The 144,179-nt window shown below is 38.9% G+C and overlaps 3 protein-coding genes, 1 long non-coding RNA gene and 3 pseudogenes across 4 annotated transcripts; 6 read left to right on the forward strand and 1 right to left on the reverse strand.

Moving 5' to 3' along the window:
* Window positions 1–24,780: 24,780 nt before the first annotated feature.
* Window positions 24,781–29,768, reverse strand: LOC145161341 (uncharacterized). Its single transcript, XR_013738477.1, has 5 exons — window positions 29,396–29,768; window positions 28,282–28,613; window positions 28,090–28,181; window positions 27,579–27,964; window positions 24,781–27,460 (listed from the first exon to the last, which is right to left on the reverse strand). It is a non-coding gene; the product is annotated as an uncharacterized LOC145161341 (long non-coding RNA).
* On the forward strand, window positions 24,908–28,076 carry LOC145161340 (receptor kinase-like protein Xa21). The gene is made up of 2 exons (XM_079080848.1): window positions 24,908–27,527; window positions 27,615–28,076. The coding sequence occupies exons 1-2, from the start codon at window positions 24,908–24,910 to the stop codon at window positions 27,977–27,979; spliced, it is 2,985 nt and encodes a 994-aa protein (XP_078936974.1). The 3' UTR covers window positions 27,980–28,076.
* A 2,064-nt stretch (window positions 29,769–31,832) lies between the features above and the next one.
* Window positions 31,833–34,368, forward strand: LOC145158624 (general transcription and DNA repair factor IIH subunit TFB4-like; annotated as a pseudogene).
* A 701-nt stretch (window positions 34,369–35,069) lies between these two features.
* Window positions 35,070–38,143, forward strand: LOC145158625 (receptor kinase-like protein Xa21 pseudogene; annotated as a pseudogene).
* A 9,026-nt stretch (window positions 38,144–47,169) lies between these two features.
* LOC145157091 (uncharacterized) lies at window positions 47,170–53,109 on the forward strand. The gene is made up of 3 exons (XM_079076227.1): window positions 47,170–48,663; window positions 51,482–52,607; window positions 52,690–53,109. Exons 1-3 carry the CDS (start codon window positions 47,170–47,172, stop codon window positions 53,037–53,039), a joined length of 2,970 nt encoding a protein of 989 aa, XP_078932353.1. The 3' UTR covers window positions 53,040–53,109.
* Window positions 53,110–56,190: 3,081 nt separating this feature from the next.
* On the forward strand, window positions 56,191–57,168 carry LOC145158626 (uncharacterized). Its single transcript, XM_079077495.1, has one exon. It carries the CDS (start codon window positions 56,191–56,193, stop codon window positions 57,166–57,168), a length of 978 nt encoding a protein of 325 aa, XP_078933621.1.
* Window positions 57,169–72,243: 15,075 nt separating this feature from the next.
* LOC145158628 (uncharacterized) lies at window positions 72,244–106,692 on the forward strand (annotated as a pseudogene).
* The last annotated feature ends 37,487 nt before the right edge of the window (window positions 106,693–144,179 follow it).

Here is a 144,179-nt window from a genome sequence, read left to right on the forward strand (position 1 = left end):
TGATGGGAGTTAGCCATTAGGTGAATACGTCACGTTACATGTGATCAGGGTTGGATAATCTCAGAGTGCTAGATTTGGCCCTACTGCGTAGCTCTTGTCTGAGTCTAACCGTTGTGGGGACGAGTCTTTTACTCGAAGGATTATCTGAGCCTCATCACATGTGATAGTATTCAGGTGATGGCTAATTGGCATTACAAGGAGGCCTTCAGCAGCTGAGGACTGGTTTGGGTCAGAGATTTCCCTAGGGTAAGCCTAAGATGGTATTAGCAGAGATCAGTAGTAGTAGTGACTTGGTGGAGTCAAGGCAATTCTTGAGGAAGGTACGGATAGATGTGGAAGGTAGTACGGGCCCGTACTACTGAAAGCAGAGGATCCGTACTTGAATGAAGGAAGGCCGAGGCGAGACCAGGAAACCTGTAGTAGTAGCGATCCCTCGAGATATATCAGGGTTTCTGACGTTTGAATTGATGTGTTTTTCAGAATGGTGGTTTTACGCCCTAGACCAGCAGGCGGCAGTTCAGGTGCTGGCGAGGGATCAGGATCAGGCTTGGGGGCCGAGCATTTGGATGAGTAGACGAGAGAGTTTTTCTCTTCGGAGATTACTCGTATCTTACTTGAGCAGACTCCTGTGATCTTTGGTTCGATCAAGGAGGGTATTTTTGGAGCTGATGGATGAGAGGTTGGGTACATTCCGTGCTGAGGTGGCGGCCATGATGGGGTCGCGCACACTCACTTTCAGGGAGTTTAGAGCTTGTGGAGCTCCTGACTATCACGGGGCACGGGACCCCATTGCGAGTACTAGATGGTTGGCAGATGTCGCCAACGCATTTCGCACCAGCAGATGTCCCGAGGGGGACAAGGTCAGACTAGCATCCTGTCTTCTGAAGGACAGGGCACGAGATTGGTGGGAGGAGATTGGACATGTCATTGGGGATGACGCAGCTCTTGATGCGATGACTTGGGCTGATTTTACTACCAGGTTCAGAGCCGAGTTTGCACCGGTTATTGAGGTGCAACAGTTAGCCAGGGAGTTTCAGGATTTTACTCAGACTATAGAGACAGTGGCGGAGATTACCGCCAAGTTCAGGGAGAGAGCTCTTCTTGTTCCTCAGTATGCAGCTGGCGAGGAAATGAAGAAGGCTCGTTATCATGAGATGTTGTGGAGTGATATCCGCCAGTTTGTGAGCCGGTCCATCTGTAAAACATTGGATGACATGATTGCTAGGGCGAGAGAGAGAGAGAGAGAGAGAGAGAGAGAGAGATTGATTTAGAGATGGAGAAGAAGAGGAAGCCAGAGGCGGTACCTGGCACTGGGAGTTCGGGAAAAAATCCCAAGGTATCAGATCATAGATCTAGAGGACAGCAGGGCCACAGTCAGTGTGGCAAGTGTGGGAGATTGCACGATGGGGTGTGCAAAGCAGGGAGTCCCGGTTGCTACAAGTGTGGTCGGACCGGGCATATGAGCAGAGATTGTATAGCTACTACCACCACCACTACAGCATCTGATCTGATTTGCTTCCATTGCAATCAGAGGGGACATAAAAAGTCCCAGTGTCCGACTTTGTCAGCAGCAGGGAAGGTGGTAGCACCTGCCCCTGCAACATTGAGGATTACAGACGACCGTCAGGGCCGAAGTGAGGCGCCAGTGGCAAAGAGTAGAGCTTTTCAGATGACGACAGAGGAGGCGCGAGCGACTCCTGATGTGGTGACGAGTATGTATCTTCCTTTCATCTCTGTATTTGTTATGAATTGTTTCTTATGGTTATGTGTTTTATATAGGGTCGTTCTTAGTGAACGGCATTTCAGCTACAGTCTTGTTTGATTCGGGGGCTACCCGATCATTTGTTTCGCTTGCGCTTAGCAAGAGGTTTAGCAGAGCTTTGGGGGAGCTGGATTGTCCACTTGAGGTCGAGATAGCTGATGACAGGACCGTCAGGATCGCGAGAGTGCATAAGGGGTGTTCGCTTCGGTTATTTGATGAGCAGTTTTCGGTAGACCTGGTTCCTATTCCTCTGCGAGGGAACAAGGTTATAGTAGGCATGGATTGGCTGAGCCCCAATGGGGCAGTGATCGATTGTGAACTACAATTAGTGAGGGTTCGCACTCCCAGTGGGGGAGAATTGGTGATTCAGGGCGAGAGGCCGCAGCGCGGACCGATTCTTTGTTCAGCAGAGAGAGCAAGGCGCTACTTCCAACAGGGTTGCGCGGGGTTCGTCGCCTATGTTTTAGATGCCCGGGAGAAGGGAAAGGCGACAGTTGACAATGTACCGGTAGTACGAGACTACCCAGACCTATTCCCAGAGGATTTGCCTGGGATACCTCCGGAGAGACAGGTTGAGTTCAGGATTGATCTGGTTCCTGGTGCGGCTCCGATAAGGCACCATATCGGTTGGCTCCTCCAGAGATGCAGGAGTTGTCTACGCAGCTGCAGGAGCTGCTAGACAAGGGTTTTATCAGGCCGAACAGTTCACCTTGGGGAGCCCCGATCCTATTTGTGAAGAAGAAGGACGGGTCGCACCGTATGTGCATAGACAACCGGGAGTTGAATAAGGTGACGGTGAAGAATCGTTACCCACTTCCGAGGATAGACGATCTATTTGATCAGCTTCAGGGAGCGTCTTGGTTCTCAAAGATTGATTTGCGCTCTGGGTATCATCAGATGCGGGTCAGAGGTGAGGATGTGCAGAAGACTGCTTTTAGGACCCGCTATGGTCATTATGAGTTTGTGGTGATGCCATTTAGGCTCAACAATGCTCCGACCGCGTTCATGGATCTCATGAATCGCGTATGCATACCGATGTTGGATCGGTCTGTGATAGTGTTTATCAACGACATCTTGGTCTATTCCAAGACTCGGGAGCAACACGAGGAGCACCTAAGGGAGGTGCTAGAGACCTTGAGGAGGGAGAGACTTTTCGCGAAGTTCTCCAAGTGTGAGTTCTGGTTGCGCGAAGTGCAGTTACTTGGGCACCTCGTCAACCAGAAGGGTATACTGGTAGATCCAGCCAAGATAGAGGCCGTGATGCAGTGGGAGGTCCCGAGGTCTTCATCTGAGATTCGGAGCTTCCTAGGTTTGGCAGGGTACTATCGGAGATTCATTCAGGATTTCTCCAAGATAGCAGTTCCGCTCACTCGACTGACTAGGAAGTCGGTAGTGTTTCGCTGGGGGCCTGAGCAGCAGGCAACATTTGAGACCCTCAGACAGCGATTGTGTGAGGCACCGATTCTTACCCTGCCAGAGGGAGTGGATGACTTTGTAGTCTACTGTGATGCTTCGATCACAGGGATGGGAGCAGTGTTGATGCAGCGAGGGCATGTGATAGCTTATGCCTCTAGACAGTTGAAGCCTCACGAGACGAACTATCCGACACACGATTTAGAGCTGGGGGCAGTGGTGTTTGCCCTCAAGATTTGGAGACATTACCTATATGGGGTCCGTTGTACCATTTACACGGATCACAAAAGTTTGAGGTACCTCATGGATCAGCCAAATTTGAACATGAGGCAGCGCAGATGGTTAGACGTGGTAAAGGATTATGATTGTGAGATCCTTTATCATCCAGGTAAGGCTAATGTAGTGGCCGACGCCCTGAGCCGCAAGGCAGTTGCAGCCCCGATCAGGGATATTTGTTTGAGGATGACTGTGATTACTCCCTTGTTGGAGCAAATTAAAGAAGCACAGGTTGAGGGCCTGAAGGAGGAGAGGCAGAAGTGTGAGAGGATTGTAGGCCAAGTGGCTTCCTTTGATTATGACAGTCGAGGATTGTTGACCCTTCATGGGAGAGTATGGGTGTCGTACTGGGGCGGAGTACGGCAAGTGTTGATGGACGAGGCTCATAAGTCTCGTTTCTCCATCCATCCAAGGTCGACGAAGATGTATAGAGATCTTTGACCCGATTATTGGTGGCCCTGCATGAAGTGGGACGTAGCCTGGTACATGGAGAGATGCCTGACCTGCAGGAATGTCAAGGCGGAGCACCAGAGGCCTCACGACAAGATGCATCCATTAGACATTCCCGTGTGGAAATGGGAGGATATCACTATGGATTTCATCACTAAGCTTCACATGACCGCACGTGGAGTTGATGCGATTTGGGTTGTGATGGATCGGCTGACCAAGAGTGCGCATTTCATACCGATCCAGGAGAGTATATCGGCTGAGAAGCTAGTCGATATTTATGTGCACGAGGTAGTAGCACGGCATGGAGTGCCTGTATCAGTAGTATCAGATCGAGACGTCCGGTTCACTTCTAGGTTTTGGAAGCGGTTTCATGACGAGATGGGGATTCGTCTTCATTTTAGCACCGCTTTGAACCCTCAGACGGACGGGAAGAGCGAGAGGACGATTTAGACTCTCGAGGACATGCTTCGGGTATGTGTCCTAGATTTCAGTGGTAGTTGGGATATGTATCTTCCACTAGCGGAATTTTCGTATAACAATAGTTACCACGCTAGTATTGACCCCCCTCCTTTCGAGATGCTCTACGGGAGGAAGTGTAGGACCCCAATTTGTTGGGGCGAGGTCGGTCAGCGAGTCACCGGGAGCACCGAGGTGGTGCTCAAGACCACATAGTTGATCCAGCAGGTTCGTAGCAGGCTGCAGACTGCGTAGAGTCGGAAAAAGAGTTACGCCGACAGGAGGCGTTCGTACTTGGAGTTTCATGTGGGCGATATGGTCCTCCTGAAGGTATCACCTTGGAAGGGTGTTATTAGGTTTCGGAAGAGGGGCAAGCTGGGCCCCAGGTTCATTGGTCCTTTTAGGGTTTTGGCCCGGGTGGGTCGGGTTGCTTATCGGTTGGATCTTCCGGCAGAGCTTAGCCAGACCCACAACACTTTCCATGTTTCTCAGTTGAGGAAGTGTTTGGTGGACGAGTCAGCAGTTGTACCCTTGGAGGATATTCAGGTTGATAGCAGCCTGAATTATATCGAGAGACCAGTTACGATCTTAGATCGGAAGATGAAGACCTTGAGGAACAAGGTGGTTCAGTTAGTGAAGGTGCAGTGGCAGCACCGAAAGGGATCAGAGTGGACGTGGGAGACCGAGGGGGAGATGAGGGAGCATTATCCAGAGTTATTTTCAGATTCAGCAGCAGCAGACTTCGAGGATGAAGTCTAAGATAAGTGGGGGAGAGTTGTAACGCCCCATTTCTGGTATGTAATTTAAATAAAGTATTTTCATTTATTAAGGGGTATTCGACGAGTCTGTAGCCCGACTCGTCGAGTAGAGACGGGATGATCACGCGATTTAAGTTGGCTACTCGGCGAGTCCATATGCTGGGACTCGGCGAGTCTGCCTGTCTGGATGAAGCCCTAATTTCAAGGGTTTGCACCCTATTTAAACACATTTATGCGCCCCAAACCAGCCTCCATCACCCTTAGAGCGTCCTTTACCAAACCCTAGCCTCCCTTTAAGCTTTGTGGAGTATTTCTCATCTTGTGAAGGATTTTTGGTGCATTTTGAAGTTAGAAGAAGAAGAGAGAAGAGAGGTTCTCAAGAGGAGCAAAGGAGATCTGAGTTTCTTGTGTCATTCCAGCCTCCATTAAGGTATAAAGCTCGAATTTTGGCTTGTCATCATATAGATCTTCTTAAAAGCTTGCTCGTGTTGCTTCTTTTTCCATTTTCTAGTCATTGAGGTTGTTTTATGGGAAGTTAAGATGAATGTGTTTCATATCTAAGCATTTCTGGACTCCTTGAGCTCAAGGTTACCACCTTTCTTGATGACCAGCTGACGAGTCTTCCACCCAGAAATTGACATCCACCGGAAGTGCTTTGTGTATACAGTTTACATCCAGCATGATCCGCATCTATGAATGCTTGAAGGCTGCAGTCATTCCCTGCGGGATACCAGAGGCCGAGAGCCTTGCTGCCCTTTAAGTATCTGAGAATTTATTTAACTGCGGTCATGTGAGATACTTTCGGATCGGCTTGGTATCTTGTGCATATGCCTGTTGCGAAGACGATGTCTGGTCGGCTTGCGGTGAGGTACATCAATGAGCCAATCATTCCTTGATAAGTTTTGTGGTCTACTGATTTGTCGGAAGGATCTACAGAAATCTTATACCCGAAGGCCATAGGAACCTTGGCTGAGGAACAGTTGTCCATTGAGTATTTCTTCAGCAGTTCAGAGGTGTATTTTTCCTGATGGATGAATATTCCTTGCAGAACTTTTTTTACTTGAAGTCCTAGAAAGAAATCAATCTCTCTATTCATGCTCATTATGAATTTTTTGGTCATGAGCTTTGCGAAATCATCCACCATCCTCTGATCTGTTGATCCAAAGATAATATCATCCACATATATTTGTACAAGCATAAGGTGATTACCGTTTGCTTTTCTAAATAAAGAGGGATCAATCACTCCTCTTTTGTATCCGGACGAGACAAGAAATTCTGAGAGTGTCTCGTACCAAGCTCTTGGATCTTGCTTTAGACCATAAACCGCTTTCTCAAGCTTGTAGCAGTGATCCGGGAATTCAAGACTTTTGAAGCCTGGAGGTTGTTGAAGATAAACCTCCTCTTTCAATTCACCATTTAGGAAGGCACTCTTTACATCCATTTGATGTACCTTAATGTTCTTGTGAGCTGCATATGCTAAGAAGATGCGTATGGCTTCCATTCTAGCTACATGGGCGTATGTTTCATCATAATCCACACCTTCAAGTTGACTATACTCCTTAGCGACTAGTCTCGCTTTGTTTCTGACGACCGCACCGGATTCATCCAATTTATTCTTGTATACCCATCTTGTACCAACAACAGTGTGACCTTTTGGCTTTGGAACGAGTTGCCACACTTTGTTTCTTTCAAATTCTGCCAGTTCATCTTGCATTGCGTATATCCAATCAGGTTCCAATAAGGCTTTTTTAATGGTTCGGGGCTCGACCGAGGACATGAACAATGCATAGTTACAGTGGTCAGTTAAATTTTTTGAGGATCGAGTTTGGATACCTGCGGATGGGTTTCCGATGATTTGGCCAGGTGGGTGATCCTTTGTCCATACATGAAGACGAGGTTGCAGATGATCAGCGATTGTGGTGGAGGGAATGTCTTCTATATCAGAGGATTCTTCGGTTCGGGACTGTAGTTCCCCCTGGACTTGACTACAGCCTACAGAATTGTCTTGAACTAAGGGAGTTGAATCAACATTTTCTTGAGCAGTTGAGAGAGGTTCCCCCTGGATTGCGGATGGGAGTTCCCCTTGAACCTGAGATGGTTCCCCCTGGATTGTTGAGAGAGTGATAACCCATGGATCGGTTCTTGTGTCAACGGTCTCAATGTTGTCATCGTCTGAGTCTGAGGATACATTCGAAGGTGGAGATCCTCTGCGGAGAGGGACCATAGCTACTTCCTCAAGAACTGGTACTTCGATGGTTGTCACTTGATCCGGAGTTGAGCATTCTCCTTCAATTGGAAGAGTGGAAGTATTGAGTGACACTTTATCAGATAGAGTAGGACCAGAAACTTTGGCATGTTGTTGTTGAGCTTCCAGAGACACAAGAACTTCGGATAGTTGAGTTGTCTCTACTGGGTCAAAAAGATCATCATAGTTTATTTCAACTATGTTAAGAGGACCCGAAGAGGATGGGATATCACTTTCCAAGATTGCTTTAGTTTCATTTGTTGGAGCAGTGTTGCGGACGTAATAGTCGTTGAATTTGACATCGAAGCTTTCGACTATTAGTCTTGTGCGTCTAATGAGAACCCTATATGCTACCTTATTTGTTGAGTAGCCAAGAAAAATGCCTTCATCAGATTTCAGAGCGAACTTGTTAAGATGATCCTTGTTGTTGATCACAAAACATCTACACCCAAAGATGTGGAAGAAACAGACATTCGGCTTGCGGTTGTTAAGGCCCTCTTATGGAGTTTTGCTGAGACGCTTGCACACAATGCTTCGGTTTTGAACAAAGCTTGTTGTGGCCACTGCTTTGGCCCAGAAGTAAAGAGGAAGGTTTGCGAAGTTGAGCATAGATATGGCTGCTTCCACCAAAGTTCAATTTCTTCGCTGTACTACTCCATTCTGTTGCGGTGTCTAAGGAGCTGAGAAATTGTGACTGATACCCTTTGAAACCAAGAAACTGTTCAGGAGATGATTAGTGAACTCGGTTCTATTATCACTTCGGATGTGTCGTACTGGTAATTTGATCTGCAGTTCAATCTCCTTGATGAAATTGATCAGAACCTGCGGTATTTCAGACTTGAATCTCAAAAAGACCCATGTGAAACGAGTGTAGTCGTCCACTATAACCAGTATGTATTTCTTGTGATGGAGATTGGCTACGGTAGATGGACCACAGAGATCAATATGTAAGAGCTCAAGAGGTTTAGAGATTGAATAATCAATCACTATAGGATGACTTGCTTTGGATTGTTTGCCAAATTCACAGGCAAAGCACAAAGTATCATTGTTGAATTTGAGAATTGGTAGACCTCGGACGAGTTCTCCGGTGACCAGGTTGTTGATATATCTAAAGTTAAGATGAGCTAGCTTGTGGTGCCATAGCCAGCTGACCTCGTATACTACTTTTGACAGAAAGCACAGCTGCGGTTTTCCAATTACCAGAGAGACGTCCAAGGGATACATGGTCCCTTCAGACTTAGATTTGATCAAGCATGTGCTTCTATCACTCGTCATTATGTAGCAGTAATCATTGTCAAATTCAACCATATGACCTGCTTTACATAGTTGGCCTACACTGATGAGATTGTGTTTGAGACCTTCCACATAAGCAACCTTTTCTATAGAGAAATTCCATGTAGTAAGAACACCATAACCTCGGATTATCCCATTCGCGTTGTTGCCGAAGGTGACATTTCCAGCGTTGCAGATTGGCCTGAAATCCCAAAGGTATTGACCTTCCGGTCATGTGCAAGGAGCAGGCATTGTCAATTAACCATTCTTCTTGTTGTTCCTCCTTGCACATTGCCTGGAATTTAAACGGTTATTTTGGGCACCCAAACTAGTTTGGAGCCCAGAGCCACATGTGGATTTTTCATAGATGCATGAACTGAGGTTGTAGGGACAAATTTCGTGTGAACTTTAAATCCTAGACCTGGGTACTTGTGAGCTTTTGGATTGTTATGAGATTTTGAAAAGTTACGAGGTCCATGAAAAGTGCGAGGTTTTTGAAAAGTATGGGAATTTTGACAAGTACAAGTTTTTTGAAAAGCGGGATTCTTTTGAAAAGAACGAGGTGGGGCTCGAGATCACCCCTTTTGATGAAATCTAGATGAAGATTTTTTAGCATTTGTCCTGACATTATTTTTGGTCAGTGGTCTGAAAGGTGTGGGATTAGTCTTGGGACCAGTCAGAGGATGAGACCTGACATTTGCGTTTTTTTCTTTTGAAACAGTGTGCCTTGAAGATGTGTGTGCACGTGTAAATCTCTTAGGATATGATTTTGCAAAAGGTTGATATGACTTGAAAAGTGTTGGTGTTGGCAAAATCCCCTTCCATTTTAGGTCGTCTAAGGAATAGATTATAAAACCATTGCTTCGAAAAGACTTTACTTGCTTTTGCATTTTGTCAGGAATCTTTGAAAAGGTTTGAGGAACTATACAATCCTTTTTGCTTGGTTTCTTGTATGTCATGATTTTAGAAAGATAGTTTGGGAAAACAGACTTTTCTGGACTCTTGGGATTTGACATTTTGACTTGCCTTTTGTTTTTTGAAAAGGTTTTCAATTTTTTATCACGAGTTTGAAATTCTTCTTTGAAAGCCTTTTTTGCAAGAGTTTTTGGAGAACCGCAGTCAGTGAGATTCAACTGCGGTTTCTTAGAGTCCTTAGATTGTTTTTGAAAACGAGGGATTGATTCATCTAAACTAGACGATTCAGGGTTCTTGGAACATTGACCATACTCGAAATTCTCTATAGGCAACTCATGATGGATTGGCTGAATGGTCACAGAACTCTTAACTGTGGTCTGCGGTAAGGACAATTGAACTACCTCATAGTAAGATTGAGTAGTGGGACATTTGATGAGAGGCAGTTGGTCAGACTGCGGTTCCGGACTGCAGTGAGAGGAACTGCGATCCGAAGGCAGAGATGGAAAGTTTATGAGGTCTTCAGGACCTTCCATAAGAATTTCTTCATCAAAAGCCTGAGAGTCGGGATTAATTGTGCCATTGATATGAGTTTGATCACTTGAGTGACCCGAAAATTCAGGAAGAATTTCCTCAATAACACAATTATTGCTCAGATCATGAAGGCGACTGAAGTGAGTTATGATGTCCTCGGGAAAGGTTTTGTCATTGACTGGGTAATGGAACTCTCGGTCCAGAGGGACATAGGGATGGTCTTTGCTAAATCGGGGTGATTTGTCCTTTGCGGTATTGTACCCATTGGACCAACCCCAATTGTATGTGTTATCTACGGTTCCATTGTTCACGAGATTCTCAATAGCTTCACTTTCATTAAACAATTTTTCTATTAAAAGATTTAAGCATACAATTTCAGTTTAAGCTAAATTTCTTTGATTCAAGGCAATTTCTGACTGCGTTTCACATAGCATTCTAGCATCCTTTTCTAACACTAGATCCTTCTCTAACATAGCTACTTTGAGCCTCTTGTCCTCCAGTCGTCCTCTTACATGAAACATCTCTTGGGATGCTATATTCTTCTCATCTAGGGCTTTTTTATAGTCCGTAAGGATGGCAACACATGTGTCATTAAGGTTGTCTATGAATGGTTGACAATCATGCATGCTATAATTAAGAGTTTGGATCATAAGTTTTACCTGCTCAACGATGCTCAGATTTCCATCCTTAGCCATGTAGCAGTAGTTCTTTTCAAGCTTGGTTGACCCATCCTCATCCGCAGTTGCCATCATGCAGATCATGCCTTTTCCCTTGATGTTGTTGTCTTCATCCTCATCTCTGGATGACCACACTTGATGGTCTCTCTTGACTTGGGCTACGTATGCCCTTGCTTTCTCTATTTCCTCCATTTCTTGAGGCATTCTTAGGTAGAATGCTCTGTCTTTTACCACATTGGCTTTGCAATCTTTGGCAAAATGATTCTCCTTGTTACACTTGTGACAAATTATGACATCAGATTTGTCTTCAGTGGAGGTACTAGAGTTACTTGTTTTTACTGGTTGCGGTGCCTCTTTGGATTGAGTATTTTGAGGTTGCGGTAAGGGGTGTGAGCTTTTGGGATAACGAGAGTGATTATTTTGAGGATTGAAGTTGCGGTTGAAGGGAGTTTTAGTGCATTGCTGATTTTTGCGGAAAGATGAGGGTGGTAGTCGATTGAATTGTTGGCTAACTAGAGCAATGGCATTATGAAATTATTCATCATCATCATACTCTGAATCAGATTCGTATGAATGTAGAGGGTTGTTATACGCAGGAGAGTAAGATTGAGTATGCAGTGCTTGTGTTATAAGAGCGAGTGGTCTTCCGAAGTCAGCACATTCCTTGAGTACGGTTGATTCTTGAGCTTGCAATTCACCATAGAGCTTATACAGAGATAAGGAGTGAATTTTTCTGTTTCCTTGGACTATCATCTTAGCAGTAGTCCAATGTCTACCCAAACCATTGAGAAACTGGAGATTTGTCTCACGGTTGCTTTAGACGGTGCCCGCATTTGACAATTTTGTGACAATCAGATTGAACCTTATGAAGGAGTCTTCCAAACTTTCACCAGCATGAGCTTTGAAGTTGTTGAATTCATTGAGTGCAATTGTGAGCTTCTTATCTTGAGCTTGTTCTGTACCTTCGTACAAGTTCTTGAGAACATCCCAGATATCTTTGGCTGGCTTGCAATTTATGATGATGTCGAAGTTGTCAGGAGCAACTCCACAGGATATCTCATAAAAAGCAACAACATCGTTTTCCATTTTATCAAGATCATCTTTGGTGGGACGATTCATGGCTGGTTGACCACCTCCTCCTAGTCTGACTTGAGCACCGTCAGTTTGAGCTGGAGTAAGAACAGGGACATGAGGTCCTTCCTCTACGGATCTCCATACATCTCTTCCAAGTCTTCTTATACATCTTTCCATTCTTTGTGACCAGTGATGATACTCGTTTGCCACTAGTATTGGAGCTCTATTCGAACCACCAACACTGTTGGAAACATTGAGAGATAATGCTTGTTCCATATTTCCTTGTTTTGAAAAGATTTGTTTTTTTTTTGTTTTTTTTAAGAAATGAGCTTCAATGGTATAGAAGGCCTTTTAAAATCAGAGTTTTGTTTAAAAAGCAACCACTTTGGTTCTAATACCAATTGTTGAGAGAAAAACTTGAGGAACACACTTGAACAAACGTTAGTACAAGTAATATTGCGGAATAAAGTTTAACTCAAAGGATCATAAAGCTCAACAATAATAAGTAAGAGTTAGAAAGTTAGATTGTTAAGTAGTTAGGTGCGTAAATATAAGGAAATATAAATGACAACAAGTATTATATCAAGTATACACTTAAGTTGATTCGTAACAGGAATTGCAATCAATCCAAGTTAGTAAGTGAGATCAAACTTAGTGATGAAGTCAAGAATGACTTGCTCCGAAGAGAGGTTGCGATTAGTTAAGTTTAGAAGATATATGAAGATGAGAGAGTAAGAAGTGAGTAAGATGAGATGTGAGATTCAAGATGCGTATTTTTCATTCAGAAAGAGAACTCTATTTATAGAGTCTCGAAGATTACAAGTTCTATCTGTTCTACCGTGGCCATGCAAGGCACACCGGACAAAAGAAAGTATTCTAATAAAACAGATAAAAAAACTAAAACTAAGAACTGATGACGATGGCTGCGGTTGCGGTACTTCACTGCGGATGAGATTGATTTCGGATCGGAGTCAGTTGCGGTTTGATCAAGTTTAAGAGGGTCACTTTTATGTTCCAACAAAGTGGTTACTACAATTTGCTTATTAGAGATAATTATATTATGTAGGCGGAATCTAGACTGTTCGTGGGGGTGTTAGATCTACTTGCTTACTTCCGAGGTGAGTCTTCTCAGTATACTTACCTGAGTGGTAATACCGAGTAACCGGAGGGTCCTATTAAGTTATCTACCGGAGGGTCCTATGTGCTTATTTTGAGTTATGTGATATTATTCATTTTGTCTTTGTGATATATGTTATATTATTTTGTGCCTTACTGAGATAGGACCGGAGGGTCTAACCCGAGCAGTGAGACCGGAGGGTCCTCACTGAAATACAGGACCGGAGGGTCCAACCCGAGCTGCGAGACAAGAGGGTCCTCACTGAGACACATGACCGGAGGGTCCACACCGAGCCGTGAGACCGGAGGGTCCTCACCGAGACGCATGACCGGAGGGTCCATGACAAGCTATAGTCATGAGAGGCTTATTATTTGTATATGTGGTATTTTGGGGAACTCACTAATCTTCGTGCTTACCGTGTTGAGTGTTATGTGTTTCAGGTACTTCTCAGGATCGTGGGAAGGCACTGGCTTGATTGTACACATCTGTTCGAGACTATGTTTGAGGATTCTGGGATACTGTGATTTATTTTGTGGATTTGTGTTTGATATTCGAGACAATTGTGGTTTTTGAGAAATATGACATGAGTTTTTATGTGTTTTAAAAATGAAAATTTTGTTTGAAATGTTAGAGCATTACAAGTTGGTATCAGAGCCTTGGTTTGAGGGATTCAGATGTACTCTCGGGTACGTTCGGACTCAAACTGAGGATTTGAGAAAAAATTTCTAAAAAGAAATGATTTTTCTAAAATGAGTAAGAGTTTCAAAGAGAAAACGATACGGAGCAGTGAGTACAATCAGTCGGAGCCCGAACGGTGATTTCCCAAAATACTATTATTTGTTTATATTATCAGATGTTTATGATATATTAGAGCTGCATGCTAGAGAATAGGTTAGGTACTTCAGATATTAGGGCTAGAGTTTCCTTATTCATGATGCCTTAGCCTAGGGTATGCTATTAATTGATTTTATCTGCTATTTGCTCTGTATATGTACTGAGTAGGGAGAAACATAACATGAATCTTTAGAGAGAGTTTGAGTAATCTAGGAGAGATACCTAGATGAGCATTGAGGAATCTACTGCGAGAGTAGTTGAGATCCGTGAGGAATAGAGTATTGTGAATTAGGATCCTGAGAGGAGGACTTGAGACGACTACAGGTTGGTGTAGAAGGTAGTATTGGGCCCGTACTACTGAAAACACCGGATCTATATGCGACCCAAGTAAGAATCTTAGGATGCTAAGGAGCATGTATAAGTGGGTAATTGAGTGAGTATGTGTATTGAGCTAGTCTCTGATGATTTTTTGATTATGTTTCAGAGACACTATGGTGATTACCCGCAAGAACCCCGGGGGCAATAGTGCTAGTGACGAGGAGATCCACATGATCATTCATGAGGAGGTGGCCGCAGCTATCCGAGAGGCCATACCAGAGATGTTTGGGTCTATTAAGACCATGTTGATTGAGACATTCGATAAGCAATACGCTGCTGTTACAGAGGCTGCTGCTACTGCAGGCACCGCGACCATAGCTGCAGCTAGGCCACAGAGAGGTGACTCATTGTTGTTTCGTGAGTTCAGCAACACGAAGCCACCAGAGTTTGATGGGACACAAGATCCGATCACTGTCATGAGATGGATCTCCGACATTGAGGGGTGTTTTTATATGTGTTCATGTCCAGAGCATCTGAGAGTCCGGTTCACGCTGAACCAGCTTCGCTTGGGAGCGAAGGACTGGTGGAAGTTTGTGACGACTGATTTTACCCCTTCATATCATGATGTAGTGACTTGGGAGAGGTTCACCAAGTTGTTCCGAGATGAGTATTTTCCCAAGGTGGAGAGGGAACATTTGGCACAGGAGTTTCTGTCTCTTAAGGAGAAGACAGAGTCAGTGACTAAGATTACGAGGATATTCCATGAGAGGGCGATGTTTTACCCTGAGCACGTGTCCACTGAGCAGGCACGTGTGAGTCGGTATTTAAGCATCTTGAGGAGGGACATTCAGGAGTTTGTGGTGAACTCATCTTATCGGACATTGGCTGAGTTGCAGACCAATGCCATGAGGAGAGAGATTAAGCTGGAGATTTAGACCATGGAGGAGGGAGAGCAGCAGGGGAGAGATAGGAGACCGGTACAGTTGCAGCCAGCGGCCAAGCGGGCTAAGCCCGCTGATTCGAGAGCTGGAGGCCAGAAGGTCCGCACTTGTTGCAAGTGCGGCATGAGCCACGAGGGGTCTTGTCGAGAAGGGATTTTCTACAAATACAGCAAGGAGGGGCATATGGCGAGGGACTATCCCAAGGGATTTTCTCTTTGCTTTCACTGCAACCAGATGGGCCATCGGAAGGCCGAGTGTCCCCAGCTCACTCAGGGATCAGCCTAGGCTGCTGCTCCTGCTGCTTTACGTGTTACTGATGGCCATGCGGGGAAGGCCGAGTCTCTGAAGGCTCATGGGAGAGCATTTCAGCTGACCGCAGAGGAGGTCCGTGCCGCGCCTGATGTTGTTGTTGGTACGTATCTCCTTATTTATATTATTTTGAGATTTGTTGTGCTTATATTGTGCTATATATAGGTATTTTTCTTGTGAGTTTTGTGCCTGCTTTGGTGTTATTTGACTCGGGTTCAAGTCGATCTTTTGCGTCTCTGTCATTTAGTCGTCACATTAGTGTCAGACGCGAGGCATTGAGTCGGCCACTGAGGGTTTCTATAGCCGACGAGCATGCGGTTTTTTCCACCGATGTATTCCGGGGATGTGTATTGGAGATTTTTGGTGTTGAGTTCCCAATAGATCTGGTGTCGATAGCGATGGGTGATGTCTGTGTCATAGTGGGCATGGACTGGTTGAGCCGGTTTGGAGTTGTAATCGACTGTGAGCGACAGATAGTGACCATACGAGACCCTAGTGGGGGAGTACTTACCGTATATGGCGAGGGGACCAGATCTGGGTCAGCTTTCTGCTCTGCCGCCAGGGCGAGGCAGAGTTTACAATAGGGATGTATGGGATATTTAGCATCTGTGACGGATACGAGAGTTGCCACTGAGAGGTCGAGTTCTATTTCCGAGGTTCCGGTTGTGTGTGAGTTTCTGGATTTTTTCCTCGAGGAGTTACCGGGTGTTCCTCCCGAGAGGCAGGTGGAGTTCCGGATCGATTTGGTTTCGGGTGCGGTGCTTACTGCCAAGGCACCTTATCGCTTTGCGCCATCCGAGATGCAGGAGTTATCTTTGCAGCTCCAGGAGCTGCTGGGAAAGGGTTTTATTAGATTGAGTAGTTCACTGTGGGGAGCGCCGATCCTTTTTGTCAAGCAGAAGGATGGTTCACACCAGATGTGTATCGATTACCGGGAGTTAAACAAGCTGTCAGTCAAGAACCGTTATCCACTACCGAGGATCGACGATTTATTCGATCAGTTGCAGGGGGCGTCTTTGTTTTCCAAGATTGATTTGAGATCTGGGTATCATCAGATGAGAGTTTGCGAGGAGGATATCTAGAAGACAACCTTTAGGACTCATTATGGGCACTACGAGTTTGTGGTGATGCCTTTCGGACTCACCAATGCACCAACAACGTTTATGGATCTCATGAACCGGGTGTTCAGGCCCATGTTGGATCGGTCGGTGATCATGTTCATCGACAATATTCTAGTATACTCGAGGTCCAGAGAGCAGCATGAGGAACATCTTCGGGAGATTCTTGGAGTATTGAGGACGGAGAGGCTTTACGCCAAATTCTCCAAGTGTGATTTCTGGTTACGAGAGGTCCAGTTCTTAGAACACCTCGTTAATCAGAATGGGATTTTGGTCGACCCAGCCAAGATCGAGACAGTTATGCGATGGGAGGTGCCGAGGTCCCCATCTGAGATCATGAGTTTTCTTGGCCTGACAGGCTACTACCGGAGATTTATCAGAGATTTCTCCAAAATTGTTGTTCCTCTTACCAGATTGACCAGGAAGGGTGTTACTTTTTCCTGGGGGCCCAAGCAGCAGGCCTCATTCGATACTCTTTGCCAGAGATAGTGCGAAGCTCCAGTGTTAGCCCTTCCCGAGGGAGTAGAGGACCTCGTAGTTTACTGTGATGCATCTATCAGGGACGTGTGTGGTGTTGATGTAAAGGGGGCACGTGATAGCATATGCATCGAGACAGTTGAAGCCTCACGAGACGAGGTATCCCACCCATGATTTGGAGTTGGGGGCGGTGGTGTTCGCCCTCAAGATATGGTACCACTATCTTTATGGTGTCTGGTGTACCATATATACAGACCATAAGAGCCTGAAATACCTTATGGATCAACCCAACCTGAATATGAGACAGAGGATGTGGTTGGATGTAGTGAAAGACTACGACTGTGAGATCTTGTATCACCCTGGCAAGGCTAATGTGGTAGCCGATACCCTGAGTCGTAGAGTAGTGAGTGCTCTGATCCGAGACGTATGCATGAGGATGATAGTGATGTCTCCAGTCTTAGATACCATCTGTGAGGCCCAGGTGGTGGCAGTGAGGCCAGAGAACCGTAATAGAGAGCGGGTGATCGGGAAAATTTCTGAGTTTATGACGGATAGTCGGGGGCTTATGACTTTCCGTGGGCGGATTTGGGTGCCTTATATAGGCGGAGCTCGACGTATTTTGATGGAGGAGGCCCATCGGTCGAGATTCTCGATCCATCCGGGGGCCACCAAGATGTATTTGGATTTGAAGAGGGATTATTGGTGGCCCTGCATGAAGAGAGATGCGACATGGGTAGTTGAGAGATGCTTGACCTGTCGTCAGGTTAAGGCGGAGCACCAGCATCCACATGGCCTGTTGCAGCTTCTAGAGATTCCCCAGTGGAAGTGGGAACAGATTTCCATGGATTTTATCACCAAATTACCGAGGACTACGTGAGGTGTCGACGCGATATGGGTGATTGTAGACCGGTTGACAAAGAGTGCTCACTTCCAGGCTATCAGTGAGATCTCTTCTGCAGAGAGGTGGCAGCACGACATGGAGTGCCGACACCGATAGTGTCAGATCGAGATGTGCGTTTTACTTCCAGGTTCTGGAAGAAATTTCATGAGGAGTTAGGTACCCGGTTGCACTTCAGTACCACATATCACCCACAAACCGACGGACAGAGCGAGTGTACGATTCAGACGCTCGAGGACATGCTACGCGCATGTGTTATGGACTTCGGTGGAAGTTGGGACACTTAATTGCCCTTGGTTGAGTTTTCATACAACAACAACCACCATTCCAGTATAGGTATGCCTCCTTTTGAGCTCTTATATTGGAGAAGGTGTCGGACTCCGATCTGTTGGGGATAGGTAGGGCAGAGAGTGATGGGGGGAACTGAGATAGTGCTCAAGACGACAGAGTAGATCCAGTAGGTTAGACAGAGATTACTGACGGCCGAGAGTCGTCAGAAGAGTTACGCTGACCAGCACCGTTCATAGCTAGAGTTTTAGGTCAGAGATTTTTTCCTCCTGAAGGTATCCCCATGGAAAGGGGTAATCCGATTAAGGAAATGGGGCAAGTTGGGCCCTATATACATTGGTCCTTTCAGGGTGATTGCACGAGTAGGTAAGGTAGCTTATAGATTGGAGCTTCCTGCAGAGTTGAGCCAGATTCACACAACCTTCCATGTGTCCTAGCTGAAGAAGTGTGTAGCCGACGAGACGACAGTGGTTCCTTTAGAGGACATTCAGGTTGATGAAAGCCTAAACTACATTGAGAGGCTGATAGCGATCTTGGATAGGAAGGTGAAGGTCTTAAGGAACAAAGAGGTGCCCATGGTTCAGGTTCAGTGGCAACATCGGAATGGATCTGAGTGGACTTGGGAGCCGGAGTCCGAGATATGGGAGCAGTACCCAGAGTTGTTTCCAAAGGATGACTTCGAGGGTGAAGTCTGATTCTAATGGGGGAGAATTGTAACATCCTGACTCCCAGGTATAATATTTAATTAATTTATTTTCACATTTTCAGAGCAACTCGATGAGTTGGATTCCCTAACTCGCCGAGTAGAGGAGTTAATTGGCCGCGTGATTTTAGAGTCTACTCGACAAGTTGGAGGGCCTCAACTCGACGAGTAGGTGTTGAGTGAGGAAACCCGAGTTTTTAGAGTTTGTGTCCTATTTAAAGGACCTTAATCCCTCATTTTCGCCACCCTTTTCACCCTAATACCTTGTGAGAAACCCTAATCGTGTATTTTTGCTTGTGAGAGAGAGAGAGAGAGAGAGAGAGAGAGAGATAGGAGCTAACTTTGGGTTTTCTAGTGCATATTTGGAAGAGGATTGAAGAGCATCAAGCCTTGGAACGAGAAGAGGCTTTTGGATCAAGTGTTTCTCTATGCTAGCTTCAGTTTGGAGGTAAAAAGCTACCACCTTGCGCAATTCTTTTGATAGATCTCCTTCTCGAGAGTTTTAGGGCTTTTCCCCCTTATCTTGTAGTTCTTGAGTTGCTGGAGCTTGTCATGGAGTTGAGACTCCAGATCTGGACAAAAGGAGGTCCCATGAGCCCAAAGATCCAAGCTTTATCAAGCTTTGGGCAAGTCTCCATGCATGAAACCCTTTATGGAGCTTGTTTTGGCATTTTGAGCCCTAGATGCCATGCATGAACATAAAGCTTGTAGCTTTATGTGATAACTGAGCCTTAGAAGGTTAGATCCAGAGTATTAGATGTCATTTCTACCTAAAAACGTATGAATGAGGAATTGGTCTGAAGGGACTCGACGAGTCGGTGAGTTGACTCGACGAGTCGGTTGTGGTTTTCCCCGATGAGTCTGGACATGTTGTAACTCGACAAGTTGATGAGACAACTCGATGAGTTGAGTTGGACTTTCACAATATTTCTGAGAAAACGAAGGAACTCGACGAGTCGTATAGATGCACTCGACGAGTTTAGTCAACACGGACTGTTGACTGGAGCGTTGACGTTTAGGGTTTGGTCAACTGTGGACTTTAGAGACCATGGAGGGGTAAAATGGTATTTTCACCCTTTTGAGATTTAGTGGAGGAGTTAGCTTAGCATATCAACTGGTTACTGCAATTTTCTTATTAGAGATAATTATATTATGTAGGCGGAGTCTAGACTGTTCGTGGGGATGGTAGATCTACTTGCTTACTTCCGAGGTGAATCTTCTCATTATACTTACCTGCGTGGTAATGCCGAGTGACCGGAGGGTCTTATTGAGTTATCGACCGGAGGTTCCTATGTTCTTATTTTGAGTTATGTGATATTATGCATTTTGTCTTTGTGATATATGCTATATTATTCTGTGCCTTACTGAGATAGGACCGGAGGGTCCAACCCAAGCAGTGAGACTGGAGGGTCGTTACTGAAATACAGGACTGGAGGGTCCAACGCGAGCTGTGAGACCAGAGGTTCCTCACTGAGACACATGACCGAAGGGTCCACATCAAGTCGTGAGATCGGAGGGTCCTTACCGAGACACGTGAACGGAGGGTCCATGTCGAGCTATAGCCATGAGAGGCTTATTATTTGTGTATGTGGTATTTTGGGGAACTCACTAAGCTTCGTGCTTACCGTGTTGTGTATTATGTGTTTCAGGTACTTCTCAGGATCGCGGGAAGGCACCGGCTTGATTGTACACATATGTTCGAGACTATGTTTGAGGATTCTGGGATACTATTATTTATTTTGTGGATTTGTGTTTGACATTCGAGACAATTGTGGTTTTTGAGAAATATGACATGAGCTTTTATGTGTTTTGATAATGAAAATTTTGTTTGAAAATTTAGAGCGTTACAGACACCATCTGGTTCCGCATCTGAAACGACGGTGACTTATATAACCACTCTATGGCTCCCAACAGCCAGTACAGCTCCACAAGCAGCAATCATAACCACAACTCCGCAGATTATCGCAACGCAGCAAACAGAGATCCTTGTCTCGCAACAACAATCCTTCTCACACACTTCAGGCACCGGAACCTAGATCTCTCACACTATTCAGCCACAGCCATAATATCCCTCGATGGTCCACCCACATGCCACCATGACATGGGTGTCTCATGTGTCGCTATTTGTACAACAACCGCCGATCTTCAACCAGCTTGTACAACAGACGCCATGTTTAACCCCTGCACTGTCTCAGCTGTAAGTAACAAGCGTGCACCAGTCAGGGATCCGGCTCTTATGGATCCGGTGTTCAGTTCTTAGTAGCATCTGAATTCAACCCCCTCTAGTCAGCCGCTCAACCGTTCAGCTCGTACACACAACAATACATAGGAGCAAGCTTGTACATGACTCCCCCAACAGGGCAATATGCAATCCAGCACTTTGGATTGTCGCCAAACCTACAGCAGTATCAATCGTACATCTCGCACACCGACATGCATAACCATATGTACGCGAACCCCTACAAAATGCAGCAACACGTGGCTTATGGTGGTATGTCGTACTCATACATGGACACCCCCCTGCGAAGCGCAAGCTCCAATTTCAGCCACGAACTGCTACAGTACGAGATCTCGCACACTGCGATGATACGACCCATGCCAAAGTACGACGACACTATAGAGCCAGACGACCACATCGATAATTATGAATGGAAGATGACATCTCTCAAGATGGATCATCGTTTCAGCTGCACTTATTTCCCCTGCACCTAAACAGGAAATGCAGGCAAGTGGTTCAAGTCTATAAGGTCGGGCAGTATCTCAAGTTTTGAGAAGCTGAAATACCTTTTCTTCAACAACTTGATGCAGTTCAGGAAAGGAAAAGGGGATGCCAACTCCGTAATGGCGTGCAAGCAAAAAGAAGGCGAATCGATCCATAACTATTACGACCGATTCACGCTAGCTACCTTGAATGTCGCAGGACATGAAGAGTTCCCGGTGACAGACGCGTTCGCCCAAGGTCTGCTTCCTGGACCCCTATCGAGGAAGATGCAAGGAACTGTTCCTAGATCCAGGGACGAATGTGACATCCCTAAATTTACGACCAGAAAAGACCGATTTGTTTATGCTTTATTTTGAAAATCAGAGTATCTTTTAAAGAAATATGTTGCGGAATTTGTTCCCAGAAAAACGTGATAAATACGTTATCAAAGCATTTCCGAAGAAACGTATTTTATTCCTTTTAAAACATTGGGATGTCTTCGTTAATATAGAAACATAAGCATAAACATGTCTTACATTCATTTACACTAGTGATCTACATCTCCTTAATCTCACAGTGAAATGTAGCTTCATGTCGACACCTGTGATACAAATAAACTGAGTGGGTCAGGTTGGGAAACCTGGTGAGTACATAGGGATTTCAATCCCACAATGTTATATCATATGTATATTTTAGAACTCACAAGTATACAATTTCACCATGTATAAACAACTCTTACCCCACCCCGTCAGTCCTCTTAACGATACTGTCCATACTCTCGGATCTAAAATTTACCTTTTTACTTAATCCATATCCTCGGATCAAGTATGCCTAATCCATGCTCTCAGATCAATAAATGTGCCCATTCCACACTCTCGGACTAGGGACAATTGACTATGCCTCAATCCATACTCCTGGATTAATAACAAATAACTATGTCCTATCCATACTCTCGGACTAAGGACAATTGTCTTTGTCTAAATCCATACTCCCGGATTAATGACAAATAACTATGTCCTATCCATACTCCCGGACTAAGGACAGATGACCATGCCTAATCCATGCTCCCAGATCAATGACATATTTTAAAGTTCTATTCTCCGTGTATATCTCACTCGTACTCATAAGAAGATACTACCCAATATGCCTCATAATTAATTTAGGTTTACTCTTTATCCTAATTCATCATATATTATCAGGTATGTTCTTTAACACATATTTTAGGCAACATCAAATAATTCGCACATCAACATATATTTAATAATTCAATCAATACTTGTATTAAAATCATGTTCACGAAAGGGACTATGCACTCACTTGTTAAAGTGATGATTCCAAACTCGGGCAGCGCTTCGCTTCTAACGATTCTATTTTCCTTTGACGAAACCTAGTATTATTATCGCTAAATTTTAGTCTAATTTTTATTGCGACTAATTATTAGTCTAGATTCATCATTAACTCAAAGTCTACTTTCATGATCTATCAAGTAAGGAACAACCAGGTAGGATCATATCGGAGGTAGGGTCCGTTTTTGGAAATCTCACTTTAAATACCTCACTAAATCACAGCCTAGACATCATCCCCGTAAGTAGATCAATCAGTATAACGAATTTGAATCACTAATAAATCTTATTTATAGGTTCATAATAACGATATTATATTTAAATATAAGGTATATTTAAAGTGGGGTAGGCGTATCTCACTTACAGCGGGTTTTACTAAAAACCGGGCTCCACTGGAGCAGAGCTTCTGAGCTGAAAAGCTCTTTTTCTCAGAGCCGTCGGGTGCTCCAGGGCTTCCTTCTAATGCTAGGGAGGTTCCCTAGGCTTTAGGATGTTACTCTTGTGGTCAACAGGGCTACTTGAGCAGGGATTACCCCAAGAAGGGTTTGATATGTTTCAGCTGTAACCAGACTGGCCATAAAAAGGCCGACTGTTCGAGGTTGCAGGAAGGGGGAGGAGCAGTGGTGGTGCCTGCACCCGCCACACTGAGGATCATCGATGGCCGTCCTGCTAAGGCGGATGCCCTGAGGGTGAAGAGCTGTGCATTTCAGCTAACTACCGAGGAGGCTCAGGCAGCGCCAGACGTTATGGCTAGTACGTGTCTATTATTCTATGTTCTTATTATTTGTATGAATTATGGACCTTTTTGGTCAATGGTATGTCTGCTCATGTTTTGTTTGATTCGGGTGCTACCCGATCATTCGTGTCACTTGCGCTTAGCAAGAAGTTCTGGGACACGCCGGGAACTTTCGATTCCCTGCTCGTGGTAGAGATTGTAGATGACTGCACTGTGAGTGCTGCGAGGGTATATCAGGATTGCGTCCTGAATGTGTTGGGCAAGAGGTTTCGCGTGGATCTGGTCCCGATACCATTACGAGGGCTGAATATGATTGTCGGGATGGATTGTTTGGGAGCCAACGGGGCCATGATTGATTGTGAGCGTCAGTTGGTTAGGGTTCGAACCCCAAGTGGGGGAGAACTGGTTATTCATGGTGAGAGAGCCTCGCAGGGGCCAACTTTCTGTTCGGATGCAAGGGCTAAGAGATTTTTGCAGCAGAGATGTACGGGATTTCTAGCTTATATCTCCGATACGAGGGTTGATTTTTATAATTTCCATTTTCAACTATAATGTATATAGCCTAGTAGGTGTTCGGCAAAAAGATGTGATTTAAAGATAAGATAATAGTGAAATTTTAAAAATCTTGAAAGTAAATCAAGTTAGGGATTGAAGTTTAAGAACATTATAATGAATATATCCAACAAAACGACGTATTATTGTGAGTTTGAGTACCTAAGCTTATATACCCTTAAGGGTATATTCACTTTTCCATATATATATATATATATATATATATATATATATATATATATATATATATATATATATATATATATATATATATAGGTTTATTTAAGACTATGTTAATTTTGTGAGACATCGAACCTTATCTTATTTACTCATCTTGGAGATAAAAAAAACTAAATGTAAAATAAAACGAAAAATCTAAATTTTTTTAAATATTATTTGTATTAAGATAGATGAGGCTCTAAAGATGATATTTTTAGACTTGAAGCTTTGTATGTACTCTGTCTCAACGATTCATACAATAAATTTTGTACCAATTTTCTTTATTTTTTATTTGATTGGTTCGTCATATAATCATATTTAGACTTTATTATCTCGAAAACAACAAAGCAATGGCTGGAATTATGTTAGCAAACATATTAGTTTGTCTAGGTCAAGGTAAGCGGGAATTTGGTGGATAGCGGTCATTTCATTATTTGCAGGTCACGTAAGTTAACATTCAAAAACTGAGTATAAATTTAAAAGCAAGCACGTTGATCCTTGTACTCTTCAGTTACGTTCCAAAAATGAACTCACATATTGGTTTCCTCTTTTCTTGTCTTGTTATATCTGGTATTACCTCCAGCATCTCTATTTCCGGTGGCGGTAATGAGACCGATTATCAGGCGTTGTTGCAGTTCAAGTCGATGATCACTAATGAAGAAGGTCTAAGCTCATGGAACACTTCCTTTCATTTCTGTGATTGGAGTGGTGTTATATGTGGGAAGCGCCACAGAAGAGTGACTGCTCTACGACTGAAGTCGCAAGGCCTAGAAGGCTCGTTGTCTCCTCACGTAGGGAACCTCAGCTTCCTTCGTCACATCTCTCTCTCAAACAACAGCTTTCAAGGAACCATCCCACATGAGCTCGGTCGTTTAACCAGGCTACGTGCCCTCGATCTTAGCTCTAACAAATTCAACGGAGTCATTCCAACTAACTTGACTCGTTGTTCTAACCTTGAAGAGCTTGAACTTTCTTATAACAAGCTAGTTGGAAGCATACCCAAAGAGATCAGTTTCCTCTCCAAACTTACTCTTATTTCAATCCGCACTAATAATTTAACAGGTGGAATCCCGCCTGCCTTGGGGAATATAACATCAATGGAAGTGTTCTCTGCTGCTGAAAATCCGTTCGGTGGGAGCATTCCAAACACCTTAGGCCGTTGGAAAAGCTTAAGAGGTTTTGGCTGTGGTGGTTGTAATTTATTTGGAACCATCCCTCATTCAATTTATAACCTCTCACGCCTAGCTAATTTTTCCTTGGCTGGGAATGAGCTTATTGGTAGTCTTCCGTCAGCCCTAGGTGCAATGCTACCTCATCTTGTTTTCCTTCAGTTAAGGCATAACAATCTAACTGGACCTCTTCCACCCTCGATATCTAATTGTTCAAAACTGAGAATTCTTGAAGTGGGCGACAACAATTTTAGTGGGAAGTTGACAATCGACTTTGCAAAACTAAAAGATATCTATAAAATATCATTATATAACAACATATTCGGAGGAGAAGCTGATGATATGAAGTTTATTAATACTATGGAAAACTGCAGCAGATTAGAGTCGTTGAATCTTAATACTTGCAAGTTTCAAGGAGTGTTGCCCGCATCGATTGGTAATCTTTCTGATCGATTCCGTTTTCTAAACTTGCATGGAAATCATTTACATGGGCGCCTACCTTCAAGTATAGGTAATCTGGTCGGTTTGACGGCTTTAGATTTATCAAAAAACCAATTCTCAGGGAAAATACCCTCCACCATTGGTAAGCTTCAAAAGCTACAAGACGTTTTTCTATCAGAGAACCAATTTTCAGGGCCGATTCCAGATGTCATCGGAAACTTATCATTGTTGTTTACACTGTATCTAAGTTCCAACAGACTGGAATGGCATATTCCATCAAGCGTTGGAAATTGTCATAATCTATTGGCATTGTACCTTGAAGACAATAATCTCAGCGGCAGAATACCTAGACAACTTCTTCGACTATCATCTCTAGCCCTGGCATTAGATCTTTCTCAAAACAACCTCATTGAGTCACTTCCAACAGAGGTTGGCCAACTCAAGATGTTGACTTCTTTGGATCTCTCTGATAATAATTTATCAGGAAACATTCCTAGTAGCCTTGGTGATTGCATTAGCCTTGTATCCTTGTCTCTCAAAGGCAACTCATTTCAAGGCATTGTACCATCAACATTAAGTTCCATGAGAGGAGTGTCAACACTCGATCTTTCTCAAAATAATTTATCAGGTCAAATTCCTCGATTCTTGGAACGATTAATCTTATTAGAATATGTAGACCTATCCTTTAATGATTTTGAGGGTGAAGTGCCAGTGTTGGGAGTATTCGCCAACACAACTAAATTCTCAGTTTTGGGCAATAGCAGGCTTTGTGGTGGCTTGCCTGAACTTGGGTTGCCCAAATGCAAGGGGACAGGAAAACATAAAAGAAGGTTTCCTTTGTTCGCCATATTCATCCTAATTGCATCCACACTTTTCACCATATTATGTTTTGCATATGTTTGGGGTAAGAAAAGGAAGAGTCAACCATCTCAATCATCGAGGGAGGGACGGTTCATAAAAGTATCATATGGTCAACTTCTAAAGGCTACCAATGGCTTCTCCCAAGCTAATTTGATTGGCGAGGGGGGTTTCAGCTCTGTTTACAAAGGAATCCTTGATGATCATGATGATAGATTTGTTGCAATCAAAGTTCTACATCTTCAAAACCGAGGTGCTCATAAAAGCTTCATAGCAGAGTGTCAAGCATGGCAAAGTATCCGGCACCGCAATCTATTGAAGATAATAACTTCATGTTCAAGTGTTGACTTTCAAGGCAATGATTTCAAAGCTTTGGTATACGAGTTCATGCCCAAGGGAAGTTTACATGGTTGGCTGCATGCAAATGCAAGTAAATCCACACTCAGCCTTCTTCACAGAATAAATATCCTTCTTGATGTTGCATCTGCCCTTGATTATCTTCACAATCACTGTCTACCAGCCATCATTCACTGTGACCTGAAGCCAAGCAACATTCTGTTGGATGATGATATGGTGGCCCATGTTGGAGACTTTGGTTTAGCTCGATTTCTTGGAACAAATTCAAACAAAAACAGTACAAGTGACATTAGAGGAACAATTGGATATGCACCACCAGGTAAAGTTCATGTATGTATTCTCAGATTCTTATATTTATTTATACTGTTACCTTTTTTTTTTTGATGTCATTACTTATAAGTTGCAGAGTATGGTGTTGGGAGTGAGATGACAAGTAGTGGGGATGTCTACAGTTTCGGAATACTATTGTTGGAGGTGATGACAGGGAAGAGGCCAACAGACAACATCTTTATTGAAGGCCTCAACCTTCATAAATTTGCAGACATGGCCTTGCCAGACCATGTGACCGATGTTATTGATGATGACCTTCTGAAATTTCTTCAAGAGGATGCTATTCCTACGATAGCAGATGTAAAGAAAATAGAGGAATGCATGGCTTCAACTGTCAAACTTGGAGTATCATGCTCTGTGGATTCCCCAGCGCAACGGATGAATATCGTAAATGTTGTCCATGAGTTGCAGCATATTCTGGATACACTTCAAAATAGTTGAGGTGTCTTGTTAGTAGATATTTTGGGTGTTAATTGTTAAATATGGATGTATCTGAGTATGTGATGAATCTTGTATAATAAAATGTGAAATAAATGGAATGAAGGTATTACTTTGAAAATATGGTGGTCTTTTGAGGATAAGAATGCATAACCTACAAAATCCTTGATTTGAAGATTATCAGTGCCAATGAAGCTTGTTTTTCCTGCAACCAAGTTATATACAAGTAGGGATCGATCCAACTGTGTGTAAAATAAATCATAATGCAAAATGAAAACTGAAACCCTTATTGCATAACAGCTTACCATTTTTACTTGGAAACTCAAAAGCCACCAACAGATGGCATTGCAGTAGAGCAGTCAGGATAAGCCATGGACATATGTTGTAAAAATGAAGGGATCATGTTTCCTCCATCACCGGTGTTCATGGACAAATTATCATCTTTATCTTTCAATTTAACTTCAATTGGTCCATCTTTCTTGGTTTTTGACACTGTTAGGTGTGGAAGATTTCCCTCAAAATATTAAAGTAATAGAGTCTTCCCTGCTTATATTAGATTTTAGCAAGGGCAAAGCAGTAAGTAACCTTTCAATCTCCACATCACCAATTTTCCTGATTGCAGAACTCTGGCGTTCAACTGAATAAAAGCACAAACTAATATTTGATTATTTTCCTCAAATAATTGAAATAATGTTTAACTTTCTTCTTAAGAGTGGTATACCAAGGTCCACCACTTGTATAGACCTTAAACTACATGTCTACAAGAAGCAAGTCTCTATTCATGTAGAATACAGTTTAATTATGGTTTGGAGATCATAACCACCACAAGCTCTATGTTTCTTTAGAACAAAAGATCACTGACAAAAAAAATGCTGGTACTCTTAACAAAGAATAGACCATGATTACAAGAATCCAGACCAAAAGTTGAAGTTAACAACAAAAATGGCATGATACAAAATGACATGAATAATGGTAATGTAGTAGCTAAAACAAAAATGGCTAACATGGTGTCCTTAAAATACTACAAGCTACTGTCTTCATTGATTCTAATAGGAATTAAAATAACTACATATCAAATTCAAAGGTTGGAGGTTTCAAATTTTGACTGCAGAAAGTCAAAATATGATATCTAATTATGGAAAATCCTCAGGTTCTTGCTAATTAAAGTTTCTACGACGATGAGTAATCCAACAAAATGATACTGTTGACAATCTAATCTAAGCATTCCAGAATCGGTTATACTAAACATAGCAACTTCAAAATCAAAGACGTAAACATTACAAATTTCCATAAACGATGAATTTCCTTGACAGAAATTGGATTGGACCACCAAATTATTACCAATTACGTATGCTTTTTATGTCCTTATACGTTTTCAAAGCACAAAACTACATCGGTACTAAAAGAAATATAACATACCTTATTGGTAAATAGATGCGTTTCCTTCAGAAAGCCCATTTGCATCAACCTCAGGCCGAGTATTAACCACGTCTGAACGCTATATGAATTTATGCCTTTTCGCCTTCGGCTTGGGGGACATCATATAAGCGGAGAAATTGATCACAAAACGGCTCGATTAAATTCCAACACCACAAGTAGAACTTGGTGCCCCTGCTAGAAATCGAACCGCAGTAACATAGAGTGCATCACGTTGCCATTCGACCACCACTGTGAAAACCTCATCAAGTGATAAATCAGATTTTGGTTCATATAAATAGTTAGAATTTTCCTTGTAAGCATTGATTTGAACAAATGATGATACTCATTTGGTTGTTAAGGTGGAAGAGGAAGGACAGAATCCTTATAAATAAGAGCGATAACGGAAATAAAAAAAATTAAAACATGGCTGAAAAAATGGGTGGGGCTGTTGTGTCGATCTGTCTGTCTGACGAAAAAGACAATTGATTATGGATCACTAATTTGTGGGCTACTGGGCTGTATGTTAAAAAAAAGAAAAAGCAAAAATTAGGCTTAGATTAAATATTGTAAAGCTTCTACAATATGTAATAAATAAATTTTATTAGATGTTAACTTGAAAATTTGTCATCACTTATAAAATAAAAATAAAATAAAAATAAAAATAAAAAAAACCATTTATAAAGTTCAGACAATAATAAATATAAAAACGGACTTATGATAAAACTGTATTTATTTATTTATTTATTTATATTTCTTTTAACAACGTGAGGTTTAAATTTGTGTCAAAAACCCTTCCTAGTTCCTATTTCCCTTGCACCCGGTTCCCGAGTTTATCAATAGAAGAGAAAAGAATGCACCCGGTTCCCGAGTTTATCAATAGAAGAGAAAAGAATGCACCCCGTTCCCGAGTTTATCAAAAGAAAAGAAAAGAAGAGAAAAAAAAGTAATGAGAGAAAAGAAGAAAAATTAATAATTTTCTTAATTTTTCCCGAGTTCAACTTAACGAGAGAAAAGAAAGGAAAGGAAAACAAAATTTTCTTTTTGTGTTCCCGAGTTGGAAAGAAGTGGAAGAAAAATTAATAATTTTCTTCTTTCCTCCCAAATCCGAAGGAAAGACAGGAGGGAAAGTGATTCTTCCATTTCCTCTCCACTTCCTTCCACTTCTTTCCTTTAATGAAACTTTTCCTTTAATGAAACTCAGGAACACCAATTTTTTTTATTTTCTTCTAATTTCCATCCATTTCCTTTTAACTCTTGAAGATTTGACATCTCAAGAAACCAATTTGGAGGCGTCATTCCAACATGCTAGATGTTTATCCGTGATACTTTTATGGAGGTAAGTTCCTAAACTCAACAATACAAACCCAACCCAAACTCACTTACTGCCAACCTTTGCTTAAATGCACAAATATTATAATATTGTAATAAAAAACGAAAATAGTAGAAAGTCATGCTATAAAAATTGGTGGTGATAAATAACAGAGCGTGATTACCCTTGAATACTCCTTTGTTCGATTTGAGTACGGACTACGTGAGGTGCATCAAGCCGCAACAATGCCGTCTTTAAACCACTTTGAGTTTCCTCTCCAAAGTTAACGATGTACAGTCAAAGAAAGTATTCTTCTTGTGTGAAAATCCTAGTTATATATAGCATTCTACGTGTTTGATGAAACTCCTCAATGAATATGTACCACTCTCTTTCCCATGATTAGATTCTGCTTAGAAAAAAGAATTGCAAGTTCCTAAATATAGTGAAAAACGATGCAATGTCATCAAGTTTGAAACTCAGTACTGTGGCATATGCTCTTGACAATAGTTCTAAGATGGCGACTCTAACTATGGATGGAGCTGGCATTTTTTTAAGATATATTTTTGTTTTGGTCATAGATTTTGTGCACCCAGACGTTGGCTATGGGAGTGACTTGGAGTGAAACATGTATATCATTTTGTTGATGTATTTGATTAACTAAATCAACTCATCATAGTTTTAGGCTTTTAGCCTTCATTCAAGAACAGTTACAAAAATAACCAATTTTATTTTACTATATGACTAAGTAGTTTGGAGATTATTCAATTGTTTCATTCATAAAATCAGGGTAAAAGGAAAGTCTATACGAGCATGTAATGTGCTGAGAAGACTAACCTACAACAATTTAATGAGCTAAGATGCACACATAATGCATCAAACAGATTTGAGAACAAAGTTTTGAAAATTTTGAGGGACTAACCTTGTAATTCTTGATAATAATTTTCAGTTTGATCAACCAGGAAATCCATCCAGTAATCCTCCCAAACAGAACACCCCTTCAATATAGAACTGTAATCACAAATGATGTAAGCAGTAGTCAGGTAAATGTATATGTCTATAATCATTTTTATATTCTAACTCAATTTCATTATATAGTCATTCATCAATAATCTAATCCATACTTAAATCAAAGATGATGCAAGCTTGCAAATGGTTTTAATAGACACAAATCCGTTGCTTCATTCTCTAAGTTCGGAGCTCAACTGCTACTCCTTTCTCATTCTCCAAGTTCCTAGCTCAAGTAAACACAATCTTTTCATATTAGTCTTTTAATATAATACACTAATCTATTTTTCTTTCAAAAAATAGCAATGTACTTTCTTTTAACCCTCAAAAATATGAAACTCGAACAGCTCATGTGAAACAAAAAATTCATAAATGTTGTCCTCACTACTTCACTTTTTAATTTAATGTAGGTTCTTTTGTTCTTGAACTCAATTATTCTACTAAATCAACTGAATCAAGTCGTGGTGATAACAACTGGCTTCAACTCTTGTGATTACATTTAGATTCTTCATTGATATTGTTGCAAAATGTAGAGGAGGTTGTAGTTAAAAATGAGGAGCTTAATAAGGAAGAGTCGGTTGATGGGATTGGGTCTTCATTGCTTTCAGGGTCTGTTTCAATGGTACTTTGTTGTATCCTTTGATGATTTGCACCATCTTGTGTGTTCATCTTATTTTATGTTGGGTCAAATGCAAGAAATAGCAATGTAGTTTCATTGATTTGGGTGTTATAGCATACTGCTTCCATTTATTTATAGCACGTCATTGTAGCTTTTCCAATGTATAATGTCCTAATAAGAAAAAAGGAAAGTACAATACTACAATGCTATAATTGGGTAGATTTTATTAGTATGATGTAATAATAAGAAAAAATTGAAAGAAGAATGCTATAGTTTGGTATTTTCCTCTGAGTATAATGTCTTAATAAGGAAAATAATGAAAGTAGTAAGTGATAATTGGAAGAGGACATTTTCATTGTACAACATCCTAATAAGAAAAAAAAGTACAGTGTTATAATTAGGTAGGTTTCTCAGAGTATAGTGTCTTAATAAGGAAAAAGAATGAAAATGCAAAAGTGACATGCTATAATTGGGTATATTTCTCAGAGTACAATGTCCTATTAATAGAAAAAACAATGCTATAATTGGGTAAATTTCTCAGAGTATAATGTCCTATTAAGAGAAAAAAAAGTACAGTGCTATAATTGGGTAGACTTCTCATAGTACAAGGTCCTAATAAGAAAAAAATAATAATTACAATGCTATCATTAGGTAGATTTCTCATAAAATAATGTGCTAATAAGAAAAAAATGAAAGTGTAGTGCTATAACTTAGTGGCTTTTTTAGAGTACAATCTTTTATACATTTAAAACTCTACCAAAATATAGCATTGTTCTTTAATTTTTTTTATTACGATATCATAATTCGAAAAATCTACCCTATTATAGCAGTGCAAATGACATTGATATAATTAGGTAGAATTATTTTAGTACAATGTTGTCATAGGAAGACATGAAAATAGGCTGCTATAGTAAACAAATCCAAGAAAGTACGTTGCTATTTCTTTTATTGAACCCTTTTATGTTTAATATATGATGAGATTGTTTAAAATAACAATGATAATTAGACATATAGCCAAAGTACAACTTTGTAACTGGAAAAAATGAAAGTTGGATGCTATAATAAACAATTCAGTAAAGTACGATGCTATTTCTTGCATTTGACCCATTTATGTTTAATATCTGACAAGATTGTCAAAAAATAACAACAGTGATTAGACATACAACGAGTATTTCGTTTTGGATTGCTTCATTCACCACCTTGGTTAATTCTTGTGCATTCATCAATGCTAAATCCATTACCTAAATACTTTATGATATAAAAATTACCTTCCAATTACCAATAAATGATTACATATTTTGTGTTTGCATTGGATCACAAGATGGACCTCGACATTATGTCTCCAAACTTTTTTTTTTCATTTTCATTTTGTCATTATGATTACTCAAAATGATTTTATATATTTCACATATATGTTGCTATTATGAATTCATTTTTTCTGCTCAAAGATCAATGGTGCCTATAGATTCCTGTGTCTGGGGCACAACGACATTCTGCATTCCTGCAACAGGTGGCACATAGATTTATATTTTATAATTGGTGTAGCTTTTTATTGGTATAATAATTAATTGTTTATTATTAATATATGAGTGACAGGCTTCTTATATCACTGGAGGTGTTTATCTAAAGCCGCAACAGCTGGATGGACTGCTCCAATATCTAACAGTATGTGACTTCTATTCCCTCTTCAGTAATAATATTTTCATATGAAAAGAAAAAATTACACTAGTTTTACAGCAATATATAGCTTTATAGTCATTAATAATTTGTTTTGTTTGCATGCAAACAGATTTTGCGACAAATTTGCATTCCCGCAGCTTCTTATAACTCCCAAAGCCTGTTGATGTAGATTTTCGGGCTTTATAAGTTGGTTTTATATATTACTATTATTATGTGATACAAATTAAGTTTTACTATAAGACTTGCCAATACTTTTGCAGATGTTATGGTCACAAAAACACAATCAACAGGGGGTATATTTGTTCTGTTTGTCTGTCTATTTTCTGTAAGAATCACAAGAAATGTTCAATTTGTGGGTGAATGTGCATTTTTAATGTTTATTCTCATTCATTATGAAGTGTAAAAGGTAAGGTTCAATGCCAACAAGTTGTTTTGTTTCTGGTTGTGGTTATAACACTCGGTTATCCAATCCTAAAATAAAGCTATTAAATTCATAACATCATCTCTAATAGAATAACAAAACGTTCATATCTGTAATAAATAACAATAATAATGAAAAAGAAAAACAAGATATAAAGTTAAAGTCTTGGATATAATGGTTCCCTTATCAGCCTCAACTTGTCTAAACGCTTGTTATAAAAAAGTTAAAAATGTTTGGTTGTAAGTATGATCATGATCTCTTTGGTTTGAAGCTTTGTACTTACTCTTTGTCTCTGACAATTCCTACAATAAACATCATAGTATTTAGTTATTTTTTATTGCTCTTAGACTTTCTTATATAAAAAACAAAACACTAATGGATGGAAATATGTTGACAAACATTTCATCATCATCACGAATTATTGCTATATATTATTTGACCAGTAGGACTCTCAATTTATCTTATTCAAGATGATAAGTAATTTGTGGGTAACTTTCATTTTATCATTTTCATGTCACGTATGTTAACATGCAAAACCTGAGTATAAATTTAAAGCCGGCATACTATTATCTTTGTATCCTTCCGACTTTGCTGTTCAAAAAAAATAGAAATAAAACAACTCCTAAGTTTAGTTGCAAAAATGAACCCTCATCATATTGCTTTCCTCTTTTCTAATCTTGTTATATTTCTGATTTTTGCCACCAATTCTGCTTTTGGTGGTGGTAACGAGACCGATTATCAGGCGTTGTTGAAGTTCAAGTCTATGATCAGGAATGAAGAAGCTCTAAGCTCATGGAACTCTTCCTTTCATTTCTGTGATTGGAGTGGTGTTTCATGTGGGAAGCAGAATAAAAAAGTCACTGCTCTATGGTTGGAGTCGCAAGGGCTAGAAGGCCCGTTGTCTCCTTGTATAGGGAACCTCAGCTTCCTTCGTTTGTTTTCTCTAAAAAACAATAGTTTTCAAGGATCGATCCCTCATGAACCGGGTCGTCTATCAAGGCTACAAGGCCTTGATCTTGGCTTTAACAAATTCGATGGATTCATTCCAAGTAACTTGTCCCGTTGTTCTAACATTGAAAAGCTAGCTCGCACTTCATGATAACAAGCTAGTTGGAAGCATACCCAAAGAGATCAGTTTTCTCTCCAAACTTGCTTTTATTAGCCTTCATCATAATAATTTAACAGGTGGAATCCCATCTGACTTGGGGAATATAACATCAATGATCACCTTCTCTGCAGCCGACAATCCATTTGGTGGGCGCATTCCAGGGTCCTTAGGAAATTGGAAAAATTTAATACAATTCTTCTGTGGTGGTTGTAACTTGTATGGAACAATCCCTCATTCCATGTATAACCTCTCACTCTTAACTAATTTTTCTTTGTCTGCTAATCAGCTTACTGGTAGTCTTCACTCAGCCATGGGTGAAATGCTCCCTCACCTTGAGTTCCTTCAGTTACGAAATAACCAACTGACCGGACCTCTTCCACCCTCCATATCTAACTGTTCGAAATTAGGAATTCTTGAATTGATGGACAACAATTTTATGGGGAAGTTGACAATTGACTTTGCAAAACTAAGTGATATTTATAAGATACTCTTGGGTAATAACATATATGGATTTGGAGAAGCTGATGATATGAAGTTCATTGATACTTTGAAAAATTGCAGCAGATTAGAGATTTTGGATCTTTCTAGCTGCAAGTTTCAAGGAGTGTTGCCGACATCAATTGGTAATCTTTCCGATCAACTCGCTTACTTAAATTTAGGAGGAAATCGTTTATATGGAAACCTTCCTTCAGGTATAGCTAATCTAGTTGGCTTGACCACATTATTTGTAGATGAGAACGGTTTAACAGGAAAAATCCCTTCCACCATTGGTAAGCTTCAAAGGCTACAAAATGCTGATCTATCTAAGAACCAATTTTCAGGGCCAATTCCAGATGACATCGGGAACTTATCATTGTTAACTAACCTTTGGCTACACTCCAACAGATTGGAATATATTCCACCAAGTCTGGGAAATTGTCGTCATCTATTGGAGTTGCAGCTTGATGAAAATAAACTCAGCGGTACAATACCTAAACAACTTCTTCAACTTTCATCTCTGACCATTATGTTAAATCTTTCTCAAAACAACTTGTTTGGGTCACTTCCCGCAGAGGTTGGCGACCTCAAGATGTTGACTTCTCTAGATTTGTCTAATAATAATTTATCAGGTAACATTCCTAGTAGCATTAGTGGTTGTGCTAGCCTTGTATTCTTATCCCTCAAAGGTAACTTATTTCAAGGCCAGATACCATCATCATTGAGTTCCATGAGAGGAGTTTCGATACTCGATCTTTCACATAATAATTTATCTGGCCAAATTCCTGAATTCTCAGAACGATTCTCATTTGAATATGTAAACCTATCCTTTAACAATTTTGAGGGTAAAGTACCCGTGATAGGAGTGTTTGCAAATGGAAGTTCATTCTCTGTTTTGGAGAATAGTAGGCTTTGCGGTGGCTTGGCTGAACTTGGGCTGCCCAAATGCAAGGAGATGGGAAAACATAAAAAAAGGCTTCCTTTGTTTGTAATAGTCATTCTTACTACATCCATCATTTTCACTGTATTGTGTTTAGTGTATGTTTTGTGTAAGAAAAGGAAGGGCCAACTGTCTCAATCATCAAGGGACAAACGGTTCATGAAAGTATCGTACGGTCAACTTCTCAAGGCCACCAATGGATTCTCCAAAGACAATTTGATTGGCAAAGGTGGGTTCAGCTCTGTTTACAAAGGAGTCCTTGATGATACAATTGTTGCAGTCAAAGTTCTACATCTTCAAAACCGAGGTGCCCACAGAAGCTTTATAGCAGAGTGTGAAGTGTGGCGGAGTATTCGACACCGGAATCTAGTTAAAATAATAACTTCATGTTCAAGTGTTGACTACCATGGAAATGACTTCAAAGCTTTGGTATACGAGTTTATGCCCAATGGGAGTTTACATGATTGGCTGCATGCAAGTGTAAGTAAATCCAGACTCAGCCTTCTTCAAAGAATAAATATCCTTCTTGATGTCGCATGTGCACTTGATTATCTGCAAAATCATTGCTTGCCAACCATCGTTCACTGTGACCTGAAGCCTAGCAACATTCTACTTGATGATGATATGGTGGCCCATGTTGGAGACTTTGGTTTAGCACGATTTCTTGGAACAAATTCAAACCAAAACAGCACGAGTGGCATTAGAGGAACGATTGGATACGCACCTCCAGGCAAAGTTCACGTATTCCTACATGCCAATATTTACTTGAAGTATATTACCTTTTTCTAAAGTACTTTCTTACAATTAATTTGCAGAGTATGGTGTCGGGAGTGAGATGACAAGTAGTGGGGATGTCTACAGTTTTGGAATACTATTGTTGGAGGTGATAACTGGGAAGAGGCCTACAGCCGACATCTTTAACAAAGGCCTTAGCCTTCATAAGTTTGCACACATGGGCATGCCAGACCATGTAAACGATGTTATTGATGATGAACTTCTGAATTTTCTTCAAGAGGATGCTATTGCTACACAATCTACGTTAGCATATGCAAAGAAAGTAGAGAAATGTATGGCTTTAACTGTCAAGATTGGAGTATCATGCTCCATGGATTCCCCACCACAACGGATGCACATCAAAAATGTTGTTCATGAATTGCAGCATATTTTGGAAATGCTTCAAAATATATGACATGCCATCTTCTCTCCTGTTACTTATGTGAATAGAAATAAAGGACTCTTTCTTAGTTAATTTGTTCATATAGGCACGTTGTAACTGCCATCACAAAATATGACATGTCATCTTCTCTCCTGTTACTTATGCCATTACAAATATTAGTCGTATTTGTTTTTATTAGATCTACACATTTGGTTGCCTTATTGGGTGTTGTGGAAAATGTTGCCTCCAAAATTAGCAAGTGGCAAATAGTTCAAGGGTTATTTCCGTAACTTATCATTTACTATTCATAGTTTGACTATGAATAGTAATCTAATATGAAATTGAAAATGGAATTGGACGGAATGGAGGCGCAGCAATTTTTTGGACGGCATTATTTGTTTTCTTCTTTTCTTCTGTATTCTCCTCTTTGGCTATAAATAGCCAGAGAGACTTAACCCACATATAACCAAACAATCAAATATATATATATATATATATATATATATATATATATATATATATATATATATATAGTAAAACATTACATATATATATATACACTGATACACCACCATATATTTTAGCCCTCTCACTCTATTTGTAATCTCTTTCATAATCCTTGTAAATACTGCAAATTATAGTGAATTGTTTCTCGGCTTCCTCCGCCCGTGGTTTTTTCCCTATTTGGGTTTCCACGTAAATTCCTGTGTCTCTATTCTATTTATTTTATTCGTATTTCGTTGTGATTGTTACGTTTTGATAATTTTTGATCCCATTCCGCATTGAGCTAATATTATTTAAGTCTATTCGGATCCTTCGTATTTCACAACAATTGGTATCAGAGCATCCGGGTTGTAATATTAGCTCATTGGGATCATTTTATCAAGTAATTAATCATGTCTTCGGTAAAATACGATATTCCACTACTGGATCGTAACACACGATTTCCGTTGTGGCAAGTAAAGATGAGAGACATTCTCATTCAGATGGATTTACACAAGGCGCTTTTGGGTTTCAATAAGATGCCCGATACATGGACCGAAGAAGAAAAGGAGATGAAAGATCTGAAGGCTTTATCCCAGATTCGTTTGCACTTGTCAAACGATGTTTTGCAAGATGTTCTAAAAGAAACGTCAGCTGCTTCTTTATGGCTAAAGTTGGAGCAACTGTTGATGACCAAGAGCTTACCAAACAAGTTGCATTTGAAGCAACGGTTGTTCAATCTCAAGATGATTGAAGGAGGTTCTTTAACTGAACATATATCCACATTTAAAGAGTTAGTAAATAACTTAGAGAATATGGATGTTCATTATGAAGATGAAGACTTGGCTTTATTCTTACTGTCGTCGTTGCCAGAATCCTATAGCCATTTTCGTGATACTATTATCTATAGCCGTGACACTTTAGTTTTAGATGAAGTCTATACAGCTTTGGATTCCAAAGAGAAGATGAAGCATATTACTGGTGGTGGTTCAAGTGATGCTAAAGCCGAAGGTTTAAATGCCAGAGGAAGAACAACAGAGAGAAATAGAACTTCTCAATCTTCCAACAGAACCAGATCCAAATCAAAAGGCAAACGAAAGTTTTGCAACTATTGTCACAAGAAGGGACATGTGCTTGAAGAATGCTTCAAGTTGAAGAATAAAGAAAAAGAGAAGACGGCAACAAATGGTAAACAAGCTAGCACTTCGGGTGAAGCCGATGTAGCTGAGGTGGAAGGTATTGGAGAACTTTTGACAGTTTATTCAGATAAACTGGATTCCACTGGTGATTGGATACTCGACTCTGGTTGTACTTTTCATATGTGTCACAACAAAAGTTGGTTTTACACATTTGAAAAGGTTAACCAGGGCTATGTGTTGATGGGTAACAATACTACATGTCCAGTTCTTGGACATGGTTCAGTCAGGATCCGTATGTTTGACGGAGTTATTCGAACCATGGGGGATGTTAGATATGTTTCTGACCTCAGAAGAAACTTGTTATCTCTCAGTTCCTTTGACAAAAAGGGATACGAGTTTGCTGGTAAAGGTGGAGTTCTCAGGGTATTCAAAGACGGTTCCGACAAACTAAGAGCCGAACGAAAAACCTCAGATCTTTACTTTCTTGACGGGCAAACAATTTCGAGTGATGCTGCTATTGTTTCAAAGTCTCTTTCTAATCCAGATCAGTCCCGTCTTTGGCACCTTCGACTCGGCCATATGAGTTTTCAAGGCATGTCAGAATTGAGTCGAAGAGGTTTACTTGGTCAACAAAAGATTGTTGATTTGGATTTCTGTGAAGACTGTGTATATGGCAAGGCAAAACGAGTGAGGTTTGCAAGTGGCATCCATACAACGAAAGGACCACTTGATTATGTTCACTCGGATTTGTGGGGACCGGCTCGAGTTGCTTCAAAAGGTGGAGCTATTTATATGCTCACTATTATTGATGATTTCTCCAGGAAGGTGTGGTCTTTCTTCTTAAAAAATAAAGGAGACGTTTTCTCTACCTTCAGAAATTGGAAAGTTCAGGTTGAAAAGCAATCAGGTCTGGTGGTAAAGTATCTTCGTACGGATAATGGACTTGAGTTTTGCTCAGAAGAGTTTAATGTCTATTGTCAAAAGGAAGGCATTACTCGACATCGCACAGTAGTCCATTCACCTCAACAAAATGGTGTAGCTGAAAGGATGAATCGCACCATTATGGAGAAGGTCCGGTGTATGCTTTCTAATTCCAAATTGCCAAAGTCTTTTTGGGCGGAGGCTGCTTCGACTGCTTGCTATGTTATCAACCGATCACCGTCACGAGCAATCGAGAAGAAAACTCCGTTTGAGTTATGGTCCGGTAAACCTGCAAATTATTCAGATTTAAAACCATTCGGATGTCCAGCGTATGCACGAGTTGACAATGGGAAGCTAGAACCAAGAGCAATCAAATGCGTTTTTCTTGGGTACAATCAAGGTGTAAAGGGTTACAAGTTATGGAGCTTTGATTTGAAGAAAATTATCATCTCAAGAGATGTTACTTTTGATGAGTCTGCTATGATTCAACCAGTTGCTGACTTTTCTAAAAGAACAGATGCATCAGATGTATCATCCGAAGCAAATAAAGAGTATGCTCAAATGGAGGTGGAGCTTCCTACTTCACCTACCACTAATCAGAGTACAAATCAGCATCAAGATTCTTCTTCGTCGGATGAGCATGTTGTTGGTGAAGATTCAACACCTTCACAACCACAAGCTACTACTCCAAGCATTGCAAGAGATAGACCGAGAAGACAGATTATTCCTCCGAAGAGGTATGCTGAATCTGATTTGGTTGCCTATGCTTTTATTGTTGCTGATAATATTGAGTCTACAACGGAGCCTGCAAATTATGACGAGGCTATCAAATCTGAAGACTCAAATGATTGGATGCTCGCTATGCAAAATGAGATGGAATCCTTGCAGCGAAACAGTACTTGGAATTTAGTTCCTATTCCGAAAGGAAAGAGACCAGTTAAATGCAAGTGGGTCTACAAGCTCAAGGAACCTGTCAACCCAAATGATAAACCAAGATACAAAGCTCGGTTAGTAGCTAAAGGCTACAGTCAGATTCCTGGTATTGATTACACTGACATTTATTCCCCAGTTGTCAAACATACTTCCATTCGTGTATTGTTGGGGTTGGTTGCTTCTAACGATTTTGACTTAGAACAACTTGATGTCACTACAGCTTTCCTAAATGGTGAGCTTGAGGAAGAGATTTTTATGCAACAACCTAAAGGTTTTGTAGTTCCTGGAAAGGAGAACTACGTATGCAAGTTGAACAAATCTCTTTATGGCCTCAAGCAGTCTCCTAGACAATGGTACAAGAGGTTCGATTCTTTCATGACCAGTCACAAATTCAGCAGGTGCACCTATGATAGCTGCGTTTATTTCAAGAAAGGTGACAATGGTTCAAAGATCTACTTACTCTTGTACGTGGATGACATGTTGATTGCAGCAAAAGATATGAAGGAGATTCAGAAGTTAAAAGACCAGTTGAAAGCTGAATTTGAAATGAAGGACTTAGGAGCTGCCAAAAAGATTTTAGGTATGGAAATTATTCGTGACAGGAAGTCTAGGATCTTGCATCTTTCTCAGAATTTATATTGAGAAAGTCCTAAGACGCTTCAATATGCACGAAGCAAAGTCTGTCAACACACCTTTTGCAGCTCATTTCAAGCTATCATCCGCTTTGAGTCCTACTAATGAGACTGATATGGCTTACATGGCACGTGTTCCATACTCTAGTGCTGTTGGATCTTTGATGTATGCTATGATCTGCACGCACCCTGATTTGGCTTATGCTGTTAGCATGGTTAGTAGATACATGGCAAACCCGGGGAAAGAACACTGGAAAGCAGTACAGTGGATTTTTCGTTATTTACGTGGTACGTCTTCTATGTGTTTACGTTTTGGTAAATCTAACACTGGGGTGTTCGGATATGTTGATTCAGATTATGGCAAAGATTTGGATAAACGAAGATCAATTACAGGGTATGTGTTTACTCTAAATGGTTGTGATGTTAGTTGGAAAGCCCAGTTACAGTCTACAGTTGCCCTGTCTTCTACCGAGGCAGAGTACATGGCGATTACAGAAGCAGTTAAGGAATATATTTGGTTGAAGGGGTTATTTGGAGAACTCGATGATAGAATAAAGGTGACCACAGTTTTCTGTGACAACCAGAGTGCTATCTTCTTGAGTAAAGATCAAATGTTTCATGACCGAACTAAGCATATTGATATTCGTTATCATTTTGTGCGGGATATCATTGAAAAAGGCGATTGTGTTGTGGACAAGATTCATACAGATTATAATCCCGCTGATATGTTCACTAAAAGTCTTCCTATAGCCAAGTTCAAATTATGTTTGGACATGGTGGGTGTTTCTGATCGCAGTTGAGCCTGAAGGCTCGTAGGTGGAGGAAGTATTATTTATTTTTCGGAAACAATTTTTCTCTATATAATTTTGCAGGTTCTTATGGAAGTTTTAGAGTTTGAAGAGCTATAGGTTTTGACTAATCGTAAAGCATGACTTGCTTAATTTTGATGTCAAGGTGGAGATTGTGGAAAATGTTGCCTCCAAAATTAACAAGTGACAAATAGTTCAGGGGTTATTTCCGTAACTTATCATTTACTATTCATAGTTTGACTATGAATAGTAATCTAATATGAAATTGAAAATGGAATTGGACGGAATGGAGGCGCAACAATTTTTTGGACGGCATTATTTGTTTTCTTCTTTTCTTCTGTATTCTCCTCTTTGGCTATAAATAGCCAGAGAGACTTAACCCACATATAACCAAACAATCAAATATATATATATATATATATATATATATATATATATATATATATATATATATATATATATATATATATACTGATACATCACCATATATTTTAGCCCTCTCACTCTATTTGTAATCTCTTTCATAATCCTTGTAAACACTGCAAATTATAGTGAATTGTTTCTCGGCTTCCTCCGCCCGTGGTTTTTTCCCGATTTGGGTTTCCACGTAAATTCATGTGTCTCTATTCTATTTATTTTATTCGTATTTCGTTGTGATTGTTACGCTTTGATAATTTTTGATCCCATTCCACATTGAGCTAATATTATTTAAGTTTATTCGGATCCTTCGTATTTCACAACAGGTGTAAATGCGATCAATGTTTTATATTTGTAGCCTGTAACTATAATAATATAAAATGTTTGTTATCAATTTGTATTGGCCAAAACAAATATGAAATGTGTGGATGAAATACATTTGGTCGTTTGTGCATGTCAATTCCAAAAAATGAATGCTCAAAGTATCATTCCTCAAGGAGGAGGCTATACCACGATATAGTATTTTCTTATACAGCAGATCATATTTTACATGAGGATTCCTTTTGGAGAGGATGACCATAAGACTTTTATAAAATAAGGGACCATTTAAAAAATTCACGATAAATAAAAGTTGAGGCCTTCATATATATATGAAAAAAAAATTAAAATCTAAAATTGACAGTTTTTGAAAATTGATTGTTAGTCGACGCTAACACACTGTTAGCCTTATGGATTTTTTTGGATGTATTATACCTTGATCTATGGCTCTAACAAACCCTTGATCTGATTATGGAAGGATAAGACAACATGATATTTAGGGCATCCAAAATCCATTGAACTCTATACAGTTCAATGGATTGTCACATCATCCATTAAACATCTATACAATATCACCCACAACCCATTAAACACCTATTCAATCCTAATCACCATTTTATTTTTTCTATTGAACCATTCAATGATCATTCAACTCCTCCATTCAACTATACTCCATGTCATCACCCACACTTCAGTCAACTCTTATTCAATCCTAATCATCACCCTATTCAACTCTTATACTACTTGCATTGTGGATGCTCTTAAAAGGTTACGACTTTCTAGTGGTTTCATTTTGACATGTTATGATGTTAATTGACACTACCTCGCCTTTTTAACTAATTAACTATGTTTTGGACTTTGGGACTAGATTTTCGTATTTTTCGAACATTAAAACCATTTTGAATAAAAATCTAAAGATTTTATAAACCATTTTTTACCAAATCATTTTTTAAACAACTCATGTGAGGGATGTTTCATATTTATTTTGTAACAACCAACTAAAGACATTGTTGTGTTTATAGAAGGACGAAAAAAATAGAATACAATTTTTTTAGGTATTCTTGAAGTCTATACGTAAAGAGGTGGTGTGAAACCAAATTAATAGTATTCAATTCCTTTGTTGAGTCCATTGATTTAGTTATCTACTCGCACTATCCTTATTATATTATTGCTTATTTTTTAGTGGAACATAACTTACATTGTTTAAAGTAAAAATGCTTTAAAAACCAAAAAATAAAATAAATAAATAAATTCTTCTACATTTGAGGTCTGATAGGACATTGAGCATTCCACAAAATGTAGGGTTCAAATAACATAAGGTAAACCCATTACAGGAAAGTTGGTTCAGACCCTTTAAGGACGACTTAAAAGTTCTAAAAAGCTTTACTTTTTAAAGATGATATGTTGCCGTTGTAGGGTAGATAAGTTGTAAAAGTCATAGTTGTTGAGCATGACGACCAGTGGTGTTGCTAAGATCATATAATTTGTTGTATCTAAATTCAAAAAGGGGTGTGGAAACTTGTTGCATGTCTTTTAATGTGAAATGAATACATATTTTGAAATTAAATGCGGAAAGTAGTTCTCTTGTCAAAGCCTTTGTGCTATATTTTCTCATCCTAATGATGGATTAGAACTTAGAAGTTAGAATATTTGTTACTTTCCACTTTCGAAGTCAACTTACAAATCTTGTGGAAATTATCTCTCATGAGGACGTCATTGTGTTGAAAGCTAGTAGAAAAAAGTAAATAAAGTTTATAAAATTCTTTGATTTATATAGAAAAATATCATATTGTTTGGATTTTTTTGAACTCAACCCAAAACGGTTAGCTAGCAAGTTGACTTAATAGCACTTGATACCGATTTAACCAATTATGGTAAAAATATGTTGTTGACAAGTTAACTCATACATGAAATATGTGAAATAATTCATTGGATTAAGACTCTACAATGTTAATAGGATATTATTCTTTTCATACCCCTCTTATATAACTATTATACCCCTCCCTAGCTATAATTTTTTTTTTTATAAAACGTGTTGTGAGTGCAGGGTAAGTAGATAATGAATATGATTACGTTAAGATGATTAGACATAAAAGCCTATACAAATATTATATACAAATCATAGGGTGGAGTACTAATAGCATCTCCAATTGTTATCCTATACCATGACTTATTAACTATTATTATTGTCACCTCATCATTAATCAATTTTAACCTCTATGTAAATGACTTTTCCAATGGTTAACTTCTTCTCATAGATTTTTCTTTAAATTTAACTAATCTATCATTATCTATTTAAAATGTTCTATATAAACCATACATTTAATTTATTATTTTTAAGCACACATCATATTTTAATACAAAATATTCTAATAAATATTTCATTATAAATTTATATTTCATAAATAAAATGTTATTAATTTTTTGATAGAATTAAATAACTAGTCAATAAATAAATAAATTAAAAAATATAATTAAGGAAGAAAATAAAATATGATTACAAGATAAGGGGTTACATGTAGAAAAGGTTAAACTATATTGACCATTAAATATATATTGAATGATCAATAAAAATGATAAAAAAAAAAAACTATGCACTCCAATAACAATAAGTGCTCAATATAGATAAAGAGAAATTAAACTCTAATTGGAGATGATAAATTAATAATAATAAACTCTAAAAAAGCTCTCATTGGAGATGCTAATAAGAACAATCAATGATATTCAAATAATGTTTAGTAATATATTTATTTTAAAGATCTCCATGAGATTTTTAATCATGTATTTTTCGTAATTGAACTTCTTTATATTTTTATATAGAATATTTAACAATTATGTAAATTAAATCAAAATAAGATTTGAGTATAAAATAAAATGTTATTAATCAAAAGAGTCATATGATAATATTGTGTTTTTATGTAATTTGACAAGGTAATTAATGTCACACCAATGTTATTTCTGTTTTGGTCGGGGAGACTCTAGGGATATAAGTAAATAATCAAAGACTTATTGTCGGCTTTGTAAGTCAAGAGAAAAAACGTTTTAAGGTCAAACATAAAAGATAACTGTTAAAGTTATTGCTGTTTAGAAAAAAATAAATAAATAAATAAATAAAATAAAAATAAAAAATGATCGTCCGTGGGTTTGAAAAAATCAATGGCTGGATTTAAGGTTCTCATATGATCGTCTCTGATCTGGAAGTGCTGTTGATTGTCCATTATTGTTTCCTGGTTTTAATTTCAGGTGGCCGTTTTATTTTACTAAAGTTTGAAAAAATCAATGGTTGGATAAATGTCAACAAACATATCATCATTACGGATCATTGCTATTAATAGGGTCTTAAATGTAACAAGTTAAATCAAAAAGCAATATACTATCTTTTGGAATCCTAAGTTTAGTTCCAAAAAATGAACTCAAAGCAACCAATTTCATTATCATCTTTCTCTCGTGTTGATTTCCTCTTTTCTATTCTTGTTATATTTCTGATTACCCCCACCATCTCTACTTCCTATGGCGGGAATGAGACCGATTATCATGCGTTGCTGCATTTAAAGTCCATGATCACCAATGATCCACTAAGCTCATGGAATGATTCCTTCCATTTTTGTGATTGGAGTGGTGTTTCATGTGGGAAGCGCCACAGAAGAGTCACTGCTCTACGAATGATTTCACAAGGCCTAGAAGGCTCGTTGTCTCCACATGTAGGGAACCTCAGCTTCCTTCGTTTGTTTAGTCTCTGGAACAACAGCTTTCAAGGTACAATCCCTTATGAACTGGGTCGTCTATCTAGGCTACGTGTCCTCGATCTTGGCTATAACAAATTCATCGGAGTCATTCCAACTAACTTGTCTGGGTGTTCTAATATGGAAAAGCTTGGACTCCATGATAACAAGCTAGTTGGAAGCATACCAAAAGAGATCAGTTTCCTCTCCAAACTTACTTTTTTTCTATTTGGTAGCAATAACTTAACAGGTAGAATCCCTCCTGTCTTGGGGAATATAACAGCAATGGAAGTGTTCTCTGCAGCCAGAAATCCATTGGGTGGGAGCATTCCAGACACCTTAGGCCATTGGAAAAACTTAACAGAATTTTACGTTTCTGCTTGTAACTTATCTGGAACCATCCCTCATTCCATTTATAACCTCTCACTCCTAACTAATTTCTCCTTTGCTGAGAATCAGCTTACTGGCAGTCTCCCCTCAGCCTTAGGTGAAATGCTCCCTCACCTTGGGTTCTTTCAGTTACGGGATAACCAACTGACCGGACCTCTTCCACCCTCGATATCTAATTCTTCGAAATTAGAAGTTCTTGAAGTGCATGACAACAGTTTTAGTGGGAAGTTGACAATCGACTTTTCAAAACTAAAATATCTCAATTATTTATCCTTAGGTAGAAACAATTATGGATCCGGTGAAGCTAATGATATGAAGTTTCTTGATACTTTGGAAAACTGCAGCAGACTGGAGTTGTTTTATCTTTATGATAGCCAGTTGCAAGGAGTGCTGCCGACATCAATTGGTAATCTTTCTGATCAGCTCTCGTATCTAGATATAGGAGCAAATCATTTATCTGGAAACCTTCCTTCAAGCATAGGTAATCTAGTTGGCTTAACCACTTTAGCTATAGGAGATAATAGATTCATGGGAAAAATCCCCTCCGCCATTGGGAAGCTCCAAAATCTAGAAGCTGATTACCTATATAATAATCAATTTTCACAGCCGATTCCAGATGCCATCGGAAACTTATCATCGTTGACTAAGCTTTGGTTACATTCCAACAGACTGGAACGGCGTATTCCATCAAGCCTGGGAAATTGTCATTATCTATCAGAATTGCGCCTTCATGATAATAAACTCCGCGGTGGAATACCTAGACAACTGCTTCAACTTTCATCTCTAACCATAGTGTTAGGATCGAGACACTTAACACACCACTCTAAACACAAGAACAACAAAGATTTAAGGTGGTTCGGTCTATTTCTGACCTACGTCCACACGAGGGTAACTAGGAGTGTATATATTTTTTCTGTGAAGTTTGTGATGGATCTATCCTTATAAATACAGAGCAATCTCATTTATAGAGATTGAAATTGAGAAAGTATATTAAAAAAGAAAAAAACATCCGGGTCTTCATCCACTACCTCAAAACATGGATGTCCCCTTTTTCTTTCTCCATGTTTTCTGGCTTTCCTTGTTTCCTGCCACTTCTTTTGACTAGCCCAATGGCTTCACACTCAACAATCTCCCACTTGAAGCCACGAAACAATCTTCACCATAGCTTCAACTGTGTATCTGTATTTCTGTAAAAACTTTTGATCTTGACTCCTTCCTAGTTACCCTGGCCTTCTCTTCAATTGACATGAAGGCTAGTTGAAGCTTCCGTTAGCTCCAACACATCAGTCATGGCTAAGTCTGCCACTGACCTGTTCTCTGTCTCCACCGGCTCCCACTGAAATGAACTACCCGATCCTGGAACATCCTGAGAACAAACGACACTCTCCATGTGAAACAGATAATCTGGAGAGACTTTTACAGATGGAATACTGGTTCTCTTAACCCACTGTGTTCTGGGTATTCTAGCTGAAACAAAGCCCATGCTCCCACTGCTATGAATGCCCTTGACTGGTTTTTCTGAACCGTTCCAAACACGTTCAACCTGAATCTGACCTGTGACTCTGGGTTTGCCATCTGCAAAGCAAACCTTCTTCTGTCCACGAGACTCTATGAACCGGATTTTGTTTTTCTTCTGAACTGGGACGGTTACTCCCTCAGATGGTAATCTGACCATATATAATGAACCCCTCTTATGTCCACGAGCTATCACAAGATTTCCTTTGACAACCTTCCACTGCCCATTCTTGAACTTAACCTCGTGCCCCTGTTCATCCGACTGCCCAACAGAAATCAACTGTTTCTTCAGACTTGGAATTACCCGGACATCCTTCAAAGTCCATGGACCAACTGGAGTCTTCAAATCTAAGTCACCTATGCTCGTCACATCAAGAACCTCATCGTTCGCCAGTCTTACCTTACCAAAATCTCCTTCTTTCAGATTTTGCAGTGCTTCACGGCTGTGGGTAGCGTGAAATGAAGCACCCGAATCCATAACCCAGGAATCCACATTGCTCTCCACACTACAGATCAAAACATCATCATCTGAATGGTCTACTGCAGCGTTAACTTCTTTCTTGTCTTTTGGACATTGATTCCTGAAATGTCCAACCTCTTTACAGTTCCAACAAGTCACATCATTTCGAGTCCTCGACTGACTCCTTCTCCTGTTCCCGCTCCCACTACCTCTGTTATTTCTTCTACCTCTGACCGCATTCAATTGTTCACTTGATGATTCCCCGGAATTTCTTCGTCTGACGTCTTCGCCTAGAATTAAATCCCGAATTCCTTCAAAAGTGAGCCCATTCGATCCTGTGGAACTAGTAACGGCTGTAACTGTTCCAGACCAACTGTCAGGTAATGATGATAACAATAGTAAAGCTTGAACTTCATCCTCGAACTTTATTCCCACTGACCCAAGTCTAGATAAAATCGAGTTTAAATTGTTGATGTGCACTGTAACTGAACTTCCTTCCTTCATCCTCGTGTTGACTAGCTCCCGAATCAGGAAGACTTTATTTGCTGCCGACGGCTTCTCGTACATATTAGACAATGCCTCCATGATTCCCTTTGCTGAGGTCTCCTTCAAAATGTTGAAGGCAACATCCTTTGACAACGTCAGTCTAATAAATGCCTTGGCCTTCTTATCCAAAGTCTCCCAGTTTGCCTGTGTCATCGCCTCCGGTTTTTCACTTAAAACTGCGTCCAAGTCTTTCTGCACGAGCAAATCTTCAATTTGCATCTTCCACCAACCAAAATCTTTCCCATCAAACTTCTCAATCTGAAGCTTACTGCTTTCTGCCATTTTCTGAAAGAACAATGACCTATCTTGCAATTTTCTGGAAATTTAGGGGCCAAATTGCAAATTTTCAAATCTGCTACAGTGTTGCTACAGTTTCTGCTGACGTCACCGTTGACGTCGTGCTACAGTGTCTGCTGACGTCACCGCTGACGTTGTGCTACAGTTCCTGCTACAGTGTCGTCTTCTCCGGCGGAACTTCGGTGCTACAATGTCGTCTTCTCCGGCGAGTTCAGGTGCTACAGTGTCGTCTTCTCCGGCGAATTGGTTTTTTTTTCGGTAACTATTCCGGCAAACCTTTGACCGGCGATTTGGACGTCTTCCGGTGGTCAAAAAATTCAGAAAAAAATATTTTCGGAATCTTCGGAACGAGACCTTTCCAACGGTATACACCAAAATCGTTTTTGACGAAAAAAATTTCGACCAAAAAACTGAAAATCACCTTCTGGAGCTAAAACCTTGCTCTGATACCACTTGTTAGGATCGAGACACTTAACACACCACTCTAAACACAAGAACAACAAAGATTTAAGGTGGTTCGGTCTATTTCTGACCTACGTCCACACGAGGGTAACTAGGAGTGTATATATTTTTTCTGTGAAGTTTGTGATGGATCCATCCTTACAAATACAGAGCAATCTCATTTATAGAGATTGAAATTGAGAAAGTATATTAAAAAAGAAAAAAACATTCGGGTCTTCATCCACTACCTCAAAACATGGATGTCCCCTTTTTCTTTCTCCATGTTTTCTGGCTTTCCTTGTTTCCTGCCACTTCTTTTGACTAGCCCAATGGCTTCACACTCAACACATAGCACTAGATCTTTCTCAAAACAACCTGTTTGGTTCGCTTCCAACAGAGGTTGGCGACCTCAAGATGCTGACTTCTTTGGATCTCTCTTATAATAATTTATCAGGTAACATTCCTAGTAGCATTGGTGGTTGCACTAGCCTTGTATTCTTATCTCTCAAAGGCAACCTTTTTCAAGGCAGGGTACCATCGTCATTGAGTTCCATGAGAGGCGTTTCGGGAAAAATTCCTCAATTCTCAGAACGGTTCTCATTTGAATATGTAGACCTATCCTTTAATGATTTTGATGGTGAAGTACCGGTGCTAGGAGTGTTTGCCAATGCAAGTGCATTCTCTGTTTTGGGAAATAGGAGGCTTTGTGGTGGCTTGCCTGAACTTGGGTTGCCCAAATGCAAGGAGACACATGATAAACATAAAAAAAGGTTTCCTTTGTTCGCCGTACTCATTCTAACTGCATCCACACATTTCACCATATTATGTTTTGCATATGTTTGGTGTAAGAAAAGGAAGAGTCAACCATCTCAATCATCGAGGGACGAACGGTTCATGAAAGTATCATATGGTCAACTTCTAAAGGCTACCAATGGCTTCTCCCAAGCCAATTTGATTGGCGAGGGTGGGTTCGGCTCTGTTTATAAAGGAGTCCTTAATGATCATGATGATAGATGTGTTGTTGTCAAAGTTATACATCTTCAAAAGCGGGGTGCTCACAAAAGCTTTATAGCGGAGTGTGAAGCATTAAGGAGTATTCGACACCGGAATCTGTTGAAGATAATAACTTCATGTTCAAGTGTTGACTACCATGGAAATGACTTCAAAGCTCTGGTATACGAGTTCATGCCCAATGGGAGTTTACATGATTGGTTGCATTCAAGTGCAAATACATCCAGACTGAATCTTTTCCAGAGAATAAATATTCTCATTGATGTCGCATCTGCACTTGATTATCTTCACAATCACTGCCAGCCATCCATCCTTCACTGTGACCTGAAGCCTAGCAACATTCTACTTGATGATGATATGGTGGCCCATGTTGGAGACTTTGGTTTAGCTCGATTCCTTGGAACAAATTCAAACCAAAACAGCACAAGTGGCATTAGAGGAACAATTGGATATGCACCTCCAAGTAAAGTTCATGTATTCCCAGGTTCTTATATCTATTTATAGTGTTACCTTTTTTTTTTGATGTCATTGCTTATAAGTTGCAGAGTATGGTGTTGGGAGTGAGATGACAAGTAGTGGGGATGTCTACGGTTTTGGAATACTATTGTTGGAGGTGATGACAGGGAAGAGGCCAACAGACAACATCTTTAACGAAGGCCTTACCCTTCATAAATTTGCATACATGGCCTTGCCAAACCATGTAACCGATGTTATTGATGATGATCTTCTGAAATTTCTTCAAGAGGATGCTATTCCTATTATAGCAGATGTAAAGAAAATAGAGGAATGCCTGGCTTCAACTGTCAAACTTGGAGTATCATGCTCTGTGGATTCCCCAACGCAACGGATGAATATCGGAAATGTTGTCCATGAGTTGGGATACACTTCAAAATAGTTAAGGACTTGAGGTGTCTTGTTAGTCGATATTTTGGGTGTTAATTGTTAAATATGGATGTATTTGAGTATCTGATGAATCTTGTATTTTGTTGAAATAAGTTGTGAAACAAATGGAATGAAGGTATTACTTTGAAAATATGGTGGTCTTTTCAGGAAAATGATGCATAACCTACAAAATCCTTGATATGAAGATTATCAGTGGCAATGAAGCTTTGTTTTCCCTGCCTCCTAGATAAATGAGAGCAGGGATCGATCCAACTGTGTAAATAAATCATACTTCAAAATGAAAACTAAAACCCTTATTGCACAACAATTTACCATTTTTACTTGAAAAGTCAAAACCACCAATAGATGGCATATGGCAAGGGTGTTCAAAACCGGATATCCGAAAATTCGGATATCCGAAATTTCGGATAGTGGATTTTGGTATCCGAATCCGTATCTGAATTTTCAGATATCCGAAATCCGGATATCCGAATTTTCGGATATGGATACAGATACCAAAACCGGATATCCGAAATTCTATCTTTTTGTCATTTTCAAATATCAATTAAACTAAACAATTAATGTTAACTATCTAAGTAGTTTAGTATTGACAAACGAAATGGATTAACCATTTGTACTACGTGATGAAACTCAAAATAAATTGACTAAAAGCTTTTAAAATCAATTAAAAAAACTAACTAACGAACCATTAAGAATAAATTGAAGTTTCTTTTACAGTAATCAAGTTCAATCTTTAAGTTAGAAATCAAAACACTACACATTAGAAAACAATAACACGATATAAATCTAAGCATCGTTTGAGACCACCAAATGTAGTTGTTAAGCCGAGATGAAGATGATCGCATTTAGTATAAGTATTGAGCAATAAAGTATTAACTTTCATTTTCATAAAATAAGAAAAAATAGTTAAATTAAAATCATATTTTTTCGGATACCGGATATCCGAAATATCCGAAAACTTACAAAATCACTATCCGTATCCGAATCCGAAAAACCGGATATCCGAATTTTCGGATAATTTAACAATTGGATATCGGATTTTTCGGATCGGATTTTCGGATTCGGATAATTATGAACAACCCTAGGCATGGCAGTAGAGCAATCAAGATAAGCCATGGACATAAGTTATAAAAATGAAGTGATCATGTTTCCTTCTTCAGCTGTGTTCATGGACAGACAAATCATCATCTTTATCTTTCCATTTAACTTCAATTGGTCCATCTTTCTCAGTTCTTGACACCATTAGGCACAGAAGATTTCCTCAATATATTGGAGTAATAGAGTCTTCCTTTCTTATATTAGAGTTTAGCAAGGGCAAAGCAGTAAGCAACCTTTCAATCTCCACATCACTAATTGTCCTGATTGCAGAACTATGACATTCAACTGAATAATTAAGAGCACAAACCAATATTTGATTATTTTCTTCAAAATATTGAAGTAACGTTCAACTTTCTTCTTAAGAGTGGTATTGGTATACCAAGGTCCATGAATTGTATAGACCTTAAACTACAAGTCTACAAGTAGCAAGTTTTATTCATGTAGAATAGAGTTTAGGGTTTGGAGATCATAACCAGCAGAAGCTCTATGTTTCTTTAGAACAAAAGGTCGCTGACAAAGAAATGCTGGTACTCCTAACAAGGAATAGACCATGACTGTCTACAAGAATCCAGACCAAAAGTTGAAGTTAACAACAAAAATGGCATGATATAAAATGACATGAATAATGGCAATGTAGTAGTAGCAGTTAAAACAAAAAATGGTTAACATGGTGTCCTTAAAATACTACAAGCTACTGTCAAGGAATTAAAATAACTACATATCAAGTTCAAAGGTTAGAGATTTCAAATTTTGGCTGTGGAAAGTCAAAATATGATATCTAATGGAAAAGCCTCAAGTTCATGATAATTAGCGTGTCTATGAGATCCAACAATGAGTAATCCAACAAAATGCCACTGTTGACAATCTAATCTAAGCAATCCAGATTCGGTTAAACTAAACATAGCATCTTCAAAATCAAAGACCTAAACATTACAAATTCCCATAAACAAGGAAGTTCCTTGACCGAAATTGAATTGGACCACCAAATTATTACCAATTAAGTACGTTTTTATGTCCTACGTTTTCAAAGCACAAAACTACATCGGTACTAAAAAAAATACATAACAAAATCAGATACCTTATTGGTAAATAGATGCGTTTCCTTCCGGAAGCCTATTTGCATCAACCTGAGGCCGAGTATTAACCACGTATGCACGTGAGATGAATTTTTGCTTTTTCGCCTTCCGCTTGGGGGCATCATATAAGCGGAGAAATTACTCACAATAAAATTCCAACACCGCAATTAGAACTCGGTGCCCCTGCAAGAAATCAAACCGCAGTAACATAGAGTGCATCACGTTACCATTCAACGTATGGTCAAAGAAAGTATTGTTCTTGTGCGAAAACCCTAACTTGTATATCGCATGCTACCCCGTTTGATAAAAGTCCTCAATGAATATGTACCACTCTCTTTCCCACGATTAGATTCTGCTTAGAAAAAGAATTGCAAGTTCCTAAATATAGTGTAAAACGTTGCAATGTCATCAAGTTTGGGACTCACTGTGGCATATGCTCTTGACAATAATTCTAAGAAGGCGACTCCATTCTTGGTTTGTGTGTTTTGTATGACAGATACAGTTCTATATATATTGAAGGGATGTTCTGTTTGGGAGGATTACTGGATGGATTTCATGGGTGATCTAACTGAATAATTCTAAAGAATTACAAGGTTAGTCCCTCAAATTCATACTCTAAATAATTTTCATTATCTTCATTTATCAATTATCAATCAAATTCATCTAATCTATACTTTAACCACATATGATGTAAGCTTGCTAAGACTATCACGAATACTGAGCACGAGCCGGTTCGTGGTTTACGTGGACCACGACCACGACCGTGCACACCACCTCGGTCGGTCGTGGTATCTCGTGTTCGCGACAACGAAGTGAAACGGCCAATTGTATTGAAGTTGCTTCTTTTGACCGTTGAACGGTCAAAAAAAAAATTTTTTTTTTCAAAAACTTACCTATGTAAATAAAATTCTCACACTTCTACTTATACATTTCATCAAATTTCACTCTCATTCTAAACCAAAAAAAAACATGGAAGATTTGGAAGTGTTAAAATTTTTTGACTCGGATGATGACGGGGAATTCATCTTGACCTTCTTCAATGTTGTACAACACATTCACGATGAAGAAAGTTTGAATGTTGCTCGTACAAGGGCGGTCGTCAATCGTGATCGTCAAGCCGCACATGACTTATTGGTACGTGATTGCTTCGCCGATAACTGTCTTTACAATGAAGATGCATTCGAACGTCGTTTCCGTTTAAATAAGACGATATTTTTACGCATTAGTAACGCTTTAGAAGCTCGTTATTATTTTTTCAAACAAAAACCCGACGCTAGAGGAAGAATGGGTTTTAGTAGTACACCAAAGTGTGCGGCTGCGCTTAGGTATTTGGGATACGGTATAGCATTTGATGTATCTGACGAATACTTAAAAGTATCCGAGAGGACCGCAATTGATTGTGTAGATTGGTTTTGCGCATGTGTATATGAGGTTTTTCATCAACAATATTTGCGTAAACCAACTCCACGTGATATTGAGAGATTATATTCGGCTCATGAAGAGAGGCATGGATTTCCGGGTATGCTTGGCAGTCTAGATTGTACGCATATGGCTTGGGAAAAATGTCCAAATGCATGGCATGGTCAATTCACTCGAGGAGATATAGGTGAACCAAGTATAATCCTAGAAGTTGTCGCATCGCAGGATTTATGGATATTGCATTCTTTTTTTGGAGTTGCGGGGTCTAACAACGACATTAACGTTCTTGGCCAGTCTCCACTTTTTAACGATCTTTGGACCGGCAAAGCACTTGATATGAAGTTCAGGGCGAACGGACATTCGTACAAATACGGTTACTACCTTTGTGATGAGATATACCCGATTTATTCTACAATTATGAAGGCATATTCGGTTCCTCGAAGTGAAAAGGCAAATTTGTTCACAAAGAGACATGAATCAGCGAGGAAGGATATCGAGAGGGCATTTGGAGTCCTCAAGCAGACGTGACATGTAGTGAAATACGCTACACGACTTTGGGACAAGGATAGAATTAAACGAATGGTCTTAGCATGTGTTATAATGCATAATATGATCATTGAAGATCAAGGTCGAGCGATTTACATGTACGATCCGGACGACGTCGTCATCCCACTTGAAGAGTTCGTACCAGGAACGAATGAATTTTTATCACGAGTTGTTGAAATTCATAACGACGAAACGTGTTTCAGTCTTCGAGAAGATGTCGCGAATCATTTGTACGAACTCAATATGAACAAAGATTAGTTTTTTTTTTTTTTAATTATGTTTCTTTGTTAGTTGTTTTAATTAGGTTATTTAAGTAATGTAGTTTGAAGTTGTATTTTTATTTTTAATGTTTTTTTTAAGTTTTTGCATTTTAATTAATGTAATTTGATATTTTAAATTATTGAAAATTAGTATTTAAAAAAATATGATTTTTTATGTATTTTTTATTCTAATTTAATTAAAAAAATGAGGTGGAGTGGTGTGTTTAGTGGTAGGTATCCCATGGTTAGTGGTAGAGAATATGGTAATCAATAATTATATAGCAATGTGTTGATTTCGAGGAGTTAACGGGCATAACAGTGAAACGTGTTTCAGTCTTCGAGAAGATGTTGCAGATCATTTGTACGAACTCAATATGAACGAAGATTAGTTTTTTTTTTTTTAATTATGTTTCTTTGTTAGTTGTTTTAATTAGGTTATTTAAGTAATGTAGTTTGAAGTTGTATTTTTATTTTTAATGTTTTTTTTAAGTTTTTGTATTTTAATTAATGTAATTTGATATTTTAAATTAATGAAAATTATTATTTAAAAAAATATGATTTTTTATGTATTTTTGATTCTAATTTAATTAAAAAAATGAGGTGGAGTGGTGTGTTTAGTGGTAGGTATCCCATGGTTAGTAGTAGGGAATATGGTAATCAATAATTATATAGCAAGGTGTTGATTTCGAGGAGTTAACGGGCATAATTTAGAAGTTGGGGGTTAAAAGTGTAAGTTCCGGTTGGTTTTGTAAGTATTTATGAAGGCAGGAACTAAATGGTAACTTCTAGGACTTCATTTGAAGAAATTTTGGAGGCTAAGGGGCTGTTTGGTAGATTAGGGATCGATTTTGAAAGGAATTATGGAAGCAGAGGTGTAATTGGTAAATTTTGTACCTAAATTGTAATGGATTTTAATGGTGAGGGTTTAAATGGTAAATATGGGATTAAGGTTGAAAAAAAATGATATGTGGAGGGACCATTTCTGCCATTATGGCATTAAGTTTCCTAGGGCACGGGTATATAGCCCTAACCCTAACTAAACCCTCCAGCCGTCACCTCCTTATGTCTCCTACCGGCCGCCACCCTCTCCACCTTCAACTTCCGGCCGCCGCTGCCTAATTGAGTTCCACCACCACCTTATACCCTCCTTCATCCCCGACGCCGATATCATCCGACTCCAACCCATTTCCGATCAGCAAACGACGACATGCAACCCCGAGATGGCCGCCACCCTCACTTCCTCAACCTCCGGCGCGTACCACCATTGTTGTTGAGGTCGCCGCCGCCTCCAAGCCGTTGTCCAGGTCGCGAACCACCGACTGCGCCACCTCAGTGCTGCCGATGATTGGAGGATTGATGAACCGAAGGCTAGACGTCGGGGTAGAAAAGGCTGAAGAGTCGAAGTGATGTTGCTGCCGGCGAAGACGCTCCTGTTGGATTAGTGTCTAAGCCTGTAACCATATTTGGTAAATACTTGACCCGGTTGTGCATGGTCCTTTTGGGTTGCCTTCACCAAAGCAACTTGACTGGAGAAATTAAATAGAGAGAGAGGTTATTATGATTTATTAATATGTTATAAGAATAATATATTAAAGGAGAAATCATATTTGTTTAATTAATATTGGTCAATAATTAATTAAGAATTAATTTTGTGATCAAGTGTAATTAATTAAACTAGAGGGGCTGAATTGTAATTATGTAATAGTTGCAAAATAGGGCAATGGTTATCCTTGTTAAAGGATGGACGAATTCAAGGATAAGGATATCCTTAAAATCGTCCAAGGTCCAAGAGATAAGGGTTTTCAAGGCTTATCTTGTGGTTGCTTGGTGGGCAAGTAACTGGATAAGGATAAGGACTGAAACCCTAATCCCAACCCTATATAAAGACCCCTAAGGCCTTAGGAATTCGTGTACATGCTTCTAAGAAGTCCCAAGGACGATTTCTACCTCTCCCCTTCTCTCTCTATAGCCTCTCCAATTGCTTGTGGTGTTTGTGAGCCATTAGAGGCACTACACTTGTGGTGCTTGCTTTCAAGACTTAGGGTTTGAAGATTTAAGTTGTTATTGCAATATAACAACAAGAGGTATGTGATCTAACCTTATATATGAATTTCGAAAATAGCAAGCTACATTAGGGTTTTATTCATGTGTTCATAATGTTGTCTATCTAATAGTGAAAACATAGATCCAATTCTAGGGTTGCATGCACACATAGGATTGTATGTCTAAAACCCATCAGCTCCTGGCTGCGGTTTCATTGTCACCGAACCGCCAAAGCCACCTGGCGATTCTACTGGGGATCGAACACCGTGAACCTGTGCTGCCCGTTCCGTTGAAGACCAAGATCGTCGCCGCCATTGTCCCATTGTGTCGATGTCGCCACCGTCTTTTCCCCTTCAAGGTCGAAATCCAAGTGTGGGTGTGCATTCTGTTGAGTAGTGTGTGGCTGTGTTTGATCGGAAAACCAAGGAAGCCACCGCCACCACGTGCCACTGCCGGCCACCATTAGGGTGGTTGTGTGTGTGTTGAGCTTAGCTTATCTTAGTGTGTGTGTGTGTTATTTGAGATGTTGCATTGTATGATGTAATCGGTAAAGGAATAATGGAAGAAAACTCAAAAACCACCACCGTGAGGTGGTGGCTGCCGCCTCCTGCCGCCGTGTTGGGTGGCGGTGTGCTTGTTGTGTTTTGATTCGTTGGGATGTTTGGACAAATGGGCCTAACAAACCCTAATTGATCAAAAGACCTAGCAATTGGGCCTATTGGACTATGATTGGGTTGGAAACCCTAACTAGGGTTTAGAAAACCCTAATATTGGACATATGGGTTTTAGACTGTCGGGACTTGCATTTTGGATGACTGGATTGGGATTGTGTATTAAGCCCGGCCACACTACATGATTGACCCAATAGATTGATGGACTTAATGGGTTAAGTGAGAAACACTTAACCCTAATTGTCATTTTATGTGAAACCCTAATTTCACTTGGGCCTTGAGTTGGGCTTTTCCAAAGGGCTTTGGTAATTAGGGTATTAATGGGCCATCCAAGAATAATCATATGGACTGGAATATGTTGATGAGCTTTAAGGTAAGGCCCATATGAGGGTTTGGGCCCAATTTGGAAAATTGGTCCATTGATGGGCCATAATTTGGGCCTTGATGATTATGAGATATTGGGCCATTTGAATGCCAAATGTTTGGACTGGACTAAATGGTTGGGCCTTATGGGAAGACCAAGTAAAGGTTGGGCCCAATTTGGAAAATTGGGCCATGTCTTGGCTTTGATTCCTAGTTTGACTTTTTGGCCTTTGGATTTAGCCTTGGGCATGAATCAAGCCAATATGGGGTAATGTAGCATGTTATTCCAAGAACTTATGGTTAGGTGTTGGGACCCAATTATTAATTGGGTGATGTTTTGATATTGACAGTTCGGGAATCTGTCATCCAGCAACGGGCGTTGTGTCTGTGGGACTTCAGCAGTGTGAGGTGAGTTACCTTCCAGTAGAAGTGGGTCTAAGGCCACAATGTCGGCCCACTAGTAGGATATATTTGTTAGATGATTGTCTTTGTGATAATTGTCTGGTTTGCCACTATCTGATATGCTTGATGTGCTAGGATGCTCTGTTATACATATGTTAGTAGTAGTGGGGGTGAAATAGTCTTCGGATATCGGTTGAAAGATACCGAAGGGGTAGTCAGAACCCATGCATGCCTAGCAGTACGTTATGTTATGTTATTATGTGGTAGTGGTAGGGGTGAAATATGTCACACACCCAAACCAGACGGCGGAAACGTCCCGGGGCTCGTGTGACTAACAATTAAATAGTCATCACAATGAATATACATGAATCATAACACTATCATTACCAACATTACATAATACAACTAGCATTGTTCATATCAAGTACATTGTTAAAATACATAAGTTCAAATTGTTAAAAGTACGATAAGTGATGTTACATAAAACAAAACCATACACACTTGCAAATCTTCCAGCTTAACGATTACCTGAGAATACAAGTTATTTTGAAAACGGTCAACATATAGAATGTTGGTGAGTTCATAAGTATGTTTGAGTAAAAGTCTTTGTATTTTTCATAAAAACCCAGAAAATCCGATATTTTCTGTAAAATGTCTGAAAATGTTATGAAAATCAAGTATAAATGCATGTGTGAATTTCATAGTTATAACTTATAAGAGTGTAGTTTAGATTCATTGTATTGTGAATAAATGATAAATGTATATGAATAATTTCCCCAGAAAATCAGATATTTTCTGTTTTATAACAACGTCTAGATTCTTGTATCGTTAAATAAGTCGTTTTGCATTGACACAATCGAAGAGTTTATCTTCGAAAGGTTACTTTTGGTATTGAATCCCTTAATGAGCCGTTATAACCATGCATGATAATGACTAGGTCGCCCATCTTGATATTTTTCCAAATGCCGGTCTTGCTAAGGATTTTTTTCGCCCTAGACTGGCCTAGTCTAGCTGTAGCGAACAACTAAGGCGTGGGGGTCACCCCGTATAGATCTATACCTAAACTCCCGCTTTCCTACCAGGAAAATCTGATTATAACTACAGGCTACGATTGTACACTCAGACGTGCCAACCGACATGTCTCACTAGATTCTCAACCCCTTTTTGTACTATGTTTAATGTTTACGTATATGTGGTATGTTTTTGTATTCGAAAGGTACATATATAAGTATACGACGTTTAATGATTACACAAAGGTATAGTTACGGCCTACTAACATGTGAAATTTCCATCCCAAGCCCTATTAGCATGTAATTAGACCACAAAGGCCCAATAACATGTAAAAGGGTAATTTAGGCCCAATAGGCATGTAAATGGGCCACAAAAGCCCAATAAATATGTAATCTGTAACTTATGCCCAAATTAATATGTAAGTGGGTCGCAAGACCCAATAAACACGTCATGGAAAACATTGGGCTCAATATACACTTAATTAAGGGCCCAATGGCCAAGTAACGTGAATATTAGGCCCAATAAATAGTTATCGATGTATTTCGTTCATTTGTTTTGTTCCGTTGTTTGTTTTAGCTCAAGGTTTGCTAGATTGATGATAAGAAGCTTTCTTTTTGTAAAAATGACATTTTTGGCCAATAATCCTCCAATTTTTAATTAAGGCCCAAAGTTTTGTAAAAACGACACTTTAGTCCATAATTTATAAAAATTTGTAATTTTGTCCCAAATGTTTGGAATTTCACGGATTTAGCCCAAAAAGTTATATTTTCACATTTAGAACCCTGTTTTGCAGAAAAGTACATTTTCAGCCCCTTGTTTGTAAAAATTTACACTTTCGGCCCAATTTTGGAAAATATTACATTTTTGGTCCAATTTGAAAATAAATGTTATTTTCACCCCTAAATTTGGTATATTTACATTTATGACTCAAAATTTGGCCAAATAACATTTTTAACCCCAAAACTTCATTTTTTTCGCAAATTGGGCCCAAAACCGTGAGGCCCAAAAGTTTTGGCCCATTAAGCTTAAATTTGCATTTTTGGCCCTTTTCAAAGTATGTTTAACATAAAAATACCTTTTTATACATGTAGGACCTGTTTGGCCCTTATAAAAACATAAATGTCACTTTTTGCCCTTATCTTTTGTTTTCTTGACAATTTTGACCTTTAACAAGGTTTTTGTTGAAATCTTTTGTATCTTAAACATGTAATCACTTTTGGCTTGATAATGTGATGTATATAATGTCATAGTTCATAGATCCTTGCTAAATAATACTTAAAATTTCGAGATTTGCTAAGATCTAACATATTTTTACCAAATAAACTAAGAATTCACACAAAACATGTATATAACACATAGATCTACACATTTTACTTGCATTCTCCCCCAAAAATCATATGAAAACCGAAAATAAGGGGGTATGAACTCACCTTTGCTTGATGTTTCGGTTTTTGAAGAAAGAATGGAAGAAGATGTTGTGATTTTTGGCTCTAGTTAGCTCCTTGAAGGGATCTTCGAATTTTGATGAGTTCTAGGGAGCATGATCATGAATTTAAGGTGGTAAGAGGAGTGAATTAATGTAGAAAGAAAATATGTTACTTATATTTATGAGATCTTACCACTTGAATGTAACTTGGAGTGATTTTTGAATGAAAAACCTCCTTGGAATGCTTCTAATTCTCGAAATTCATGATGAAAGAGGAGAGGTGCTCTTGATTGTGTATTTAGAGAGAGTTTTGGTATTATGTGTGTGTGTGTGTGTTTTCCTTGCTTACGGCCGAGAGGGAGAAATGGGGGAGGAAGAGAAGGCCTTGCATGGAGGGTAAAGATTTCATGGGTGTTTGTGATTGCCTAGAAGTATGCTAGACAATTATGAGTTGTCATCACCTCCTAATTCCTTCCTTAATCCTTTTTCCTTTTTTTTTCTTTTTAGCATGGGCCGAGAATTTTGGGCTTAGTATAAATGGAATTGAACTTACTTGGCCCACTCTTGGTTTTGCTCAAGTTCGTGAAGCCCAATAAATAGTTTTCGGCCCATTGGGCCCTTATTGATGGTTCACGGCCTAATAGTATAAAAAGAATGGGTTCTATGGTCCATTAGGGTTAATTGGAGTTGTTATGGCCCATTAAGGCCCATTAGGGTTAGAATGAATCATTCTAGGCCCAAATGGTCCAAAATGTTATAGATTTGTGAATTGGTTCCATTTAGAATCCAAATAGGGTTTCCAAGCCCATAATAATTGAATTGGATGCTTATTGGTCCATTAGGCCCAATAAGGAATCCTTGTCTAATATGGACTCAAACCGGGATTCATAGGGTTTTTAGACTCTTTGGTGAACATGAAAGGTGAATTGAAATGAGGATTGAGTGATATTTACTTAGAGTATATGTTTTACAATAGTTGAATGATTACACGAGAATAGAATTTCCTAGCTAAAATGCTAGTTATGACAAAATAGTCCCCGATTACCGATTGAAAGATACCGAAGGGGAGGTCAGCTCCCGGTTATGGGTTGAAAGATACTGAAGGGGAGGTCAGCTCCCGGTTACCGGTCGGAAGATACCGAAGGGGTAGGTCGGGCACCTAGATATGCCTGACAATATATTTATGTATTCTAAGCTATGTTATTATGTGATAGTGATAGGGGGTGAAACAGTCCCCAGATACCGGTTGAAAGATACCGAAGGGGTATGTCGAACACCTCGGTATGCCTGACAGTATGTGATTGTATGGTATGTGGTATGATGGGGGAACTCACTAATCTTCACGCTTACGGTTTTCAGTTTTGGTTTCAGGTACTTTGTTTTCAAAAGAAAGGAGCCGACGATCGCAACGCATCACACTATGATTTTCCACACATGAGATCTTTAAGATTACACTCTGATATTATTTTATGATAACATGTTTTGATTACTGACACTTTGGTCTTGACATGTGATGTTATTATGAATGTCTTTATACTGTTGATTTTATAATTGATTGGTTTTTCCAAGCCTAAAAAGAATTACTTATTGTTATCTTTTTTTAGTCAAGTGAGTGTTCTATGATTGAAGGAGGTAAAAATTAGACATTTCATATAATTGTGTTATTCATTACATGTTTTTGGGTTTGAAGCTTTGTATGTAAGTTTATAGTAATTCACTAGTTATATTTTATTTGATTGGGTCGTTATATAATACCGCCTCTTAGACTGTTTCTTATCTTCAAAACAGTTTCAAGTCAATGTGTAGAATATATATATATATATATATATATATATATATATATATATATATATATATATATATATATATATAGGAGTAGGATCAAATGAGAACACCTAAAAGGTTGAGAACGCGAGAACAGATCTAGAGCATCCAAATATTCAAATCTACGGCTATTATCAAATGGACCATTTATGTAAATTCTGAAATTATTGGTATTAAAGTGTAACTTTAAAAAGGTGATAAGGGTATGATGGTAATTACAACTTTAACCTGTTCCTATAATTTCTCAGTTAATCTCTCTGTATGCCTAAACCTACGACTTCATCACTTATTCCACCATTTTTGACTTTCATTGCCGCCATCCACGAAGCCACTTTCACAGTCAATGAATGAAAAAGCATCCCCTCTGCCTTCGCGACCATCATCGCCGATGATAGCCTACCCTCCAATAACAATCTCTACTCCTCCATATCTTCTAATCAGTTATGCAGCCAAACCATAATGACATAAATCGGAAGCAATTACCATAATTCATTGTTAAAAGGAGGAAGAAAAGTGATTAATAGTAACACCTTGTCTTCTTATCCTCTCAAATACAATCAATGGCTATCATATGGGAAGTCGTTGTTCCAATTCCTAACCCTAACCAATCACTTCGTTCCTTCTATTTGGCTACCAGGGGCATGTTGATGGTGATGTGATTGTGTTACGACATTATTAGGGTGACGCAAGGATCCAAGGGCAAATCTGGTGATCGAAATTTTTGTTGTGTCCCTTCTGGATCGTTATGCCCTAACCCTCAACACAGAAACAACACAGATACATAGCGCCTTTGTATCTGGGGAATTTTGATTACTGTATGGTACATTTCTGGAACCTTTAAAATTGAATTCATTATTAGCAAAGAAATTTTCGTTAAGTAGTCTGATTATTGTTTCTTTGGTGATTGATTTGTATGACATACAAATAATGTTTCTTATAATCATTTATGATTACTAAGTTATTGTTTTTGTGGTACAATTCCCTTTATGATGCAAGTTTACTGTTGAATGGTTGCTATTTTTGTTTATATGAGCCTTTTGTATTAATCATTGTTATTTTTCTTTTCTACAATGACTAATAACATAGTTTAAATGAGTCTTTTTTTTATTAATTGTTGCTATTTTATATTTGCAAGTGAGCCTTCATATTTAATTATGATTACTTATCATAAGAACCGATACATATTTCAAAGATCATAACTGTGTTTACATGATCATAAGAACTGATACATGACCAAAATTGTGTTTACAACAGACAAATGAAAATTTTATTAAGTTATGATTACTGGATCGTTAATTTTAGTTTATTGTAGTATTTTGTAACTTTCTGTTGCTTTTTTGTAAATTTTACTCGATACATGTATATTCATTTACGAATATAACTACAAGTGTAAGCATTTAGATGTAATATTTATTTTATTCATGTGCATTTTTATAAGATTAGACGCTTACTTTTCATTTATGATTAGAGGTCTATTCTATTCATGTTAATGTAATTTATTTTTTTCCATTTGTGTTGATTTAGTTAATGGTATTGATATTTATTTTGAATTTAAAAATATACACAAAAAATCAAGATCAAAATTTTGAACGCAATGTTGGAGTTCATCAGAATTTTGAATGCGATGTTAGAGTACGAATATGAAAGAAAACACTGCTTAGAGGAAATGATCACCACTTCTTCATTTATTATTAGAATAATAGTAAATTATTGTATTCTATTTTTATTTATTTATTTATGATTATAGGAAAATAGGAAAGTAATATATTGTATTTTTTTTCTTTTTATGTTATTCCTTTATGAAAAAAGGTGTATTTTAATTATTTATGTAATTTGCTTTTTATTTATATATGATTAGAATTTTATTGGTTTTTTTATTTATAAGTTATGTTTAATTCATTTAAAATTAGCACAGTGTTCATATTTGATTATAATAATGGTTGAAATAAATATATACGAACAATTATTAGATTATTAATTTTCAAATTGTTGGTATATTCATGTATCATAAAAAAAAATAAAAAACAATATTGCAAGATAAGGGTTTTCTTAATTTCTAATAAATTAATAAAATAAATCGATGCATTCCTAGTTTTTGGTAACAAAAAATCAATTAACATGATATTTTTGGTAACCGAATTCATAATCCCGAAATTTAGGAATCAATTAATTAGCCTTGACTTTTTCATATTTAATTATAACGTAAAATTTCATTTATACCCTTATATATTTATTGGTTCAGAACTGTTCTCGCGTTCTCAACCTTTTAGGTGTTCTCATTTCATCCTCACCATATATATATATATATATATATATATATATATATATATATATATATATATATATATAATTAAAAAAAATGAAAAGGTGAACAAGTCAAAAGCTAAAGCTTCTTTTGCTACTTCTACGATTAATTCTCCAAAATTGTTCTGCTCATTTAGTTTGAGTGATGGAATTAAAACTATACCTTAGCAAGATAGACAAAAAAACAATTGGTGAAGTTGAAATGACTTTTTCTAGTTTATTGATTGATAGTGGACCAAATTATTCAATTATTCAACTTTATTATAGATTCTTCATCCATAAACAACTTTCATTCCATATTGTTTGTTATTGGCTATCATATTAATCCATTAACTTTTTCAATAGCTCTTTCTATGACACTTACTTATTAACACCTAATATATTTTATAAATATTTACATTTGAGTGCGGTGACTTTTTTTTAAACAATTTTGATATTTTAAACATTAAGCAATTTTAATGCATACCAAAACAGAAAAAGGGTAGTAAATCGAAAATAAAAACGAATATTATCCATATAAATCATATGTGGTTAAATTTATAAAATCACATGTGATTAAATACAATATATATATATATATATATATATATATATATATATATATATATATATATATATATATATATATATATGTGTGTGTGTGTGTGTGATTAAATATATAAAATCAAATATGTTTAAGTACACAAAAAAATTGAATCGATAAATCATATCTGATTAAGTAATATATGATTATATACATATAATCACATTTGATTAAATCACATGTAATTAAATCATATGTAATAATATCATATGTGATTAAATACAAATAATCACATGTGAGTAATTATATGATTTAATCATATACGATTAAATAAATATAATCACATTTGATTTAATCGCATATGATACATATATATCTAATCACATATGATTTCTCGTGTAATTAATCACATGTTATTTAATATATTTAGTTACATATGATTATATACATAGAAAAAACTACTGCCCACCCACCACCCACCACTTACCACTACCCACTACCCACCACCTACCACCACCTACAACCACTATAAACCAACTATCACCCACAACCCTCATCACCTACGACCCACCACCACCACCCGCCACAACTATACCCGCCCACCACCACCACACCCCCACCACCACCAAGCATTGCCACCATACGACCACCACCCACTACCTACAACCAATAAAATTATATGTGATTAAATACATATAATTATATAAATCATGTGTGATTATATGTATTATTTATATGTATTTAATCACATAAATCATATGTGATTAAATACATATAATCACATGTGATTTTATGTATCTAATCATATATGATTTATATAAACAAGATTCGTTAAAACAAATCTTTTCCAAATAAATCATATATGATTAAATACATATAATCACATGTGATTAAACTCAATACCTACCACCACCACCCTCCACCGTCACCCACCACCACCACCTGCCACAACTATACCCACCCACCCCCACCACACCCCCCACCACAACCAAGCATCGCCACCATACGACCACCACCACACCCCCACCACCACCAAGCATCGCCACCATATGTGATTAGATACATATAATCACATGCGATTAAATACAAGAGAAAATTTATTGAATTGAAAGAGAAAAAATAAATATTGCCCAAATAATGATATGTGATTGGATACATATAATCACATATGATTTATGTGGCTAAGATTCTTTTTCGCGTTCTCGATTCAATAATTGTTTTTTCCACTTTAATCATATGTGATTAAATACATTTAATCAGATGTGATTATATGTTTCTAATCACATATGATTTTATTTGGAAAAAACAAATCTTGTCTATTTAAATCATATATGATTAGATACATACAATCATATGTAATTATATACACGATAACAAATATTGAACCAAGAACGCGAAAATAAATCTTTATCCAAATTAATCATATGTGATTAAATACATATAATCACATGTGATTATATGAATCTAATCACATATGATTTATGTGGACATAATTCATTTTTACTTTGTCAATTCAATAGTTGTTCTCATGTATTTTATCACATATGATTATATGTATAATCGTATGTGATTAAGTACATGAGCACAACTATTGAATCGAGAAGGAAAAAATGAATATTGTCCACCTCAAATCATATGTGATTATATACATATAATTACATGTGATTAATTACACAAAAGCAATTATTCAGTCAAAATCGCAAAAATAAATATTGTCTACATAAATCATATCTGATTAAATACATATAATCACATGTGATTATATGTATCCAATATTATATGATTTATGTGGATGAGATTCATTGTCACATTCTCGATTCAATAATTGTTCTTTGTCCACTATAATCATATGTGATAAATACATATAATCATATGTGATTATATGTATCTAATCACATATTATTTATGCAGACAAAAAATAATGATGTCTATATAAATCATATGTGATTAGATACATATAATCACATATGATTATATACACAAGATCAACTACTGAATCGAGAACACAAATATAAATATTGTCCACATATATCATATGTGATTAAATGTATATAATCACATGTGATTATATGTATCTAATCACATAGAATTTATGTGGAAAATATTTATTTTCGCGTTCTCGATTCAATTGTTGTTCTTGTGTGCTTAATTACATGAGATTATATGTATCTAATTAGATATGATTTAGATGGACAATATTAATTTTCACATTCTTGTTCAATAGTTGTTCTTGTACATTTAGTCACATATGATTTCTGTACACAAGATTCATTTTCACGTTTTTGATTAAATAGTTTTTCTTTTTCCACATTAATCATATATGATTAATACATACAATCACATATGATTAAATACATAAGAAAAAATATTGACTCATGAATATTATCAACATAAATCATATGCGATTTGATACATATAATCACATATGATTAAGTACATGAGTACCACTATTGAATTGAGAAACAAATAATGAATCTTGTCCACATAAATCATATGTGATTAAATACATATAATCACATGTGATTGACGCAAGAATAAATATCTTCCACATGAATCATATGTGATTAAATATATATATAATCACATGTGATTAAATACACAAGAACAACAATTGAATCAACAAATGAAAACAAATATTGTCCATGTAAATCATATGTGATTAAATACATATAATCACATGTGATTTAATACACGATGGGTGGTAGTGGGTGGTTGCAAGTGGTGGTGATACTGATGGGTGGTGGTGTGTGGTTGCAAGTGGTGGTGATAGTGATGGTTTATGGTTTTGGTGGGTGGTGGGTGGGTATGGATGGTGGAGGTGGGTGGTACTAGTTGGGCGGTGATAATAGTAGGTGGTGATGGTGGTGGCGGGTGGTGGTTGGTGGTGGTGGTGGGTAGGTGGTAGGTGGTGGTGGTGGCAGGTGGTGGGTAGTGATGGGTGGTGGTTGGTGGTGGTGGGTAGTGATGGGTGGTGGTTGGTGGTGGTTGTGGTGGGGGTGGTGGGTGGTGGTGGTGGGTAGTTATGGGTCGTGGTGGCGGGTGGTGGTGATGGGTGGTAGGTAGTGGTTGTTGGAGGTGGTGATGGGTGGTGGAGGTGGGTGGCGGGTGGTGGTGGTTGGGTGGTGATGGTGGTGGCGGGTGGTGGTGGTGAGTGATGGGTGGTGGTGGTTAGTGATGGGTGGTGGTGGGTGGTGGTTGGTGGTTTTGGGTAGTGATGGGTGGTGGTGGCGGGTGGTGGTGATGGGTGGTAGGTAGTGGTTGTGGGTGGTGGTGGCAGGCGGTGGTGATGGGTGGTGGAGGTGGATGGTGGTGACAGGTGGTGGTGGTTGGGTGGTGAGTGGTCATGATGGTGGCGGGTGGTGGTGGGTAGTGATGGGTTATGGGTGGTGGTTGGTGGTGATGACGGTGGCGGGTGGTGGTTGGTGGTGGGTGGTGGGTGGTGATTAGTGATGGGTGGCGGGTGGTGGTGGGTGGTGATGGGTGGTGGTTGGTGGTGGTGGGTAGTGATGGGTGGTGGTGGCGGGTGGTGGTGGTGGTGGTTGTGGTTGGTGGCGGGTGGCAGGTGGTGGGTAGTGATGGGTGGTGGGTAGTGGTTGGTGGTGGTGTTGATGGGTGGTGGTGGCGTATGGTGGTGATGGGTGGTAGGTAGTGGTTGTGGGTGGTTGTGGCAGGCGGTGGAGGTGGTTGTGGTTGGGTGGTGGGTGGTGATGGTGGTGGTTAGTGATGGGTGGTGGGTGATGATTGGTGGTGGTGGTTAATGATGGGTGGTGGTGGTGGGTGGTGTTGGTTGGGTGGTGAGTGGTGTTAGTTAGTGAGTTTTTTTAATTATTTGTAATTATTTTTTTTATTTATATGAATATTATTTTATAATTTTAATTAAAAAAATTATGTGGTCCAAATTTGTTTTCAAATGTTCGATTGAATGCTCCCATATATATATATATATATATATATATATATATATATATATATATATATATATATATATATATATATATATATATATATATATATATATATATATATAGAGAGAGAGAGAGAGAGAGAGAGAGTAATTGCTATGTGTACTTTTGACTATTTAGGATCCTCAATTTGTCTTGGTCAAAATAAGGGATTTGTGGATGGCTCATTTCCACCATTTACCTGCCACCTACGTTAAAAATAAAAAACTAAGCATAAATTAAAAAACCAGCATGCGATTATCCTTGTAGTCCTAAGTTTATTTCCAATATGAACTCTCATATCGCTTTCCTCTTTTTTTGTCTTGTTCTATCTCTGATTACCTCCACCATCTCTTCTTTCGGTGGCAGTAATGATACTGATTATCAGGCGTTGTTGAAGTTCAAGTCAATGATCACGAATGATCCACATGAAGCTCTAAGCTCATGGAACTCTTCCTTTCATTTCTGTGATTGGATTAATGGTGTTTCATACAGGAAGCGCCACAGAAGAGTGGCTGCTCTACCACTCGAAGCGCATGGCCTAGAAGGCTCGTTGTCTCCACATGTAGGAAACCTCAGCTTCCTTCGTGTGTTTTCTATCTTCAACAACAGCTTTCAAGGAACCATCCCTCAAGAACTCGGTCGTCTATCCAGGCTATTTGTCTTCAGTCTTGGCTTTAACGATTTCAACAGCGTCATTCCAGCTAACTTGTCTCGTTGTTCTAACCTTGAACAGGTTGAACTTGCTTATAACAAGCTAGTTGGAAGCATACCCAAAGAGATTAGTTTCCTCTTAAAACTTACTTTTCTTTCGGTTAATGATAATAACTTAACCGGTGGAATCCCGCCTGTCTTGGGGAATATAACATCAATGATCACGTTCTTTGCTAGAAGCAATCCCTTTGGTGGGAGCATTCCAGACACACTAGGCCATTGGAAAAGCTTAACAGAATTATTCCTTGGTGGTTGCAACTTATATGGAACTGTTCCTCATTCCATTTATAACCTCTCACTCTTAACTGATTTTTCCTTGTCTGATAACAAGCTTATTGGTAGTCTTCCCTCATCCTTAGGTGCAATGCTTCCTCATCTTGGGTACCTTCAGTTACAGAATAACCATCTGACTGGTCCTCTTCCACCCTCGATTTCTAATTGTTCAAAATTAGAAGTTCTTGATATTGCTTCCAACAAGTTTCGCGGAAAGTTGACTATTAACTTTGAAAAACTAAAAGACATCAATTTTATATCATTAGGTGATAATGTCTTTGGGTTGGGAAAAGCTGATGATATGAAGTTTATTGAGTCTTCGAATAACTGCAACAGATTAGATATAGTGGATCTTTCTTATTGTGCTTAATTTTCAAGTAGTGCTTCCCACTGTTAGGATCGAGACACTTAACACACGACTCTAAACACACACACAGCTCACGAAAAACAAGAACACAAGGATGAACATGAGGGATTTAACGTGGTTCGGTCCTTCTCTGACCTACGTCCACCGGTAACTAGGAATTTACATTTCTTGGTGCTAATCTGCACTCTTTCTGTGTTACACTAGATACAAGTTTTACAAATACAGAATAATCTCTTATATAGAGATGGAAATCAGAAGTAGTCAAAAAACACAACTGGGTCTTCATTCAACAATTGTGGCTTCACAACTTCACATTGTTCCTGCCATTTTTGACCAGCTTTTCTGTGGATTCACACTCAACATTTCTGTGGATTCACACTCAACATTTCTGTGGATTCATACTCAACAATCTCCCACTTGAAGCCACGGAACAATCTTCACCTGTGCTTCAACTGTGCATCTGTATTTGATCTTAACTCCTTCCTAGTTACCCTGGCCTTCTCTTCAATTAACCTGAAGGCCAGTTGAAGCTTTCGTTAGCTCCAACGCATCAGTCATGGCTAAGTCTGCCACTGACCTGTTCTCTGTCTCCACCGGCTCCCACTGAAATGAACTGCCCGATCCTGGAACATCCTGAGAACAAACGACACTCTCCATGTGAAGCAGATAATCTGGAGAGACTTTTACAGATGGAATACTGGTTCTCTTAACCCACTGTGTTCTGGGTATTCTAGCTGAAACAAAGCCCATGCTCCCACTGCTATGAATGCCCTTGACTGGTTTTTCTGAACCGTTCCAAACACGTTCAACCTGAATCTGACCTGTGACTTTGGGTTTGCCATCTGCAAAGCAAACCTTCTTCTGTCCACGAGACTCTATGAACCGGATTTTGTTTTTCTTCTGAACTGGGACGGTTACTCCCTCAGACGGTAAACTGACCATATATAATGAACCCCTCTTATGTCCACGAGTTATCACAAGATTTCTTTTGACAACCTTCCACTGCCCATTCCTGAACTTAACCTCGTGTCCCCATTCATCCAACTGCCCAACAGAAATCAACTGTTTCTTCAGACTTGGAATTACCCGGACATCCTTCAAAGTCCATGGACCAACTGGAGTCTTCAAATCTAAGTCACCTATGCTCGTCACATCAAGAACCTCATCGTTCGCCAGTCTTACCTTACCAAAATCCCCTTCTTTCAGATTCCGCAGTGCTTCACGGCTGTGGGTAGCGTGAAATGAAGCACCTGAATCCATAACCCAAGAATCCACATTGCTCTCCACACTACAGATCAAAACATCATCATCTGAATGGTCTACTGCAGCGTTAACTTCTTTCTTGTCTTTTGGACATTGATTCCTGAAATGTCCAACCTCTTTACAGTTCCAACAAGTCACATCATTTCGAGTCCTCGACTGACTCCTTCTCCTGTTCCCGCTCCCACTACCTCTGTTATTTCTTCTACCTCTGACCGCATTCAATTGTTCACTTGATGATTCCCCGGAATTTCTTCGTGTGACGTCTTCGCCTAGAATTAAATCCCGAATTCCCTCAAAAGTGAGCTCTTTCGATCCTGCGAAACTAGTAACGGCTGTAACTGTTCCGGACCAACTGTCAGGTAATGATGATAACAGTAGTAAAGCTTGAACTTCGTCCTCAAATTTTATTCCCACTGACCCAAGTCTGGATAAAATCGAGTTCAAATTGTTGATGTGTACTGTAACTGAACTTCCTTCCCTCATCCTCGTGTTGACTAGTTTCCGAATCAGGAAGACTTTATTTGCTGCCGACGGCTTCTCGTGCATATTAGACAATGCCTCCATGATTCCCTTTGCCGAGGTCTCCTTCAAAATGTTGAAGGCAACATCCTTTGACAAAGTCAGTCTAATAAATGCCTTGGCCTTCTTATCCAAAGTCTCCCAGTTTGCTTGTGTGATCGCCTCCGGATTTTCACCTAAAACTGCGTCCAAGTCTTTCTGTACGAGCAAATCTTCAATTTGCATCTTCCACCAACCAAAATCTTTCCCATCAAACTTCTCAATCTGAAGCTTACTGCTTTCTGCCATTTTCTGAAAGAATAATGGCTAAACTGCAATTTTCTGAAAGTTCAGGGCTAAATTGCAATTTTCTGAAAGTTCAGGGGCTAAACTGCAATTTTTCAAATCTGCTACAGTGTTGCTACAGTGTCGTCTTCTCCGGCGGAAGTCCGGTCTACAGTGTCGTCTTCTCCGGCGGAACTCCGGTCTACAGTGTCGTCTTCTCCGGCCAAACTGGTTTTTTCCGGTCACTATTCCGGCAAACCTTTGACCGGCGATTTGGACGTCTTCCGGTGGTCAAAAAATTCAGAAAAAAATATTTTCGGAATCTTCGGAACGAGACCTTTCCAACGGTATACACTAAAATCGTTTTTGACGAAAAAAAATTTCGACCAAAAAACTGAAAATCACCTTCTGGAGCTAAACCAACGCTCTGATACCACTTGTTAGGATCGAGACACTTAACACACGACTCTAAACACACACACAGCTCACGAAAAACAAGAACACAAGGATGAACATGAGGGATTTAACGTGGTTCGGTCCTTCTCTGACCTACGTCCACCGGTAACTAGGAATTTACATTTCTTGGTGCTAATCTGCACTCTTTCTGTGTTACACTAGATACAAGTTTTACAAATACAGAATAATCTCTTATATAGAGATGGAAATCAGAAGTAGTCAAAAAACACAACTGGGTCTTCATTCAACAATTGTGGCTTCACAACTTCACATTGTTCCTGCCATTTTTGACCAGCTTTTCTGTGGATTCACACTCAACATTTCTGTGGATTCACACTCAACATTTCTGTGGATTCATACTCAACACCCACATCAATTGGTAATCTTTCTGATCAACTCAGTATTCTACATTTAGGAGGAAATCATTTATATGGAAACCTCCCTTCAAGTATAGCTAACCTTGTTGGCTTGACCAGATTAGATTTATCACGAAACCAACTCAGCGGAAAAATCCCTTCCACTGTTTGTAAGCTTCAAAACCTACAAATCACTTATCTAGATAGCAACCAATTTTCAGGGCCGATTCCAGATGACATCGGGAATTTATCATTATTGACCATGCTTTAAGTTCCAACAAATTGGAATGGCATATTCCATCAAGTTTAGGAAATTGTCATCATCTATTGGAGTTGCGACTTTATGATAATAAACTCAATGGACAAATACCTACACAAATTCTTCAGCTTTCATCTCTAACCATAACATTAGATCTTTCTCAAAACAACCTATTTGGGTTATTTCCAATAGAGGTTGGCGAACTCAAGATGTTGACTTCTTTGAATTTATCTAATAATAATTTATCAGGCAACATTCCAAGTAGCCTTGATGGTTGCACAAGCCTTTCATTCTTATCTCTCAAAAGCAACTTATTTCAAGGCACCGTACCACTCTCATTAAGTTCTACGAGAGGAGTTTCGACACTCGATATTTCTCATAATAACTTATCGGGTCCAATTCCTGGATTTTTGGAACGATTTATCTTATTAGAATTTGTAGACCTATCTTTTAATGATTTTGAGGGTGAAGTACCAGTGACAGGTGTGTTTGCAAATGCAAGTAAATTCTCTGTTTTGGGGAATAGCAGGCTTTGTGATGGCTTGGCTCAGCTTGGGTTACCGAAATGCAAGGAGACAGAAAAACATCAAAAAAGGTTTCCTTTGTTCGTCATACTCATTCTGGTTGCATCCACACTTTTCACCATATTATGTTTTGCATATTTTTTATGTAAGAAGAAGATGAGTCAACCGTATCAATCATCAAGAGGAGAACGGTTCATGAAAGTATCATACAATCAACTTCTCAAGGCTACCAATGGCTTCTATGAGGCCAATTTGATTGGAGAGGGAGGGTCCGACTCTGTTTACAAAGGAATCCTTGATCGTGATGATAGATTTGTTGCAGTGAAAGTTCTACATCTTCAAAACTGTGGTGCTCACAGAAGCTTTAAAGCGGAGTGTGAATCATGGCGGATTATTCGACACCGGAATCTGTTGAAGATAATAACTTCATGTTCAAGTGTTGACTTTCAAGGCAATGACTTCAAAGCTTTGATCTAATAGTTCATGCCCAATGGGATCTGTCACACCCCCAAACCGGAACGGCAGAAACGTTCGGGGGTGGATGATGTGACAACTCGAATATTTTTCCGTTACTGATAGCCGATTTCCGTTAATAAAATTTGAATTTTATTGAGTTCCATCAAATTCCTTTGGTTTGGAAAATCATTTATTTATATAATTGAATTTTATATATAAGAGTCGGAACCAAAAATCACGCGAAAAACCCGATTTTCCTTTGAAAAATCGATAGTTTTCGGCCTGAGTGGAGTTCACGGCCGTAAACCCGTTTACGGCTAGTGCCAGGTGGCCCCCACCACCGACCATACCCCCGGCCTATATATACGGGACCCCCACCTTCATTTGAACTTTCTTAGCCGAAAACTCTCTCATTCTCTCTTTCTACCTCTCGACCGTAAACACCAAAACACCCTCTTTTCTTCCGAAAATTATCAAGAATCACTTCTGGAGGTTGTTTTGGAACACCTAAAGCACGTTTTTCATCGAATCCAACATCGTTGTTCTTAAGATTACGGTCGTACACCCTTCCAATCTTCAAATCTTCAAAGACCGTAACCCATTTACGGCCGTACACCATTCAAATCTTTAAAGACCGTAAACCCGTTTACGGTCGTACACCATTCAAACCTTCAAATCTTCAAAGGCCGTAAGCTCGTTTACGACAGTAAACCCTTCAAAGATTCATAAATCCTTCAAGAACACTGTTCACGGCCGTAAACCCTTCAAGGGGCAGTTCACGGCCATAAACCCTTCACGGCTGCAAACTCCTTCACACCGTGAATCTTGGCTGTAAACCCGCTTTTCCGATTCAATCGAGTCTCGGTAACATTCCTAAACTGAAAGCAAGTGTTTTCCCAACACTATAAATAATGGTTTCGCTAATAAAATACATATATGTATTAATTGTATTAGGATCCCGTTGAGTGCCACGTACATCAACTTGAGGGTCTTCATTCCCAGTTTTCGCTGTCCGACTATTCACACAATTAACAGTGAGTTCATACCCCTATGCTTTTATGATTTTAAATGATTTCAGGGGAGAGTACAAGCCAAACACAATTGATTTTGTGCATTTATACCAAAGGATTTCAACACATTTAAAACTGATGCAATTGATACAATCTTACAGTTTCCACATGTTTATAAAATATTTAGATATTTTATCCCTTTTGTAACGTGCTGAGCGTAAGGGACATTTTCAATCTACAGTCGAAATTGCATAGTTTTCAGATCAATACATAAACCAAGTACACATCATACATGCAAACTATAATAGATATAGTTTGGGTTTCCAATACACAGTTTTACGAATTCAGAGATTTACATAACAAAACATATGAATTATGACAGATTTAGTTTATGATATACATTACTACAAGAGTACAACATTTAATAATTATTTAAGTATAATTATTACCTTATACAGTATACACATGGGTTTAAATACAGTAGAATAATACAGAACTACACGTAAACTAGTTAATACAGGATTGTGAGACAACACTTCAGTTGTACCTTTCGGGTTACAGGTTAAATACTATCAAAGTATAACCAGAGTCTCCTGGAGGGAGAGCGTGAGATTTGTGAATAGATTTATTCGGGACTGACAATCCCACACCTGAACTGCAAGCTACAGTTAGGCAGACATGCCTGGGGTGACAAATGTCATTTATCCGACACTTGAAGAACGTCGTAAAGGTCACTAGGTCATATCAAGTATGGTTATACGACTCATAATAGTATAAACTAACCTTATAGCTTACGGGATTTCATTCTTCTTTAGTTTTATTTTATTAATAAAACTAGTTCATAATACAACTGGAGGATTCCATGGATTTCAATTCGTAGTTTCATTTTAAGTAATGAAACTACTATACATATTGGTGGTAACCAGGGTTTTCAAACAAAACACCTTATACATTACTGGTGGTACCAGGTTTTTTTTCATACAAAAGGGTTTTCATTCAAAACAACGTTATACAATACAGCTGGTGGTAACCAGACATATAAACTACTATATTATACACTACTACAGAACACATTGATAAACATATATGTTAGAAAATATTGGATTTTCTTGGGAAGCATACCAACATTTTACAGATTCAATGACAGGATTTTCATTACAAAAACATGCTTATGAACTCACCAGCTTTATGCTGATACTCTTTTCAAAACCGTTTGTATTCTCAGGGAATCAGTAGACAGGTACCTCGGCAGACTTTTGAGAAGACGGAGCATATAGAGTATCGTCTTTATTTTTGCTACTTTTGATGTATATAAGTATGGATCAAACAGATGTAAATACCTTTTTATATATATTCAATGTAATGGTTGTGTTTACCTTGATTACTATGATGCAATTATTGTGATACTACGTATGACGTCATCCACCCCCGAACGTTTCCGTCGTTCCGGTTTGGGGGTGTGACAGATTGGTATCAGAGCTCTTGTTTATAGTGAACTAAGTATACCGAACCTTACATGGTATACAACTATAAACACTAAAGGGGCCGAAGTGCTCTGAAGCTAAAAGTATACTTTAAAAATACACGTATTTTTTTACAAGAAGTATACAAGTATACATACGTACAAGAAGCTATAACATAGTAAGAACTAAATAAAAGTATTTAGGGCAAGTTGGACACTACGGTTAAACCTGGGCAGTTATGTAGTCATATGTGGGACCAATATAACCTGATCAACTATATTTGTCCGAGATATGATCAACATGTGTTTGGGAGTGACTGTGGTGTCGCGACAAGTCTAAAACTCACCAAATCCTATGCAAATGAAAACACATAGTTAAAATACTATAGGAGTATTTTATGGTACTATAACACTGCACAAAGTCATCACTACTAGTATAAATCCTTATAACGAAAGACCTGCAGTTCCTTGTTAATGTTAGTAGCTATCATTATAGGTCTTTATTATCATTGTAGGTTTAAGATATATCTTGCTCAAAAATATTCGAATCATGATCATATAGGAGGCTTATCGTCATTTTCCCCTTGTATCTTTTTAGAGAAAAGATGCCTCCCAGAAAGAGATCCAACAGGAAGAACAATGACCCTTCACCGCCACCACCTCCTCAGTTCGATCATGCATTGTCCCAGGCAGCAGTTACGGTCGCTGTGGCTGCTGCAATATCACAGATAAATACGGGTGGCTCTGGCGGATCAGGAGGTGGACCCGATCCCCGTAATCTTGAAGGTGGTCAAGGACACCCGGAGGAGTGTTCCTACAAAGATTTCATGAATGCGAAGCCCAAATCCTTCGACGATAATGGAGGGGTCATTACCCTAACCCGATGGTTCGAGAAGATCGAATCAATTTTCGAGATTTGTGCATGTTCTGAGGCCAGCAAGGTGAAGTTTGCATCCTGCACCTTCACCGAAAGAGCATTGACTTGGTGGAATAGCCGGGTTAAATCTCTAACTCTGCCGGTAGCGAATGCCATGGGTTGAGAGAGTTTGAAGGAACTCATGCTTGCCGAGTACTGCCCAAGGGGTGAGATGCAGAAATTAGAGCACGAGCTTTGGAACCTGAAGATGAAGGGTTCCGACATTGCCGCTTACACAGCTAGATTCTGCGATCTGACTCTTCTATGTCCGGGAATGGTCACCCCGGAAAGCAAGAAGATTGAAAGGTACATTTGGGGATTGACGCCCCCAACTCAAGGAAATGTCTTGGCTGCTAAGCCTTCCACTTTTGACAGCGCCAAGTGCCTGGCGCAGACCCTGATAGATCACGGGTTGATCTTGATGAAGTGGCAGCCGCTCCTGAACCACCAAAGGCGAGTGGCGGGAAGAAGAAGTTTTGGAACAAGCGAAAGGGCCAGTCTTTGCAGGAACCCTCCAAGAAGCAGCAGGTAGTGGCAGTTCATGCTGCTACCAGTCCTGTCGCTATTCCCGCAGCTCAAACACCTGCCAGCAGATATGCTGGTACTCTTCCAAGGTGTGAAAAGTGAAACTTCCATCATCATGGGCAGTGCCGGGAGATGTTGTGCAATAGCCGTGGCAAGAAGGGGCACACAAATCGATTTTGCAAGACACCAGTCCAACCAACCAATCAGGCTCCTGGAGCGGGCTCTGGACAAGCCTGTTATGGCTATGGGGAGGTCGGGCACTTTAAGAGGAATTGCCCCAAGGCAACAACAAGGGGTGACACAGGGAGAATGCTAGCGATGGGCCAGGAGGAGGTAGTTGCTGATCCCACCGTTGTTACGGGTACGTTCCTCCTCGACAACTCTTATGCATGTATTCTTTTCGATTCTGGTGCAGAGAGAAGTTTTGTTAGTCATTCATTTAAGCACCTTCTCAAACATAAATCCAAACCTTAAACCGAAACATTTACCGTCGAGATGGCCAACGGAAAGAAAGAGAGCACTAACGACATATTCATAGGTTGTACCCTTACCCTAAACGACCATTCTTTCTCAATCGACCTTATGTCAGTTTCCATAAAAAGCTTCGATATCATCGTCGACATAGATTGGTTGAGTCCCAATCGTGCTGATATCCTTTGTTATGAAAAAGTCGTTCGCCTCAATCTGCCCTCGGGCGAAGCTCTCATTGTCTACGGTGATAAACTCGGCTCAAACCTTCGTATCATTTCATGTATCAAAGCCCAGAAATATCTGCGAAAGGAGTGCCATGCATTCCTAACCCATGTTGTTAACGAAAACCAGGAAGTTAAAGACCTTGAGAGCATCCCCGAAGTCTGCAACTTTCCTGATGTCTTCCCTGGAGACATTCCCGGAATCCCTCCCGAGCGCCAAGTCGAGTTCCGTATCGACTTAATTCCCGGAGCTACTCCTGTAGCTAAATCCCCATACCGTTTAGCGCTGATAGAAATGAAAGAGTTATCCAGCCAGCCCAATGAGCTGCTTAGCAACAGATTCATAAGACCAAGTTCCTCACCCTGGGGATCCCCGGTCTTGTTTGTGAAGAAGAAAGATGGATCCTTTCGGATGTGCATAGATTATCGTGAATTGAACAAGCTTACCATCAAGAACCGTTAATGATATACTTGTGTGTGCAACCCTTTCCTAGACAAGTTTGTAATAGTGTTCATTAATGATATACTTGTCTACTCTTGGAGTGAGGAAGATCATAGACAACACTTGAGGCTAGTGTTAGAAACACTAAGGACGGAGAAACTTTATGCAAATTTTTCAAAGTACGAATTCTGGATCAAGAAAGTAACTTTCCTCGGTCACATGGTTAGTGAGGAAGGCATACACGTGGACCCTTCCAAAATCAAAGCAATTGAGAATTGGTTAGCACCAAAGACGCCCATAGAAATCCGTCAATTCTTGGGTCTCGCTGGCTACTATCGCAGATTTATCCAGAGTTTCTCCAGAATTGCCAAGCCTTTAACCACCCTGACGCAGAAAGGTTTACCCTTTAGTTGGGGAGAAAAGCAAGACACTGCGTTTAAGACATTGAAGCAGGCCCTATGCAGCGCACCTATCTTGTCTCTGCCTGAAGGAACGGAAGACTTCGTTGTCTACTGCGATGCATCCAACCAGGGCCTAGGCTGTGTGCTCATGCAATGAGGAAAGGTTATTTCCTATGCCTCGAGACATTTGAAAACACACGAAGTCAATTACACAACTCACGATCTAGAGTTGGGAGCAGTGGTCTTTGCGTTAAAGATTTGGAGACATTATCTCTACGGAACCAAGTGTACTGTCTTCACCGACCATAAGAGCCTACAACATATCTTTGATAAAAAAAGAATTGAACATGAGGCAACGGCGATGGGTAGAGCTACTCAGTGATTACGAGTGCAAAATACGCTACCATCCCGGCAAGGCCAATGTGGTAGCGGATGCCCTCAGCCGGAAAGAGTATTCAGGTCGTAGAGTGAAGGCACTGACAATGACTATCCATTCCCATTTATCCGCTCAAATCAGAGAGGCTCAGCTGGAAGCCTTAAAACCAGAGAACATGTCGGATGAAGCCTTGAGGGGAATGGAAAATAGCTTAGAGGTCAATGGAGACGGAGTTTACTATTTCATGAACCGGATCTGGACCCCGAAGTACAGCAGTTACAGGGGGGTTGTCATGAACGAAGCTCACAAGACTAGATACTTCGTTCAATCAGGTTCAGATAAGATGTATCTGGATCTCAAACAACTCTATTGGTGGCCTAACATGAAAGCAGAGATCGCTACCTTTGTGGGCAAGTGCCTGACTTGCGCCAAGGTGAAGGTGGAATATCAAAAGCCCTCAGGTCTACTTCAGTAGCCAGAAATACCTGAGTGGAAGTGGGAAAGGATTACGATGGATTTAATCACTAAGTTGCCCAAGTCTCTGAGTGGGCACAATGCCATCTAGGTAATTGTCGACCGATTGACTAAATCAGCCCATTTCCTTCCAATCAAAGAAAACTTCAAAATGGAGAGTCTGACACGAATCTACATTTGAGAGATAGTCCGCCTGCATGGTGTGCATGTGTCCATTATCTCCGATCGGGATAACAGATTTACCTCGAGATTTTGGCAGTCACTGCAGAAGGCTCTTGGAACTAAGCTGGATATGAGCACAACTTACCATTCGCAGACCGATGGGCAGAGTGAGAGAACCATTCAAACATTGGAAGACATGTTGAGAGCATGCGTCATCGACTTTGGCACATCGTTGGACACTTATTTGCCGTTGGTCGAATTCTCCTACAACAATAGCTGCCATACCAGTATCAAGGCTGTGCCGTTCGAAGCCCTTTATGGTCATAAGTGCAGATCCCCTCTGTGTTGGGATGAGGTGGGTGACACGCAGCTAGCTAAAGGTCAAGTCCCCGATAGCACTCTCACTGGCCCAGAAATCATCCGAGAAACTACTGAAAAGATCATACAAATCCGAGAACGACTAAAAGCTTCAAGAGATAGACAAAAGAGCTACGCCGATAAGAGACGAAAACCCCTGGAGTTCCAGGTTGGTGACCGTGCTCTTTGAAGGTCTCACCCTGGAAAGGCATGATACTCTTTGGAAAGCGTGGAAAGCTGAATACAAGATACATAGGACCATTTGAAATCCTCGCTAGGATCGGTCCCGTAGCATACAAACTCCTTCTACCCCAGGAACTTAGCAATATTCATCTCGTCTTCCACGTCTCGAATCTTAAAAAGTGTTTATCCGACGAAACCCTTATGATTCCTCTTGATGAAATCGAGATCAACGAGAACCTCAATTTCGTGGAAGAACCAGTCGAAATCATGGATCGGCAAGTCAAAAGAACGAAACAAAGTCGCATACTGATAGTGAAGGTCCGCTGGAATGCCAAGCGAGGACCTCAATTCACTTGGAAGCGTGAAGATTCAATGCAACAGAAGTATCCCCATCTCTTTCTGAGTCCATGATTTGTATTCTCTGTTTGAATTTCGGTACGAAATTCCCTCTATCGGGGGGATTATGTGACAACCCGAATCTTTTTCCGTTACTGATAGCCGATTTCCGTTAATAAAATTTGAATTTTATTGAGTTCCGTCAAATTCCTTTAGTTTTGAAAATCATTTAGTTATATAATTGAATTTTATATATAAGAGTAGGAACCAAAAATCACGCGAAAAACCCGAGTTTCCTTTGAAAAATCGATAGCTTTCGGCCTGAATGGAGTTCACGGCCGTAAACCCATTTACGGCCGTAAACCCGTTTACGGCTAATGCCAGGTGGCCCCCACCACCGACCATACCCCCAGCCTATATATACAGGACCCCCACCTTCATTTGAACTTTCTTAGCCGAAAACTCATTCATTCTCTCTCTCTCTCTACCTCTCGACCGTAAACACCAAAACACGCTCTTTGCTTCCGAAAATCATCAAGAATCACTTTTGGAGGTTGTTTTGGAACACCTAAAGCACGTTTTTCATCGAATCAAACATCGTTGTTCTTGAGATTATGGCCGTACACCCTTCAAATCTTCAAATCTTCCAAGACCGTAAATCCGTTTATGACCGTACACCATTCAAATCTTCAAATCTTCAAAGACCGTAAACCCGTTTACGGCCGTACACCATTCAAACCTTCAAATCTTCAAAGGCCGTAAGCTCGTTTATGGCCGTAAACCCTCCAAAGATTCATAAATCCTTCAAGAACACTGTTCATGGGCGTAAACCCTTCAAGTGGCAGTTCACGACCGGAAACCCTTCACGGCCGCAAACTCCTTCACACTGTGAATCTTGGCTGTAAACCCGCTTTTCCGATTCAATCGAGTTCCGGTAACATTCCTAAACCGAAAGCAAGCGTTTTCCCAACACTATAAATAATAGTTTCGCTAATAAAATACATATATGTATTAAATGTATTAGGATCCCGTTGAGTGCCGCGTACATCAACTTGAGGGTCTTCATTCCCAGTTTTCGCTGTCCGACTATTCACACAACTAACAGTGAGTTCATACCCCTATGTGTAACATCCCCCTCTGGCACGTGTCAGAATATTGTCCGCTTTGGGCCACTCGGCACGAGGACTTCCAAGGGGGTCATCCATCCCGGTACTACTCCCGCCCGAGCACGCTTAACTGCAGAGTTCTTATGGGATCTGCTGCCCTCACGACTTTAAAACACGTTGTGACTAGGAAGGTATCCACACCCCTTATAAGGAGTATTTAGTTCTCCTTCCAAGACGATGTGGGATCAGGTATAACCCACCTTCACCCCCCATTATAGGGTTCGATGTCCCTGTAGAACACATCGACCCGTGCCCCAGCTCTGATACCATTTGTAACATCCCCCTCTCGCACGTGTCACAATATTGACCGCTTTGGGCCACTCGGCACGAGGACTTCCCAGGGGGTCACCCATCCCGGTACTACTCCCGCCCGAGCACGCTTAACTACGGAGTTGTAACACCCGGTTTTGAAAATGTTCGATTGTGTCTTCGAAGGGCAAGGGTATAAGCGTAATCTGACGATCCGGTCTTTATGGGTCTCAGGTTTTATTCGGAAGGTTTTAAGGCTTGGGATTTAGCTTGGAGCGTAGGGCTTCATGCCACCTTTTCGTAGATATCAAGTTCGTCGGAAACGGACTTAGAACGAAGAAGTTATAGTACTTCGAAGTTGTTGGCAGAATTGGTCCCTGAATGGAAAAGTTTGCTTTTCAGCCCATGCATACAAGGTGGCAGCCAGGAGAGTACGCCTAGCGTAAGCTGCGGTACGCCCAACGTAGAGGGTTTAAGTGATCGCGGGTGCCTTAGGCGTACGCCCAGCGTACGTCCAGAGTCCACAAACCCTAATTTTAAGGCATGCCACTACATAAAGAACATAATGGCTCAAACCCTAGCCTCCCTATCCGTCCCCCAACCTCAGAAAAACCCTAGAACGCCTCATCCCTTCATTCTTGTGAGGTCTTGACCTTGGGAAACTCATTGTGGTGGTGTAAACTTGGAATAGAAAAAGGAGAAGTTGGCAAGGAAGAACTTGGGGAGTTGGAGCTCATAGATCTGGAATACCATCAGCATTTGGAACACTTTTGAGGTATAAAGTTCATAACTTTACTTAAGAATGTTTAGATCTAGTGTAGTGTAGTTTTGGAGTTATTTTGGTCCCAAGAATGGGCCTTTATGATGAAATCTCATTTATGAGCTTAGGGTTGCCACCCTCAGAGCTAAAAGGGTTCCATAAGCAGTAAAGTCTCTATCTTGAGTGTATTAATGGGTTCATGCATGAGATATAGCCATCTTTATGGAAGTACATTATCTTTTTTGGAGTTTGAATTTGTTGGGGCATGTTAAGTCACCAAGTCAGTGACATTATGGATTAAGACATGGAAAAGGACCTGGATCTGTGTTTGTAGCTTCTAAATCCGCGTATTAAGCACTTTATGGAAAAAGGACTTAACAGGGGAGTACGTTGAGCGTACGTGAAGGTACGCCTAGCATAAGCATCCTTTGGCCTTTACGCTTAACGTACATTGGAGTACGCCCAACGTACTCATCAGGTTTGGGCTTTGTGCATTTTGGGCCTCGGTTTGGGCCATGTAGTGGACTTCGGGTCCTTGGGCCTTAATGGGCCATCAGGTGTCAGATAATATAGGCCAAGGAAATATTTGTGCTTAGAGTAAGGCCCAATAGAGGGATTGGGCCCAATTTAACAAATTGGGCCATTAGTGGGCCACTAGTGGGCTTGGGAAGCTTACATAGTGTTGGGCCTTAGTTTTGGGCCTTAGATATGGACCAAGTTGGTCTAGGGGTAGAATGGTCATTTCACCCCCAGAAGGGTTATTGTATTGGACTAAGAATTATGGTATGGGACCCAGTTGCTAATTGGGTATAATGACCGGTATTGATGGTTCAGGAAGTGGGCGGGTCAGCTGCTAAGGATTTCTTCAGGAAGCTTCTGCATTCGAGGTGAGTCTTGTCACCATACCAATGGGTCTAAGGCACCAAGGCCGGCCCATTTTATGATAGTTAGTATATTTGTTGTGTAGAGGTGTGTGACTTGAATATGTGATAATATGCGGCAGAGATAGCCTTTATGGCTAATGGAAGAGGTAACCTTTAAGGCTAACGGTAGAGATAGCCTTCGAGGCTAACGGTAGAGATAGCCTTTGGGGCTGACGGTAGAGATAACTTGATAGCTAATTGATATGTGATATGTGGTAGAGGCAGCTTTTGTAGCTAATTGATATGTATTATGTGGTAGAGGTAGCTTCTATAGCTAATTGATATGTGGTATGCGGTAGAGATAGCTTTTACGGCTAATTTTGTTATTGGTTTCAGGTACTTCAGACCCCAAGGGCAAGGGCAAGGTGTGATGGCGCGGCGTGCACTCTCTCATTGACATTTATGGGACACTCTGATGTTTGGAATAAAAGTTGTATTTGACTTATGTTTTGAAAACAATTAAACTGGATTTCTTAATGTATGGGAAAACGTTTACTTATTCTAAAATGAAAAATTTACTTAGAAAATTAGGTCGTTACAAGTTGGTATCAGAGCCTTGGTTTGAGGGATTCGGGCACACTCTCGAGTGTGTCAGGACTCAAACTAAGGAAATGGTAAAGTCGTTTTCAAAAAGTAATTTAAAAAGGGTTTTCAAAAGGAAATGAAAAGATGAGAGTGCAACGCGTGTGATCAGCCGAGCCAAGTAAGTAGTTCCTCAATAAGTTAGCCATGCCATACTGATATTTGAGCTTGTTGGTTTCATGGAACTTGCTATGTGTATGCTTTTAAAATTGTATATAGTTAGGAGCTTATAGCCTCAGAATGATTGATTTGGCCTTATTTCCTGTTCCTTGTTTGGTTGTGGTCCTAGGGTAGAATCTTTTATTCGAAAGTCTATTTGGTCCTTTTTCCGTGTATAATTTGCATGCATAAAGGCAACCTGTTATGATTGGTCTGATTGGTATGAGTAGAGTAAATCTTAGGACAACCTGAGATTGATGTATGCGGTAGTTCGTGGAATATGGATTTGTTTTGGGACGAATTGGGGTTATCAGGTAGAGCGTTGGGGAAAGGTACAGGTAGGTGTGGAAGGTAGTATTGGGCCCGTACTACTAAAAGCACAGGACCCGTACTCGAACCAATGTTAGATCTGACGACCTCGAGGAGGACCGGTGTGGGGATATCTGTCACACCCCGAAACCGATGGCGGAAACGTTCCGGGGCGGAGTGACGTCATGTAGAGTATCACAACCAATGTACATAGCAAGCATAGTAAACACAACCATTACATTACATAAGAAAGTTTTACATTTGTTTGAAAATAAGGTACTACAAGTTTTCATAGATACATTGGTTAGAACAAAAGTAAAGACGAGTCTTCTATATGCTCCGTCTTCTCCAAAAAGTTAATAGGAGTACCTGTCTATGGATGCCCTGAGAATACAAGCAGTTTTAAAATATCAGCATAAAGCTGGTGAGTTCATAAGCGGTTTGTTTTCTGGAAAAAGATTCAGTTTCCTTTAGTTTCATGAACAGTTGATATCCAAGAAAATCCCATATTTTCTTATAAAAGTAGTTTGGTTATCCCTTTTGTTACACAGTTTGAATCAAGAAAATCCTGCAAATTTCCTTATGAAAATATGATTTGATTTCTCGTTAGATGTACCATACAACCTTGTTTATGAAAAGTTACGTTATCCCAAGAAAACCCTATGTTTTCTTATGAAAATATTCGTTGGATTATCGATTCTGAAATGATGTGTACAAGTATCTACCATACTTGTATCGATTAAGTGAAGCATACTGAATGACTAGTTATCCCGTGGTAAGCATGTTAGTTTTGACACGTACACAAAACTAATAAGTAAGTAGTGAACTAGTAGTAATCAAAGACAGTTATTACTAGAAGGTTAGTTCACTAGGTTCTTTATTACTTTATCAGTAAATCTCCATTATCTAAGTTGTGAGTTCCATAACCATACGATAGACTAGATATGGCAATAAGAAGTCCATCATCATTTTATGACTTTCGTCACCCATGGACCTGACGATCCAACTGTAGCTAGCAGCAGGGTGCGGGGTAGTCAGCCCCGTATAGATCTATACACTCAAGTCACGCTCTCCCTCCAAGAGATTCTGGTTACGGGAGTAGTCCTCCACTCTCGTATTCCATGTGGAGTGTTACCGAGGACGTGTCTCCAATCATAAGAATAATGAACTTTACAAGTAATAGTATAGAAAATCCCGGTTTATGAAATGTCATGAAATCCTTGTGAAATGTAAAAATGTAACATTTTATAATGAGTTTCACAATTTGTTTTGAAAACTAACTCCATGAGTTAGACGGTTGGTTAATACGGATTTCAATGTTTAAAACATATTGAACATGTAGTATTGTTATACGAAATAATCGATTTGAGTACAAGTTTCCTTGTACTTTTGCTTGTATTCCCCCCCTGAAAACATGAAAATCACAGAAAATGGTGTAGGGGTATGAACTCACCTGACGAGAATGTGCCGATTTAGATGCTAAGTATCAGTTTAGGGCTTGAACACGCGTGAGGTTCCTATGTAACATGAGGAGATACATAATTGTATCTAATTAGACTTTGGTTTACTAAGATAGCAGGATACTACACTCTGAGGCACGAAAACACTTCAATTCAAGTGTTAGGGATGGTACGGGTTGTATCTAAGGAGTGTAGGGCCTAGATAAGGTGTTTACTCTTCAAGTGTAAACCCTTAAGGGAGTTTACGGTCCAAAGACCATATCCCCCATGAGTTTACGGCCGTAAACTCATGGGTGTGGTGGTTTGAGTGATCCAAGGTCTCATCTTGCACATAGGAAGGATCTAGGGTTGATTCGAGGGCTTAGGAAGTGATCGGGACATGAAATAGCCTAGGAATTAGGGTTTACGGTCCTTGGACCACCCTTGGGGAGTTTACGGTCGTAAACTCACGGGTTTACGGCCGTAAACCCACCTTTGTCCATGTTTGTCCATTTTCCATGTGTTTTGGTGGTTTGTAGGCCATTCATGCAAGTTCTAGACTCAAATACAAGCCATGCAAGGTGTTTGGAGCATTAAAACACCCTTGGAAGGTGTTTACGGTTTTGGGAGATGTTCCCAAACCGTAAACTCAAGTTTATGCTCATTTGGACATGTTTTAGGGTTCTAAGATCATCCAAGCAAGTTTCAAGGCCATTAGACATGCATTGGAAAGGTTAAGGAGCATCAAAACCCCATGAAAAAGGTGTTTACGGTTTTTGAATATTCAAGAACCGTAAACTCATGTTCATGGCCAAAAATTCATGATCTTGTGGTTCTAACTCCATGCATGTAAGGATCTAAACATTAGAAGAGGTTTGGAAGGGTTTTGGGGCTTCAAAAACCCCCCCATTGAAGGGGTTTACGGTTTTGGGAGGGTCCCCCAAACCGTAAACACGAGTTTTTGATGCATTTGAGAGTTTAAGACATGGATTTGCATGCATGTTAGGATAAACAACTAGTTAGGAAGGATTACTTACCAAATTGGAGCTTGAAAGTGAAGATTTCTTGAGAGGATTCGATTTCTAGAGAGAGAGTAGAGAGAGAAAGTTCAAGTGTGGGAAAAGCTCAAATGGTGGTCACTCCACCCTTTTATGTGTCTAGAGTTAGTGACCCGGTGGGAATACACCCAATACGGGCATTAAACGGAGCTTAATATTTTACCCGGGTAAACGACCATTACCCGTATTAGTCGTAGTCTAGAAATTTTCAAAAGATTATTTAGAGTGTTTTCACTCAAATAAATATTTCGTTTCAACACATAGGAATTTATAATAATAATTCTAAATGAATTATTTAATTTGAAAGTTAACGGAAAAACCCAAAATAAAATAAATTTTATTAACGGCATGGGTTATGTTAACGGAATATCTTTCGGGTTGTCACATTATCCCCCCGTTAGAGGAAATTTCGTCCCGAAATTTAGAATTTAGATACAAATCATGGAATTGGAAAGAGATGCGGGTATTTCGTTTTCATCGAGTCTTCGCGTTCCCAAGTGAATTCGGGTCCCCGCTTGGCGTTCCAGCGAACCTTCACTATCAGGATGCGGCTTTGTTTCGTTCGTTTGATCTCTCTATCCATGATTTCGATGGGCTCTTCCACAAAGTTCAGGTTTTCGTTAATTTCGATCTCATCCAGAGGAACCACAAGGGTCTCATCAGAAAGACACTTTTTAAGGTTTGAGACGTGGAAGACAGGGTGAATATTGCTAAGTTCATGAGGTAATCGGAGTCTGTAAGCCACGGGACCAATCCTGGCTAGGATTTCGAAAGGTCCTATGTACCTTGGGTTAAGTTTTCCACGCTTTCCGAAGCGTATCATGCCCTTCCAGGGTGAGACTTTCAACAAGACACGGTCTCCAACCTGGAATTCCAAGGGTTTTCGTCGTTTATCGGCGTAGCTCTTTTGTCTATCTCGGGAGGCTTTAAGTCGTTCTCGGATTTGTACGATCTTTTCAGTGGTTTCGCGGATGATTTCTGGACCAGTGAGAGTGCTGTCAGGGACTTGTCCCTTGACCAGCTGCGTGTCACCCACCTCAGCCCAGCACAGAGGTGATCTGCACCTGCGGCCATAGAGGGCTTCGAACGGCGCAGCCTTGATGCTGGTATGGTAGCTGTTGTTATAGGAAAATTCAACCAAAGGAAGATGAGTATCCCATGACGCGCCGAAGTCGATGACGCAGGCTCTCAACATGTCTTCCAAGGTTTGGATGGTTCTCTCACTCTGTCCATCTGTTTGAGGATGGTAAGCTGTGCTCATATCCAGCTTAGTTCCAAGAGCCTTCTGTAGTGACTGCCAGAACCTAGAAGTGAACCTGCTATCCCGATCGGAAATGATGGACACAGGTACACCGTGCAGTCGGACCACCTCTTGAATGTAGATTCGCGTGAGTCTTTCCATTTTGAAGTTTTCCTTGATAGGAAGGAAGTGAGCAGATTTGGTCAGTCGGTCGACAATTACCCAAATGGTGTCGTACCCACTCGGAGATTTGGGTAACTTGGTAATGAAATCCATAGTAATCATTTCCCATTTCCATTCAGGTATTTCGGGTTGTTGGAGTAGACCGGAGGGTTTTTGATATTCGACCTTCACTTTGGCGCAAGTCAGGCACTTGCCCACGAAGGTAGCAATTTCGGCTTTCATATTTGGCCACCAATACAGTTTCTTGAGATCCAGGTACATCTTATCCGAACCTGGGTGTACGGAGTATTTAGTATTATGAGCTTCATTCATGACAACCTCTCTGAAGCCTCCAAAATTTGGGGTCCAAATCCGGTCCATGAAACAATAGACTCCGTCGTTTCTGATTTCAAGATCCTTATCCATTCCTCTCAGGGCTTCGCCTGACATGTTTTCTGGTCTTAAGGCTTCCAGCTGAGCCTCCTTGATTTGCGCGGATAAGTGGGAATGGATAGTCATAGTCAGTGCCTTCACCTTACGACCTGAGTATTCTTTCCGGCTGAGGGCATCTGCCACCACATTGGCCTTGCCGGGATGGTAGCGGATTTCACACTCGTAGTCGTTGAGTAGTTCAACCCATCGCCGTTGTCTCATGTTCAGCTCCTTTTGTTCGAGGATGTGCTGTAGACTTTTATGGTCAGTAAAGATAGTGCACTTAGTTCCGTAGAGATAATGTCTCCAGATTTTTAATGCGAAGACCACTGCTCCCAATTCTAGATCGTGAGTCGTGTAGTTGACTTCGTGTACTTTCAGTTGTCTGGAGGCATAGGCGATGACCTTGCCTCGTTGCATTAGGACACAACCGAGACCTTGATTAGACGCATCGCAGTAGACAACGAAGTCTTCCGTCCCATCGGGAAGGGACAGGATAGGTGCGCTGCACAAGGCTCTCTTTAGTGTTTGGAACGCAGTGTCTTGCTTTTCGCTCCAACAAAAGGGTACACCTTTCTGAGTTAGAGTGGTTAAGGGTTTGGAAATTTTGGAGAAATTTTGGATAAATCTGCGATAGTAGCCAGCGAGACCCAAGAATTGACGGATTTCGGTGGGTGTCTTCGGTGCTGACCAGTTTTCTATCGCTTTGATCTTGGAAGGGTCCACGTGTATGCCCTCCTCGCTTACCACATGACCCAGGAAAGTAATCTTCCGGATCCAGAATTCACATTTGGAGAATTTCGCGTACAGTTGCTCCGATCTAAGAGTTTCCAACACTAGCCTCAAGTGTTGTTTGTGATCCTCTTCGCTTTTGGAATAGACAAGTATGTCGTCGATGAACACAATAACAAACTTGTCCAGAAATGGACGACACACCCGGTTCATCAAATCCATGAACACCGCCGGCGCGTTGGTTACACCGAAGGGCATAACTACGAATTCGTAGTGACCATATCGAGTCCGAAAGGCTGTTTTGGGAACGTCACCCTCATGGACTCGCAGCTGATGGTACCCTGATCTTAAATCGATTTTGGAAAAGTAGCTAGCTCCTTGAAGTTGATCGAAGAGGTCGTCTATCCGAGGAAGAGGATAGCGGTTTTTGATCGTGAGCTTGTTCAGCTCTCGGTAATCGATACACATTCGAAAAGATCCATCTTTCTTTTTCACGAATAAGATCGGGGCTCCCCACGGCGAGGAACTCGGTCTGATGAATCCTTTACTGAGCAGCTCATTGAGCTGACTAGATAACTCCTGCATTTCTGCCGGAGCTAATCGATAAGGAGATTTGGCTACGGGGGTAGCTCCGGGGATTAAGTCGATACGAAACTCCACTTGGCGTTCAGGAGGGATTCCTGGGAGATCCTCTGGAAAGACATCAGGAAAGTTGCAGACTTCGGGGATGCTCTCGAGGTCTTTAACTCCCTGCTTTTCGTTAACGACATGGGCTAAGAAAGCATAACACTCCTTCCGCAGAAGTTTCTGGGCTTTGATGCACGAAATGATGCGAAGGTTTGAACTGAGTTTATCCCCGTAGATTACAAGAGTTTCATCCGAAGGAAGATTGAGACGGATAGCTTTTTCGAAACAGAGGATGTCTGCACGATTTGGGCTCAACCAATCCATGCCAATGATGACATCAAAGCTTTTTATGGAGACTGGCATAAGGTCAATGAGAAATGAACGGTCGTTTAAGGATAGGGTACACCCTACGTATATCTCGTTAGTGCTCTCTTTCTCGCCGTTAGCCATTTCGACGGTAAACTTTTCGGTTAATGGTTGGGATTTTTGTTTAAGAAATTGTTTGAATGCATGACTAACAAAGCTCCTTTCAGCACCGGAATCGAAAAGAATGCATGTATAAGAGTTGTCGAGGAGAAACGTACCCGTGACAACGGTGGGGTCAGCGAATGCCTCTTCTTGTCCCATGGTTAGAACTCTCCCGGTGTTGTTGGTTGTTGCTGCTTTGGGGCAGTCCCTCTTGAAATGCCCGATCTCCCCACAGTTGTAGCAGGCTCGTCCAACACCCGCTCCAGAGGCTTGATTTGTTGGTTGGGCTGGGGTTCTACAAAATCGCATCGTGTGCCCCTTTTTGCCACAGCTTGTGCATGACATCTCCCGGCACGGGCCGGGATTATGGTGGTAGTTACACTTGTCACACCGAGGGAGGGTGCCAGTGTACCTGCTGGTAGGAGCCTGAGTGGCAGGAGTAGCAACAGGGGTAGTAGCAGCGTGGACCGCTACAGTTTGCTGTTTCTTTGAGGATCCTTGCGAACCTTGACCCTTTCGTTTGTTCCAGGATTTCTTCTTGTTTTCACCGCTCCCTTTAGCCGGATCAGAGGCGGTGGCTATCTCCTCGGGATCGTCGCTATGATCAATCAGAATTTGTGCCAAACACTTGGCGCTATCGAAGGTTTCCGGCTCCGCAGACAAAACATTTCCCTTGGTTGGCTGGGTCAGCCCCCAAATGAATCGTTCGATCTTTTTGCTTTCCGGGGATATCATTCCCGGACAAAGGAGTGCTAGGTCCTCGAACCTAGAAGTGTAGGAGGCAATGTCAGAACCCTTCATCTTTAGAGTCCAGAGTTCGTGTTCGAGTTTCTGCATCTCGCCCCGTGGGCAATACTGGGCTATCATGAGTTCCTTCAGTTTGTCCCAACCCATGGCATTTGCCACTGGCAGGGTTAAGGACTTGACCCGGCCGTTCCACCAGGTTAATGCTTTGTTGAGGAAAGTGCAAGCGGCGTACTTCACTTTGTTGGATTCGGAGACTGCGCAAATCTCGAATATGGACTCAATCTTTTCAAACCATTGAGTCAGAGCAATAACACCTCCTTTGCCGTCGAAAGATGTGGGTTTTGCGTTCATGAAGTCTTTATAGGAACACTCCTTCTGGTGTCCCTGACCACTTTAGTGTAATTGAGGATGCACACCACTTCCCTGACCACCAGATCCACCGGAATTCATTTGGGACATGGTAGCAGCCACTGCAGCAGTAACAGCTGCCTGAAACATGACATGATCAAATTGGGGAGGAGGCGGTGGTGGAGGAGTGTCGTTGTTTCTCCTGGTAGATCTCCTTCGGGGAGGCATCTTGATCTGAAATGACCAAGAAATGGGAGGATGGAAATTAGAGATATGAAACAAGGATATATCTCATAATGGTTTTTAGAGTGTTCTACTACGCGATAGGACAGGAAAATTACTTAAAGTAAGTAAACTATCGCTAAGGGAGGAATGAGTAGTAACACCCGGAACGGATTTCCATGAAGTATTTGGTTCGGACTAAAATACTCCCATAGTATTTTATGTTGAATGGATATTAGGTAAGTTATAGGCCTGCTGTACACCACAGTCACTCCCAAGCACATGTTGGCCGTGTCTCGAATGAATATAGTTGATCAGGCTATATTGACCCTAGACATGACTACATAACTGCCCAGGTTTAACCACAGTGCACAACGCCCAATTTACTTATGCTTTGTTCTCTTCGCGATACGGATTTCGGTGCTCGGGAATACTTGTATACTTTTATGAAAATACTCGTATTTTAAAAGCATACTTTTAGTTTAGAGCACTTAGGCCCCGTAGTGTTTATAGTTGTATACCATGTAAGGTTCGGTATACTTAGTTCACTATAAACAAGGGCTCTGATACCAATCTGTCACACCCCGAAACCTATGGCGGAAACGTTCCGGGGCGGAGTGACGTCATGTAGAGTATCACAACCAATGTATATAGCAAGCATAGTAAACACAACCATTACATTACATAAGAAAGTTTTACATTTGTTTGAAAATAAGGTACTACAAGTTTTCATAGATACATTGGTTAGAACAAAAGTAAAGACGAGTCTTCTATATGCTCCGTCTTCTCCAAAAAGTTAATAGGAGTACCTGTCTATGGATGCCCTGAGAATACAAGCAGTTTTAAAATATCAGCATAAAGCTGGTGAGTTCATAAGCGGTTTGTTTTCTGGAAAAAGATTCAGTTTCCTTTAGTTTCATGAACAGTTGATATCCAAGAAAATCCCGTATTTTCTTATAAAAGTAGTTTGGTTATCCCTTTTGTGACACAGTTTGAATCAAGAAAATCCTGCAAATTTCCTTATGAAAATATGATTTGATTTCTCGTTAGATGTACCATACAACCTTGTTTATGAAAAGTTACGTTATCCCAAGAAAACCCTATGTTTTCTTATGAAAATATTCGTTGGATTATCGATTCTGAAATGATGTGTACAAGTATCTACCATACTTGTATCGATTAAGTGAAGCATACTGAATGACTAGTTATCCCGTGGTAAGCATGTTAGTTTTGACACGTACACAAAACTAATAAGTAAGTAGTGAACTAGTAGTAATCAAAGGCAGTTATTACTAGAAGGTTAGTTCACTAGGTTCGTTATTACTTTATCAGTAAATCTCCATTATCTAAGTTGCGAGTTCCATAACCATACGATAGACTAGATATGGCAATAAGAAGTCCATCATCATTTTATGACTTTCGTCACCCATGGACCTAACGATCCAACTGTAGCTAGCAGCAGGGTGCGGGGTAGTCAGCCCCGTATAGATCTATACACTCAAGTCACGCTCTCCCTCCAAGAGATTCTGGTTACGGGAGTAGTCCTCCACTCTCGTATTCCATGTGGAGTGTTACCGAGGACGTGTCTCCAATCATAAGAATAATGAACTTTACAAGTAATAGTATAGAAAATCCCGGTTTATGAAATGTCATGAAATCCTTGTGAAATGTAAAAATGTAACATTTTATAATGAGTTTCACAATTTGTTTTGAAAACTAACTCCACGAGTTAGACGGTTGGTTAATACGGATTTCAATGTTTAAAACATATTGAACATGTAGTATTGTTATATGAAATAATCGATTTGAGTACAAGTTTCCTTGTACTTTTGCTTGTATTCCCCCCCTGAAAACATGAAAATCACAGAAAATGGTGTAGGGGTATGAACTCACCTGACGAGAATGTGCCGATTTAGATGCTAAGTATCAGTTTAGGGCTTGAACACGCATGAGGTTCCTATGTAACATGAGGAGATACATAATTGTATCTAATTAGACTTTGATTTACTAAGATAGCAGGATACTACACTCCGAGGCACGAAAACACTTCAATTCAAGTGTTAGGGATGGTACGGGTTGTATCTAAGGAGTGTAGGGCCTAGATAAGGTGTTTACTCTTCAAGTGTAAACCCTTAAGGGAGTTTACGGTCCAAAGACCATATCCCCCATGAGTTTACGGCCGTAAACTCATGGGTGTGGTGGTTTGAGTGATCCAAGGTCTCATCTTGCACATAGGAAGGATCTAGGGTTGATTCGAGGGCTTAGGAAGTGACCGGGACATGAAATAGCCTAGGAATTAGGGTTTACGGTCCTTGGACCACCCTTGGGGAGTTTACGGTCGTAAACTCACGGGTTTACGGCCGTAAACCCACCTTTGTCCATGTTTGTCCATTTTCCATGTGTTTTGGTGGTTTGTAGGCCATTCATGCAAGTTCTAGACTCAAATACAAGCCATGCAAGGTGTTTGGAGCATTAAAACACCCTTGGAAGGTGTTTACGGTTTTGGGAGATGTTCCCAAACCGTAAACTCAAGTTTATGCTCATTTGGACATGTTTTAGGGTTCTAAGATCATCCAAGCAAGTTTCAAGGCCATTAGACATGCATTGGAAAGGTTAAGGAGCATCAAAACCCCATGAAAAGGTGTTTACGGTTTTTGAATATTCAAGAACCGTAAACTCATGTTCATGGCCAAAAATTCATGATCTTGTGGTTCTAACTCCATGCATGTAAGGATCTAAACATTAGAAGAGGTTTGGAAGGGTTTTGGGGCTTCAAAAACCCCCCCATTGAAGGGGTTTACGGTTTTGGGAGGGTCCCCCAAACCGTAAACACGAGTTTTTGATGCATTTGAGAGTTTAAGACATGGATTTGCATGCATGTTAGGATAAACAACTAGTTAGGAAGGATTACTTACCAAATTGGAGCTTGAAAGTGAAGATTTCTTGAGAGGATTCGATTTCTAGAGAGAGAGTAGAGAGAGAAAGTTCAAGTGTGGGAAAAGCTCAAATGGTGGTCACTCCACCCTTTTATGTGTCTAGAGTTAGTGACCCGGTAGGAATACACCCAATACGGGCATTAAACGGAGCTTAATATTTTACCCGGGTAAACGACCATTACCCGTATTAGTCGTAGTCTAGAAATTTTCAAAAGATTATTTAGAGTGTTTTCACTCAAATAAATATTTCGTTTCAACACATAGGAATTTATAATAATAATTCTAAATGAATTATTTAATTTGAAAGTTAACGGAAAAACCCAAAATAAAATAAATTTTATTAACGGCATGGGTTATGTTAACGGAATAACTTTCGGGTTGTCACAATATCCCTTTATGGAAATCCTGATCGTTATGATATATGACATTTCAGTTCAGCATGGTGATGACACGATTTGGGGCAGGGGGATCAGGATCCGGATCTGGATCCAGTGCAGGATCAGGCGATACTACCGATGTGGTTGATGAGAGGCTGCGCGAGCTTATTGTATCCGAGGTTACCAGGGGTATCCTTGGCGCTACCCCATTCATTTTTGGGACGGTCAAGGAGGACATTATAGAGATCATGGAGGAGAGACTCGGATCATTCAGAGTTGAGATTGCTGTGGGCCAGATTGGGGCCTGAACTCCCTCGTTCCGGGAGTTCAAGGCGTGTGGGGCGCCAGAGTTTTTCGGGGCCAGGGACCCCATTGTTAGTCGATGCTGGGTGGCGGATATTGAGAATACCCAACGCACGAGTTCTTACCCGGATGCGGCAAAGGTGAGATTTTCTTCTTGTATGCTGAGAGACAGGGCCCGGGATTGGTGGGGCGAGGTTACGAGTCAGTTGGGAGCAGCTGGTGTGGCTGAAATGACCTAGACCGAGTTTGTTCGACGATTCGACTTGGATTTTGCACCAGCCATTGAGGTGCAACGGCTTGTGAGGGAGTTTCATGACCTTTCAGCAGACCACCGAGACTGTGGCGGAGATCACCGCCAAGTTTCGGGAGCAAGCTTTGTTGATCCTGTAGTATGCTACCGACGACGAGATGTGAAGGACGAGGTATCATTCCATGCTAAGGGATGATATTCGGGAGTTTGTGAGATTTACAGGGTGCAAAACCCTAAATGAGATGGTAGAGAAGGCCCGGGAATGGGAGATGGAGTTGGACTTCCGGACCAAGCGGAAGCCGGAGCAGACGCAGGCAGTGGGGGGGTAAGGCTAAGAAGCCTAAGACCTCAGTCACTTCTAGCAGGGGTCAGCAGGGTCAGGGCCGGTGTGCCAAGTGCAGTAGGGTGCACGGTGGATCTTGTCGTATCACAGGCACGTGATGCTATGCATGTGGCCAGCAGAGCCACTTGAGCAGGGACTGCCTCACGAAGGGCTTTATTTGTTTTCACTGCAACCAGACCGGTCATAAGCGGGTCAACTGTCTGAGGTTACGGGGAGGGGGAGGAGCGGTGGCGGTACCTGCACCCGCCATGATGAGGATTACCGATGGCCGTCCTGCCAAGGCGGATGCTCCAGCGATGAAGAGCCGCGCATTTCAGTTGACCACTGAGGAAGCTCAGGCAGCGCCAGAAGATGTGGCTGGTACGTGTTTATTATTCTCTGCTCTTTATTATTCGTATGACTTATGTGTGCATTATACTTGTATGAGGACCTTTTCAGTCGATGGTATGTCGGTACATGTCTTGTTGATTCTGGTGCTACCCGATCATTCGTGTCACTTGTGCTTAGCTAGAGGTTCCAGGATGTGCCGGGAACCTTGGTTTCCCGCTCGAGGTAGAGATTGCAGATGGTCGCACGACGAGTGTCGTGTGAGTGATATTAGTTTGAGCAGCTAGAGTCATTGGCATTGTTGGGATCCGAGAAGTGCTAGCTAGTTTTCAGGAGTCATGTTGATTGGAAGGGTTATTCATGGTGCCCTAGCTCTGTTAGGCACCGTCCATCAGTAGATAGCCAATTGGACGGAAGAGGGTTTGGGGAATCCTTCAATCCTCGTGTGCTGAGCGGATCTAGTTGAATCTAAGTGGGGGAGGATCATTCAATTATCCAGGATGGAAGCGAGTGTGAGACGAGGATGCGTTTCATATCCCCATTGGGGGAGGAAACATGGCCTTAGGGGCCGACTGAATGTAGGATATCGAGTGATGGGAGTTCGGGAAACTCCCCAACATTGGAATTGCGTCTTCTAGACGCCCTATAGCCAGATTTGGAGGGGGAAACAGGTAGAGTTCCATTCAGTATTTGATTTCAGCTGGAAGGATAGACCGCATGGGCGCTCAACGCTGAGATGCGTTCAGATTCGTTCAAATGGCTTCGACCAGTTCGCAAAGTCATAAGGAATCCACAACTTAGGTGGAATAAGAGTTGGAGATGATGATTCGGTCGGATATCTGTGGGGCAAGCCCGGATGGTTATGGGAATTCAGAATGGAATTGGTAGAAACTGTTGAGGGAAGGGTTGGTACCTCGAGTTGCAGGATCTTGTGGATGAGCGGCATGTGACGCAGCGAGGGGGCTATGGCTCGGTGGTCCTGATATTTGATCTTTTGGGAACCTGGTGGTTGGACCAGATGCAAGACTGGTAATCCCGAGGTAGTGGCGGAGTATCGACTCGTTTCGGAGAGGACTCCGAATCAGGTTTCGCACAGGTTCAGTACAGGATTTTGATTCTGTGAGATAGGATACGGGAGCGTAAGGATGCCAAGGGCATCACATGCAGTATACCAGGAAAGGAGGGGTCAAAGGAGGTCGGGTTGGAACTGTGAGATGATGTTCTTATACCATTCATCCTTGCGTTGGGTTCAGTGGCGACGGGTTGTCAGCTTATCATGATCAGAAGGATCAAGGATGGAAGGGGTCGAGAGAGGAGGTATCATCGGGGTAGTTATTGTCAGAAGAGGTGTCCTTCGGCGGTCAGGTGGGATTGTGGAGCGTGTGTTTCTGGCTCAGCAATCGGGAAGGTAACCGGTGTTTCAGATAGTTGGTAGGCGAGTTGGGGCCAGGAGGGTCCCGGCTGTTCTTCAGGAAAGAATCCATGAGGCCCTAGTATAAGCGTAATCTGACGATCCGGCCTTTATGGGTCTCAGGTTTTATTCGGAAGGTTTTAAGGCTTGGGGTGTAGCTTGGAGTGTAGGGCTTCATGCCACCTTTTCGTAGATATAAAGTTCGTCGGAAACGGACTTAGAACGAAGAAGTTATAGTACTTCGAAGTTGTTGGCAGAATTGGTCCCTTAATGGAAAAGTTTGCTTTTCAGCCCATGCATACAAGGTGACAGCCAGGAGAGTACGCCCAGCGTAAGCTGGGGTACGCCCAGCGTAGAGGGGTTAAGTGATCGCGGGTGCCTTAGGCGTACGACCATCGTACAGGAAGTACGCCCAACGTACGTCCAGATTCCAGAAACCCTAATTTTAGGGCATGCCACTATATAAAGAACATAATGGCTCAAACCCTAGCCTCCTTATCCGTCCCCCAACTTCAGAAAAACCCTAGAACGCCTCATCCCTTCATTCTTGTGAGGCTTGACCTTGGGAAGCTCATTTTGGTGGTGTAAACTTGGAATAGCAAAAGGAGAAGTTGGCAAAGAAGAACTTGGGGAGTTGGAGCTCATAGATCTGGAATACCATCAGCATTTGGAACACTTTTGAGGTATAAAGTTCATAACTTTACTTAAGAATGTTTAGATCTAGTGTAGTGTAGTTTTGGAGTTATTTTGGTCCCAAGAATGGACCTTTATGATGAAATCTCGTTTGTGAGCTTAGGGTTGCCACCCTCAGAGCTAAAAGGGTTCCATAAGCAGTAAAGTCTTCATCTTGAGTATCTTAATGGGTTTATGTATGAGATATAGGCATCTTTATGGAAGTACATTATCTTTTTTGGAGTTTGAACTTGTTGGGGCAAGTTAAGTCACCAAGTCAGTGACTTTATGGATTAAGACATGGAAAAGGACCTGGATCTGTGTTTGTAGCTTCTAAATCCGCGTATTAAGCACTTTATGGAAAAAGGACTTAACATGAAAGTACGCTGAGCGTACGTGCAGGTACGCCCAACATAAGCATCCTTTGGCCTTTACGCTTAGCGTACATTGGAGTACGCCCAACGTACTTATCAGGTTTGGGCTTTGTGCATTTTGGGCCTCGGTTTGGGCCATGTAGTGGACTTCGGGTCCTTGGGCCTTAATGGGCCATCAGGAGTCAGATAATATAGGCCAAGGAAATAGTTGGGCTTAAAGTAAGGCCCAATAGAGGGATTGGGCCCAATTTAGCAAATTGGGCCATTAGTGGGCCACTAGTGGGCTTGGGAATCTTACATAGTGTTGGGCCTTAGTTTTGGGCCTTAGATATGGACCAAGTTGGTCTAGGGGTTGAATGGTCATTTCACCCCCGGAAGGGTTATTGTATTGGACTAAGAATTATGGTATGGGACCCAGTTGCTAATTGGGTATAATGATCGGTATTGATGGTTCAGGAAGTGGGCGGGTCAGCAGCTAAGGATTTCTTCAGGAAGCTTCTGCATTCGAGGTGAGTCTTGTCACCATACCAATGGGTCTAAGGCACCAAGGCCGGCCCATTTTATGATAGTTAGTATATTTGTTGTGTAGAGGTGTGTGACTTGAATATGTGATAATATGCGGTAGAGATAGCCTTTATGGCTAATGGAAGAGGTAGCCTTTAAGGCTAACGGTAGAGATAGCCTTCGGGGCTAACGGTAGAGATAGCCTTTGGGGCTGACGGTAGAGATAGCCATTGTTGCTAATGGTAGAGATAGCTTGATAGCTAATTGATATATGATATGTGGTAGAGGCAGCTTTTGTAGCTAATTGATTTGTATTATGTGGTAGAGGTAGCTTCTATAGCTAATTGATATGTGGTATGTGGTAGAGATAGCTTTTACGGCTAATATGATATGTGTTATGTGGATTATGTATGGGGTATGCTCTGTGGGACTCACTAAGCTTCGTGCTTACAGGTTTGTTATTGGTTTCAGGTACTTCAGACCCCAAGGGCAAGGGTAAGGCGTGATGGTGCGGCGTGCACTCTCTTATTGACATTTATGGGAGACTCTGATGTTTGGAATAAAAGTTGTATTTGACTTATGTTTTGAAAACAATTAAACTGGATTTCTTAATGTATGGAAAAATGTTTACTTATTCTAAAATGAAAAATTTACTCCGAAAATTGGGTCGTTACACTATGCTTTTATGATTTTAAATGCTTTCAGGGGGAGAGTACAAGCCAAACACAAATGATTTTGTGCATTTATACCAAAGGATTTCAACACATTTAAAACTGATGCAATTGATACAATCTTAAAGTTTCCATATGTCTATAAAATATTTAGATATTTTATCCCTTTTGTAACGTGCTGAGCATAAGGGACATTTTCAATCTACAGTTGAAATTGCATAGTTTTCAGATCAATACAAAAACCAAGTACACATCATACATGCAAACTATAATAGGTATAGTTTGGGTTTTCAATAATCAGTTTTACAAATTCAAAGATTTACATAAGAAAACATATGAACTATGACAAATTTAGTTTATGATATACATTACTACAAGAGTACAACATTTAATAATTATTTAAGTATAATTATTACCTTATACAGTATACACACGGGTTTAAATACAGTAGAACAATACAGAACTACACGTAAACTAGTTAATACAGGATTGTGAGACAACACTTCAATTGTACCTTTCGGGGTACAGGTTAAATCCTATCATAGTATAACCAGAGTCTCCTGGAGGGAGAGCGTGAGATTTGTGAATAGATCTATTTGAGACTGACAATCCCACACCTGAACTGCTAGCTACAGTTAGGCAGGCATGCCTGGGGTGACAAATGTCATTTATCCGACACTTGAAGAACGTCGTAAAGGTCACTAGGTCATATCAAGCATGGTTATATGACTCACAATAGTATAAACTAACCTTACAGTTTACGGGATTTCATTCTTCTTTAGTTTTATTTTATTAATAAAACTAGTTCATAATACAACTGGAGGATTCTAGGGATTTCAATTCATAGTTTTATTTTAAGTAATGAAACTACTATACATACTGGTGGTAACCAGGGTTTTCAAACAGAACTTATACATTACTGGTGGTAACCAGGTTTTTTTTTCATACAAAATGGTTTTCATTCAAAACAACGTTATACAATACAACTGGTGGTAACCAGACATATAAACTACTACATTATACACTACTACAGAACACATTGATAAACATATATGTTAGAAAATATTGGATTTTCTTGGGAAGCATACCAACATTTTACAGATTCAATGACAGGATTTTCATTCAAAACATGCTTATGAACTCACCATCTTTATGCTGATACTCTTTTCAAAACCGTTTGTATTCTCAAGGAATCAGTAGACAAGTACCTCGACATACTTTTGAGGAGACAGAGTATATAGAGTCTCGTCTTTATTTTTGCTACTTTTGATGTATATAAGTATGGATCAAACAGATGTAAATACCTCTTTATATGTATTCAATGTAATGGTTGTGTTTACCTTGATTATTATGATGCAATTGTTGTGATACTACGTATGACGTCATCCACCCCCGAACGTTTTCGTCGTTCCGGTTTGGGGGTGTGACAGAGCTTACATGATTGGTTGCATTCAAGTGCAAGTAAATCAAGACTGGACCTTCTTCAAAGAATAAATATCATTATTGATGTCACATCTGCACTTGATTATCTTCACAATCACTGCCTACCAACCATTGTTCACTGTGATTTGAAGCCTAGCAACATTCTACTTGATGATGATATGGTGGCTCATGTTGGAGACTTTGGTTTAGTTAGATTTCTTGGAAAAAACACAAACCAAAACAGCACACGTGGCGTTGAAGGAACAATTGGGTATGCACCTCCAGGTAATGTTCATGTATTCTTGTATGCTTATATTGATTTATACTGTTACCATTTTCTAAAGTGATTAATGCTAAGTTCCAGAGTATGGTGTTGGGATTGAGATGACAATTAGTGGGGATGTCTACAGTTTTGGAATACTATTGTTGGAGGTGATGACAGGGAAGAGGCCAACAGACAACATCTTTAACGAAAGCCTTACCCTTCATAAGTTTGCACAAATGGCTTTGCCGGACCATGTAACCGATGTTCTTGACGATGCCCTTCTAAATTTTCTTCAAAAGGAGGCTATTGCTACACAATGTACGGAAGAAAAGGCAAAGAAAATAGAGGAATGTTTGGCTTTGACTGTCAAAATTGGAGTATCTTGCTCTGTGGATTCTCCGGTGCAAAGGATGAATATCGAAAATGTTGTTCATGAGTTGCAACATATTTTGGATACGCTTCAAAATATTTGAGGTGCCATGTTTGTCAACGTTTTGTGTGTTAATTGTAAAGGGATGTATTTGAGTATGTGACGAACCTTGTATTTTGTTGGAATAAAATGTGAAATAAATGATATTAAGGTATTATTTTTGAAAATATGGTGGTCTTTTAAGGAAAAGTTGAAGTTTTGAGGTACATTTGAAAATATGGAACACAGTGGGGAAAAGTTGCTAATCTTGAAAGTTTGATATATATATATATATATATATATATATATATATATATATATATATATATATATATATATATAAGAACGGTTTTTTATGAGGAATTATGAACTGGGGGTAAATTATAGGACCGTGCAGTGTGGGTTAAGGAAGTGGACACGATCGTGTATAAGGTTTTCGTGATTATCTTCTCTTTTGACTTAATTGGTAGCACTAAAATTGATTTATGATAAGATCATGTGAAATGCACATCATTATGGGCATTGGGTGGAAAATGTATAATGCCCCTTATCTGATTATCTTATATTTGACTTGGTTGATATAATTGAGTTGAATGTAAAATTTTCAACCAATAAAATGATATGGTTTAGATCAGTTGGTGATCAGGCTAATAATAACTTGAAGGAAAGGACTCAAAGGAGTGATGAAACCGGAACTTGATAAGTTTCCGGATATTAAGGGGTGCACTTGGTGCATCTGCACAGGGCCCATAATTTTATGGGGCCTAAATATTTCTAATCCTTTAATACTAGTTAGCCCAACCAAGAGAAAATAGATTGGGAAAAATTCGGAAGTGCCGACACAATCAAGGATCGGGAAAAAAAGAGGCAATCAATCGTTGATCGATCTTCTATCCCTCCTCTATTCTCTCGGTATTAGCAGAAATCAAGGAATCCGTTTTGTATCCTTTGTCCTGCAATGCAACGGTCTCAAAATACAACCCCAATGAGTCCAATAATTAGGGTTCTTCATTCTCTGATTTCTTCATTCTTGTTTTCGTTCTCCATTCTCTGATTTCTCTCCTATCTGATTCTCTATTTTTCTCACAATCTCACTTCTACTTAGCACTAGCAGTTATTAAAATCAGAATTCAACCCCCAGGGCAAGGCCGCAAGGAGTCCGATAATTAGAATTTGTGTTTAGAATCTGCACCAGGTGGCTTCAAAAGTCAAAATCAAAATTATGAACTGGTCTATTCAAGAATCAATTCAGAATCAAAAAAGGTTCTTTAAAATCATATAAGTTTTTTAGAATATCTCACATAAACTTGAGTTCTTGACAGTTGAAAACTTTGGTTTTGATTCTCTTGACAGGCCTTCACTTGGGAACAGTAGAACAGTGAATAGTGATAACTCTTTGGTTTTTCACTTTTTCAGAAATCTGGAAATCAATCTGAAGGTTTACCACTTAATCCTCTTTATGATTTTCTCTATTGGGATATCTCTAGAAAAGTCCCAATACTTTTGGCAAATTTTTAATAAAGTCCTAAATTTTATTTTTTGAATAAAAAAATCCTGACTTTTTCACCTTTTGAATAAAAAAGCACAAGAAACCGACTAATTTATTCACTTTAGCCCTTTTTGACCTGTTCAGCAGGTTATGGGACTAAATTGTTAATTTTTCAAAAATAATGGGACTTTTTTGCAGATTTCCTCAAAATTTTTATATACTGTATAAACACATTTTTTACATATCTATATTTATTTTTACGTATTTGTGTATTTTTTATGTTTTTATATGTATATATTTACGTATTTTTATCTATTTTAAATGTATAAATGTATTTTTTTTACTTATTTATATGTATTTTTAACCATTTTACATATTTTTTATGTATTTTTATGTGTTATTTTTTATGTATTATGTACTTATATGTAATTCTAAGCATTTTTACGTATTTATGTATTTTTAAAGCTTTTTATATAGATGTTTATATATTTTAAATGTATAAACGTATTTTTTACGTATTTATATCTATTTTTAAGTATTTTACATATTTTTTATGTATTACATATTTATGTATTTTTAAGTGTTTTATATAGATGTTTTTGTATATTTATGTATTTTAAATGTATAGACGTATTGTTTTACGTATTTATATGTATTTTTTAAGTATTGTACATATTTTTTGTGTGTTTTTATGTGTTTTTTATATATTATGTAATTATATGTATTTTTGCGTAATTATGTATTTTTTTTAGTTTTCTTGTATAGATGTTTATGTATTTTTATGTAAATTAAATGTTTAATTGTATTATTTTTACGTGATTAAACATTTAATATACATAAAAATACATAAACATCTATATAAAAAAACTAAGAAATTACATAAATACGCAAAAAAATATATAAATACATAATACATAAAAAAACACATAAAAACACACAAAAATATGTAAATACTTAAAAATATATATATAAATACGTTTATACATTTAAAATACATAAATATACAAAAACATCTATATAAAAAACTTTAAAAAATATACAAAAATACGTAATGCATAAAAATATGTAAAATACTTAAAAATAGATATAAATACGTAAAAAATACGTTTATACACTTAAAATACATAAACATCTATATAAAAAGCTTTAAAAATACATAAATACGTAAAAATGTATAAAAATACATATAAATACATAATACATAAAAAATAACACATAAAAATACATAAAAGAAATATGTAAAATGGTTAAAAATACATATAAATAAGTAAAAAAAAATACGTTTATACATTTAAAATACATAAAAATATGTAAATATATGCATATAAAAACATAAAAAATACACAATTACGTAAAAATAGATAGAGATATGTAAAAAATAGGTTTATACATTATATAAAATTTTTGACGAAATCTGTAAAAAAGTCCCATTATTTTAAAAAAATTAACAATTTGGTCCCATGACCTGCTGAACAGGTCAAAAATGACTAAAGTGAATAAATTAGCCGGTTTCTTGGGCTTTTTTATTCAAAAGATGAAAAAGTCAGAACTTTTTTATTCAAAAAATAAAATGTAGGACTTTATTAAAAATTTGCCCAAAATATTGGGACTTTTCTGAAGATATCCATTCTCTATTCTATTTTGACAATGGTTTTTAGTTTTTACGTCTTTGGTTTTAGTAATTTTTTTCATATTTGTTTATATTTTTACAGATGCTGTGTATTTGATTTGTTGAGAACCGAACACTAAGAACTGAGAAGGAAATCAAGGAATTTACAGATCTGTAATATCACAAACGAAGAAGACATCTAAAAATCAGGTGTTTCCTTTCCTTTTTTACACTTTACTACTTTAAAGTTTAGACTTTAGTATGACTCCTCGAATAAGAAAATATGAATCTGGATATGAAAAATGTAAAAAGAAACAAAAAATTGAAGAATCTACTAAAGCTCAATAAGGATCTATAGATAAGTTTATAATAAAACAAACAAAAGAAAAGCAAACTATTAATATTGATGCTAATGTTGATAATGTTACTGTTAATGGAACTAATAGTGATGATGTTAATCTTAATGATGCTAATATAGATGAAATTAATGTTGATGATAATAATTTTGATGAAACTAATGTTAATGATAATAATTTTGATGATGCTAATAACTTTTATACATTTGATATTTTCGATCCAACAAATTGGGAAACTCTAGATTCTAGTATGATAAACATTTTAGCATTAGAAGGTCCTAAAAGAGATTTATCTATTCAAAAATATCCTAAAGATAAATATCAAAGAAGATTTTCTGCTTTATATTATACTAGAGTTTTACCAAATGGGGAAAAATGTGATAGAGATTGGCTTGTTTATTCTAAACAACTTGATAAAATATTTTGTTTTTGTTATAAAATATTTAGAAAAGGGTGTGGAAAAAATCAATTAGCAAATGAGGGTTTTGGGGATTGGATACATCTTAGCACTAGAATTAAAGAGCATGAAACAAGTATAGAAGATGCGAAAAATATAACTATTTGGTATGATTTGCGTTTAAGATTACAAAAAAATAAAACTATTGATAAAGAGACTCAAAAACAAATAGAAAAAGAAAAAAATCGTTGGAGAAAAGTTTTATTGAGAATTGTTGCTGTTGTGAAATTTCTTGCAAAATATAATCTAGCTTTTCGTGGTACTAATGAGAAATTGTATGAAAATAACAATGAAAATTTCTTAGGCTTAATTGAAATGTTGGATGAGTTTGATGTGGTTCTCCATGACCATGTTCAACGTATAACAAATGATGGCATCCATAATCATTATCTTGGGCATAGTATACAAAATGAATTAATAGTTTTGCTTTCTCATGAAATAAAATATATGATTATTAAAGAAATAAAAAAAACAAAATATTTTTCTATAATACTTGATTGTACACCTGACATAAGTCACCAATAGCAAATGACCTTGATATTAAGATATGTAGATGTATCACCGGGTTCTGTTTGCATCAAAGAATCCTTTTTAGGGTTTTTGGATGTAAATGATACAACCGGCCAAGGACTTTTTGATGTTTTACAAAATGAAATGAATTTGCTTGATCTTGGCATTAATAATGTGTGTGGTCAAGGTTATGAAAATGGGTCAAATATGAAAGGAAAACATCAAGGGGTGCAAAAAAAACTTTTGGATATAAATTCAAGAGCTTTTTACACTTCTTGTGGTTGTCATAGTTTGAATTTAACTTTGTGTGATATGGCTAATACTTGTGGTAAAGCTAAAGGTTTTTTTTGGAACCATACAACGTATTTATACAATCTTTGCAAATTCGACTAAAAGATGACAAGTTTTAAAAGATAATGTGAAATGATTAACTCCTAAATCTTTGTCATCCACTCGTTGGAAGAGTCGTGTTGATAGTGTAAAAGCAATAAGATTTCAAATTTTAGATATTAAAAAAGCTTTACTTCAAGTTGCTAAAAATGATAATGATCCAAAAATAAAAAGTGAAGCTAAATCCTTAGCAAAAAATGAACTTGGTAACTTTGAGTTTATAATGGCTCTAGTAACTTGGTATGAAATGTTAAATACTATTAATTTAGTTAGCAAACAATTGCAATCAAAATATATGGTTATTGATGTTGCTATGGAAAAAATAAAGGGGCTTATTTCTTTTTCTTTTTTAAAGAATATAGAGAAGTTGGTTTTTTAAATGCTTTACAAATTGCTAAAGAAATTGCCTTGGAAATGAACATTAAACCAATGTTTCCTCAAAAACGTGAAGTTAAAGTAAAAAGAACATTTTGATGAGACTTCAAATGATACGTCTTCTAGTGTTTCAAAATCCCCACAAGAGTCTTTTAGGGTAAAATATTTCTTATACATTGTTGATCAAACAATTTCTTCTCTAACTACAAGGTTTGAACAATATCAACAATATGATAATATTTTTGGGTTTTTATTTAATTCTGAAAAATTACATTCATTAGATGATATGAGCTTAAAGTCATGTTGTAAGACTCTTGAAACTTCACTTAAACAAGATGAACAATCAGATATCGATGGAAATGATTTATATGTTGAATTAAAATTACTTCTACATCTTTTACCTAAAGAAAAAATGACATCAATAGATATTCTAAATTTTTTAAACGTGTTGATTGTTTTCCTAATACATCTATTGCATATAGAATTTTATTAACTATTCTTGTTACTGTTGCATCTGCAGAAAGAAGTTTTTCCAAATTGAAGATATTGAAGTCTTATTTACGATCTACAATGACACAAGAACGGCTTGATTGGCTTTGATTACAATTGAGAGGAATTTTTTGGATAAAATTATTTATAAAGAAGTAATTGAAAATTTTGTTTCAGCCAATACTAGGAGGATGACACTTTTTACGTAGAGACAAGTGTTTTTTTTTTTTTTGTATTATTATGAATGAATTTTAAGTTATGTTGCAATAGAATATAAAAAATTAAAATTGTTTTGCAGATCTTTTTAGATTTTTCAAGTTTTAAGGCCTATTTTTACTATTCTGTACAGGGCCTCCAAAATCTCCCCGCCGGCCTGTGTTTGGGTCACATGTACATATAATAGTCATGAAGGCCATACTTATGGTTGGTCAACAAATATAACTATATTTGTCTTATTTATTATACAAAAGAGACCCTCAAGTTTTAAACTTCAATGACTTAGAGATTCCTAAGATAGAATCTTTTTAATAAGGGAAGAATTGAAACACTCATGAATGAACTTGGGTTAGACGTTTTCATGTGTTGTTATTTTAAAAATATTATTAAAATGGTTAATTTGATATTAAATATTTCAAGCGTTTAATTAATATCTAATTAATAAAAAGGATCTATTTGACATTCAAACTACTTATAGGTAAAAATTCGCATAATGGAAGCTTAAATGGGATTAAACTTAATAATTTCAGTTTAATCTGAAATAATATAAGTTGAAGGGGTGGTTTTACAAACATCACAAGTACCAACAAATTAATAGAAAACGAGAAAAGCCTGAATAGGGAGCTGATTATAACAAAAACTCTAAATATTAGGGACCGGATTTGCCATGTTCGGAACTTTTTCATCTGTTACCATCACCCTCAACGCAGCGCAACAGGGGAGTCGTTTTGCTCGAATTAGACTTGCAACATATTCCGGATTCCGGATGTTTTCAAAAGCCATTTGATTCCTAAACTTAATGACATCTCTATTTGACCGTTTAAAGCTACCCTTACCCCCATTTGAGCCCCAGTCCCGGTAGAAATAGAGAGAGTTGTATTTCCGGCAAGGCAATGCTTCTCCGGCGAGTCATGAGTAAAAGGGAGATTTTCATTTTTTTTTTAGTAAATACGACCGTTTTCTTCAAAAGTATCACCATTTCATCCCTAGGTCATATAGTCGTAGTTTTTTTTTTTTGGAACGGCAAATACAAATATATACTAAACTACTTCTAAATTATTCCACCTGTGTCTACCGTTTTAAACCCTCGACCTAGAGAGGGCAACACTGGATATAATCGTAGTTAGTAATCAACTCGTGAAATATGTCAATAAATTTCCCTTCATTTCTCGTGAAATAGAGTGATTGGAAAAAATATTAACCATTCTAGTGTCATTCTAGTGTGCTTTTACAAATATTTACCAAAATAGTATTTCTTTTTATTTTTCTTTATTTTTCAGTTTTTCTTAATATTTTTTATTTTAAATATCCATTTTTTTTTTCTCTTTTATTTCACCTTTTTACTTTTTGTTAAATAACAATTTTTATTTCAAGTTTTTTTTTTTACCTTTTTTACGGTTTTTTTAACTAACAGTTTTCTTTATCATTTTTATTTCTGTTTTTTTTTTCTTTTTAATTTTAAATATCCATTATTATTTATAGTATATAAAAAAATTTTAAAAAAAAGCTAAATTCACTTTCGTAAGTATAATTAAGTGGCCCAATTGAGTAATGCTTTTGTTTTGTAATATTATATAATATGAATTTGAAGACGTTTGTTATTTTAGTTTTCATATAATTAAACAATGAAATATATTTTCGTAGAAAATCGATAAGCGTAGAGAAGATGTAGAAAGTTTATATAATTCAATCAGACATAATATTTTTCCTTTAAAATCAAATGAATTTGTTTTTATGTAGTTTGCATTAAACAACCAAAAACCGACATTTAATATAAACTAGGGAAGATTCCCACTTTGCGGGATTGGATACGTCAAAGAAAAAACACAGGGAGATCACTCTAAAAAACAAAGTCAGCCAAACCATCTTTTGAGTTCCATATCTATACAACCATAAATAATTGCTCTGTAATACCTATGCATACATTTAACCAATTCATCCAAAAATGAGACGGGGGCAGAGTAATCTATGTATATATGTAATGAATTGATGACGGAGTTTGAAGGCAAAAGACCTTGCAATGCAATTGGCAATAATCACTAAACCCTCGATTCCTCTCATAAACATTTAATATCAATTGACAATAAAATTAACATGAAAACAAATTATTATTCATATTGCAGGTGGTGGTGGTGGTGGAGTTGAAGTAGAAGCAGCCTTGTGCATTATCATTGCCTTTGCCACACAGATTACCCTTTTATGATCCAGTCACTGTCACTTTCCTACAACAAACATGTCATTTATGGGCTATTTCTGTTTAACTTAATCTAGTGAGTATGACTTAAAAAGGTTAAGTTGAGAAGTTGAGAATTAATTTATTTGTATTAAAAATATCTGGGAAATTGAAAATATTAAGAAGCTCAGTCATACTCATCTTCGTCAGCAAAATTCAGATAATGTTAATATCAAGAAAGAAAAAAAAAAAACTCTTCTTTCCAATAAAAATATATTAAAAAAAAACTCATACCAAAGCAAAACCCTTGATTAAGCTTACCAGCGACCGAGGAGATTCAGGGATAAAAAAGAGACCAGGTATCAAAATCAGGCATGGCAAAATTTCTGCAAAACATATATATAAGCATATTTAACCTAATAGAAAATATGTGGAAGGAACTAAATTGGGTATATCGGTCAAGAGGAAGGAAGCGGTGGATACCGATACTAATGTCATTGTTATTGGCTAACCTGGCGGTGGAACCAGGGAGAGAACACGTTGTTATTGTCACCCTAACACGTAGCAATTGTGAACAGCGTCTGTAACCAAAAGGAAACCCAACAAAGAAATAGAAAAAAAAATCCAGTCAATCATACAGAAGTACTGTTGTCTAAGGGGGTTTGAAATTAATCTATATATAATTACCTGTTTAAGGAAAAGGGGAGGCCTAATTATTTTTTTTCATGACTCTAATATTACACATATAATGTTTTTAAGGTAAAAAAAAAAAAAAAAAAAAAAAAAAAAAAAAAAAACTCAACATTGTTCGTTAAAAAAACACCACAATTAAAAAATAGAATACATGACATATTCTATTATCTTGTATCTTTTGTTTATTTATTGTTTTATTCCATTCGTCCAAATAAACCATTAAAAATAATTTTTATTTGTTTTGTATAATTCAATGTTATGGATTCTTTTTTTTTGGTAAAACACTAAATTATGCAACTAGTTACTATATTTTATTTTACTAATTTTATATCAAATTAAGTTTGTAATCAATTTCTACAATCATATTGAATTCGCTACCAATTTATTAGTTTTTTTACAATATTGATTGCATATTTACAAAATAAAATATTATTATATACAACATCCTTACATGAAAAAAAAAAAAATAGGCTTCCTCTTTTCCTTGAACCGGTAAGTTATATTAAATGTCTGTTTTTGATTGTTTAATGCAAACTACATAAAAACAAATTAATTTGATTTTAAAGGAAAAAAACATTATGGCAATCTCATTTAATTTTAAAGGAAAAAAACATTATGTCCGATTGAATTATATAAACTTAATTTGATTTTAAAGGAAAAAAACATTATGGCAATCTCATTTAATTTTAAAGGAAAAAAATTTATGTCCGATTGAATTATATAAACTTTCTACACGTTCTCTACGCTTATTGATTTTTTACAGAAAGGTAGTTATCTTATTATTCTAAACCCAAAGAGGGGTTATAACACTAGCCCTTTCTAAAACAAGTTTTGGAATTTTATGAGGAAAATAGTTCTTGCATTAATGTGGAAAGGTAGTTAACATTTAATGTGGAAATGTAGTTATATTAATATTCTAAACCCAAAGAGGGGTTAGAACACTAGCGTTTTCTAAAAAAAGTCTTGGAATTTTATGAGAAAAATAGTTCTTGCATTAATTTTAAACCCAGGGAGGGGTTAGACTACTTGTTGTCTTATTTCCAAAACAAGATTTGGAATCTAACGTGGAAAAATAGTTCTCTTATTATTTAAATTTAGACCCAAGGAGGGGTTACAATACATGTTACGTTCCATTTTCTATGGCAACTTGTAACATTTTGTAGAAATTATCTCATGAGAATGCCATTGTGTTGGAAGCTACTACTATTGGTTAAATAAAATTTGTAAAAGGGGATACAAGGCGTAATAAAGTTTGACAAAAAAATTGATTCATACAGAGAAATCATTTTCTTTGGATTTTGTAAAGATCTAGACCAAAAAAAGGTTAGAAAACCACCTTAAACATCATTTGATATTGATTCAACCAATTATTCAAAAAATGTTTTGTTGGAACGTAACTTATACATTGATGTATTTATAAAAAATATATCGGACAACTAAAACACTTAGAGATTTAAAATTTTTAAATAATATATTCTAAGCCAATGCTCTCAATCGGTGTTTCAGTCTATAAAATTCTTACCGTTGTCATATTTCATAATGACTTACCTATACAGTAGTATAAATCTAGAGCAGCGTGGAAGAAGTTTCATTTTAGAATACATAAAGGTATGTACAGTTTGGTAACGTTTTTTTTTTGTAGTAATCGAAAAGTTAGTAGAATTGAGCATAACGGTGGAATGAACAAAATCTGATCGATATTGTGGAAACATGTTGATTAGGGTTGCATGTATTGAGCAGTATAAATAGTTGTACATTTTACTCAAGAGCACTATACTATACAATATAGGAAGTAATAAACAGTATAAAAGTAAACATTATCTAACACACCTCATTAGTTGGAACATGAAGTTCCTGAATATTCAAACTATTAATGAAATCTAAAAATAACTGTGTAGGTAGACCATTTGTATATATGTCGACATATTGGTACGCTGAAGGAACATATAACACACAAACATGAGCTATAACAACATGCTCCATAATAAAATATAAATCTATTTCCACATGTTTGTTTATTTGGTGGTGAACATGGTTTAAACCTAAGTACATGGCACTAACATTATCACATAAGACAATGGTAGCACTTGAAAGAGGACAGAACAACTCTAAAAGGGGATTTCGCAGCCAAGCTGCTTCAACAACCACATTGGCTACCCCGTTACTCGACTTAGACGCTAAAACGAGAGACAACATGTAATTTAGAGGACTAGGAGAGGAGATTATCGCCAAGGTAAACAAAAAGCCCAGAAGTCGGCCGACATGTGATAGAACAGTTAGCCTAGCTAGCATCAAAGTAAGAAACCAAGCGATTTGTGGCTGTCGGACGAATATGAATATCATACTGAAGAGTACCCTTAAGATACCTAACAATGCATTTGAGAGCAGAGAGATGTGGTACATGAGGATCATACATTAAGAGACAAGGTCACCATCTACTGAAAGGCTACAACAAGGCTACAATATAGGGTGGGATCATGAACCAAGTCACCATCAAAATTGAGCTTTAGTTTAGTGTCATCCAGGGTGCTACATGGATTACATGTAACGTCCCAAAAATACTGAGAAAAATTTTAATTTTTAAATAAGTTAAAGTCATTCATCTATTGTTCCAAAAGACGATTAGAGTCAAAGTATTCTAAAAACATCAAAGTAATTTATGAACATTCAGTGCATAATACAAATTCGGGGGATATAGTGCGATCAAGACGGGTCTTTCCTTTTGAAAACGGAAGTACCTGAAACCATAAACATAAACTGTAAGCACAAAGCTTAGTAAGTTTCCCAAAGTACCACATACCATACATACATAACAGTCAAAACATAACTGGGTCAATGTAACGTCCCAAAAATAAGACCCAAAAATTTCATTTTAAATTAATAAAAACAGTATCACAAAACATCATCATAAATCCCAAGTGGAACAAATGTATCAATACAACATGAACATCAGAGTTATCATGAAAATGCGGAACAATATCGTATGTGCACTACAATCACCTTGAGCTCTTCCTCTTTGCAGCAGAAGTACCTGAAACATAAACTGAAAACCGTAAGCACGAATGTAACGCCCGGTTCCTAGTACGTATTTAAATAAGAAATTATTCATATTTGCTAAGGGACTCGATGAGTTGGAGGCCCCAAAATCGTCGAGTAGGAATTGGATAGGTTGGACGCGGAACTTCAAGTCTACTCGACGAGTCGATGAGCCTCGACTCGACGAGTAGGTCTGCCAGAGTGAAACCCTAATTTTCAGGGTTTGCACCCTATTTAAAGGCCTTAACACCCTATTATGGCCTCCCTCGTCGCCTCCCTTAGTCCAGAAAACCTTAATTCGAAACCCTCACCCATTTTGAGTGTTCTTGAGCCATTTTTGTGTGTTTTGGTGGTTTTGAAGCTTGAAAAGGAAGGAGAAGCTTGGGAGTTCAAGAAGAAGCAAGTAGATCCAGAGTTTGTGTTCCATTTCCAGCTCATTTGAGGTATAAAGTTTATACCTTGTCCATTTATCTATTAGATCTCTTCTTGGAGTATTTTAGGGCTTTAAGGAGACATTTTGGGAACCATTCATGGATGCAAGCATGTTTTGGAGTATTGACTGTAGATCCAGAGTCATTGAGGGACTCCATGGCATAAAGGTGCTAACTTTACGGCCATGGGAGTCCCATGCATCCTAGGAACCACTTTTTAGGGCTTTTTGAGCTAAATAACCCATGCATGCACGTAAAGTTAGAAACTTTACGTGTTATATCGACCCTAGGAGGCCATATCTATGTTTTGGATGCGTTAAGCCCGACTGAAATCGACTGTATAGTTTTGGATCATGGGGGACTCGACGAGTCGGGTTGTGGTTCCCCCAACCTTCTCTGTTACTTAGCAACTTGTCTAGTCTAGAAGATGACTCAACCAGTTAGACGTGTTTTGGACTGAAAGGTCAAGAACTCGACGAGTCTAAGGATGAACTCGCCGAGTCAGTGAGCAAATGTCCCGACTGTATGAAGGAGAACTCAACGAGTGTAAGTCCCTAATCTGCTTGTGTATCAATCAGATCCAATTAATGGTGCGGAATCCCAATCAATTGGATGATGTCAGATCAAATAGAAGAGAAGGAGAAGAAGAAGATGATGAATCTTGTATGATTTGATTAGAATGAAGATCCAGATACAAGATTCACACACACTAACACACACTAAAGCTCCTCTCTTCTCTCTAACTTTCTCTCTTGGCCGTACACTCCTTTTCTGTTCATCAATCCCTTCTCAACCACCTAACACCTATATATATACTTGGGGAATATGGGCCATAAATGGGTTTACGGTCGTAAACACCCATTGGGCCGTAAATACAACTGCAAAAATATATTACACGACCAAAAACTATTAATGCCTAGAAAAGTAAAGTATAAACCATAATTTTGACCCAACAATCTCCCCCTTGGTTTATAGCTTTCTTTTCTTAATTGACCCAACAAGCTCCCCCTAAAAAGTAGCTGACTTTTCTTGTTAATCTTCATTGGGAGCTTTAGCTTCAGCTTTAATCTTCAGATTCTTCACAGCTTCAAGATGAACATGATGAATCTTCAATAATTGACTTCATCTTGAGCAGTTGGGCATTTCTTCAAGATTTGACTCTGAACGCACATTGGGTGAGGAGGCTTGATGTACTGATTCTTGAAAGATAGCGCTTTCAGCTTGAGAATCTTCAGAGAGAACATCAGAGAGAAACAATCTTCTAGATCACTTCAGCAGGTTCAAGATAGCAGCAGACTTATTGAGGAGGCTTCAATGCAATCTGTCACATAATCTTCAATTTCGGCTTCACCTTGCTTCTGGGGTTGAAAGATTGAATGTCGAAAGAATAATCTTCATTTCTTGCTCCTTCGAATGAGAATTCTTCGATGATCACGGATGAAGCCTTGGCTCAGAAATCTTCGACACAAACTCCATGAGTTTCATCTTCACCTGAATTCACTTTTCAAGACAAAACAAAACTAAAAGAAAATTTAGCACACAATATTTTTTTGGGTTTTTCATATTTTCTGAAAAAGAAATATAACAGAAATATTTTTAATCTTTTTTTTTGTTTGGTTTTCAATTTTTTTTTAATTCTCCTCTAATATTTAAATTAGAAGAAAACTATGAACAAATTTAACAAAAATAAAAATGATATCTAACTTTAAGAGTGATTTGGGATCAAAGTTTTTAGACAGCCTTTATCCGTTTATCAGTACCTCTCCCTTCATGAATAGATCTGGTCAATCGCCGGTATTGTGGTCCACTTAAACACGAGAGATTGTGACAAAATTAGGACACACTATAAGTGACAAGACAATGTGATCCTAAGTTCCTAGATAATATTCCTTAAGGACCATTCAGCTGACGACGACCAAAGATATTGTTGTCCACCTAAATTGAGCAGCGAGATCTACAGACAACCTAGTGATTGTTCAATTTTAAATGTACTAGAACATGTTTCCCGCTTCCTGACATACCCCAATAATCAGGAACTTCCAAAGTACTCCTTACTTTAGGTGAGCAGACAATTATTATGAGAGAAGTCAGATTTAGAATGCATATGCTATACACCCAGGTCGGATCTCTTCCAATCTCGCAGAGGGTGAAACATATGACTAACCAGATTTAGAGGGATTGAGAAATAGAATGGTGCATATGCTGTGTACCAGGTCTGATGTATTTCAATCACGCAAAGGAGACAACATATGACTAACAGACATGAAGAATTGCATAGATAGAAGATGCGTAGAAATAGAGTTGCATATGTTGCAGTCCAAGTCGGATGTATTTCAATCACGCAGAGGAGGCAACATATGACTAACATAAAGAAAGCAAGAAAATAATTTCCTACATACCTACTTTATCATAATTCCCCAGTCGTGTAACACTAGTCAAAATAGGTCAATAGACAGTCACATGTGATTATGCCAATCATGTAATGTGATTATGTTAACCTAGTAATGTGATAAGAGTGCTATGTAGTTCATGATAAATTCTAATACAAATATGAACTTTCTTTATGATACAACTCAAAGTATACGCCCATACGATTCCAAAAATATAGAGAATGTCTGAATCTGACTTCGCATGAAGAAGTTATGATAAACCAAACACTATAAATCTCTATAATAAGAGGAATTTAAAATATACTTAGAATTAGCTATTGGAGTCTAAAAGAGAGTTGTAGTACTTGTAAATACCTACGCGTGCATATAAAGAACGTCAAAAACAGAGTTCGTATGTGAAAGTTACGACCTTCCGAAGATTAAGTTGTCAGAAACCCTAATCTGACTCAGCTCACGACGTGGGCACAGAGCTCACGACGTGGGGAGTCAGTTATCCAAATCTCGGAATCTAGAAGGTGTGTGACGAGGCTGCGAGGGGATAAGATCCAAGTTCACGATGTAAGCAAAGATATCCCACGACGTGATGAGTCACATGACACCTTCCGAAGCTAGGGACGCAAATGGCAAGTCTACGGGGATAAGATCTTAAGCCACGACGTGGGGGTCCAAAACCCACGGCGTGGGGGTCCAAAATCCCTACTATAAATAGCAGGTCCGACCTCAGCCATTCTTACACCTAAATTTCTTTCTCCTCTCTCCTTTGCTGAGGCTATCTTACATCCCGAGCCCCGACGACCTCGTACGCTGACCGTTTTTGCTTAGATAACATAAAATCACGCTACTAGGGTGAGTTTCACGGCCCCACTTTCTAATATTTCGGGGGAAAACGCATGCTAAATATTATATATACGTTATTATTATGTCTATATGATAGTATATTAGTATCAACGTAGATAGTTATAATAGCAGGGATATAGTTATTTCGTATCTGAAAGTATACAACTATTGTAAAGTTGTTAGCATGTTATTGTTATAATAGTATACTAATGTAGATCTTGAGTTGTACTTAGGATTCTATGTTGTGTGCGATATAGTTCCGAAGTTATATTCGGAAGTTCTATATGTTAAGTTATAAAGTATGTTTCTATTATTGGTTTTATGTCAAGATAAAACTGGATATGTTATATGTTGTTATTGTTAGTTTTATGTTAAGATAAAACTTGGTATTGTTATTGATAGTTTTATGTCAAGATAAAACTAGGAACGTTATATGTTGCTATTATTGGTTTTAGGTCAAGATAAAACCTGGTTTTACTTCAAGATATAGCTGTTATACTGCCTAAATATTATGAAGTTAGGAGTAATGTTTAAAAGCATAGTCTAGTAACTTAGGGTTTTAGACATGAAGATGCTTTTGTTGTTAGAGCTATAGAAAGCCGTCAAAGTCTACATGAGTAATTGTATTCATCAACTAAGATTGGGGATCTTAGCGGAAATCCTCTGAACTGTAACCGTTAATCCCGTGTGAGCGAGGAAGTCATGTATAATTAGTATACGGGTTGACCACCCCACTTGTGACTGTTAGCTACAGTCAACCAAAAGCAAGTGATAAATTATCCTTTTATTTGTTATTGTTCCGGCGTCGATGAAGCGTACGGTGTTGTTTCTCATGGTAAATTATGAGTGTGTTTGTTTCTCATGGTCAATCATGAGTGTGTTCTATCAGAGGTATTATGTCATAGCAGCGGTTACAGGCTCATGGTAGCAAATTGTTAGAAACATTATACTTTGTCGTATACAAGTATTAATGTTAAGTATAAGTTTCCCCCTACTTATACCTTAGGTTTAAGGAATGTTTAGGTATAACACTTAATTGATAAGTAAATTATTATACCTAATATACATACTAAATATTGGAGAGTTAAAATGATACTTTCAAAACTATACTTTTGAACGTGGAAAATGTATTATTTTATGGAGTCAAAACCTGTGGACTCACTAACTTTATGTTGACGTATTTTAAAATGCATGTGTTTTCAGGAACTTGAAAAGTTGGTAAGTATTCGAACAGAAGAAATTTTACTATTACCTTTCTGTTCATTAAGAAGTATGCCATAGTCGGATATTATGTAATAGGTCCTAGAAAAACAGTTATGTAACTTTCAGTTATCAATAAAGGTATGTATTTTCTTTAGTACTGTTCAATGTATGTTATATAACTGTGATACGAAGAATAACGTTACACTACCCGGTGTTTCCGCCGATGGCTGGGGGTGTGACAGAAATTGGTATCAGAGCTATTAACTATAGTGAACTAGTACTTTCTTAGGAGAGAACGTCTATAGTTTAGGGCTTACTCTATTAGGTTTAGGTATATCTCTTAGCCTATAAATAAAAAGTATTATTAATTATTCTACTGAAGGACTACTTACGGGAGCGGTGACAAGGATAGACATGTCGATTTGGGTTGCTGGATTTCAGAACGGCTATATGCTAAAATGATCCTTCCCTTTCGACTGTCCTGACTGGCCGGAGCCTTATCAGTTAGACTTGAAGTAGCAAACAATAGTTAAAGCGTGAATACAATAAATAAGAATATAGAGTCATATATAAAGACTCAGACCCGCAATGAGAATACACCTTAATACCCGGAATGTTTTTGATCTCAAGGATTTAGATCAAATATTCCAACTAAAGTTTATATGTGCGTATATCCTATCACAATTAGGTGTAGGTGCGCAACTACATTTTATTATGATCAGATCATATGAACTATTTAATTTGGGAGTAATATTTGATAGACTAAAACTCTTGGTGATCCAAAACGTATAGGAATTCGACATGGCACATTCACAAGAATGGATAATCATCGAGGATACGGACGAAGAAGAGGAAGTTTCATTACCCATGATGGTAGGCGATCCTTACTACCCTATAAATCCAACCACCTTTCATCCAATACCTTCTGACGATGGAGCACCTTTACCCTCCAACGAATGGGAAGAGAGTGAACCAATGGAAGAAAGCGAATCCATGGAGGAGACGGAGTCGGTGGCATCATCTTTACCACCACTGAACACTCTTTACCGTAAAGTTCCAGGAGGAGTAAAAATGAAACGCACATCACGTAAATCTATACCGATATGGCAAATGATTAATAAGAGTCAGAAGGCGACATCTTCAGGAAGTCGTAGAGTTCAAGATGAACCTGCACGGATCGCACAAACCGTTGATAGGTGGGTGGCTGAAGAAAGAGCTGCTAAGATGTATGAGACTGGTCAATCATCTCGACCACATCTCCCACATTCTTCTGAAGCTAACACTTTATCTCAATTGTTTGAGAAAAGTGTGAAAAATTGAAGATAAGATGGAAATTATAGAAGGAAGGGCTACTCATCTCTCTGGAAGAGTACGAAGGCTAGAAGGACAAAGGACGCGAGATCAGGAATCGGTGATGGATGTCCATCATCGTATAAATTTCGCCTATAACAACATGATTACTCACGATGCAAGGATTGCAGAGTTAGAGCTCTACAATCAAACCTCAAGAAATGAAGAACGCACGTGAAGTCTTGAGCAGAGAACTCAAGCACTTGAGGAGCAAGTGGTTAATGTCACTGACGTGCTAGGTCATCATTTAGGTTTCTGGTAGATAAGCTAAAACTAGTGGTTGTGTAAATAGAGAAATCAGACTAGTTAAGGCGAAAAGAGGGAAAGTTTATAGCAAGGATGTAGAAAACCTTGCAAATTTTGTAATGTTTATAGAAACTTTTCTCTTATAAGCCTAAATAAACTGATGTAACCACTGGTAGTAATATGAAACAGTAATCATTGTGTTGTCCATTATGTTTTACACTTTGAAGAATAATTGAAGTATTTAGTACTCGTGTATTAAATAATTAACAAAACTCATAAAATTCTTATTATTTTAGGAACTAAAACAAAATGACTAGAAGAAGTAATCGGTTAAACCCTAACCAACCATCAGCACCACAACAACCACCAGAACCAAACCCCCCAATAGGTACAGCACAACTGGAAGAAATCATAGCTCAAAGAATTGCTGCGGCTCTATCTAATGTCACAAGAGATGGAGTTAGAAATGAAGGCCATGTAGGGACCGCTAGAACGTGTACCTATAAAGATTTTATGAATTGCAGGCCAAAAAGCTTTCATGGAAATGAAGGGGTAGTTAATTTGACGAGGTGGATAGAAAAGACAGAGTCCGTCTAAGCTTCTGTCCAGATGATTGTAAAGTACGATTTACAACATGTACTTTCGCTGATGCAACACTCACATGGTGGAACAACCATGTGAATACCATGGGAATTGATACTGCAAATTCCATGAAATGGGAGGAGCTAAAAATGATGCTAGTAGAGGAGTATTGTCCTAAGGAGGAGATACATAAACTGGAACAAGAACTGTGGACCCTAACCATGAAGGGTTCAGAGATAAAAGCTTATACCGCTACATTTAATGATCTTGCTGTAATGTGTCCAGCACTTGTAACCCCTTAATATAAAAAGATTGAGCGATATATCTGGGGTTTAGCATCGCAAATCAAAGGCATGGTGATCGCATCAAAGCCTACGACTTATGACATCACCAAGAGGATAACTCATCAGCTAACCCTCACAGAGATCCAAGGAACAGAAGTGGTCTCAAAGGCTGAGTCTCCCAAATCTAGAACAAACAAGCGCAAGTTTAATAGGAAGAATCCCAAACAATCATCTGAGAAAAGACAAGAACTGGCAACCAATTATGCAACCACAACAACAGTACCTACACAACCAAAATCTTCATGGTGCAATCAGTGCAGCCGTCATCATCCAGGTGACTGTTTTGTCTGCATGAAGTGCAAGAAAAAGGGGCATACTGCTAGTTACTGCAGGAGCACAACACCTGCAACAGTCGATCAACAAACCAATAATGGGACAGGCCATGGTGAAGGAAGAAAATGCTACGAGTGTAGGGAGGTTGGACATATCAAGAAAGAATGTCCAAAGTTAAGGAGTCAAGGAGGCATAGGACGTGGCAGGGCGTTTGTGATCGGAAGCAGAGAGGCTATCCAGGACCCTTCGTTCGTATCTGGTACGTTTCTTATAGATAATTTATATGCTACTATACTCTTCAACTCTGGAGCAGATCGAAGTTTTATACCTCCGACATTTAGAAAATTATTAAGTCATAAGTCTAGCAGATTAAAAGAAATCTACGAAGTAGAAATCGCTAACGGTCAAACTGAGAAAACACATGAAATCCTAGAAAACTGTCTGTTAACTCTTAATAACTACCTTTTTCACGTCAACCTCATGCCAATGCCTATCGGTAGTTTTGATGTCATAGTTGGCATGGATTGGTTATCTTCACACCGTGCCGAAATTCTATGTCATGAGAAAGCCATACGACTACTCTTACCAAACGGCGAAGCCCTGATTATCTATGGTGATAAATCTGGGAAGAACCTCAAAGTTATCTCTTGTACTAAGACCCAGAAATATCTACATCAGAAATGTAGCGCATTCTTGGCCCACATTGTAGATAGGAAGAGAAAGACAAAAGAAATCAAAGACATACCTCAAGTATGTGATTTCCCTGACGTGTTTCCTGAAGATCTACCTGGAATACCTCCCGTCCGACAAGTCGAGTTTCGAATCGACCTAATTCCAGGAGCAGCACCCGTAGCAAAATCTCCTTATCGGTTGGCTCCATCTGAAATGCAAGAATTGTCTAGCCAACTACAAGAACTTCTTGACAAAGGCTTTATCCGACCAAGTTTTTCACCTTGGGGAGCACCAATCTTGTTTGTCAAGAAGAAGGACGGATCCTTTCGAATGTGTATTGATTATCGGGAGCTGAACAAGCTGACGATCAAGAATCGTTATCCGCTTTCGAGAATTGATGATCTATTCGATCAACTGCAAGGATCCAGCTACTACTCAAAGATAGATCTTAGATCAGGATACCATCAACTCAGAGTACAAGAAGACGACATTCCAAAAATAGCATTTAGAACTCGTTATGGTCATTATGAGTTCTTAGTTATGTCTTTTGGATTAACCAATGCCCCAGCAGTGTTTATGGATCTCATGAATCGTGTTTGCAAACCATACTTGGATAAATTCGTGATCGTATTTATCGACGATATATTGATATATTCACGAACCAAGGAAGAACATGGTCAACACCTGTAAATAATCTTGGAACTACTAAGAAAAGAAAAGTTGTACGCTAAATTCTCCAAATGTGAGTTTTGGATTAGAGAAGTACAATTTTTAGGTCATGTAGTTAGCAACGAAGGAATTCATGTTGACCCATCTAAAGTTGAAGCAATCAGGAATTGGGAAGCACCAAATACGCCAACAGAGGTGCGTCAATTCCTAGGACTTGCTGGCTATTACCGTAGATTCATAGAGAATTTCTCCAAAATAGCCAAGCCACTTACAACACTAACCTAGAAGAATACGAAGTTCAACTGGGAAGACAAACAAGAAGCTGCTTTTCAGAAACTTAAGTAAATGTTGTGTAGTGCACCAATCTTATCCCTTCCAGATGGAACAGAAGATTTCGTTGTATACTGCGACGCATCAAATCAAGGATTGGGATGTGTGTTGATGCAAAGAGGAAAAGTTATCGCCTATGCATCACGACAACTTAAGGTGCATGAGAATAATTACACTACCCATGATCTTGAATTAGGAGCTGTAGTTTTTGCACTAAAAATTTGGAGACATTACTTATACGGTACTAAGTGTACTATTTTTACCGACCACAAGAGTCTCCAACACATCTTCGACCAAAAAGATCTTAATATGAGACAAAGAAGATGGGTTGAATTGTTGAATGATTACGAATGTGAGATTCGTTATCATCCCGGAAAGGCAAATGTGGTAGCAGATGCCTTGAGCCGGAAAGAATATATTAAACCCCGACGGGTACGAGCATTAACTATAACTATCCATTCTAACTTTACCGCACAAATTAGAGAAGCTCAGCTTGAGGCTCTAAAAGAAGAAAACATCAAGAACGAAGCTTTGCGAGGAATGGAAAAGCAACTTATACAAAAAGATGACGAAATACAATACTTTATGAACCGAGTTTGGACGCCTAGGTTCGGTGGAGTCAGGGACTTGGTCTTAGAAGAAGCCCACAAGTCCAGATATTCCGTGCATCCAGGTTCTGACAAAATGTACTTAGATTTAAAAGTACATTATTGGTGGCCAAACATGAAGGCAGAAATTGCTACTTATGTGAGCAAATGTTTGACTTGTTCTAGAGTAAAGGCAGAACATCAAAAGCCTTCAGGTTTACTTCAACAACCGGAAATACCTGAATGGAAATGGGAGCAGATATCAATGGACTTCATCACTAAGTTACCTAAAACTCCTAGTGGGTCCGACACTATTTGGGTGATAGTCGATAGGTTGACTAAGTCCGCCCATTTCTTACCAATTAAGGAGAACGACAAGATGGAGAAGCTGACTAGAGTTTATCTTAAGGAAATTGTCAGATTGCATGGAGTTCCAAATTCTATTATTTCTGACCGAGATAGTATATTCACTTCACAATTTTGGCAATCTCTATAAAAATCCTTAGGAACACGTCTATACATGAGTACAACTTACCATCCACAGACTGATGGTCAGAGTGAGAGGACCATTCAGACTTTAGAAGATATGCTCCGAGCCTGTGTAATAGACTTTGGAAATGCATGGGATACTCATTTACCGTTAATTGAGTTTTCCTACAACAATAGTCATCACACCAGCATCAAGGCTGCACCGTTTGAGGCTGTTTATGGACGAAAATGTCGTTCCCCAGTGTGTTGGGCAGAAGTTGGAGATATGCAGATGGACAGAGAACGTACAGGCGACACCTTACGTAGTGGACCAGAAATAATCCACGAGACAACTGAAAAGATCGTGCAAATTAAGGATCGATTAAAGGCTACACGTGATCGTCAAAAGAGCTATGCTGACGTAAGACGTAAGCCTTTAGAATTCCAAGTTGGAGATAAAGTAATGTTGAAGGTCTCTCCTTGGAAAGGTGTAATTCGATTCGGGAAATGAGGCAAACTAAACCCACAGTATATAGGACCTTTTGAAATTCTAGCAAGAATTGGTTATGTCGCATACCAACTTAAGTTGCCTCAAGAGCTAAGTAGTGTGCACGATGTTTTTCACGTATCAAATCTCAAAAAGATGTCTTTCCGATGACACTCTTGTTATACCTCTCGAAGAGATACAAGTCAATACGAAACTCAACTTTGCAGAAGAACCTGTTGAGATTATGGATCGAGAAGTCAAACGATTAAAGCAAAGTCGTATTCCCATAGTGAAAGTTCGATGGAACTCTTTACGAGGACCTGAATTTACTTGGGAACGTGAAGATCAGATGAAAGAAAAATACCCCCAACTGTTTGACGAAACCCCATCCATAAGATAAATTTCGGGACGAAATTATTCTAACGGGGGGAGAACGTAACACTAGTCAAAATAGGTCAATAGACAGTCACATGTGATTATGCCAATCATGTAATGTGATTATGTTAACCTAGTAATGTGATAAGAGTGTTATGTAGTTCATGATAAATTCTAATACAAATATGAACTTTCTTTATGATACAACTCAAAGTATACGCCCATACGATTCCAAAAATATAGAGAATGTCTGAATCTGACTTCGCATGAAGAAGTTATGATAAACCGAACACTATAAATCTCTATAATAAGAGGAATTTAAAATAGACATAGAATTAGCAATTGGAGTCTAAAAGAGAGTTGTAGTACTTGTAAATACCTACGCGTGCATATAAAGAACGTCAAAAACAGAGTTCGTATGTGAAAGTTACGACCTTCCGAAGATTAAGTTGTCAGAAACCCTAATCTGACTCAGCTCACGACGTGGGCACAGAGCTCACGACGTGGGGAGTCAGTTATCCACATCTCGGAATCTAGAAGGTGTGTGACGAGGCTGCGAGGGGATAAGATCCAAGTTCACGACGTGAGCAAAGATATCCCACGACGTGATGAGTCACATGACACCTTCCGAAGCTAGGGACGCAAATGGCAAGTCTACGGGGATAAGATCTTAAGCCACGACGTGGGGGTCCAAAACCCACGACGTGGGGGTCCAAAATCCCTACTATAAAGCAGGTCCGACCTCAGCCATTCTTACACCTAAAATTCTTTCTCCTCTCTCCTTTGCTGAGGCTATCTTACATCCCGAGCCCCGACGACCTCGTACGCTGACCGTTTTTGCTTAGATAACATAAAATCACGCTACTAGGGTGAGTTTCACGGCCCCACTTTCTAATATTTCGGGGGAAAACGCATGCTAAATATTATATATACGTTATTATTATGTCTATATGATAGTATATTAGTATCAACGTAGATAGTTATAATAACAGGGATATAGTTATTTCGTATCTAAAAGTATACAACTATTGTAAAGTTGTTAGCATGTTATTGTTATAATAGTATACTAATGTAGATCTTGAGTTGTACTTAGGATTCTATGTTGTGTGCGATATAGTTCCGAAGTTATATTCGGAAGTTCTATATGTTAAGTTATGAAGTATGTTGCTGTTATTGGTTTTATGTCAAGATAAAACTGGATATGTTGTATGTTGTTATTGTTAGTTTTATGTTAAGATAAAACTTGGTATTGTTATTGATAGTTTTATGTCAAGATAAAACTAGGAACGTTATATGTTGCTATTATTGGTTTTAGGTCAAGATAAAACCTGGTTTTACTTCAAGATATAGCTGTTATACTGCCTAAATATTATGAAGTTAGGAGTAATGTTTAAAAGCATAGTCTAGTAACTTAGGGTTTTAGACATGAAGATGCTTTTGTTGTTAGAGCTATAGGAAGCCGTCAAAGTCTACATGAGTAATTGTATTCATCAACTAAGATTGGGGATCTTAGAGGAAATCCTCTGAGCTGTAACCGTTAATCCCGTGTGAGCGAGGAAGTCGTGTATAATTAGTATGCGGGTTGACCACCCCACTTGTGACTGTTAGCTACAGTCAACCAAAAGCAAGTGATGAACTATCCTTTTATTTGTTATTGTTCCGACGTCGATGAAGCGTACGATATTGTTTCTCATGGTAAAACATGAGTGTGTTTGTTTCTCATGGTAAATCATGAGTGTGTTCTATCAGAGGTATTATGTCATAGCAGCGGTTACAGGCTCATGGTAGCAAATTGTTAGAAACATTATACTTTGTCGTATACAAGTATTAATGTTAAGTATAAGTTTCCCCCTACTTATACCTTAGGTTTAAGGAATGTTTAGGTATAACACTTAATTGATAAGTAAATTATTATACCTAATATACATACTAAATGTTGGAGAGTTAAAATGATACTTTCAAAACTATACTTTTGAACGTGGAAAATGTATTATTTTATGGAGTCAAAACCTGTGGACTCACCAACTTTATGTTGACGTATTTTAAAATGCATGTGTTTTCAGAAACTTGAAAAGCTGGTATGTATTCGAACAGAAGAAATTTTACTATTACCTTTCTGTTCATTAAGAAGTATGCCATAGTCGGATATTATGTAATAGGTCCTAGAAAAACAGTTATGTAACTTTCAGTTATCAATAAAGGTATGTATTTTATTTAGTACTGTTCAATGTATGTTATATAACTGTGATACGAAGAATAACGTTACACTACCTGGTGTTTCCGCCGATGGCTGGGGGTGTGACAAGTCGCCCTATCAATACTGGAATTAAGGACAAAGTTCGTACATCGAGGAAGAGTTAAACCACGGTTCTAGATACAGATTATTTTAGTGTGACCGGTGGATTATCATGTATATCTCCCTGCTCAACCTATCTGAGCGTCGTATTGTCAGGCTAAATGGATCTATCTAGGTCAAGATTTTTCAAGTCTTTAGATTCCTTAAGTTCATTAATGCCTAGTCAAGTCCATTTTAATCTTTCGTGCCTACCAGCGCATCGAACACAGAGCGTATACGATTTAGTTTTGGTACGTTACGCAGATTTAGATTGCCTGTTATCACTTGATAATATCACTTCCCAAAACATCTCCCTCAAGCACATTTCATTAACACCATATTTTTGGATTTTCTGATTTTTTTTGAAATTTTGAAATTTTTGTTTTGTTTTTATTTCTCCCCCTAAATTTGTGCATAGGAGTGAAACGAAAGTAAATGCGCAAATTTAAACTATCCTAAAACAAAAATTAGTCTTTAAAGCGAATCAGCTTAAGAAAAACTCAGGAGTATAGAGAAGAAAACTCAAACCGTAAGTCACCGATTGAATTTGCATCCAGAAGGTCTGAGAACATCACGCATAATCTCATAACAGATCTGAAAATTCTTCATGTCGTTAAGCACAAACCCCATGTGTGATCCCTTCTTTTCTTCCTTTCCCGCAAAGAACACATACTCCCAAACAAAGTTATGAATGTTGTACAGTTGAGAGATGTCCCCTATCATTTGCCTGGAACAGCCACTACCAACAAACCGAAGTATGATGATATGCCTCCATAGCTGCTCCAGCACAGAGCTGGATCAGTTGGTCTTTGGAACCCAGTCCATTTTGAAACTGGGTCGACCTTTGTCATCTACGCAAGATACATTCTCCCATGACATGTCATGTTTATCACAAACAGAAGATGTAGAAATATTAGAGTCATTAGTTGATTTGGGAGATTGAGCTTTCGGAACCCATTTGTAGTTGGGTTTGACCCATTTCTTTTTCGATCCGATGGGTGGCTCAGTACTTGCTTTTGATTTTGATGTCGGCCGTTAAGATGACTTTGACCTAACCGGTCTTTGTTTCACTGGAGCATCTCTTGGATTGGGCTTCTTGGCCGACATTCCCTTCTTGCCCTTGGGATTCGGATTCTTGGCCTTGTGGGTTTGATTCTTGGCCTTCTGCGCGTTCCAGTCACCATTGTCTGAACGTGACCTTGAGGGGTTTCTTTTGGAGTATCTCCCTCTTGGCGCGTTCTGCCACCCTTGTGCATAGTAGGGAACGTATGCGCGATTTGGACAGTTTCGGGCAATGTGACCAGGTGTTCCACAGTGAAAACAAGTCTTTTTCTTCACTGGGAAATTGTTTCTTCCTACCCCTGGTGGCGTGTCCTTGCCTTGTCTCTTATTTTTCCCACAAGCACAATTACAACAGGCACTCTGTTTCACTGGAATTGGTGGCCTGTATTTCTCAACAGCAGGTTGATCAGAAGCAGCTGAGTTCGAAGCAACAAATTCAGAGTTCAAGGAGATGGTGGTTTGTTCAATGGTGTTCTCCTTGTTCTCATCCTCTACTACTTTACCTGCACGTGAAGTAGATGTGCTAGAAACAGGAACATCAGTATTTTCAAACAAATCATCAAATATGTCAAAAAAATTTAACTCAACATGATCCGGAGCAGAAGCATCACAAGATGTATCATTGATTCTAACATCGGAAACAAAAGATTTTTCATTGGAAACAAAAGCATCAGGTTCAGACCCAGTTTTGTTATCATAAACAGATGCTTCAACTTCGTGGTTTAACTGATCTAAGGACTGATCTGCAGGGGAAGTAGAAACGTTAGTACTTTCAACATTAATAAATCATCCTGAAACAAAACCAGATGGCTTGCCATAAACCATGAATGGTTCGTTGGCAATCTCCTCTTTAGACAAAGGGTGATACTGATATGTATGATTAAAAGGAGGAGGTACATTATCGTATCCTAAACCCTTTTGTTGGTTTCGTTTGAACTGCAGGCAATGGTCAATCATGGTGGCAACTACCTCGCTTGATACATCAAACCTTTTAAATCAAAATTTGCAGTTTCAAATTGTCTCTTTAATGTATCAAGCTCAGTAATTAACTCATCATTCTGTCTCTTGATATAATCATAATTTTCACATTTTTCACTGTAGTCTTCCTGAATTCTCTTAAAGTCCTTTATTTTTGTTTCTAACTGGGCCTTTAGGGGTTTTTGTCCCTTTCTAAGTTGATATCCTACATATCTCAGGTCCTCAACTTCTCTTTTTAATAAATCAATTTGTTTCCGAAGAAATTTAATCGTAGTTTCACAAGATTGAGTACATGAAACTTCATTGACCGGAATGTTTGCGGAACTCATTGTTTTTCCACACTTCAAAGCGTCAAGTTCTTCAATTACAGCAGCAAGACTAAGACGATTGAGATCTTTTGTCTTCTTGATGACATCCACGTTCATATCCCACGACTTTGGAAGTGCTTTCAACAGCTTTTTATTTATCTCAGATTTAGTCAAGAAAATCCCAGCTATACTCATCTCAGTAGTAAGTGTAGTAAATCGCTGCAACTGAGCTTCCAGGGTTTCTCCAGGGATATAGTTGAACATGTTGAATTTTTGTCTTAACATATCCTGACTCTTTTTCATGTCTTCATTTCCCTTGTTGACCTCAAAAGCCATTAAAAACACAACTAGAAGCCAAAATCAAACTTAAAAGTCAAACTTAAATTTAAAAATGTCCTTTGACTATAAACCTCAAAAGTCAACCTTAAAAGTCAAATTTAAAAAGTCAAACTCAAAAGTCAAACTTGAAAAGTCAAACTTAAAAGTCAAACCGAAAAGCTAAATTTGAAAATTTAAAAGTTAAACGAGAAAGTCAAAGTTTAAAGTCAAAGGTCAAACTTTAAAAGTCAAAGTCAAAATTTTAAGTAAAAAGTTAAAAATTAAAAGTCAAAAATTAAAATCTAAAATTTTGTAGAAAATGGAATTTAAAAAATAAAAGAAATTTGAATTTTGGGCTGAAATTGACAAAAATGCGAAAGTTGGAACCGAGAGCGACACTTTATGAATTAAATTTCGAAGGAGTGAAGCAAGAGGCTTCCTAGACCAACTGGTAAGGTGCGTTCTTGTTGATTCATGAGACCTGGGTTCGAAGCCAGGCACCCCTAAAACTCCTTTCGGATTTTTTTAAAGTGTGCGATGCGAGGATGCTGGGATGCGAGGACGAGGTTGCGAAGCGAGGATCGGACCGTAAACTCCGAGCCGAACACGTGCGAGCCGTAAACTCCGAGGGCCGTAATCTCGGACTGCAAACTCCGGACCGTAAACCTCGGACCGTAAACTCCGGACCGTAAACCTCGGAAACCCTAGCTGCTGACCGTACATGCCGCCACCCCCTCGCTGGTTATGACCAAAAACAACGTTTTTTTGCCCCTTTTTGCTCCAAAACTCGATCAAAAACCCGTTTTAATGAAAAACGCGAAGAACAAACCCCCCTTATTTTGGCAAGATCTATCCAAAAACGCAGGAATCCTTCAAAAATAAGATCAAATCAGCTCCAGATCTGACAAAATTGACTGATACAATCCAAGCTCTGATACCAATTGTAAGTCCCAAAATGCTTGTGGATCAATCAGATCCGTTTGATGGTGCGGAATCCCAATCAAACGGATGATGCCAGATCAAAATAGAAGAGAAGGAGAAGAAGAAGATGATGAATCTTGTATGATTTGATTAGAATGAAGATCCAGATACAAGATTCACACACACTAACACACACTAAAGCTCCTCTCTTCTCTCTAACTTTCTCTCTTGGCTGTACACTCCTTTTCTGTTCATCAATCCCTCCTCAACCACCTGACACCTATATATATATATATATATATATATATATATATATATATATATATATATATATATATATATATATATATATATATATACTTGGGGAATATGGGCCATAAATGGGTTTACGGCCGTAAACACCCATTGGGCCGTAAATACAACTGCAAAAATATATTACACGACCAAAAACTATTAATGCCTAGAAAAGTAAAGTATAAACCATAATTTTGACCCAACAACGAGTCCAAGGAAGGACTCGACGAGTTCAAATGGAAAATCTCGATTCTGTCATAAGGAGAAACTCGACGAGTTAGAAGGTAACTCGACGAGTCAGATCTCGAATTTGAGATGATGTGAATTATGGGACTCGACGTGTTGATGGACCAACTCGGCGATTTGAGTCAACCAGGATGTTGACCTTGACTAGGGCGTTGACTTTGACTTTGACTTTGACCATTACCCAATATTGACCCTCAAAGGGGGCATGAATATGAAGGAGCAAGGTTGTAGAACTCGTTACTCGATACCTGTTCGGCCGACTACCGAGTAGCGAGTACTCAGGAGTACTCGTATTCGGTAATTCATGTAAAATATTTTTAGGGAACTTTTATATGTCAAAATCATAAGTTAAAATCTTAAGTTGATTGACATATATAACAAAATTAGATACATGTAAATACACAAAAACTGAAAAACACATAATGGTCTCACTTTATGAATAATTACTGAAAATTTAAGATATATATGTAGTAATAATCACATGTGTGTGTGTGTGTGTTAAATAATAAATCGTTAAGCATATTATACATATTAATCACCGAGTTGACCGAGTTTTACAACACTGCTCGGTTCAGTATGGGGCCGATCGGGGAGTACTCGGGATTCTGTAACTCGTATCGGTAAGGGGCCGAGTAGCAAGTACTCGGAGGAGTAATCGGCCAACTCGGCGAGTTTTACAAAACTGTGAAGGAGTAACTAAAGGAGACTGTTATGTGTAGGAGTTTGAGGAGAGTTGATCCCAGCACCGAGGACAGTCCAACTACTGCACGACATCGAGGTGAGTTACCTTCCAGTAGAAGTGGGTCTAAGGCCACAATTTCGGCCCATTAGTAGGAGTTGGTTGTTAGATGATTGTCTATGTGATAATTATCTGGTATGTTATCCTTTATGTGCTAGTATGCTATGATGTTATGTGATAATGGTAGGATGGGTATGATAGTCCCCAGTACCGGTCGATAGGGCCGAAGGGGTATGCCAGCACCCAGATAAGCTAGGCAGTATATGACTTATATGTTTATGCACTAGGATGCTATGTGGTAGAAGTATGGGTGAAATAGTCCCCGGTACCGATCGATAGGACCGAAGGGGTAGGCCAGTACCCTGATATGCTAGGCTAGGTACCGATCGACAGGACCGAAGGGGTAGGCCAGCACCCTGATATGCTAGGCTAGGTACCGGTCGACAGGACCGAAGGGGTAGGCCAGCGCCATGATATGCTAGGCCAGTTACTGGTTGAAAGATACCGAAGGGGTAGCTAGTACCTGGATATGTTAGACAGTATGTGCTATGTATGGTATGTGGTATGATGGGGGAACTCACTAAGCTTTGTGCTTACGGTTTACAGTTTTTGTTTCAGGTCCTTCTTCTTCGAAGGGAAAGGAGCCGGCACGGTAGCAACGCATCACACCATTATTTTCCGCACTATGACGTTCTTGGGATTGAACTCTGACATTGTTACTATATTATGACATGCTTTTGAGACATATGATCTATGGATTTTATGAAATGAAATAACTCGATGATGTTTTCTTTAAATTGTTTTTATGAATCATTATATCAAAAATGAAATTTTTGGTCTTGAAATTTGGGATGTTACAAGTTGGTATCAGAGCCTTGGTTTGAGGGATTCAGACACACTTTCGGGGATGTCTGGACTCAAATCAAGGGTTTGAAAGATTTTTACAAGAAATTTTTTTTCTATGTTTTTAAAATAAAAGGTTTTGAGAAAGAACACGGTGTGTGATGCGTGCAACCGGCCGAGCTCAAGTAAGTTTCCCCCAAGATACTCATACATGTTATGTTATGATATGCTATGATTATGATAACTGCATGCTAGATTAGGGCTAAGGATCTAGGAATGATGCCTTATATGCCTATTGTATGATTATGAGAATTGCATGCTAGATTAGGGCTAAGGATCTAGGAAGATGCATTATGTGCCTAATATATGTGTTTATTGAATTATATGCTAGAGCTGATTGGTCAGTCATATGATAGCCTGAATAGGATATGCTTGGTTTGGTTACTCAAAGCCCGAATGCTGCTTGCTTTGTGCTTCTAGGGAATCCAATTATCTTTAATTAACTAGTAAACGAATACGTTAAGTTACATATTGCAAGGACTAAATAATTTCAGAAGGTTAGGTCTAGCCATATTGTGCAACTCTTGTTTGAGTCCAACTGTTGTAGGGTAGGATCTCTCATTCGAAGAATTATTTGGTCTTAGTGATATGTAATGGTATTTGCAAGCTAGTTAGGCAGGGGTAGCAGGGATTTCTTATGCAGCTGATGACGTAGATGTTGGATAAGGTGTCTAAGTCCATAACTATTTATGGTATGTACTTGACCCGACCCGGCATGGTCCATTTGGGTTGCATGGCATCATGCATTTGGATTGACTAAATGAGAGAAATAACACTTGTGGTTTATTAATATATTATAAGTTCTAATATATTAATAGTATTATTTAATTAGTATTGATCAAGAATTAATTTGGAATTAATTAAGTGATCAAAAGATGACTAATTAAATATATTGGTTGATTATGTAAATCATCCATAACTTGTATAGTGGGCTAAAAGGCTCCATGGATTATCAAGTTGGATTAAACCCATTGGATGCTCCATGGAGGCTCCATGGGAGTTACAAACCCATGGGTCATGGAAATGAAGAGTCATGTCACATTAGGGTTTACATGGTGTAACCCTAGATGTGACACACTATATAAAGAACATGTTGCTCACCAAAATCGGCTACACTAAGAACAAGAGAGGGCAAGTCGATTTTTACAAGTGTTATACATTCTCTAAAGTTTTTCCAAAGCATTTGGTGTTGTGTGAAACATTTGAGGCATCACACTTGGGGTGCTAGACTCTCAAGGTTCTTCAAGGAATCATAACAACTATAAGGTATGTAATTCTAGCCATCTTTATGTTTAAAGTTCCCCATGTATGCTAGATAGGATTATGAACCTTGGAAAAAGTATTTTGCATGTATTATAGACAAACATAGATCCAAGGTTTTCTAGGGTTGCATGTACACTTAGGAGTGTTAGAAATGCTCAAATCCCATCAGTAGAGTAGGTCGGAGATTACCTTAGGGCAAGCCTAGGACGAGAATAACATGAAAAGTGATAGTAGTAGAAGGGACTTGGTGAAGTTAAGGCAATACTGGAGTAAAGTACGGATATATGTGGAAGGTAGTATGGGCCCGTACTACTGAAAACAGAGGATCTGTACTCGAGTCAAGGAGGGCTGAGATAGAACCAAGGAACTTGTAGTATGTGAGACCTCTCGAGGTTATGTATGACCTTGACGATTATATGTTTTGTTTCAGAATGGTGGTGACATGACACGGAGGGGGAGGTTCAGGTCCAGGATCGGGTTCAGGATCAGGTTCGGGATCGGGTGCCGAGCCAGTCGATGAGGGCCTACGTGAGTTCATTGCTTCTGAGATCACGAGAGGCATCCTTGAGTCGGCCCCGATGATTTTCGGGTCGATCAAGGAACGGATTATCGAGCTGATAGAGGATCGCCTCAGGGAATTTCGGAGTGACATGGTATCCACTCAGTCAGGGACATGCACACTCTCCTTCAAGGATTTCAGGTGATGTGGTGCGTCAGACTTCCACGGGGTGAAGGACCCTATTGTTTCCAGGAGGTAGATTACAGACATCGAGTCTGCACAGTTGACGAGCTTCTGCTCTGAGGGGTCGAAGGTCTGGTATGCTGCAGGGTGCTTGAGGGACCGAGCTCGAGATTGGTGGGAGGCGGTCAGTGATTCGTTAGGAGCCCCAGCCGTTGAGGCTATGACTTGGTCAGATTTTGTGACCATGTTTAGGGCGGAGTTTGCGCCAGCGGTTGAGATTCAGCAGCTGGACAGAGAGTTTCTTGACATGAGGAAGATGACTGAGTCAGTGGCGGAGATTACCGGCAAGTTCAGGGAGAGGGCCTTACCGGTGCCTCAGTACGCAGGGGATGAGGAGATGAGGAAGACCCGGTACTATGATATGTTGAGAGCTGACATCAGGAAACATGTCAGCTACTCAGCATGTCTGACTTTGGAGGACATGATAGCCAGGGCGAGAGAGAGAGAGGGAGATTGATATCGAGCACATCTGGAAGAGGAAGGCGGAGACTGGGCAGGTTGTTGGGGTTTCGGGGAAGAAACCTAAGGGATCCGACACTAGGTCGAAGGGCCAGCAGGGCCAGAGCCGCTGTAGGAAATGCGGCAAGACTCATGAGGGGGTTTGTAGACTGGGATCATCGGGCTGCTATAAGTGCGGCAGGCTTGGGCACTTTGGTAGGGATTGTACTGCCCTACCCCCACCTTTCAGACATCAGACCTGATTTGCTTCCATTACAATCAGAAGGGCCACAAAAAGTCCAACTGCCCAAGATTGGCAGCAGCAGCGCCAATGGCGGGGCCAGCTCCAGCGACCCTGCGGATCACGGACGGCGAGAGGGCAAGGCAGATGCTCCAGTCGTTAGGAGCCGAGCCTTCCAGCTGACCGTCGAGGAGGTGCGTGCCGCACTAAATGTGGTGACGGGTATGTTTTCTTCTCCCTAATTGTTATTTCATGACAGTTATGATATTTATGTGTTGTGTTTATGTGTTATATTTAGGATCGTTCCATGTGAACGACATCCCAGTTCAGGTGTTATTTGACTCGGGGGCTACCCGATCATTTGTCTCTCTTGCTCTTAGCAAGAGGTTTTCTGAGTCTTCAGGCATGTTAGTGTTGGATTAGATGTCTAAGCTCATAACTATTATTGGTATGTACTCGACCCGAGAATAGCATGGTCCATTTAGGTTGCATATCATCAGGACAATTTGTTAGGATGGACTTTTGAGAGAAGGTTAATTATGGTTTATTAATATATTATAAGTTATAATATATTAATATGAAATTATATGTTTTAATTAGTATTGATCAAGAATTAATTTGGAATTAATTTAGTGATCAAAAGAGACTAATTAAATGTATAGGGACTAATTATGATAATTAGTTATATTTATATGTGTTGGGCTTATGATCCATGTTGGACCAAGTTTATGTATGGATACATAAAGAGTTGGGCCGCATGAACCATGGATCATAAAACCCATGGGTATGGATTTGGGTTATACCCATGACCCTTGGAATCCACACATATAAATACATGCTCTTAGCCTCAAAAACGCCACTTGAGTCGTTCTTGGAGTTCATGGGTGTTTTTGGGTGCATGGAATTCTCTCTCAAGTTCTAACTTTGTCCATGATGTGTTGTGACTTCATTTGACGCTTCCACACTATTGGGGCTAAGCTCTTAAGGCCAAATACATCAAGACTTCAAGCCACATAAAAGGTATGTTACCCTAACTAGTATCTTATATGGTTTATGTCAAATGCACGCTAGTTATAGGTTTAATGCATTGGAAACCATTTGCATGTATAATTAGTGAAAACATAGATCCAATGTATTTAGGGTTGTATGTGCACCATAGGATGTTGTATTATACCAAAACCCAACAGTGGTATCAAAGCCATGGGTTGTTTTCTATTATATTTGATGCAAATGTTTGATTTTCAAAGTTGAAAACAAAGGAAAAAAACATGAAGTTTGTCAAATTTTAAGATAATTACTTGATTTTATGAAAAACTAATTATTTGTAAAATTTGAGTCATTTTACTACAAGAGTTGAATTAGGACAATTTATTAAAAGATAGAATGATATGATTATTTTATTTGTTTTAAAAGTTTGATCTAAATTTTTTTTAAGGAGTTACAAATTTTGTCATAAAATTTTGGAACTCAAAAGTCTTTTTTAAAAGTTATGATCTTAAGAGTTTTGAAACTTCCCTAAGTTATGGATGTGAAAAGTCTCATTCATAAAACACCATTAATTCCATAATTTATGGAATCCAAAAGTTTTCAAGAGTTACAAAATTTGCCCTCAAGTTTTGGAATTTGAAAAGTTTTTTATGAGACATTGAATTCTAAAACTAAAGTTATTTGAAATGTTTTCAAAAGTGTAACTCATGGTTCATAACTTAATATTAATTAAATTGTTTTAATTTTGATTTAGCATCTTGATGTTTTTATTGAATAGTTCAATTAACTCTTATGGACTTTATTAATAGATAATTAAAGTGTTTAATTAAAAGAGAATTAATATTTCCATAATGACATGGTTTAAGTTTAATTAAATTAAGAGTATAGTTTAATTAACAGATTAAACCACTTAGTATTTTAAAAGTTTAAAATACACCCTTATACTATTATAATATTAAAAGTTTAATATATTATATGTATAAGTAAAAAGTCGGTCTTGCCATTAGTAGGCCTCATTCACGAAGCCGGTCTATAAGGAGGGATAAGGTTACTGCCTATAAAATGGCAGTTTAATGGGTGTCCACTCTCACCCACCGCTTCCTTGACTGGTGGAGGGTCGTTAGTCGAACGGGTAGGATAAAGACTATAATTCTCCCTTCATTAAAAGTATAATGATAAATACTAAGTAACTAAACACTTATAAATTCCCAATCTTAGTTACTTAGGAAAATGTGAAACGGTGCTAACCCATGAAATTACACTTTGCACCTTTGTTAAGTCGTTAGTGGAGCGTGTGTGGTTAACCGGCACACTAACATGGGACTGACAACGTGTGGCGAAGGGTAACTTAAGTTTATCATAGATTGGTGGAGCGTGTGTGGTTAACCGACACATCAATTAGGTGATAAAGTTGAGGGTACCAAGTCAATTTGCATGGTTATTCACACATTGTTTGTGATCCTCGGCATCCCAGTCACAAACTTGAGAGGGCACAATCGATATTCAAACATGCCATTGAAAGTTCAATGTATCTCAAAAGATCTAGGAGTTTCAAATCCAACTAAAACTTAATTATATTTCATTTTCATGGTGGAAATTGGTAAATCGTCATTTACCTATCTTCAACTATTTTATAGCTTGAATTACGACATCCCTCTTCTGGTTATAAATAGGTTATTGGATCCTAGCCTTAATATTTCATATTGGGTGTTATATTAAGGACTTTAAATCAACTAAACTTGAATTTCTCCCATTATAGATGTCTAGTTAAGACAACTATGGTCTTCTCAAATCTTTAGGAACAAGTTTTCCTATTGAAGATGATATTCCACATGGCAATCAAGGTGAAAGATTAATCCCTTCGTTGTGAATTAATGGGACTAGAAATCATGCTTCACTTCCTCCACCTCCTCCAATTATTCTCCCTATCCCACAAGTTCAAATACTTGAAAAGTTCAAGGTCAATCTATCCCTATTGGCAAGCCGGGAGAGTCGGGTGTCGAAGTCTCGAGGTAGCTGGTTGTTGACTTGGTTCTTCAGTCACACCCTGATGACAGATCAAGACATGACCCTTAATGATCTTACATATTTGCTTGATGCTGCTAAATCAGCAATGATTTGGGGCACTGGTAAAGCAAAATTTGATTAGAAGATCAACTTCCCAAACTTTCATGGACATTGACAATGGTAACGTTAGAAGTCCGGAAAAGCTTTCTCTTCCCAATGGAAAGAGATCGGCCATGGTCAAATCATTTGACCTAATGGTAAAGAGAAAGGATAAGTCTGATATAATCTCATGTACCATTTCCAAAGAGCCCATATGTTTCTTTTGCCAAAATAAGGGGCATTGGTTGCGAAGCTGCCAGATTCACCTGAAAGATCTGGTAAAGTCAAAAGTTTGACTCTACTTCAGGTAAAGTTCATTATCTACAGGGCCGGCCCATGGGCCTGGGCAAGCTGGGCGACCGCCCCAGGCCCCCAAATGTCAAAGGGCCCCCATTTTATATTTCTTATATTAATTATATAGCAGTGGCCCATTAGTTTTAAGCTTGTTGGACCGGTTATTGAAGCCCAATCCTCTTATCAGGCGCCAACCCAAAAAGGAAGCGGAGGAATGACCGATCGCGATTGGCGTGCTAGAGAGGAGTGATGTCCAACTTCCAAGGCAGATTTCCATGGAAAATCCAAACGTTTTCTCCGGATTCGATAAGGTAAGCAACGGCCAGAACTCAAATTTTT

The sequence above is a fragment of the Lactuca virosa genome, chromosome 2 (genome assembly GCF_052849685.1).
Source record: "Lactuca virosa cultivar CGN04683 chromosome 2, Lactuca_virosa_CGN04683_v6, whole genome shotgun sequence".
Classification (NCBI taxonomy): Eukaryota; Viridiplantae; Streptophyta; class Magnoliopsida; order Asterales; family Asteraceae; genus Lactuca; species Lactuca virosa.

Coding starts and splice junctions, on each gene's coding strand:
- LOC145161340 (XM_079080848.1), top strand. CDS start 24,908: ATGAACTCACATATTGGTTTCCTCTTTTCTTGTCTTGTTATATCTGGT. Junction 27,528..27,614: donor AATTGGATATGCACCACCAG/GTAAAGTTCATG, acceptor TATAAGTTGCAG/AGTATGGTGTTGGGAGTGAG.
- LOC145157091 (XM_079076227.1), top strand. CDS start 47,170: ATGAACTCAAAGCAACCAATTTCATTATCATCTTTCTCTCGTGTTGAT. Junction 48,664..51,481: donor TTCAACTTTCATCTCTAACC/ATAGTGTTAGGA, acceptor CACACTCAACAC/ATAGCACTAGATCTTTCTCA. Junction 52,608..52,689: donor AATTGGATATGCACCTCCAA/GTAAAGTTCATG, acceptor TATAAGTTGCAG/AGTATGGTGTTGGGAGTGAG.
- LOC145158626 (XM_079077495.1), top strand. CDS start 56,191: ATGGAAGATTTGGAAGTGTTAAAATTTTTTGACTCGGATGATGACGGG.